This window comes from Anoplopoma fimbria, chromosome 14 (genome assembly GCF_027596085.1).
Source record: "Anoplopoma fimbria isolate UVic2021 breed Golden Eagle Sablefish chromosome 14, Afim_UVic_2022, whole genome shotgun sequence".
NCBI classification, from domain to species: domain Eukaryota; kingdom Metazoa; phylum Chordata; class Actinopteri; order Perciformes; family Anoplopomatidae; genus Anoplopoma; species Anoplopoma fimbria.
In genome coordinates, this window is record NC_072462.1 from 2,709,381 (window position 1) to 2,819,444 (window position 110,064).

A 110,064-nucleotide genomic window follows, 5' to 3' on the forward strand; every position below is an offset into this window, starting at 1 on the left:
TTGTACTGAGTGCTTTTAAACACTTGTCTTAGGACACTGCTCCTCAGTGGATGGTCGTTGAGCCAGAACGTCCTTTTCAGGACCGAGCTGGCAAAGATTCTGGTGTTGACTCGGTCTCATTCCTGTGATGACAGACGTTCACCAGAGACCCGATAGAGAGAGAGAGAGAGAGACTTCACTGTGTGGTCACTACGTGTGGCGCTGCCAGCAGAACCAAACCCAACGTCTGAGCACAGAAAACTACAGAAACACACTTATAGACCAAGAATCCACAGACTGCAGTTACAACAGACCATCAGCGGCCCGTCTGTGAAGCAACAGGCCTGTGACAGACTTGAGGACTGAGTCTCAAATTCTGCACTTTAGTGTACAAAATGACAGTAATGTTGATGTACACCATGGAAAAAACATTTCAGGGGGAAGCTAAATTTTAATAAGTTGGGCTGTGGAAAAAGTATCCCAGACAGAAAATGCATGCTTTGAGTTTCGGAACTACAACTCCCATAATTTGGGGGTTTTGTGGCTGTAAATAGGAGTCAGTGAGTTGGGACACAACTCCATCCAAAACTATTCTACTCTCAAGAGAGTAAAGGCAGCCATTTTAACTTACGTTTGTTTACATTCTGGCAGATTTAAAGTATGCCTATTAGCTATTAGCAGTTCCTGTTTGCAGTTTACTCATTGGTATGAGGAAAACTATCAATGGATTACTTTGATACTTTTGATCAAATACACGGGTGTCTTTTTCTATAATTTCTAAGCAGAAATCGATAGACCTCTCTTAAATGATAGTAGATCAACAGAATATCATGTTCTGATCACTGAGAAACAAATAATCAATGGTTAAACTTTGGCAAAATAAGCTACAAGTCATTTTAAAGCCAAAATATTACAGGTTGTTGTTTCTCAAATGTGAATATTTTATGGATTTTCCTGTCTTCCATTGTAGTATTGAATATATTGGGGTTTTGGCGTGTTTGTTGGACAAAACAAGCAAACTAAATACTGAACACTCCAATGGACATATAACACTATTTTCAGACCCGACATTACTCAATTAATAAAGAGAATAATCATTAGCATTGCCCAGTTCCTTAATTCCTGGTTGGTCGAATAAAAAAGAAAGATGAAGACGGAGGGATTCTCATTTCCCCATCAATAACAAACCCCGCATTCTAACGGCATTGATGTTTCAATGACCTTTGACCTGATACTGCTGCTGGAAGCACATTAACATGAGATCAGTCAAAGAGAGAAGAGCCTCTGAAGAGTGTGAAGGTATGAACGTGACCTCTTGTAGAGTGCAAGCAGCTTACACGCGACCTAATAACCGGGTAACGCAGGCAGCAAACATATTACAGCACATGTTTTCCCACCGTATATAGAAAGCACGGTTACCATGGTTAACGTGATGATGCTCTTTCATTTACATCTATGATTTTCCCCCTACATTTTGAAGGTTGTTTTGACCAAGCGGTTGCAGCTAACCATGCCTGGTGCACACATAAACACTGCAGCCTGTACTTTAACATGTAGCCGTAGCCTATACTTCAGCTCACACGAACACCTCAACATGCACTGCAGCGTGTGAGCAGAAACCACGCCACGTTCCAAGTGAAACCCTGATTCATCGAGGACAGAGATAAAGCAACTTCTGACACTGTGTTAGACCTTCTTTTTTTTTTTTTTTTTTTAAGTTTCACAATCAGTGTCATGTTTTGGATTTCAAAAGTGTTCATGAATAAGAAGTCAGGCCTCTTTTACCGACCACATTACTGGAACTTTGTCTAAATGAGAACATCCAGGAAGTCTTACTATGAAATGCTGTTTTTTCTGTTGATGCACTAGTTTGGTCCAGATTGAAATATCTGTAATAAATCCAGAAGTCTTTGTAGAAAGCTGCCGTTTCTACACACAGGATGCATCTCTGCTTTCTGACCCGAGTGCAAACCGAATTAGACAACAGGCTTTGGTGTTCTCAGCTGCTTCTCTGCATGAAACTCAACTGCAAAATGACTTCACACCAGAGCAGCTCGTCTTCCACTGCGAGAAGAGATAATGGAGGATGTTGAATTGTCTGTCTGTGCTTTGTTTAGAGAAGATACAGTTTGTTATACAACTGCATGCGCATTCAGAATTGATTGCATATACATTTTAAAAACTGCTGATTCGAATCTAATTGTATGCATTGATCTGTAAAAGTCTGCACAACAACCTTGACTTTGCTACTCAATGAAATGTTTAAGGCAATTAAATCACTGATGGGAAGCATGGCGCCAATTAATGACCAGTTATGAAGAAATGACTGTATTGTACCGCCACTGCAGCAATACTTGAAACTGCTAAACCTGCATTTGTATATTTAACTGTCTTTGATGTTTGGTTTTTGAGTTGGTGCATGTTAACAAGCAGGAACAAAGCAGAGAATTATTATTTATTATAGATTAATCTGAGGATTATCTTCTTTAACTGTTTGGTTCATAAAACATCAGAAAAGTGTGTCCTAGAGCTCAAGGTTGTTTGTTCGAGCAACAGCCCAAAACCCCCAATTATTCAATTTGCTCTAATTTAAAACCAGGAAAAGCAGGAAATTCTCACGCGAGAAGCTGGAACCATCAAATTATTTGTATTTGTGCTTCAAAATGGTTTAAAAGATTATATTCGGCTCTGGACACTTTTATTATTGTTTGGTATTAAATCGCCGCGGCCTGGAGCGTATTTGGAGTAGAAGCACACTTCAGTTATTTCTTTGGTGTTGGTAGTCCACCTCGCAGCTCAATAACAGCACCACCAACTATGATATTGGCTACAACCGGAGGGGGAATAAAGCAGCCCTCAACTCTAACCTCGAGAAGCTGCAGTGTTTGCTCTAGTAAGAAAAAAATGGCCGCCTTTATCTGTGCGCTGATTAGCAGCGAGGGTTTGTTGTGGAGCACGAAGTGGGTCTGCGGGATATGTGTGCCAATTCATTTCCTCAAGGTCTGCTGCGAGAGAAAACCTCCCTCCTCTGGTTCAGCCCACACGTGGGGAGATTACATCTTTTATTTATCACTTCTTGGCTCTATTTTTCCAGCAAATTCCAGGCTGGGGTGCAATCAGCCAAGAAAGAAACCCTCCCCTCTGTGTGTGTGTGTGTGTGTGTGTGTGTGTGTGTGTGTGTGTGTGTGTGTGTGTGTGTGTGTGTGTGTGTGTGTGTTATTCTACTGTTATTCCTCTTTGTAAGCATGCCGATCGAGCCTCCCCTCACTCTCCTGAATAACAACCCAGATTCAGTTTCTTCCCTGCAGAAACGTTTCCCAATATCTGGGAATACATAGCAGTCTTATTTTGGCAGGACAGAGGCTGGTGCTGGTGTGTGTGTGTGTGTGTGTGTGTGTGTGTGTGTGTGTGTGTGTGTGTGTGTGTGTGTGTGTGTGTGTGTGTGTGTGTGTGTGTGTGTGTGTATTCCCTGTGGCCCTTCACAAAGCCCACTTGCATTTAAAAGAGGGGGCGGGGAGGAGAAAGGGACGTGTCATGCAGCCACTCAAGTGTTCAGATTGCATTACGACTCAAATTAACCATGCAGAGTAATGGGATTACCGTCCTCGACGCTCTCTGAGAAGGTGTCCCCAGTCTGAGTCCACTCACAGGTGACAGACACAACCAGAGACTCCAGGCTGAACCGTGCATTGTTAATAAACACTGCCAACTAAAAACTATCCCTTTAACGTGTTGTTAATTACACATACACACCAAAAAAAGGACACAAACGCGAACCAATTGGCCGCAAACTGGTGTGAATCGTGGCCCATTTAAGAGAACCGTTGTGCTCAATACGCTTCCTCCTTTCCCAAATCTCCTCTACTTAACAAGGGAGTGAAAAGATGCTTTTGTTTGCCTCCCCTTTTGGAGGCGACAGGAAGCTTGAAAGACACAAATGAACATGAAAATAGGAACAAAGTGCCAAGCTCACAATGGGAATGCTGGGCATTTGATATGTGTGCTGGGTAATTAAAATCTCAAAGAGGGGCCTGGGAACATGGAAAATACCAAATAAATGGACTTAAAACCAAATGTTACAGTCGTTTATGTTGTTGCTGGTGGAGTGAAGTTACACATGCAGCTGTCAGTTTATCACACAGGTGTCTGTTCCTGTTTCACTCAGAAAAAAAGAATCTCCTTTCGGTGGGTTTTAAACAAGCTGACGTACGATAACTGGAAAGAGAGCACGTTGACTTCCGTAATGGTTATTCTCTGCATTCCAGTAATGACACACCGTAGATGCCCTCCATCTAAATATATAACAACGATACTGTGAGACTGCATTTTTGACTGCTCTCCAACTCAGTACTTCAAGTTTATTAGCTGCTGATCAAACACAACTATGTGAGCCGACAGAGACACAACATGCATAAACAAGCATCTGAACCATGCCACACACAGAACAACTCATTCAAATGCAATGTGTGTCAGTTGACACCCAACCCAGCACTTCCCTTATTACCCAATACTTTAACATTTAACAATTACTTTTTTTAAAAGATCTGTTTCTGGATAAACAAAACTACCACCTAATGTCACCATATAGCAAAACTACCACCTAATGTCACCATATAGCAAAACTACCACCTAATGTCACCATATAGCAAAACTACCACCTAATGTCATCATATAGCAAAACTACCACCTAATGTCACCATATAGCAAAACTACCACCTAATGTTATCATATAGCAAAACAAATGTGATTTTAAAGCATTTAACAATTACTTTTTTTAAAAGATCTGTTTCTGGATAGCAAAACTACCACCTTATGTCATCATATAGCAAAAAAATAGAGATTTTAAAGCTTAAAAAAAGAGCGTTAAAGCCAGAATGTTTTCACTTTAACTCAAGTAATTCAACATATTATTGAGGTTAAGAACACATGAACCACTTGACCCCAACACCAGCTTCCATAATCTCACATTAGCCTAATTTATGAACCCCTCAGCAGACATTAGATATGCTTATTTATCTTTATCCCACTGGAAGTTTCTCAGTGAAGTCTGGTGGTGTTGAGATGTGAAAACATGTGGGGGATTCTTTTGTTGAAGCCACAGCTTGATTTTCAACGCAATTACAGGATTTCTTCCAGGCTTTGTACCCTACATTTTACATTCAAACTACCCCCCCCAAGCACAACAGGATTTAAATGCCCCAGTCACACATTCCCATTCATGCACAGATTTAAAGCCCCCATTGTGGGCTCTCCTCTGCCGCCTGACTGATCTGACTCTTTTGTTGCCACACATCCACCTCCATCACTCCAAATTGAATGCATAATGCTCCTCACATTGTTGTTTTTATTACTACCCATGCATATGCTTGCACCACTCACCGACTTGCAGCACGCAGTCCACACAGCCGCCCTCCAGCAGCGCGATGCCGCGTCGGAAAGGCAGCCGCGTCTCTTCGCCGCTCTCCCCGCCGCCGCTACTCCCCATCTCCTCCCCGCCGGTGTTGAACGATGAATACATGCAGATCTCCCGTTCGCTCCTCGGGAACGACCAGTACACGATGCGCCTCTGAACGGGCTCCGGGATCCGCTCGAAGCGCTCCTCTACCCGCTGGAACGGCCACTTTTCCGCAACGCGCCGCGCCGCGATGTCCAGAAGCGTCTCCGGTTGCCGCGTCTGGGTCGCGTCGCCCTGCGCGGCACCGGAGCCGCCGCACGGAGCCCCCGCGGCCCGCTGGCCCTGCCTGCAAGCTGCGTTGTATCCCGGTCGACAGCAGAGCCGCTTGGCCGGTGGCTGCTGCACACGCTCCGCCATGATAGCTCCGCTTTAACGGGGGACGGAGGAAGTCAACGCAGCATATGAACGAGGGGGACGGGGGGACGGGGAGAGGCAACCCACGGCGTGGTGTCGCCTCTGATTGGCCAGAGCGGCTGTTTATGGAAGCATGGGGGCGGGGCTTCCTCAGAGCTCGTCTACGATTGGCCAACGCATCCTTCTATGGAAACATGGGGGCGGGGCTTCCTCAGAGCTCGTCTACGATTGGCCAGAGCGGCTGTTTATGGAAGCATATGGGCGGGGCTTCCTCAGAGCTCGACAATGACAAGGTTGTACAAAATGTAAACAAAAACACAGTAAAATATACTAAAAATACTTTACTGTGTTTTTATCTTTACTTCTTTACTTAATATTTTTATTATTTATTACAAATTACCAAAACACTGGCAACAAGGGCATAAAATAATGAGGAATAAATATGAAACAAACTTTAAATTATACAGTAGCAGTCAAAAGTTTGGACACACCACACGGGGCTTCCTCAGAGCTCGTCTACGATTGGCCAGAAGCATGGGGGCGGGGCTTCCTCAGAGCTCGTCTACGATTGGCCAACGCATCCTTCTATGGAAACATGAGGGCGGGGCTTCCTCAGAGCTCGTCTACGATTGGCCAGAAGCATATGGGCGGGGCTTCCTCTGAGCTTGTCAAACCCCTTTGTTGACAAATGAACAAGGGGGCGTGGCCTATCCGGTTAGCTCGATGCTAACAAAAAGGACCGGATGCTAGGAATCCCCGAGCTTTCAAGGCCCCAAAAAGAAGCTTTAAACTCGGGTATAAAACAACCAAATGCTGATTCACACCCTAAACGGTTATCAGATTAAAACAACCGAGCTACTTCGTCGGAAAGCCGGAGTAAAGGCGTCGCAGCGGGGCGGTGATCGCGGCCTGTCAACACTGGAGCCTCGTGGTTTTGGGGGAGGGTCATTGAACGCAGCACCGCCCTCATCCGTGTGACGTTTAAAGGTCCTCTGGAATGTGGAGATGTTTAAAGAGACACACTTATATAAATATAAATATACATAAAGTACAAATGTATTTAGATTATTCTCAACATGTTAAATTGTGTTAATAACCTCCCTTTTGTCACAAATAATATTTTGGGTTGTACAAAATGTAAACAATACTTTACTGTGTTTTTATTTTTACTTCTCATTCAATGGTTTTTCTTTATTTATATATTATATTATTTTTTTTTACATTGTATATATATATATATATATTATTTATTATTTTATTTTATATGTTTTACTATTATACATGTTTTATATTATATTATTATATATTATATTATTTATATATATATATATATATATATATAGTACCAGTCAAAAGTTTGGACACACTTTCTTCTCATTCAATGGTTTTTGGTTTTTGTGGAGATGTTTAAAGAGACACAACACTTATATATATAAATATAAATATACATAAAGTACAAATGTATTTAGATTATTCTCAACATGTTAAATTGTGTTAATAACCTCCTTTTTGTCACAAATAATATTTTTACAGTCAATACTTTGGGTTGTACAAAATGTAAACAATACTTTACTGTGTTTTTATTTTTACTTCTTTACTTAATATTTCATTATTTATTACAAATTACCAAAACACTGGCAACACGGGTATAAAATAATGAGAATAAATATGAAACAAACTTCAAATTATACAGTAGCAGTCAAAAGTTTGGACACACCTTCTCATTCAATGGTTTTTCTTTATTTGTTTTTCTTTATTTTTATTTTATTTGGGGTTTTCCTTTAATTTGTCCCCTATATATATCTCTCTATATATATCTATATCTATATCTGTATATATATATATATATATATATATATATATATATATATATATATATATATATATACACACAGTACCAGTCAAAAGTTTGGACACACCTTCTCATTCAATGGTTTTTCTTTATTTTTATTTTTTCTACATTGTAGAATGAGAAGGTGTGTCCACACTTTTGACTGGTACTGTACCTTCTAAACTAATCTAAAACAAATGTGGTTTGAATTGACATTAAACACTATTACTAAGCTATATTTATCCACAGAGGGAACCATAAAGTGCATCTTTTGATGGATCAACCACATAAATATCTTGCATCTCATATCCTACTGTTTATACTTTCATACTGTTATTTTCCTTTTTTTATTATTATTTATCTGTTATTTATACTGTTATTTATACAGCACATTGCACAGCACCTTTACTGCTTCTTTTGCACTTCTGGTTAGATGCTAAAACTGCATTTGTACTAGTACTTGTACTCTGTGCAATGACAATAAAGTTGAATCTAATCTATCTAAACGGTGCAAAGCGTTTTCATACTCAACCCATTGTTTTTAATCGTAGTGCGTTCAGGGCCCAGTTTCCACCCGGGACTACAGGTGAATGCAATCAACCAGCTGTTAAAACACACAAATCCAGCAGTTGGGGCCCCCAAAGGGCAACTGGGCAACAACAACAACATGACCATTATCCACAGTGGACTCTGTCCAGTTGGCCTGAGGCGAGGACGCTCATGTAGAAGTAAATAGGATCAGAGAAACAATTACAAACCCTGTGTTGTGTATTCTATTATCACTGAACTACCGGTAAATACATGCAATAATTATACTTAAGTACAATTGAGAGGTACTTTACTTAAGTATTTTCATTTCCTGCTACATATAGTCTATTGCAATTCAGAGGGAATACTTGTTCTTTCACTCCATTACATTTAAGAAGCAAGGATAGTTCGTTGTCAGAGAAGAATCCTCTCATCTAACACTCCGCCAAAAAGTGAATACGTATTTTCCAAAATGTTGAAGAATTTCATTAAAACAACAAATGTTTGCATATGTATTATTTTATTATCAGACAGAAGTACTGTACTTAATGTTATTGTACTTTAATCAAGTCTTTCCATTTGATGCTACTTTATAATACTACTCCAAAGCACTCTTTATAATCTTACATTTTGATACTTTAAGTACATTTTGCTGAGAATACTTTTTGTATTAGGTAATGTTTTCCATGCAAGACTTTTACTTGTAATGGAGTATTTTCACAGTTAAGGATCACTTCTTCCACACCTGCATTAAACATTAATTTTGTCGTGTTTACTTTCCTTTTAGCTCTGGTTTGGATCTCCTCCAACCTTTTTAGGAAGTATCTTTCTTTTTAGCAGCTAGATGTTCCACTCTTTTCTCTTTTCACTAGTGATCCCTTAACATTGGTTCTCTGCTGTTTGTTGTAGGGCAGGTAGCAGGTTTATCAGCTTAGAACATCTGCCTGCTGTTGTAAACCAGGTTGATGAGCGAAGTGAGACTGAATCATAAAGTAAATCAGGCTAAAGTGGCTAAAAAGCTAGCTGACGATTCTCTGTGGGTTTCTTCCGCATCACATGAAATGGTTTGATTTGGTGTTAATATGAGAAATATTGATTAGCGGAGCTTTAAGGAAAGAGGAGCTAATCCGGTCTCACTGGTGCTTCATAGCCTGAGGGAAAGCTAAATTGAAAAATGTGACGTAGACGGTAAAAACTTAGATTACAGATACAATAGGTACAATACAATATTTACCTCTGAGATGTAGTGGAGTAAAAAGTACAATATTTACCTCTGAGATGTAGTAGAAAGTACAATATTTACCTCTGAGATGTAGTAAAAAGTACAATATGTACCTCTGAGATGTGGTGGAGTAAAAAGTTCAATATGTACCTCTGAGATGTGGTGGAGTAAAAAGTATAAAGTGGCATAAAATGGAAATACTCGAGTAAATGTCAAAGTAACTTTAATTAGTTTTTAAGAACAGTACCTGAGTAAATGTACTTCAATTCAATTCCATCACTGCAAACCTTCCTTTCTTCTACTATCCCATCCTCACAATAAAACTTTGTTCATCTTGTTTTGTGTTTCAGCATGTCATTATGTTAGACATCTCCCTTTGATCAGCACCGGGGGAACAGTTCAGTCGTGATTTTAAACAGTTCCATTCATGCATAAACTCTGTTTGTCACTGTGATGAGTTTATCCGTCTTGTTTCCTCCCATGTTTTCCTTTTTTCCCCTCCAGTTACAGTACCACCTGCTGCTGCTGCAGGATAGAGTCATCAGCAGCCTCATTTCAGCACACCCGCTCCATGCTGTGTAAATGATTCAGGCCCCCTGGTTGAAAATCTTTACTATTGTCTCGTTTCACCCTGCAGACAGCGCAGTAGAGGCGCAGTAATGACTGAGCCGATTCTCTCAGCGTGGCGGTAACAGCAGGTGGGCTGAGAGAGGAGGAAGAAGACAGCGCTGCAGAATCACACGTGACACGAATGAGACAGTCACCTTCTAACAGAAGAGTTTATATTCATCTTTCAGGCATTTCTCCTTCACTGTAATACATTTAAATTTCAGACGCTCATTGTGTTAATGCCGTTCTTATCTTTGCTTTGCTGAGAGTGCACACATTTCACGAGGACACCTCATTTATTACACCACTGTGCTGCTGTCTTTTTTCATCGTCCGTCCACACTGAAATATCTCAACAATTATTTGATGTATTTCCATTGTGATTAAACACACTGACTTTGGCGATTCTCTGACTTTTCATTTAGCACCACCAGGAGGTTAGCATTTCTGTTTTTGAGTAAAATATCTCAACTATTGGATGGATTGCCATGAAATTTTGTGCAAACATTGATGTCCCTATCAGGGTGAATAACGTTTGTGATACTTTTCGTCAATACTTTTATGAGCAAATACCTGGAAAAACACTGACTATTACTATTACTACCTACTGTTTTCTATTTGGAGCATTATGGAAATACAATTCTGAAACTTGTGTCACTATATAGGATTTTAAAATGCCTACATGTCACGGCTAATCCCTCAATTCTTTTGTTGCAAACCAGAAATTAAATAGGGAACAGTTCAATCAGGTTTAAAGTGGCTCATTAACAACAACAAAGGATGAATTGAGTCTTTCCTTGTTATTGTTACTTTGCTTTCAAATGATCCTGATGCCGTGGTGCCACAAAGCATATTCTGTATGTCAGTTAAAAGAAAGCAGAGCGAAACAAATCATTATACTTTCAGTCAGCACTACAAAGTGATGTGGGACACAGCCTGAGAATTAAAAATAGCTAATCCTTTAAAAATAAACCAATTTACAAGAACATTAGAAGTTACTTTGAGTTTGAAATCAATACAAACATATTACAATGGATTTAAAAAGCAGTTTTAAGCTATTCTTGTCATTATAAAACACTACAGCTGCCTAGCAACGACATGTTAGCTGTTACTGTGAGCATGTTAGCATTTAGCTGAGTGTCACTGTGCTGTCTCAGAGCTGTTTGTGTGGCTACAGACTCTTAGTCATGTTTGAATGTTACACCAAAATCAAAGCTGGAACACCAACTGGATCCAATAACCCCCCCCCCAAAAGAAAGTCCAAGGTCACAAATATCCAATACTTTGGTTTATGAGTAATTATCTGCAAAAATGAACCCATCAGCCTCAGCTGTACTTTGTGCTTAGTGCTGATTAGCAACTGTAATTCATGCTCGACTAAGATGGTGAACAGTATACATGCTCAGCATCAGCATGTTAGCATAAACTGGATAATAATTGCATATATTATTCAAGTTATTGTTACGTAGCTGCTTTGTTTCAAAAACCTCATTAACAGTGCAAATGTTGTAGCAGATTTTTTGAAAATCGTCATGAAACTTCCCCAGTTAATTACTTACAATAAGACAAAAGAGGGACTTTATGTTCAAATATACGCAAATGAGGAATCATCTTATTAAATATCTGCTGATTTTCATACATTTCTGTAACAGAAAAATGAACATTGTATTAAGCCAGGTTTAATGTTGTTATGTTTTTGTGACATATTAGAGTCAAAGGTTTTTACAGAGAATTTTATATATATATCTCTTTTTATCATTCCAGAAATCCCAGAATACTGACAACAGACATAAAAAAATAAATTTTTGCCATATTTCTATTAATAAAATATTGTATAATTCAGGCTATGAATGATATATGAACAATCCGCTTTGTAAAAACCTTCAGAATATAGATGGGAATTAAACTGAAAAGTTTGGTGTATGTAAGTGATTTTTTTTGTTGTTGAGTAAACGGCCTCTAAAGATATGTTTTGTTAAATTACTTTCTAAAGACACTACAGGTGAATAGAGTACAACATTCACAAATATATATCAGCATGAAACTTCCCTAGTTGATTGTTTACAGTAAGACAATACCCTTTTCTGGAATGTCATGTTTAAATATGCAAATGAGGCATTATCTGATGGTGACTTTTGGTTAATTAGGGGAAATCTACAAACACAACTAGACAAAGTAGTAAAATAAACATCTAAATATGTATTTTGGATGTTTTCTTTCCACTAGTCTGATATAAGACAAGTTATGCAAGAAAAAAAAAAAATCTCTAAATTTATCAGAGCAAATACTCTAATACCACTGCTTGTAGTAAGGCAAAGTGCGTTTATTTATTGTAAGTCACTGAATAAAAGCCATGCAGCATTTTTTGCAACATACAACCTCGTATGTTAAACACTATTCAGGTGTTCAGGCGTGAAGAATTCTTTAAGACTCCCATTAACATGATTTCCATGGATGGACTCTCTCTGCTCAGCTAAGAAGGCTAGAACGGGGTGATAATGACACTCTGGCTCACTCCTGGGGATAATCACACACACACACACACACACACACTGACACACACACACACACACACACACACACACTCACAACACAAACCATAGTATCCTTTCACGCTGGGCTCATTTGCATTCTCATCAGTATGCATGAAATTTCTCGCTGAACTTTAATACCCTAACTGCTGCATAATACACTTTAATGAGCATAAAAGTGAGCATGACAATTAAAACTCGCATTAATCACTGAACACTGAACACTGAGGGGCGGGGATGTGGGGATGAGATGAGAGAGAGAGAGAGGGGGAGGATACTGAGGACTGGGGGGTAAAGAGTACACCAGAGAGGATGGAGGGAGGGGGAGAGAGAGAAAAGAAATTGAAGTGAAAAAAGAAGGAAGGGTGGAGAGTAAAGAGCATAAAAAGGAGGAGGGGAGAGAGAGAGAGGATTGAGTTGAGGTGAGAGCTCTTATATTGAAGTGTTGAGGAGCTGGAAGAGGCGTCACCACGGGAACAGAGGATGAACGATGTGTTTTTAGCTCACAAGTGTGTGGACAAGTTAAGCCCTGTTCCTCCTGTTAGGGTTCGATTTTAGTTTTTTATTTCTCCCTTTGTTCCTCTTTAAAGACTGACAGGGATTCTCTTTCACTAAAGTGGATTATTTTATGTATGATAATGACAACTTTTACCTTCCCCCCCATCATGCTCCTCCTTTGACACACATGATTTGGACGTTATGAATATTCAGCTCAAAGACACAATGCACATATGATCTCATTTAGATATCTAACACCTTGCGTCTTTCCCTTCAGAAAACAACGAGCTCAGATGTAAATTTGATTCTTTCCTCTGATCGCGTTTCATGTGATTCCTAGATTTCTGTTTCCAATTTAAGAAGTGCTGTTTGCTGAAATCTCGACGTCACATAGATTCACACAGTTATCAATAAATACAGCTAAAAATGGTTATCAATAAATACAGCTAAAAAGTGGATGTAGTCATTGCTACGTCATCCGTCGGTTTGTGGTCTGCGGTTTTAAAGCCTTGAGTTCGGCATTTTGGCCGTCGCCATCTTGGTTTTTGCAACCAATTAACGGAGGTGACCATATTTGGACTGACGAGGAGTGACGTAGAGACGCCGTATACGTCTCTGGTAGAGACCTGTCAATCAGTGTGTAGCCCCGCCCTAAAGCATCCCCTGCTTTATGGTCTGTTTGACTCTAAATGGAGCATCATTTACTAAATGAACATCATGCTGTATTGAAGAAGACTTGAAACTAGAGATTGAGACCATAAACTCATGTTTACAATGTTTACTGAGGGAATAAATCAAGAGAGAAGTAGAGTCATTTTCTCATAGACTTCTATACAACCAGAGGAGTCGCCCCCTGATGGACACTAGAGAGAATGCAGCTTTAAGACACTTTATTATTAGCTTCACTTTTCAGAACCGTCGGTTGCAGCCTGGGTGCAAAGAATCTAAGTACATTAACTCAAGTGCTGTACTTAAGTATCATTTTGAGATACTTTAATTGAGTATTTTCACTTTACGCTAATTCATACTTCACTACATTTCAGAAGGTGTTAGGGACAAAGCAACGCAACATCCCTGTACTCAGTAACACAGCAACTAAACAAAGTGTATAACAAACATATATAAAACACAAAGGATAACCAAGATGGACACCAACCACCACTAAAGACAAGCTAAGACTTACTGGGGCCATGTTTTTGTAGAAATATTTATACCTTTGTACTTCTACCGATCTAAATACTTCTTCAGAAAACCAATTAATACAGACACAGATACAAATATTCACATGCAGCCGACACATTGACCTGAGTATGAATTATTTGCTGCTTTAAATACTGTATAATTTATTGTGTCCTTTAACATGTTAATAACAGCAATTTAAATACCAAGATGTCTTCATGCACAGACACGACACACAACACACAACACACACACACACGACACACACACACGACACACACACACACACACACACACACACACACACACAGAGCCCATAATCAAATCACCATTTTCTTTGCAGAGTTGACACATTTCTTAGTGTTTGACCTCCTTTGTCCTTCCTTTGGCCGAAAGGAGAAGGATGAGTGTGTGTGTGTGTGTGTGTGTGTGTGTGTGTGTGTGTGTGTGTGTGTGTGTGTGTGTGTGTGTGTGTGTGTGTGTGTGTGTGTGTGTGTGTGTGTGTGTGTGTGTGTGTGTCGGCAGGAGGCTTAATAAAAAACCCTTCTGCATTTCCATAAATCAGAGAGGCAGGTTTGTTGTCACCCAGTTGAGGGGCCTGAGAGTGGGGCCCCGGGGCCTGTAGGGATTATAAGAAAGTCTGTGTGTGTGTGTGTGTGTGTGTGTATGTGTGTGTGTGTGTGTGTGTGTGTGTGTGTGTGTGTGTGTGTGTGTGTGTGTCTCTGTAACGGTGCCCACAACTCATCGTCGGCGCTGCATTCACTTAATGTTTAAAACATATAGTGTCCTCTCATATTTTGCCTTCTGTCCGTGTCTCCTTTCCTGTCATGCAGAACTCTGCTGCCCACTTCTTCATGCACCTCCAGGTCTAATATCTCCAGAATATATTTAAATATAGATGTAACTTATTGGCCAAGTGTGTGGAGGAGACATACAAGGGATTTGACTCAGGTTTTAAGTTGCTCTCAATGTTCTTACACATAGAAAAATTTACAGGAAGATAGAAAAAGACTAGCTAGAACTCCGTATACGTCTCTGGTGTCGACCTGTCAATCAGCGTGTAGCCCCGCCCTAAAGCATCCCCTGCTTTATGGTCTGTTTGACTCTAAATGGAGCATCATTTACTAAATGAACATCATGCTGTATTGAAGAAGACTTGAAACTAGAGATTGAGACCATAAACTCATGTTTACAATGTTTACTGAGGGAATAAATCAAGAGAGAAGTAGAGTCATTTTCTCATAGACTTCTATACAACCAGAGGAGTCGCCCCCTGATGGACACTAGAGAGAATGCAGCTTTAAGACACTTTAGCATTGGCTTTACTAATCGAAACCGGAGTTTTTCTGCTTGGTGGTAGCATTCTAACGTTTGCTTATTACCAAAGCACCGATAAGGCTGATGGGAATGTGATTTGTTTTGCAGGGATTTGGCCACAAACAAACATATTAGACAAATTACAATTTTGACCTGATGGTGGTACTTGAGGAGAAGTGAACTCAAATGCAAACATTCAAACTGATTCACATTTAAACACATTAAAGAACTATAACCCATATGCACACTGCTCCACTTACATCCCAAAACACTGGGTTGGAATGTGGTCAAGGTTTCATACTTGTGAAGTTTATTGAGTGAATCACGTCGTTAACATTAATAAACATCAACACCAGTCGATCGATCGCTTTCAAAACAGAGCACTGAGCTTGTGTGATGTTGCCAACTGTCAATCAACACAAGCTCTTCCTCTAATAATTAATGTGATTTCTTGTCCACAACCACAACATGCCATCTTAGACATTCAATATGAACATAATCCTTAATAATTCATGCTAAAAATGCTAATATAACATTATTAATATAATCATAATGTAATCTATGTTCCAGACATGATTTTTAAAATGAGCTGTCCAAATGAATAATTTATTGGACGAGGCTGGTTAATAAATGTTTTAATCATCTGGACTCTTCCAAAATTTGTTATTGTATATATATATATATATATATATATATATATATATATATATAACACTTTCACTCACATCACAGACAATCTCACTACTTAGTTAATACTTAAATGTAGTTTTACTCATATTTGTACTTGTATTTTTTAAAGTAATCTCCAGCTCATTCACAACCTTTGTCAAATGTCATGTTGTCCATCTAGTTTTTTAACCTTTCAAGCGTAAAATACATTTGATATAGATGATTCTTAAAGTTTATCATACTGTTTATAGTCTTTGCAGCTCATTTAAATCTTTAGTTTTAATTCTGGTAATCTGATGCAGATTGTGAAGGGAGTGTTTTCTTTTAGTTTATTTTATACGTTTTTCACACCATCCAGTGAAATTCTTCCAAAGCTTGACCAATGACTATCAAATGCTTTATAATACAGATTTAGTGTAATTTCGTTGTATGAATTGGGTATCAATAAGAATCTTACTGGTTCCAGTGAATGTAAACAGACTATTAAAGTCTAGAACTCTGAGAGGGCAGACCCCCACCAAGGCCGTTTCCAAAAGTAAAAGAAATTGTGTGTATCTGCCACGTGATTTGGATCAACTCTGAAATCCTATGGGTTCCTTCTTGGCCCATGCTAAAAAACTTCCACCAAGTTTCATGAGAATTGGGCCAGTAGGTTCTCCGTAAACGGAAAACAACCTTCTTGGTGAAGGCGACAAGTTATAAATTGTATGAAAAAGCAAAGCTGGAACACCAACTGGATCCAATAACCCCCCCCCCAAAAGAAAGTCCAAGGTCACAAATATCCAATACTTTGGTTTATGAGTAATTATCTGCAAAAATGAACCCATCAGCCTCAGCTGTACTTTGTGCTTAGTGCTGATTAGCAACTGTAATTCATGCTCGACTAAGATGGTGAACAGTATACATGCTCAGCATCAGCATGTTAGCATAAACTGGATAATAATTGTATGAAAAGTTCGACTGACCCGTCAACATCTCAAACAAATGTGCAAATTGATTCAACGGACAAAGAACCAGATAAACCTGAACGATAAAAACAAAAAGGAAGTTAGTCTTGGGAGAGGAAGTAAAGCGGCATCTTTGAGCTGGACAGAAAATGATGCTGAAAAGCAACATTCACACGACATGTATACCTGTCACATTTTCATTATTACGTTTAACTGCTTAGTATCTTAATTACTCAAAATAATAGATGACTAAAAATGGCAACCATATTTTGTTTTTAGTTTGTCAACCAAAAGCAGATGCTTTGTTGCCTGGCACCCTCTGTTAACAGTAAGCGTTGAGCCCTGTGAGTACCTCTATTGTTATTTTTGGAACATAAAAACATGATAGGTGTGATTTTAAAAACATCATCTGTATCTGATTTGTGGGGTATAAGTCTTGCATTTCCCCTGATACTGTGAGTTGGTGCAATGTGAAAGGTGAGTTATCACCTGATTCTGCAACTGCCAAAGTATGTTGCTGCATCTGATGTCACCTTCAGGTCACTTTAGGCTTTTTACACCCAATCTGAAGATTAAGTGGAAGACGTTTTCACACAATTCTGCAAGCACAGCTGTCTGGTATTCAAGCATTTCAACCATGAACTGTTCAATCTTCAGTCAATGTATTTCAGTATCATTTTCACCTTTGTTTAAAGGTTACTTTCATAATCTGATTCTTACAATAAGTGTTAGGTTCGACAGTTTCTACTCTAAAAAGTTTTTGGAGTCAACTAAGAGAATGTTAAACTCATAATGCTTTTTATACTGACTATGGGTGTTTTTAAGGGTTTTAAGTCCTATTGATATTACAAACTTCTTAAATCTGGTTTCTTTGTGCTGGCACATGTAGTACTGTACCAAAAAAATGAGGTTCAGCGGGTTCCAGGTGTACTTGTAGTTATAATTCTTTCATTTCTAGTACTCATTATAGAAATTATTGCAGGACGGCCAGTTCATCCAATGTTACAGCATCAAATATGGTGTGTAAATTTACATTTACAATTAACAATTATCTTCATTATCGATAAATCAGCCGACTATTTCATTGATTAATCGATTAATTGTAAGGTCAGAAAACAGTGAAAATACAAATTTACATGTAACTAACGGCCAAGATGACCTCTTCAAATGTTTGTCTGACATAACCAAAGATATTTAGTGATAATCTTCACATTTTAAAAGCTGGGACCATCAAATCTTTGGCAATTTTTGTAGAGAAAAATGACAAAGAAGTTGCATTTCATTTCTCTTGATAGGCTAAATGATTAATCAATTGTTGTAGCACTACTCCATTTCAAAATTAAAGTTAAAAAAAGCTTCCCTTGAACCGTTGAGTGACATGTTTCATCTCAAACATTTATCTTTAGACGTTCTCTGTTGTATTTCCTAATATCTTTTTTTAAATAGTAGGTTAAACAGGGACAGAGGACGAGACAGAGGGAGAAGAAAAAAAAACTGACCCAGAACCTCTGGGCATGTCATGCAGCAATTTAAATTAATTTGAGACTCAAACACGTCTCTGAGCCCATCATTTAACCCTCATCATCATTTATGTTCTTTTCAATTACATGAAGGGGATTTAAACGGATATTAAACTGCAACCTCTTCTCCTAAAAGTTAATCAGAAAGTTTCATAAAGAGTTTTCCCGATAACTTTCACAAAATAATCTTGTTTGAAGAGGAAAGCCCCCCCCCCCCCCAGAAGATGCCGTCACCCTGCTCCTCAGAGACGCTCTGCTCGCCAAAGATAAAGATAGCGTGGGCGTCCCATCTGATCTGATCCAGTGGGTTTGCAGTGGTGAAATTGATCCCTGTGGTGGATGCACTGACAGGCCCGAGGAGCCAGCGTTCAAATGAATTTGGAAGGGGAGAAGAAGACGGCGAGGGCTTTCTGTTTGTTCGGCCTCTAAATAATACAGCACAATGACAGCCAGCAAACAAAAGCATTTGTGTAGCGAGGAGCGATACCGGGGATAGGATAGAACACAGAGCAATGCTTAAATTACAGATGAGAATGGAAACATCTTTTCTTTATGTTTTGTTGTGTGTTAAACATTGATGGGAGCCAAACCAGTAGGGACAGTGCTCGACCATCCAAAAAACAAAACCAGTAACTGGAAGCCTGCGAGCAGCAAACTGGAGCACTGGGCTCTGCTCCCACATGGACACATTTAATATTTGCCAGCATACAATATCTTCCAACTTTTTTTTTTTTAAGCTTAATTGCATTGCTTCAGGGTGGAAAAAAACAAATGACAGCCATGTGATTGTATCCAAATTCCCTGAATGTGATTAAGTATAAATGTGTAAAGTGTCGGCGGGGAGATTTAGCCCTGAATAATTGACAAAGCTGTATTATACCGCTGTAGGAGTTATTCTGCCTTAAAACGCTCATTTCAATGTGCATGTGTTTTTTAACATTCATGCATCTGAAAAATAATTGAAGGGCCTGAGCGCTGCTGAATATTTCATCCCCTCGCCGCCTCTTTTTTTTTTTCTTCCAAATTTTCACAGGCTGAACGATGGCTTTTGCGCCCAAAAAAAGAAGGATATGAATTTTTCAAGCATTTTAAATAATTAAGCCCAAAGTGTTTGGGGCGGCAAAGCCCTGATAAACTAATCTGAGACGGAGGAGAGGAGAAAAGGTCTGAGAGGGGGGACATTAGAAATTTATTATTTTATCAGCAGCTATTTATTATTAACATAGAGAGATCCCATTAGCATTCATAGACAAAGGGACTCCTGGGAGGATGCCCTGTGGATTTCAAGGTGATACATTAAAAGTGAGAAGTTAAAAGGGAGGGAAAGTATCTGCTTCGGCCGCTGATCTGCATATTAGCCAACGTCTCTCAGTCCCGGAACTCAGCAGCATTTCTTCATTTTCTTGGGGAGGATTTTTCGTGAGCGGATGGCAGATTTAGGACGTGAAAATGAATCGTTCTGACTCCACAAAGTCAAGTATTAAATACTTCATGTTAGGATCTCAGGAAGGTCAGCACTCTATCTGGGAACTCTTGAACTTAAGCGACCTTTGAGAGGTTCCCATTCAGATTCTAGTTAACTCTATAAGTATATGATGCATGTTTTTAGCCACCATAATGATATCATTCTAGAGGTGGCAATGTTGATCCAACACTTTAACCCAGACTTAAATATCTCAAAAACTATTGGATAGATTGCCACAAACAATCATGTTCCCACGAGAACGAATCCTAGTGACTTTGTTATTTCTCTGACTTTTCCTCTAGCGCCACCATGAGGTTGACATTTGTGGGTTTAAGTTAAATATGTCAACAACTATTTGAGAATCATCACCAAACTCTGCATCATTTTGGATCTTAACTATATGAGGTGATAACATGAGTCAATCAGTGTTGTGTTAACAGCTTGTTACCCTGCTCCCAAAGTGGCAAGAAAATAGATTAATGCTGGTTTAAAAAAAAAAAATGACACATAGTGGGGTATTCGCTGATTCCAGTATAGACTCAATATATTTAAATTTAACCAGTACTATGCTAAAAAATAAGAAATTCACTATTTTTCAATCAGAATTTGGGATATACATTTCACAGAAATTGTAATGAAAAAAATATAACAATTCCAAGAATCGGAGACTTTCTTTCTGGAGTCTGGTCAGAGTTTCTTTGGTGGTGGTAGCTCGTATTTGAGGGAACTTGGAACTCTTTGAAGCTTTTGAGGTCTGTCAAAAATGTACAAAGACTGAGTGAAGTCAAGCGTGACCAGACGGAGAGGTGTGCAAGACCGTAATAAAAAAAGATCCAATATCTGTCTGCTTGATGTAAGAGAGCACCTACATTGATGGGTGGAGAAGTCTGCCTCCTCCTCTCTCCAATCCCACAAGAGAGCAGGAGAACAGCTGAGAAAGGCATCCAGGCCCACCCCCATCATCTCAGCCGACACACACAGCGCATTGGCCTTTATGAAAATATCCTAAAATTCAATCAGGATCTGCAAATTTCATGAGCTGGCCGTCCTCCTCCTGAATTTCTTAAGGGGGTGTCAAAACAATCACGGCGATGACATCTGACACTCTGAGCGCTGAATCAGAAAATCAGTTATCCCCCGACTGAAACCGATTTTGATTATTAACGGAGGAATATGTTCTTATCTCTCACATTCACATACGGTAACCTCTCTGAGTCCGGCCCCAGAAAATCTCATTTCATTTAAAATTTGTGGGGGAAAATGTAACACCATAGAATTGACTATTATCAACCGGTACCTGGAGTGAAATTGTAAAGGAACCCCCCCAAAAAAAGTCATGCTGGCAGTTCTGTGAAGCTGTTCTTATAGACACGGTGGTACTTTGAGCTAAACGGTAACGGCAGCGTGCTAACACGCTTACAATAACAATGCTAACACGGTGATGTTCAGCGGGTAGAATTAGAAGCCGTATGCTCATTAGAGCTAAACACAAAAGTACACATGAGGTCATAAATATAAGTATTGGACTAATTGAAAGTTTGGTGGCGCTAGATGAAAAGGTCAAAAGGTGCATTGATGTTTAATACCTGGCCACGTTTTTCCTCACAAATGGAGGCCAGCATTACACCTCTACCATACAATCTAAATTTACAGTCGTCAGTTATACTCATTTTAGCACTAACTGAATGTGAGCTAACAGCTAACGGCTAACTGAAGGACCGTGGAGCCGCCTCCCACCGAAGTCATCCTCTAGCTGCAGGGAGGACGAAACGAAAATACAAGCAGTTTTCTTGTTTCTGCCTCTTTGGATTTAATCCAATAAACAAACTATCAAAACGTACATGAACCCTGCACCTTCATCGTTACGTCAAGTTTGGACTGAGCAGTGTTGGACGCTACAGACACTCACTATGGCCCTTTCCAGGTTGTATTATAAGACATTATGGGCCGTGGCTAGCTGGTTAGAATGCTTATTTCAGGAGACATCTCTGCAACACAACGTCACCGATGTAACCTTTCACTTTCTGTTAATAATGCAACACCAATGTCGAGTAGTTTTTGCGTCTTTTGATTCAAAACCTAAAATGCCAACCTCATCATGGTGCTAAAAGGAAAAGTTAGAAGATCACCAACTTAAGTAGGATCAGTCTAGTGGGCTCCATGAATGTCTGCACAACATTTCGAGGATTGTTGTAATAGTTCAGTCTTTATTTCAATTCACCAAAGTGATGGACCAACCGACAGATTTTGCCACCAATGGAGACGTGATGCTAGACTGGCAAAAAAAACCATGTTATTTTATTTCAAACATGTTCTACTCTGTTAAAGTTTACTGGGAAATATATAATTATATAAAACTAGGAGAAAAGGAAGAAGAATCTAAGTTTGATAAGCAAAAAGCATTGTCACCATGACAACGTGTATGGGTCTTTGCAGGGAATATAGACAAGATTAAATGAGGACATTGGATTTAATGAAAATCATTTGCAATTCTAATTTTGAGGAAACCTTTGCAAGAGACATTGAAGTATTTTACTTAAGCTTAACATTTAATTTAAGCTCTGCATGTTAAAAGAATCTCTTTTTTTTTTTATCTTACTCTATAAACTGTCCCTTCTTCGACCTGTGCCATGCAGACGCGGTGCAAAGGATGCTGGGTAATGTCAGTGGATATATATGCCTGGAGTGGTGGAGCTCCTCTGTGACCAAATACTCATCTCTTCTCTCACCCCAAAAGAACCCATTAATATTTTAAATTAATGCAAATAACCATAAATGATGAATAATTGCCCCCATATCAAAATTCAATTACTGTTAAACACTGACGAATTGCTGATTGAAAATTATGAATAATTTCTCTGACAGAGAGAGGAGGCCTGAGAGGTAGAATGTGAGAACAAAAGAAGGGCGTCTGGAAGCACGTTGTCACTGTGGATGTTTCATCACATGTGTGTCAGCTAGAAACCCTGCAATATGAAATGTATTTTATATCTTGAAATAGACAATTCAAATGTAACCCCTTCAGTTCGTTTTGGAGTTTTGTCCGCAATGCTAACGTTTTTAAATTTTGTTTTGTAAAAAGCCTTTATGTCACATTCATCCTTTTACATATTATCCGTATTACTGCGAGTAGATTCACATAGTATTGTGGACACTTAAAAACATTTTGAAACACGTTAGATATCCATTTTACATCCTGGTTGTCCAGAGGTTTTCTTTTATAACATTAGCTTTATTTATTTACAGTTGAACATGGGAAGCTTTCCCCTTAAATATAAAAAAAAAAGCTCTAGTTTGAGCCACCTTGATCCACCATTTTGTAGCTCCCTCTTGGATGCATGATTACAATCTGGCACCTGATCGCTATGTTTTTATGGAGGTTGATGCCCACAAACGTCCCGAATACGGACAAATATGCAAATATCGGAAGATGTCTTCTAGTGGTGATGATTGAGATGGATTGTTTTTGTGTGAGTCTCTACTTTATAAAGCCCTCTGAGGCATATTTGTGGTATTGGGCTATACAAATAAAATCAAATTAATTCTGCCTTTTTTTGTTGGATACATGTAGTGGAGAAAAAAAATGCAATATCTGAAGTGTGGCGAAGTATAAGTGCAAATACCAAGTAGCAGAAAAAAGAAATAAAAACCTCAAAATGTAATTTTTCTTAGCTATCTTCCATCAATGATCAGGGATCACAAGCTTCATTATCCAAGAAGTTTCAGAATCGGTCCAGAATCTAGAGTCGTGTATTTCAACTCATCCTGTTGGTTTGTTTACGTTGCAGACTGTATATATGTGCACACAGTAATGCTTTGACTCTCAAATGACCAGAAACAAGTTTTTCCTGTCTGATACTGCAATGTTATCATGACTCAGAAAATAAACTTTAATATCTATTTAACTGCACTTTTATTTTTGATCAAATCAACCAAGAAAACAAGCTGTTTTTACCAAATATTCTATATTCGTCTCTCTCTTTCCCACATTCTCAGCTGACTCCCCCTCCAGATTGAACTATGACAACATGATGATATGATCCATCGGTTTCTAGGAAACAGCTGATGTAACGGTTCAGTCAGTAGGTGTATGTCATGTTTCTGCCCCGGCTGAGAAGAAGAGTTTCCTCAGGGGGGGATTACTCACCATGAACAGAAGCTACCAGGCCAGATCTGTGGTTCATCATTCTCTTAACACAACAGCTCCACCTACAGGTATCTGCAGAACAAGCATCCATGTTTCAGCATCCATATATCCTGTTAGAATAATAGAGACTTCCCTAGATACAAGGGGACAGGTCAAGAGTCATCGGAAAACATCCTGCAGGTGAAGTAGGAGAAATTATCTACAATTTTTTTTAGCCTGAACTAAAACAGTCAGTGGTGGAAGTTCAATAAGTATATTTACTCAAGTACTGTACTTTAAGTATCATTTTTGGGGTAGTTGTACTCTACCTGAGGATTTGTGCAACTTCATATTTCTACTCCAAAACATCTCAGAGTCAAGTGAAGTATTTTTTTACTCCACTACATTTATCTGACAACTCTTATTACCTTTTTTAAATGAAGACTTTACGTGAAAAGAACAATGTTAAGATTATAAAATATATTTTTTAAGATGAAGCCATTGGCTTTCAATCTTTTTGGCTTGTTAACTCTACAACATATTGTCATGTTTATTTGAGGAGACAGAGAAATCGAGATCCTTTCATGTTTTTCTTTTTTCTTTTTTGCATGTATGTGTTCTGTCCATGATGAAAAGGCAATAAAAATAAAGTGTAAAACAAATATGTTCATGTTTCACATGATTGAGTTGTTGGTTCCACCGAAGAGACATTTCCCTGTTTACCTTCTCACATAGTTTACTTTAATTAACAGTTTTTTCAGCATAATGCAGATTTTTTTCTTCTTTCTTCCTCTATTTATCATCTTATGACCCTTTAGACTTATTTGGATACCTTTTGGAAGGAGCCCAATATCCATGTTGGGAACCACTGGACTAAACTATTTCAAACTAGCTCCACTTAAAGCGTCTACAGCAGTCAAATGCTGCTTGTTTTTATTTGTTTACATGTTTCTGTTTTCATTGTGTACTTAAATAATTATACACTGCACATCCCTGACTATTGAATGTGTCCTAGTGACAATAAACTCTAGTTTGACCTTTCTTTGGTCACTGTTGAGAACCCCTCTTTTTAGCATCTTAAATATCAGCTAGACTGTTTGTTGCCACATGATGGAGCCAAAGCAGCATTCTGCTGTTGAGTTGCAGACTGGTTGGACTGTTGTTGCTGTTGGAGCTGCTCCAGGTGGAGCTACTTTAAACTACTTTATTTAGAGTTAGATAGTTTGGTCCAGTGGTTCCCAACCTAAGGGTCACCAGATAAACCTGAGGGGTTGAGAGATGATTAATGGGAGAGAAGAAGAAACTAAGTTCTTACAATAATCAGTTTTCAATTCGGGGACTTTTTTCTCATAATTCATTTTTGGTTAATATTGTACTTGTATTATATATCTTTGGGCCTCAAACACTTATCAAAATAAAATCATCTGAAAAGATACGGGTAGAAATTCAATTTTGATGGAATTACTAGGGTGTGACTAACAACTAGGGCTGGGTGATAAGGAGAATATCAAATATGACAATATTTTTGAACAATTACCTCAATATTGACATTGCAACAATAGAGTAAGGTTGACTATTGGTAATTTCACAACAATATTTTTGATAAATAATCATCAGTAATGTAGATTAAATGAGTGGGTAAAGGCAAATAATAAAACAGCTAAAACAGTTTGGTAAATTCAGAAAATCACTTCCCTTTACTGTAATGCAGCCTTTCAAACCAGGAACGATATTATGGCATTAAAAATCAAACACTATATCTACTCATCTCAAAATAATATTGATATATTGCCATAACTTACCCCAAAAAATGCCTATTTATTATAAAATACCCCAATAATTTAAAGTGTGCTTTCAGACACAGCCATGGACAAATGAAATGTGAAAAGTAGACTTTGCTTTTTGTTAAGAAGTCACAAATCCTAATCATAATGAGTAACTGTAGTTGACAAAACAATAAAAAGGCTATAGAGGAGTAAAAACTACATTTCCCTCTGAAATGTAGTAAATTGTAGGTATGACATAAATGAAGATACTACTTATAACTCTAAGGCAAGCCTGCATAAAAATGTAATCTCATTTTAATATATTCCTCTCACATACAGACGACTTCTAGGCAATATTCATCCATCTTTTGTGAACTAAAGCTGAACTACTGTGCCTTTAGCTTTTATGAACCAATTCCCAGAGCAGTCATTTGTTTTTAGAGCCACTCCCTCCCTCCCCCTCTCTATCTCCCCCTTTTTCACAAGCCCGTCGTCCTCTCTTTCTTTTCACTTCTTAATAGAGCATCAGATTCCTCGCGTGAGAACGTCGTATCAGGTCCGGCTGATTGTGATATTGAGTTACTTTATTTTTCCTCAGTCTTTAATCCCTCATTCAGACAGACTAGTCAGCCTTTTCTTCAGGGACAACTTGGATTTCAGAGCTGGAATTGGTTAAGGTTTAAAGAACAGATAAAATACAGATCTTTTCCTTATTTTACGAAAGCAAAATAGAGGTTAAGTATTACATGAGGTGGTTGCTCACTTAGACAGGAGGCGAGAACCTTTAAGAACAACAAATGGTAACCTGAGGAGATGGAACAGGATGCTTTAACCTATTCCCTTCCAAAACAAAGGTTGTGTTCAATGACTACGGGCTCGCAGGAGGAAGGAAATTGCATATATTGTCAATTATCTTCAATTAGAAAAGTAAAAATATTCATTTAGTACAGTATTTGTACAATGTTTTCATAGTAAACCATTCTGCAAGGAAATCCATAAAACCAGCAATCAATGTTACAAACAAATTATTTAACTTTTACACACTTTACATAAATATTTTCTGCAGTATGTTGTTGAAAGAGGTGGAAAGAGTTCTAAAATATCCTTCTCTAGTTAAAGTATCATGAAGACACTTATGCATTACTTATATATTTAACACTAAAATGCAGTAGAACCAGAGATATTTATTATTCTACATTATATATATATTTTTCTTATAATAAAATGCATCTTACATTTTTAGGTCCGTTTAGCAGCAGTCCACTAAAAGAAACGGGCCTTTAATTTCTCTCTCTAAAGATTGGACTGTGTTATGTGTATTGTGCTTTCTTTGCTAATGCTAGCATGCTAGCTCACTAAACTAAAAAAGATGACATTTGTTCTATACCTGCTTAATATTAGAGTTTAGCATGTTAAGTGGGGTTTCTATTCGGAAATAATAGAGGCAACAACTACTTTGTACAGATGCTAAGCTAGAAAATGACAAGAGGTTTGGTTCGTAACAATATCCCGCGACTGGTGTGCACCGATGTGTTTGATCTCATGTATTTACTCAAAAGACAGAGTTTTAAACTTGTAATGTCGAAGATAATCCACTCTGTTCATGTTTACCACAGGTACCAACGTATTTAGAAAAATAGTTACAAACAGAGTCTACTGGCAACTACGAGCCAATCAGAACCCCACTTCCTGACTAACAGCTAATCAGATTGAAGCAGGTAAACCAATCTGTTTAGAGCATGCGTATAGGCGTTTTTCCCACACTACGGGCACTTGACGTTTTGTGAGCGTGTGGCCTCTAGAGTCAACTAATTAAAACACATTTTTTAACCTTTTATAACGACCCAATGACCCTAACATTGAGTTATAAGTAATGTTTTTTTAATGTCATGCATTAATCCAGAAGTATTTCAATTGTTCAGTGGTGCAAAGTAACCAAGTAGTCATACAAAAAAAACTAAAAATAATCAATAAATACATGAATTGCGATGTATTGTCACAGGTTAAGATGAGACATAATTGATCCCCTCTGTAATTGGCCATTCTGCATAATGAATACTTTGCATACATTTTGATGCTACTACTTTTGTACTTTTATTTTGAAAACCTTTGAATGCATTATTTCTACGTGGTGGTATTGCTATCGTTACTTAATTCAGTGTTTGGAGTCCTCCCTCCTCCACTGAGGAGTATTTGCTCTGCTATCCAGCAGGTTGGGCTAACATTAGCATTTATCTCCAAGCACCATTGTGCCTATGTGTGCAGCTTCAAAGTGCTGTTATAAGCTCTTGACCTTGTTTGGCCTCTTTCAGCAGTCTTTAGAAAAAGAACAAAAGGTTGTACACCCAATTAAAAACACAGGAGACACTAAAGAGGCCGAGGGGAGTCTCCTGTGGGAGGGCAGGCTGAGGAGGGAGGCTGCTGGTGGTTACGTAATGGCTTGTGGGAACATATTTATATCTCACAGGAGGGTTGATGTGGGAGAAAGAAAGGCTGGAACAGAAAAACATTAAATGTGTCATCTAAGATACTCCACATGTAACAACACAAGTTGGTCGGTCATAACGTGCTTTAACCTAATCCGAGATGCCTGTGTTATGACCCAGTTTGAAAACAATCACACAGTGTCCTCACATGAACTCCTCCAGAGGGAACACTATACTGCATGCAGGTAACAGAGGGGTAACAGTTCTTTAAGGGCAGCATAAGTTAAACTTCTCCCCAATGGTTATATCTCGTACACAAGGAATACAAAGCAGAGTCTAGGATTAGCAATAATTACAGAAGCACAACAGGCAAAAATGCATAAATGTGTACTTTATTATGAACATGATTTGACTTGAAAAGGGAAACAAAGTTCTTCTTTGATGCAGCTGAGATGGATTTAAACAGCAAGTCACACTCTTTCATTTAGATCGGTTCACTTTGAGCTGTCAAACTGAGTTTACAGTATATTAATACTGCATTGTGTGCGTTTCATGTCTATCATGCTTATTCAATGTAGAACTACTGTAGACTATTTGTTTATTGAATTACCAGAAAACATGCTATATAGTGATATATATCATTAGCAACATATGCACTGACCTACTTTGATAAAGAAGATTTTGGCCATGTAGCCCTGAGTTTATTCGCTACGTCTGTTTCTTTTTAACTAATTAATTCCATTTTACAAACTTTTTGTGCAATATTTAGTCATTTTCCCTCTGGTGTTTTTCAATATTGAAGATAGAAAAAGTGTCACAGTCACACCTGTTCACTCTTCCTGCACTATTTCTCCCAGCTCACAGCCCCGCCCCCGCTCTCTCACCTCACTCTCCCTCTCTCACCTAATCAGCCTCATGCAGCGCACCTGTCTGCCACGCCCACCTCATCAGCACCATCACTCTCACCTGCTCACTCTGCTGCACTACTCACCTCAGTATAAATACCCCAGTCTCACACACACTCACTGCCAGATCGTTCTCCGCATTATGCCAGACCTTCCGGCGTTATTCCCGGACTGATTTCCCGTTGCCGACCCTGCTTGTTTGGACTTCTCCGCCTTGCCTCTGCCCCGGTTAACCGGCTCAGCCTTCTGTCCCTGACCACGAGATTTGCCTTTGCTCCTTTAGGTTTCTGTCTGTCTGGTGTTTGTTCCGCTTTGAATAAAGCTCCTGAACATTACTGTCTCCTGGTCGTACTGCACTTGGGTCCACACACCACCCGTTACAAAAAGTGCATAAAAAGAGATAGTTTGAAACTCTTTGCACAAAGATGGAATTCTGTACTAAAAGGACTTTAGAAGAGACTCACTTGATTTGACGAACTTAGATTCATGAAGCCTCGACACATTTTTTGTATATTTTCTTGTTATATTTCATGCTAGAGAGAGATATTATCATGTCCAGTTTGAATAGGAGGAACTATTAGAACAAGCAAAAACTGAATAATGTGCCTTTTAAAGCTACTAAAAACACAAACTCCCTTTGTTTGGATTCACTGATAATGAGAAACTACTTACTTTACATGAACGAGAACAAACATTTCTTTACTTTTAAAGCAAAGTAGAAGAAATGAAAAGTATTACAAGGTTCCATGACCTGATATAAAGTCCTCCTTGGCGACGATGTGTCCTCTAAACAGGTTAGTAAGAAGAATGAAATGGTCCTCCATATGAAGAGTGCATGTCCTTGATTCCTCACACTTTGGGTTACACAGAAGGGCTGTAGTCATGATTTCATCCATTTGCCATAAATTCCGTTTAGCTTCCACTCACATTCATTGTTGGTTACTTACAGCGTGAATATGAGTAAAAAGCTGATTATCGTATAAGATTGTTTGATCAATATTTGAAGAGTCAAACATCCCAAAAGGTACTTATCAGGAAAAGAATGTAATGCAGCAAAAGTCTTTTGAAATGAGTGGGTTTCTTGTTGAGCCACAGCAGACAAAACAAATCTATAAAATATCCAGAGTATCCCAGAGGGTAAACTCCTAATCGTACTGTTTGTGTATTCTATCCGTCCAGTCGGAGTCTCTGAGCCGCTATGGTCCGGTGTTTTGGGAAAGGTTCATGCTCCCAGAGGGAAAGCCAGGGAAGGCAAACGGGTCAACGGCACCGTTCAGGGGAATCTGTGGGAGAAGAGCGAAGAAACACTGTGATTATCGTGAAAATGAAAAACCTTCAGCTGGATCAGATTATAGTGAGAGGAGGTCCAGGAGGAGAAATCTGATCCTGATATCTGATCTGTAGAGAACATTTGGTGTTTTGAGGAGGTTACAGATACAATTGTGATCCTCCCTGAACTAACGGAAGACTCATCCGAGCTGTCTAAATAATGTCAAACCTGTTTGAAATCAGGCGACAACCTCCGTTTCTTCTGAATGAAACCGATGCTGAAGTGTCTTAAAACCTGCATTCTCTCTCCTGTCCACCAGGGGGCGACTCCTCTGGTTGTATAGAAGTCTATGAGAAAATGACTCTACTTCTCTCTTGATTTATTCCCTCAGTAAACATTGTAAACATGAGTTTATGGTCTCAATCTCTAGTTTCAAGTCTTCTTCAATACAGCATGATGTTCATTTAGTAAATGATGCTCCATTTGGAGTCAAACAGAGTTCCAAAAGTTAACCCATAGGGTGCCTTAAGGACACTCATCTAACTCTCCGCTTGAAATCAAATAAGTGAATTACCCAAAAATGAGTTACTATTAAAGTAACTATTCCTTTAAGCTTGGTACTTGGATATTTTGCACCAAAATACTAATTAATAATTGTTGGTCTCTCTGCTTAAATTGTTCAGGCACACTTATTATTTTATCATCAAAGAACTGGATATTTTATAACCAAGTAATGATGAAAACGGGAAAGTTTCATGCACAAATATATCTAGAAAGTCCTTCAACTATAAGTCTCTTGATTCTTTGCAGAAAATGAAATATCTCAAAAACTATGTGTTTGCTAGACAGCTGAGATGGAGGAGAGGCTCATTCAAACAGAGTAAAGCCGCCCGAGGCTTAAATAAAGTGTTTTCCAAGACAAATCACAACCATCTGGACAAACAGTTGGGAAGCAATCCGAGCCTTTCCGTCTCTAAATGAGTTTCTATTAGTCTTTATTTTACCTGAGCTTCTCCGTTCCAACAGAAGAAGGACGACTGTAATGATCCACTGTCACCCAAGCTGATGTTTCCCACATCTGTGCAACCAACTGCCTCCGACTGCATCATCCCCTGGTGGACGCCTCCGGCATCCATGCCCTGATAGGGCCCGTCAAAGTGACCGTTTGAGGTTCCTCTGGAGTACGAAGGTCCCAGAAGAGACCCGTTCTGTCTGGAAGGAGCAGAAGCGGAGTTCGGCGTGTTTTCATACATGCAGCTTCCAGAAAAGCGAGGCGTTAAGTTCCCGCTGCCTGCTGTGTGTGAGGAATGCGTCAGTGTTTGATGGTGAAACTGCTGCCACACTGACGGGCTCTGGAGCTGCGGCCCCGAGAGAGTCTGCTGGGAACCAGTTAGCGTATATTGCCCAGTTTGGTTGGAGCCGGACTGACGGCTGCTGCTGTGGATACTGTTGGTGTTCTGAACAGCGTGGCAGGATGGTGTTGAAATGGTTTGGTTGCCACAGTGGTGAGAGCTGCTACCGCTGCCTGGAGGCCACAGCGAAGAGCTTTGTGTCTGAGGAGCGTTGCGACACTGTGCGAGTGCAGCCGAATAAGCAACAGCACCGAGAACGTCTCCAAACTGAGCCCGCTCTGCAAAGATAGATGTCGAGTCCATCGTTTGCTGCCACTGGTTATTTGAAAACACAGACCCGGGATGCTGTCCTTGGATTGACAAACTGGTAAAAGACCCAGAAACATGATCTGAGCCGTGCGTGGTCTCCCTCCTCAGAGCCTCCTCCACGTATGAGAACACGTCGTTGGCCAGGATGTGGTTCAGTTCCCTCGATACGTCTTCCCTCTCGTCATTCAGCCTGGCGAGCGTGTCCTCCCAGTCCCTCAGCTCCGTCTCCTCAACGTCCAAACCCTCTATCCCTCCGTCCCCAATGTCCCCCAAAATCTGCTCCAGCGACTCAATCATGGCCTCCGATGTGAGGTCCCCCGTGACGGGATGCCGGATCTGGCCCGGCACACTTAGCAGAGCGTGGCTGTCCAGGAAGGCCTGCTCCACGGCCGGCTGGGGTTGTTCCAAATCCAGATCCTCTATTTGGGTGAAGATGGGGAGCTGGGGACCGGGTTCCTGAGGCTGGGTGTAAACAGAGTGGTCCTGTCGGTTGAGGGATCCCAGGAGGGAGGCCGGGTTCAGAGGTTTCTCTGTTGGGGTCTCCGTGGTAACCGGTGCTACGGAGCCAGGAGGACCGAGGGAGGATTCCAGAGAAACGTCGTACAGGACTCCTTCGCCCGTGGCGAGGTTGAACGGGAGCTGCTGTCTTCTCTGGTGCAGGTGTTCCTCTCCTTCTTCGTTTCTGCAGAAAAAATATCACCATGAGTCATAATACTGTACTTTTAAAGCCTTCAATCAGGGGTGGAGGTTTGGTTTCAGAAGAGAAGAGCTCAAAGGAATCAAAGGTTCTTTCAACAAAACCTTTTACTACATTTTTACATTTATAATGAACTTACTTCTTCTGCTCTCTTTAATAATAGGAAGCTGGAGAAGCAACAATATGTCCATTTTTAATATGTTAAACTTCATTCAAATCATGTTTCCTCTCGTGAGACTTTATGAAATATTATAGATGCTACCAGAAAAGCATCAGTTATTATTTTAATGACTCAGAATTAGAAAAACAAGTGGATATCTTCCAAAGTTAAAGTAGTTTTAGTACAAATTCCCTCTTTCTGTTCACGTTTTGCCTCAAGTGAAAGGACCAAACAAAAAGAGGAAACTTTATACTAAAAACGCTTTAACTTAAGAGGAAGCTTCAGATAAACTTTTTGCACAAAACAAGACAATGTTCTGTGAGGAACTTTTAACTGGTTATGAAACAGTCTCTACGACACACATAAGCCAACAAAATCATCAGCGAGAAGACTGTCTATTTCTAAATAGTTATTCTCACGTCGGAAGAAAAGATGGTCGATTTTACAATAATAATACGAAGAAATTATTGTTTTTTTTACAGAAAATTGTTTAAAAGGTGCACAAAATGACAGGGGAATTGATCTATACGACACACTTGAACTCGTGAGATAAGAAACCATCTCTTACGAGAGGGCTTTCTGGCGAGCGATGATGAAGTCGGGTCTCCCTCCCTTGAAGACGACCCTGGCGCTGGCCTGAACCCACAACCAGCGTCCGGCTTTGGTCAGCAGCCTGAAGAAGGTGAAGCCGCTGTCTCCGGTCTTCATCACTGCAGACGGTGATGGCACTCAGGTTAACGGCAGCACTGAAAGGTAGACAGCGTTCGATACTGGTGTGTGTTGGGGGATAACTCACTGCGGAGGTGGTTGTCGGCGCAGTACATCATGTCGGCAGCGTGGATGAACTGATACCCGGAGCCTGTTGTCACCAACTCCATCTCTGAATATCCTAAAACCAGCTTCCCTCTGCAGAGACACAAACACCGTTACAGAGGCCGGTCCTACAGAACATTTAACGTATTACAGTATATTAAGAGATTCACCAACCGGGTGTCTATGCCCATAGGAGCAAAGTCCATCCTGTGTTTGGACTGGAAGATGAGGGTCTTGGTCCGGATCTCCATGACTGACGGAGGCTGCAGAGGAGTGGCGATGGTGAACAGAGCCAGCTGAGGAGGAGACGTGTTTCCCTGCTGATGGAGGTACTTCAGACGGCCGTTGAAGTTCAGAGCCTGGAGGTGGAGGAGACAGAGTTCATGCAGATCAACAAACAAATGAAATGATGCTAGCAGCAGCATGGCTCTGTGGATGGTCCATCACTTTGAGCGAGACTTAAATATCCCAACAACTATCGGATTGATTGTCAAGAAATTTGGTTCAAGACCTGCTCAAGATTAGTTGTAATAACTTTGGTGCAGAGGTGGAAGAAGTACTCAAAACTACTATTACATAGGTGAAAAGTAGCAAAACTACTTGGAAGAGTATTAGGGCCAGGTATAAGAGGTAAAAAAATGAATGAATGGAACCTTTTTCTGCAATAGCATTTGGGTAACAAAGTCAAAATGTTGAGAATAAAGTTGAAATTCCAGTATAGCCACTAACATTAGCAGTTTGAATTATTCTTAAATGTTTAACTTTAACCTCAATATTGCAAACATATTTTCAAAATGCAAAGAAAATAACCATCTAATTTATTTTGTGTTATGTCTGGCACTAAAACTGAAAATGTATTCTCGAAAGGCAAAGTAATGAAATAAGGTAAAACTCCCCAAAGCTGCTTGTGGGTCAGAAGGTTAATAGAAGCTTTGATTTTATTACCAGGAACCCGGAGGAGTTGTCCAGGAGGCAGCGAAGGCGACAGCAGAAGCTTCTGTCCAGGAAAGAGGAGTTCTCTGGAGGGACGTACTGAAGACGGGAGCTCACAGAGCTGCTGGAAGCTTTAATGCTCGACTGGACGTCTGCAGAGAAACAACAATAACCTTAACGTGGTATGTTTCTGTACTAAAGCTGTCTTCTAGCTTCAAAAGCATCTGACGACATCTCCGCGTAGGACAAATAAAACATCTCTGTGTCTGAAGATACAGAGATACAGACGTTTGATTTGATTAATATCTGATTATTTACTTGCTTAATCATCCATAAAAAGTCAGGAAATAATGAGAAATGTTCAACTAAAATTCCTAAAATCCAAATTGACTGCAAATTTCTAATTTGTTGGATCAAAACCCGAATATATATTCAGTTTGCTGTCACAAAAATATTCTCCAAGCCGTGGGAACAACCTTCTGAGAGGAGCTAAAAGTATTAACATTTTTAAACAAAAAAGAACTTCCCATCTATTCAGTCTGGCTTTTATGTAGTGTGTTATAATGTTATGATGATTACAGTGTGTTATGTGATATGCTATGGTTTAGTATAATTATTTTTTATTTATTTTGCTCTAATTTTCCTTTTTTTTCACTGTTTTACCAGTTTTTATTTTATTTATTTTTCTTAACTCAATTTGTTGTGCATTGATTTTTTTTTTAAAGGTGCAACATAAATAAACTTAATTGACTGATTGATGAGACAAAAAAAAGGAGCAAATCCTCTAAAAGGACAAACTGGAAGTTGGGAATATGTTCAATCGAAATAGTTTGAAATTATTTTTCTTATAATATATATTTTCTTATAAATGAATAAGATCGTAGATGTTATTCAGGAGCCAGAAATCTAGAGAAAACACCTGAATAATACATGTGACTTGAATTCATACCTCCTGCTCTCATCTCTGAGTCGCTGGGTTTGAGGGCGAAGTGGAGCTGACATCTGAACATCTCTCTGTCCTCCATGTGAACCAGATCCAGCACATTCTGCTGGACCACGTCGGACTGAAGAAGGGAGGGAGGAGTTTACATTTACTACAAGTACAATTTGAGGTACTTTACTTCCATTTTATGCTACTTTATACTTCTACTCCACAACATTTCAGAGGGAAATATTGTACTTATTACTCCACAGCTGTTGTCGGAATCAGAATCAGGTTTATTGACGAGTAAGTAAGTCTTCACATACACAGGATTTGCTTTGGTATTTTGGGGAAAAACAGTGTGTTTCTGAGCTCTTCTGGATCTGGGTCTGTCCACGGTGGACTGGTCTCTGCTGGATCTGGGTCTGTCCACGGTGGACTGGTCTCTGCTGGATCTGGGTCTGTCCATGGTGGACTGGTCTCTGCTGGATCTGGGTCTGTCCACGGTGGACTGGTCTCTGCTGGATCTGGGTCTGTCCACGGTGGACTGGTCTCTGCTGGATCTGGGTCTGTCCACGGTGGACTGGTCTCTGCTGGATCTGGGTCTGTCCACGGTGGACTGGTCTCTGCTGGAGTCTGAGCTGAAGGAGTTTCTGGTGAACCTTCATGATTTCATCTGGTTTCTCCAGAATCCGACCCGGTGGCTCCGATGACGAGCTTTAAGAATAACTTTATAGAAACAGACGATCTTCTCTCTGATGGTCTGGTTTACTGATGGAGGTCTATAGAGGATCAGGACTAAACTGAGACTGGTTCAGAACCAGTTAAAAGATCCTCACATTCCCTCTGTATACTTCCTCCATCTCTTGTACAAAGACGGATATTTACGCTGTGTTTTACCTGATGGAAGCCCAGGAAGTCCTGGATGGTGGGTGATGTGTAGAAGATGGTGCCATCGGTCATCACGACCAACACAAACCCGTTTAAAGCCTGCAGAAATAACAGAAACACTAAAATACATCCACTTTGACTAATACACTCCTACTTTATGTACCCTTGTAATGCAATACTTTATTCTGTACCTGTAGAAGGAGTTCCCCCTCTGAGAAACTGACTCCATCCAGAGACACCGACTGTCCATTTCTGCCGTTTGCAGACACAAGAGGAGCCGACCTCACGTGTTTCTGGAGCGCTGCTGAAATACACAAAAGAAAAAAATACTCGTGAGATTCATTTGTCAGTAACTTGAAGCTGCCAAAAGGTATAAAAGTGAACTCAAGAGGACAGAAACATATTGAAGTTGCAAAACGTGTCATTCATACTTCAAAACTATAGACGATAAATACATGTCATGACGCAACCCTTAGTTCACTCAAATTAATATAAAATAAAACATGTTTTCTCACTTTTTCCTCGCTATTTCTATTGTTATTTCTATTTATATATATTTTATCCCATATATTTCATATTTGTCCTTGCTAAAATATAAAATATATATATATTTATAACTTCTGCATGACTTTGTGTCTTAGATTCTCATTTTTACTCATACAAACATATTTGATTGAGCATTGTTTAAGTGAGCCTGAGATCTAAGAATGACTGCCTCTCTTAAATAGTTTTGCAGGTGACAATAAAGAACTTGAAACTATTTAGCCATGTAGCTTCACTGTCAACAGTTCTCATTAAATGGATTATAATGGATTATCTAGAATCTAGATAATCCATTATAATCATAATTTCAGAAATAATCATAATTTCTAATTCATCTAGATTCTAGATGAATTAGAGATGATGAGCCCTACAAACTGTACTACTGTTTTTCCATTAAACTTTCTTTTATTGGGGCGAAAACATAAATCTTTGTGAGATTCTCAAATCCTGGGCAAATGAAACCTAAAATAAAGCTCAATCAAATTATTTTGTGTGCTTGCTTTTACTAAGTTGTGTGAAACGACCCTTTCATTTGCAGCTGTGGGAATGTTTTACAGTGACATTATTCAAATTTGAATACAATTCTTTCAGGCTCTTTGTGGTTTATTTACTGCATATATTCTAGATGTTTTTTATATTAACAATGCAGCTAGTGCCTTTGTGACAATCCAACAGAGAATTATTACCCTCCTACTGTTTCCCCTTCAGCTCTATTGAGCGTTTTAGCGTCTTTCATCTCATTGTTTTGGTTCGACAGCAACTTTACAGTTTTTAAGTTCATTCTTACTTCTAAACAGTTTTGTTTCAAGCAGCAAAAAATAAGCATGGAGCATTTAGCACCTAAAGATTCAGATATTTCCCTCATAACCAAATGATGGTTTGTATACTTGATTTTTGGCCTAACTTCACCCTGTAATCAAAGACTTGTCACTACATGCATCGGCCCAGAGACGCCTTAAACAACACGGCTGGGTATCCGGTGTGTTTACACAACGCTCTCTGCATCCCTGCTAATGTTTCACTGGTTTATTTGTAGAACAGACAAAGTATCGGTGACGTCCTACGATGCCAAACGCAGGCTGCTTTTACCTCCATGCGCCGGACAACAGAAATAACACCGGGCAGGTGAGAGCCTGAGCCTTTATGTCTTTATTTATTACCTAGAATGTGGCGGACTGCCAAAGACGGTTTTGTCCCACCACAGTTTCATAGTGAACTGAGAACATTTTCAAACCAATACGTATATGACTAAATGTAAAAATACTGTTACCAGTTAGAGTCCTGCTTTCACAATGTTACTTAAATAAAAGCACAAAGTAGTAGCATCAAAATATACTCAACGTTCCAAAGTACTTAAAAGTACTTACGCAGAAAAGCCCGTTTCAAATACTATATTAAGATTTCATCTACTTTATATACTTAATAATTAGGCAATATACCAATCAATAATACATTACAGTTTATTACTTGATTTATATTTTATATTAAGAATCAGAATCTGCAAAGTAGCCTAACTATTATATAATATTGTCAAGTTTACAGCATAACATTTCATTCTGAGATGTAGTAGAAGTAGAAGTAAAAAGTGACATAAAATGGTACTTAAGTACCTCTAAATTGTACTTAAGTGTAGTACTTGATTAGACTAAATCTACATTCCACCACTGCTAAAACAACCTTGTTTACAAGAGCACAAAGGTCTTCATAGATCTAGCCTCCTAATTATGCTCCCAAAGATTGATGGAATTAACTTTGAATTGTACAACATTTTCTTCTGGGTGAGCATGACCCCTGACCCCTCTAGAGAGTCGGAGGTCCATCCACCACACTCTCACCAAGTGTGAAAACATCTGCACAGTATTCATGTGTCTGTAAGATTCACAGATTCTATCCAGAAAGTCCACCAGTACACATGAAATACTGTATTTGCTGTTTTTAGTCTGTTTTTATTTTGGTCCAACAGGATGGAACTGTATTTTTGTTGTTGTGTTAAAATAAGTAGTTTTTAAACGTCTTGTGTAATCTAATCTGTGATCATTGGCCTCCAGTCAGCTGAGTAATACCTCCTCTCCTCTCCTTTACAGTAATGACTCTGTCGCACGCTAACTAACTTCTCTCCCCCTTTTCCTTCCCTTTTTTAAAACAAACCCACTGGATCTGCCTTTCGTCTCACACCCCCCGTAAAAAAAACACCAGGAATTTGCCCCGTCATCTCGGCGGAGAGCAGCTTTCTACAAACTCAGAAAGAATCTGGAGTTTGTTATTACAGCATGGACTGAAACCAGCTCAGGGGGGTCTCTTCAAACACATCAACATGTCTGCTTAGTGTGACGCCGAAAAACTGGACAAAATGTGCGAGAAAGAAAAGTTATGCACGCTTAACAAATTGGAGAGTTTTAACAAAGAAGTCTGGTTTAACCGGAGTCTGTTATCTGGCCTTCCTTCCTCCTCCTTCACTCTCTCTTCCTCGTCTTCCTCCTCTGCTCAGCACTGTGGAGTTTCAAAGTCAGAGTTCACACGCAGAGTCAGTTCCTCTTCAGACTCGGTGTGTTTCATCTCAACTGTTTTCAGAAGGTCAAATAGCAACACACACACACACACACACACACACACACACACACACACACACACACACACACACACACACACACACACACACACACACACACACACACACACACACACACACACACCTTTATAATCTTTCTTTCTAACAGAGACAACATCAGCTCGTAGTTCGTAGAGTCTACTCTGTTGTATCTGATTTTCTTGAAGCTTCATGCTCCTCACACTCGTCATCCCCTTCCTGTGTTGGGGAGGAGGGGAACTCTGCCCTGGTTAGGAGTTTGGTTAAGGTAAAGGCTGTTGGTTAGCAGCAGGCATTCTGGTCTGGTAATGAAGGTTTAAAGGTTCGGTAGGTCTGGTGTGTGTGTTTTGTTATGGTTATAAAACACCTAGCTTAACTAGGTTACTGAGCCAACATTACATGGTTGTGTTCTTGTTTATAGAAGGCGATGTTGTCCATTCCTCGTAGCCTTCATTCCTTTTTATACATTTTCTTTCTCTAAAGATATCTCAAATGTACAACGAGCCATTGCAGGTAAGAAAACAAACAAAAAAAGAGATAAAAGTTACAGATTTACAAGAAAATAAATGTGTTCATGTTGTTATCAATCGCTTTTCTTAGCAAGGTTGGATCAACCTCATCGCACCACATCGCCATTGCCATCGTTAAACACAGCGGTAACATAAGCTGCCGAGTGCGAAATATATCAATTCAATTTGTATTTGTATGTTTGTATGTTCATAAAAGAACAAAGGAAGACCATGAAAGAAAAAGTAGATGTGTCTTTCAGGACCTTCGTCAGGTCATGAGGAAAATGTACAATACATACCGATGTCAGCATTATGTGCATAAAATGATTAAGAAAGAACATCAAAGAAAACACACACACATGTATAAATATATATAATTTGTAAGACATTTTGAGTTAATTTCTTGCAAATTTGAGTACATATAATGTCAAAGAACATTAGAGTTTCTTTCTGGTTAATTTGAGTTTTTTTCTTAGAGTAGTATTTCATTTTTTTAACCTACGATGGCCGCAATACGCCGTCCTACATTTTAGATATCTTCAGAGAAAAAGGATTTAAAGGCTATGAAAAACAACGTCTTTTATACAAACAAGCAAACAGGCATGTAATGCAGAGCAATTATCAAGCATTAAATATAAATACCTGCTACCAGAGGAGAGCAAATATTACTTGATAAGATATCTTAAAACTAGCCTCATATCTCGTCTTTATAAAACTACAAGGCTTAATATAAGCACTGAAACTACACAGAGGAAGTTCATTTGGTCACTTTTTTTTCTGTTTAACTTGCACCATTTGGTGCAACGATACAAAGCTTGATGACAATCAGCAAAGTTTCCTTTAAATGAACTATTCTCACCCCTGAACTCTCAATGTACTCTGTTATTACCAATCAATCATTGAAACAAATGACCTAAAGCATTAAATCAGGAGAAACTGTGCTGTATATATGCTTCCTTAATGCATTAACTTTCATTTTCTCCTGCATAAAAGAGTGATCAGCCTCTCTGTCCTCTTCATAACTCGACACAGAAGATTTATTTTGCAGGAAAAGGAAGTTAAAGACGTCGCTGACCTCGCTGCAACCTTGTCATCGACACAAACACAGGAAGCAGACATCATCATGAACAGCCGGCTCTACAAAAGCTCCCTGTGGTGTCTGACTTCCTAAGCAGTTCAGACTCTGGACTCTGTTGCTACGGGGACAGGGGTTCACTACGGTAACCCATGGTGACAGCAGAAGCATCACCTGGGACTCATTCAAGGGAACAACAGACTAGCCTGTGCTCAACCTTCCTGCACATGTATAAAATAATATTAATATGGCTTTCTTACAGATTAGTAATTTGTGGAGGATGTTTGTTCAGGGACACAATGAAGCCTTTAAATAACACAAAATGTTTATGAAGTCCTCACTAAAGGGATGTATTCGTCAAAATAGCAATTTAGGAATATTTATAAAAGCTTTGCCTGTGAGTGTGACACATTAAACATTAAACAGCTTTTGTGTGATGTCGGACTGGACCAGGAGTGAAGCTGAAGTGTCTTAAAGCTGCATTCTCTCTCCTGTCCACCAGGGGGCGACTCCTCTGGTTGTATAGAAGTCTATGAGAAAATGACTCTACTTCTCTCTTGATTTATTCCCTCAGTAAACATTGTAAACATGAGTTTATGGTCTCAATCTCTAGTTTCAAGTCTTCTTCAATACAGCATGATGTTCATTTAGTAAATGATGCTCCATTTAGAGTCAAACAGACCATAAAGCAGGGGATGCTTTAGGGCGGGGCTACACACTGATTGACAGGTCGACACCAGAGACGTATACGGCGTCTCTACGTCACTCCTCCTCAGTCCAAATATGGTCACCTCCGGTTCACTGGTTGCAAAAAAACAACAACTCAAGGCTTCAAAGCAACAATCCACTTTTTATACAGTCTATGGACTGGATAAACACCAACGCTGAGGAGGATATAACATGTTCACAGTACGGAATATAACGTTACGGGGAAGAACACGTCGATGCAGATTCAACTTTCACCTGATCTCACAATGACGTGAACCGTCTCCTCACACTTCATCTCCCAGCTCTCTCTCTCTCTCTCTCTTTTCTGTTTCGATTCCCCTTAACTCTGAAGATGTGTTACAAAAACAAACTTCCTATCCAGAACAACATCTATCTAGTCTGCTGGCGGTTATACGATAAATAAACACTCAGTGTGTTAGCTGTTCAAACGTCTCATCCAGAGCCCTCATGTCGTGCCACCGAGCTTCAGAGCCTCTGGTCGTCTACCTCCCCCTTTGTCTCCCCCCCTCAGTGCTCCATCAACAGCAGCGATCTGCGATAGCTAAGCGTAGAGAGGCACTAAGAGGGAGAGGAAAGGCCTGCTGGACTCTGCTGCTCATTTGGTGGAAAATCTGTGGCTGCGATGGCATCGGTTAATGTGTAATTTTGTTAAAATCAAGCCCATATTTAGGTTGTTTTTAGGAAACAGCTGGTAGAAGCTTCTCGGTTTGTTTTGACAAAAAAACTGTTCAAACTGTGGACACAAATATCTTAAGTATAAGTACACATAGAGGTCAGGTTACTGGTCGTACTGAGTCACAGGACAACGAGTCTTTGTTCCCCCCACTTTCAGGTGTTTTAGTATTTAAGTGATATCTAAGCCAGATGTGATGATGTCTTAGAACGATGGCAAAAATGTTTGGTGCTCTAGTAAGTATTTGTGGGAGAAGGACAGTGAATGTGGGATTGTGTCAGAATAAACTACAAAAGGCTAATTGATGTGTTTTTAATGGAGCTCTATGGCTCAGAGGAAGAAGAGATATCAGGCATTGATAACACTCATAATACTTTTTATGGGATTTATTGACAATAACAGAAATATAGATTATCACCAAAGTTGTGCTTTAAATTTAAAACTTATTTTTGGTATCAAAAGACACAATAATGTAAAGGAGGTGAAACACATATGTGATAAAGCTAAAGCTCAACACTTTAATCAGCTGTCGGAAAATCAACAATGAACCAGGACGATGCAGGTAATCAACTGACTGTGTGTGTGTGTGTGTGTGTGTGTGTGTGTGTGTGTGTGTGTGTGTGTGTGTGTGTGTGTGTGTGTGTGTGTGTGTGTGTGTGTGTGTGTGTCTGCCCGTCTGCCGTGTCTCATGTTGCTCTGCATGGACTCCTCCTGCAGCAGGGCGACTATTTATTATTCACAGAGTCGGGTTTCCTCTCCGACACCTAAAGGACTCGGAGCTCAGCCACAAAGAAATGTCTGCAGCTGCATGTTTGCTGCTCCGACACACTGATCCTACACATGACACCTCTCATTGTCAATATTTCACACATGTTTCATATGACCGTGTTACTCTCAGCTAATAGCAGAGGTGCAGGAAGTATTCACATCCTCTACCTTAATTACCTTAATAGAAGTACTAATACCACTAAGTGAAAATACTCCACAAGTAAAAGCCCTAACTTGTAAATTATACTTCAGTAAAAGAATGTAATCAGGTAAATGTACGTAAAAAATGTCCTGTGTGACTGTTATTCTATTATATATTCTATGTTTAGATTATTACTTGTGTATTAATGTAAAATCAGGATTTTTCTGTTGTTATTCGGATGAGGTGGAGATCATTATGAACTATTTGTTCTGTGTACCTTTGCACATTCCTTGGACAATTTTGCACATTTCTGCACAAAACTGCACAGCTCTTACATTTTTGATTCAAATATATTGCACATATTTGTTATATTATTTATATCATATTTTTATAGTTTTGTTTTTACTATTTTATTTCTTGATCTTTGCAATGCTTTTATTTTAATTTTTTTGTCTTACTATTTTGATGTTATGTACCAAAACATCAAAGCAAAAACCTTGTATGTGTCAAAAACCACTTGGCAAGACATTTGTTTCTTATTACCTAATGATTCTTTTTTATTAAGGATTACTCTGCTGATTCTGTTAACATATTACTTTTTACATAGTAAGAAATTGTTAGAAATGCCTTTATAATTACCCCAAAGTGACAATTTCACTGTCCAAATCTCAACATTATTAAAAATACATCAAAATAACTTAAACTCATTTAAAAGGAAAAGCAGCAAACCTTCACAATTAAAAAAGGTGGAAGATTAAAATGTTTTTAAATGAACAATTACAAAACGATTATCCAAATATTTGCCAACCAATTTCCTGTCAATTGACTAATTGTTTCAGCTTTTCTTTCACATTTGCATATGCTTTTAAAGCAAAAATAATGTATTTATAAAGTAACTAAAGCTTTCAGGAGTAAAACATACAATATTCTCCTCTGAGATGAAGGGGAGTAGAAATAAACTACCTCAAATTTGTACTTAAGTAAAGTACATGAGTAGATCTTTCAACATTGTGCAATATCACTCTCATTATTGACAATATCACTCTCAATATCATACTCAATATTACTTTTTCTATTTACGTTTCTATTATGCACAGGTTCCAGTATTACTTCTTATACACTTTCTTTTTTCATTATTAATTTTTTTAATCCTTGTTGTTGTAATTTTACTTTTTCTATTTTAGTTGAATTTCTTTACTTTATTTATTTATTTACTCTTATTGCTATTATATTCTATTTTGCACTGATGTCAGTGTTACTTCTTTCACGCATAATAATTGTTATTCTTTTGTTCATATATGTTTATATAAGTTTTTATTATTATTATTTATTTTTTTGTGATTTCTTCTGTTGTAATCTTTGATCAAACTCTGGCACAAGAATTTCCTTTGGGATTATCTTATTTTAGATGTACTTGACTTTATTCCACCACCGGTTAGCACAGATCTATGCGTCGGAGGTCACTGACCGTTGAAGTAACTCTTGACCTTGAGGTATCCCACACTGAGCCGGAGCACAGACAGCTTGTCCAGACGACCTCTGACCTCCTCGGAGAACGGCAGCATGCCGGTGAGGCGGTCCAGCTCCCCGTTCAGCCGGTCCCGGTGCCGTTTGGACGGATTGGTCTTCACCGGCGGAGGCTTTACACTGAATCGACACAGAAACAAAACAAACAGCAGACAAAGAGGGTTTGTTGAGAGATGCTTGCTAAAACTTGTTTGCTCCGCTCGACAACCTACTACACAGGGTTGGAATTTCCAGCCTGAGTTTAAGTGGGAGTTTTTGGTACAAGGTTGACTTTTAATATCCTGTAACTAGTTCCTATCTCAATGTCGTCATTGTGTGTCAAACGCCGACTCTTCCTGTTCATGAAAAACAAAACGTCTGCTCAGAAAAATTCCAGTGTTTGAATTTCTAAGAGGCGACGTTTGCTGCTGCCCAAATAAACGTTTGACCACATCAAACAAAGATTCAACTTCTTGTTCTTAGGAGGAGGCTGAAAGTGAGACTCACACTTTTGTTATTACAAGAAAACACAGAGAAGGAGAAAAATGTTATTTGTTTGATTAGTAAGAACATTCAGCCGGAAATATGAGATTTACTGAGAGTTCATTATTGAAATGACGTCCACAAATAAATTGTGTAAAGTACAAATTTCAGGTACTTGTACTTTCCTGCCACTCTCTACTTCACTACATTTTTCTGACAGCTTCATTTAATTAACATTGTTCAATGCAAAAAATATAAAAATGTACAAGAAGAACTGAAACACATTAGTTAGTTGATTACCTGAAAAGTAATTTAAAATTATCTTGATAATTATTTTATAATTTCAGCTTCGCATATGTGAAAATTTCAGCTTTTTCCTTTTAAATCATTTTTACGAAAATGGTGGTGAAAGCAAATGCTAACATTTAATAATTAGCACTTAGTGGTGGAAAATACATTTACTCAAGTTCTGCACTAAGGCTAAGTCAAACTTATGCTACTTTATATATTTACTCTGCTTCATTTCACTGGGAAAAAAAATACTTTTTACTCCTCTACATATATCGGACTTCTTTAGTTACTTTCTGATCAAGTTTTTACATAAAAACATTAAGCTGATATTACTTTTTTTTTTACTTTAATTTAGCTAAGATTTTAAAATGCAGGACTTTTACTTATGATTGAGTTCTTTGAAGTACACTTTGGTGTTAAGGATCTGAATACTCAGTAGTAGTACAGCTGAGCCTGAAGGGAAAGTCATTAGTTTTGTCTTAAACTAAAGTATTGGACAAATTAAAGTTAAAGTCAAGAAGGATCACCAAATTCGGCAGGTTTCATCCTTTGTGGGTCATGTATGTCTGCACAAAATTTCATGGAAATCCATCCTATAGTGTTTGAGATATGTCAGTTTGAACTGACAGACTTTGACAGCCATACAGTCGTGAAGCTAGCATGGCTAAACAACACAGATATTTAGAGTGGAATGGACAAATACGGAGTTACATCATGACTGTGAGACGGCATGTTATTACTACAAATTACCACAATGTAATTCCTCTGCAACATGTCGGGACATGCAGCAGCCTCCCTCACTAAACACAGAGATCTGAGAAAAGATGCAGGGAAGAGGAGAGACAACGTCAAAGGCAGAAATGAGGAGATAAAACGCGACATGAGGGAGAGGAATAATCTGAATTTAGGGTGGAAAGGAAAATAACAGAGGAGCGACTTAAGAAATGTAATATGTGGAATAACACCACTTAGTTTCTGAGTGTGACAAATACAGCTAAAGACTGTATTTGGGAAACAATACAAGAGAAATTGCTCATGGAGTACATAGATAATGATAGTGTAGCCATGACAAATCATAGGAATAAGTAGCCTGTTAATCTGCAACTATTTTGATAATTGATAGATCGTTTTAAATACTAGTATATATGTACAAAGTATAAATGTAGGTTTATAAACAACTAAAAATAGGGGAAAGTCTCCTTTCCCATTTCTAGTGACAAGAAACCTTTCTGTTTTTATTCTCGTCAAGTTCAACGTCACAAACAGCCGGAAAACAGGGTTAGTAAACAGTTCAAATGTGACGGCGGTTATTTATTTTATATATCTGTTACTTATTCAGTCTCTCTTACAGTATAAAATAACTAACCACCTCATTTAGAATGAAAATATCTCCCTTTTGCTTTCTGGTATTTTATGATCTTGACTGAACACGCTTTGTTGTTAAAAATGTTTTTAAATTTAAACATATCAAGTAATATAACTTATTATATATTACCATTTAATATATTATTGGGTGCCAAAATCCAAATAAATCTTGTGAGCTAGACAAAAAAACAGTGAAGCGCTCACATGGACGGAGAGAGACCAAAAGAAATTCTGAGGTAATTGGATCGGTGGGAATAAAAAGCATATGAATCAAAACTTAACAGAGTAGATGCTCAGTCCTACTACATGTCAACAACTAACATTAAATGTTGAGAGTATTTTGCTGTAAGAACGTAAATGTAAAAGGTCCGTAGAGTGTAAAACCTGAAGTCCACGCCTAAAAGGAGTTACCCTCCCCCTCAGAAGCTCCTGAGCTGCCTGAAACGGCTCCATTGAATTCTCTCCTTCACTTCCGTAACGTTATGAGGTCACAATGTAACTTTATGAGGTCATAATGTAACTTTTTAAGGTTATAATGTAACATTATGAGGTCACAATGTAACATTATGAGGTCACAATGTAACTTTATGAGGTCACAATGTAACTTTATGAGGTCACAATGTTACAGAAGTGACGTAAAACTTTTTCTGGCTAATTTGGCCCTCAAACAACTAAAGAGAGAGACGAAGAAAAAGACTTGAATGCAGATGAATCCATGGAGTCTTATTGGTCAATATGTGAAGCTGCTGTTTATAGTGTCATCAATTCTCTTTGTCATCTTTGTTTTCAGAGTGAGACTTCTGGATTATCTTTGATTGTTGAAGATATAGAGGAAGTATGTAGGTCATGCACTTCATCAAAAATACTACTAAAAAAAGAGTGTGCACTCAACATCTTACTATGACTATACTATACTATTACTATATTACTAAAAGCAGGATTTTACTGTTGTGGTTGGTTGAGCTCATTTTAAAATATTAACTAATGATTCTTTTTATTATAGATTAATCTGCTAAATATTTTCTCCATTAATCGATTGATTGCTTGGTTTGGAAAAATAGTCAAAATAGTGAGAAATGGCGTCACCATTTAAGTCCAAAGTGACGTTTGTTTAATCCAGACCTCAACATTATTACTGATACATTAATATTCGAAACATTGTTAGAAAGAAAAGCAGCAAATTTTCACATTTGTGAAACTGGAACAATGAAATGTTTCTAGATAAAAAAAAAAAATTGAAGTTCATTTCAGGTACTTTACTCGAGTATTTCCATTTTCTTCTACTTCATACTTCTGCTCCACTACATCTCAAAGGTAAATATATTGTACTTTTAACATCAATGCATACATTTGACAGCTTTGCTTACTTTTCAGATTTAGAAAATATCAATCAACTAATACATTATGATTATTACTGATATTACTTAAAATTGATGATGCAATTGATGAACATAATGCATCAATTTGATCCAATAAATATCATTCTGAAATGGGCCATGCTGCAAAATGAGTACTCTTACTTTTGGTACTTTAAAGTATTTTGATACTTTTGTACTTTTACTTGAGCAGTAACCAAAGAAACACTTTTAATAAGAGTACTTGTGCTTATAAACAGAGTATTTATACACTGTGGTATCACCCCCCCCCCCATCACCTGCCCAACTCAACCTTATCTCCCCATGACGTCACTACCTTGCGTGACCTTCCTCTGCAGGTGAGCTTGTCTACCTGTCCCGAGAAAAATCCCTCATCACTGAAGTGAAACTACAAGCAGCAACATGGCTGGTGCTCTGGTGGTAAACACGGGGACAATGCAAGGATTAGAAGTATTACTCCCACTATTACTGTCACTCCTAGTGCTGATAATAACACAGTATGGATGGGGGGGTGGGGGGGTGACCCTGGGTGACCCCGCTGAGGGGTCACAGACTCTGGGCCTCTTTTATGGCCTCAGGTGTCACAAAAAACTGACCTTTTCTGAGCGGGCTTCTTCCTCCTCTTCACCGCATACACTCCACTGTTCCCCGGCATGGTGCTGATCAAATACCACCTCTGACTCTTCTCTTCAATTTTAAAGGATAAAATAAAAAATAAAATAAAAAAAGTTGCTTTTAATCTCCAGACTCCAGCCTGTGTGCTGCTCTCCTGCCTGGGTCCATTCAGAACAATGTAACTGTATCTCTTCTCAATCCGACACAGAAGAGGAAGAGCTTAACATCCATGAAGTCTGGCAGCTCTGCAGACACCACGTCGCTCACAGGATCGGATAGAAAGTCGCCAATGTTCAAAGGGAAGTAGAAACACACACTTCAGACAGTCCTCCCTGTGTGTGCTTCAGCCAATCAAACCCTCTGTAACATCCCTTCATCTCCTGTCTCTCCCTGTATGATTGGTGCAAAGCTTCCTCTTTGTTTATCCCATAAATACACAGACTGTACATGTAAAAGCTCTTTGCTTTCTTCAGTTCTAACTTATTGGGAGGTATGAAGGTTGTTTCCTTCCTGTTAAGGTGTAAAGTTTAACATAAAGAGACAGCAGCTCAACTTTCCATCGTTTTTTCTTTCCCTGCCAGTGTTTTTCCAGCTCCTGATACATGTTGTGTGACCTGTAACTCCATCCAGTGGAAGTTCAAGTTATCACAGGTTTGGTGCAGGAGTGAATAAAAAGAGTGATATTGGTGGAAGACAAATCAAATCAGGAAAATAAAATGAAACATAAAATAAAGATAAATTAAACAAAACACAAAGAAAAATAAAATAATAAACAAAACAAAGTAAAATAAAATAAAACTAAACTAAATAAAATAATAATAACTCACCTGAATCAGCTGAACACATATGGTAACACATTAGTGTAAAGGAACTTTACTTTACTTTATATTTACTCAAATTACTATTTTCTGGCTACTAATCAAGTAAAGTAAAAGTACTTCAAATTTTAAAAAAAGTAAAGTACTTGAGGAGGTTATGCTTTTTTCTGAATACTTATCAAGTAAAGTAAAAGTACTTCAAATTTTAAATAAACGAGTACTTGAGGAGGTTTATGCCTTTTTCTGACTGCTAATCAAGTAAAGTAAAAGTACTTCAAATTTAAAATGAAGTAAAGTACTTTAGGAGGTTCATGCCTTTTTCTAACTACTTATCAAGTAAAGTGAAAGTACTACAAATTGAATGTGAAGAAAAGTACTTGAGGTTAATGCTTTTTTCTGACTACTAATAAAGTAAAGTTAAAGTACTTCAAATTGAATGTGAAGTAAAGTACTTGAGGATGTTTACGTCTTTTTTCTAACTACTAATTAAGTAAAGTACTTCAAATTTAAAATAAAGTAAAATACTTGAGAAGGTCTTATGCAGCGTTTTTAATAACCAAATATTTCAACCAAAATACATGATTTTTTTTATAAATTTGACAGTACCTGACAATTCTTTCACAACATAAAAAAAAAAGAAAATCACATTCATTGCATCATTATTTTTTGTTTTGAACAAACTACAGTTTCTCATCCAGCAGAAGTACATAAATCATGATTTTGTTAAAATCAAATTCATTCTTCAAGAAAGGCACTGACCACTGACTTCACAGTTTACGTCAGAGAGAAGAAGACATTTATGTTTTCGGTTACACAGTCGTATTTGGATAAATGGATTCTCTTGATTGTTTGAATCTGGAATGTGATTGATCCAACTAAAGAACTCAAAACACCAGAGACTTTGGTTTTTCCCACGGGAACTCCTCTCTGCCAAAGTGACCGTAGCAGGCGGTGGCCTGGTAGATCGGCCGCTTCAGACCCAGCTCTCTGTAAAAAAACAAGTCAATAGTTGAAGCTTATATTGACATTAAAAATACACTAAAAACACAAGTATTCTTTCAGTTGTGACGTACTTCACGATGACCCCCGGCCTCAGGTCAAAGTTCTTCTGTACGATCTGCAGCAGCTCGTCTTCGTCTCGGTCTGATGAGCCGTAGTGGAACACGGAGATGGAGAGCGGATGACTCACACCGATCGCATAGGAGATCTGAAAACGTATTGATCATTATTGATCAGCTATAAGAAAATCTTCCAACTACATCTCATACACAGTTTACAAGATTGTAAGGAAGCATCGCACGTTAGACACAAAATAAAAACCTGTATAAAAAGTCTCTTTACACTTTGTATTAAAAAGGATTCATTTATCATAATTTAAAGTTAATTTGAGGGACTTTTAACTGTTTCTGAAACAGTCAGCTGGAGTACATTTGTAATACAATCTCATACAATGGTTATTATCATTCATTGTGGTTTGTTTTTATTGGCTACTTCATTTTTTTTATTAAATATAAATGTAACAGAAGCTGAACTGACATTTCCTTATGCAACAATTTGTTCTCAAGACTCTGCAGTCATGCTTTTAGCTCTATGATGCTGTAGCATCTTAGTTAGCATGCTAACATTTGCTAATAACTCCAGCTGAAGCTGATGGGAATGGCATCAGTTTCGTGTCTTGCATGTGCAAAAAATGCACAGTAATTTATTCTGATTCCCAAAGACTTGTTCCCCTTGAGAATTCTCCTTTTAAAAAATGTTACTTTAGAAAACATTTCTAGCTCGAAGTTACTGTGAGGAACTTCTAACTGGTTATGAAACTGTCTAAATTAAATTAAATGTATTCTTAAAGCTTGTCATCAGTGTCCTGGTTTGGATTCTGGTGAAAAGTCATAAAAGTGAAATATAAACCCCATCATTTCCTGACAAGGCTTTTATTGTGAAACTTTTGCAGGAATAAGCTGAGAAAAAAAATATATATATATTGTGGCACTTACTACAAAATAAAGTTTGGTTGGGACATTAACACACACAAGCTTAGAGTAACAGGACAATAACAGAACAGCTAAGAGTTAAAAAAAAAAAGAAGCATATTTATATTGTTGTATTTACAAAGCTTCCACTTTCTGATAGATCTGGAATTTACAAATCAGTTTGGTGATTTAGATCATTTGTGTTCAGTTTAGTCTGAAGCAAACACCAACACTGAGGCTTTAAACTTTGATGCTGTTTCTACTTTTATGTTCAAATCAGTGAACCTGCTCACCTGAACCAGGACTCTCCTGCACAGTCCGGCTTTGACCAGAGACTTGGCGACCCAGCGAGCAGCGTATGCTCCGGACCGATCCACTTTGGAGTAGTCCTTTCCGGAGAAGGCCCCTCCTCCGTGCCCCCCCCATCCTCCGTATGTGTCCACGATGATCTTACGCCCTGTGAGTCCTGCATCACTCTAATGACACAACAAAAAAACATCAACATCAACATTCATTTATTGTATTTTATTACCTTTCCCCCCTGTGGTTCAGTCCTCTCTCACCTGTGGGCCACCCATGAGGAACTTCCCACTCGGCAGCAGATGGTAGATGGTCTTGTCGTCCAGGTACTTGGCGGGGATGACGACCTTCACCACCTTCTCCATCAGATGGCGTCTGATCTCCTCCAGGGTGATGTCTGGGATGTGCTGCACCGAGATGACCACGGTGTGAACTCTCAGAGGCTCCATGGCCCCGGAGTTGTCTCTGTACTCCACTGTGACCTGCAGAGAAGAGGGCAGGAAGCTGTTTTTACTCCAAAGCATCAAAACCAACAGCACAGTGAAGATGGAGGAGAATTTTGGGGGGTATTTGGGGAGCTGTCATGGTCATGAATGCAGCGGCCTGTGAAAAAACGTTCTTTAATTTTACGGCTGTAGTGGTGTAACACACATTTGTGGATCCGTGATTCCTACAATCCCCCTTCTCCGTTAGGCACACATGTGAACCGAGGATTAAATACACAGTTTAACATTAACAATCACAGTGGGAAATAAAGTTTTTCCGCAAATATCCAGTAAAATATGTTATCAAGACATCTGCATTTATGCTTTTCTAGTCGCAGTTTTATTATAATGTTACATTGTAAACAACCAATCTGTGTTTAAATCAACAGGAGAGCTAGTAACGTTAGCAGCACCGCAAACTGCTAACAAACGGATGTTCAGTTCAGTAACATTATGATGCGTTCAGGCTCTGTTCAGTGTAAAATTAGTATTGGGCGAAGGTATATTAAGACATTATCATGATGTGTTGAGATGTCATCTCCTAAAATGAAGTGTTGGTGATAAACTAGAATAAATCCAGTTGTTTGAAGGAGATTTAGTCACAATAACATAAATAGATATGAGATGAATTGGGACCTTTTTACAATACCTTTAAGCAGCTTATAATACATCATTAAATCTACTTATGACAAGATTTGCTTTAATCCATAAAATGAAGAAGAAAAAACACTATAAATTAATAAAACAAAGTAAAAGGATAACATTACTTCAGAGCTGTTAAAATGATTTTTAGGACGGTGGCAAAAAAGAAAAAAATGTAATATACTGGACGAAACCCATTTTTTATAACCTATTTTAAGTCATATTTTGATAAAAAAAAGATTTGGAAATTAGCAGGAATGTAGTACAACATAATCCTGATTAACATTTAGGACATAATCATGCAGCCCTAGTCGTATGTTTCTCTCATGCTTTCTTTTTGTTGTTTTTATTCTGCACCAGACATTAAAGCTGTTATGAATTGAATAAGTCAGAACATTGAGGTTCATAGTCGGTGCCTTTAACCCTTTGTGTGCCCCTCTGTAGACTTTTAGTATCGCTCACTTGTGATTTGGAGTCGGGTCGTATCCATGGACACTCTCCGCTGAGTGACAGTTCTCTGATCCTGTAGTTGAGCTTGTGAGCCAGAAGGATGGTCAGCGGCATGCACTCCTCCGTCTCATCGGTGGCGTAGCCGAACATCAAACCCTGAGGAGACAAGAAGACGGACACATATAGAAACTAAAGTCTGAGCATGTCATGTCAAAAGTTTCTCAACAAATCTTTAAACTGAAGAAGTACTATTTTAAAAAAAGAGAGTTTATAAACACGGATAAAATCTATCCACCACTTTCTCTCCAGAATGTCATGTTGCATCATTTATAACAAAACTAATGACATTTCAAACAATCTAAACTACCTAAATCCCCCAAGAATGACACTGTAGAATGCTCCCTTTAAAATGCTAGTAAGTTAATTACATTCAGAAAAAGTAAAGCATCGGAAGCCTAAATTGTCTCGTCATAAAGTACCGTTGCATCAGATACCTTCATGATGCCAGATGTTGTACTTTTTCTAAATGTAATCAAAGTTACTCTAAGGAACTTTTGTTTTGTGTTGTTTTTGGCGGTCCATGTGGTCTAAAGTGGTAGTGTTTCCATGAACCAGAGTCCCTTTAGAAAACCTCACATTTTACTGCAGCAGGGTCTGACAGTACATTCTTCCCGTGCCTCCCTTCCGTCCAGAGGGTGACAACAATCATTCTATGTGATTGTATTGCAAATGTACTTCATAAAGTTGAGGTTTAGAGGCGAAATACTGAACCTGGTCTCCTGCCCCGATGTCCTCCTGGTCCCGGCCTTCGAACACACAGTCCGATATCTCCACACACTGCGGCTCCAGAGCCACCAGCACATTGCAGGTCTTATAGTCAAAACCTGCAGTTCACAGTTGGGACTCAAGTCACTCAAATCCCTGAGAAAATGATGAAGTTAAAGTTATTAAATACGAATAATCCAAACCTTTTGAAGAGTCATCATAGCCAATCTTCTTGACGGTGTCTCGGACCACAGTCTGGAGATCCACGATGGCCTTAGACGTCACTTCTCCAACCAGTAGAACCATTCCAGTCTTCGCCACACACTCTGTATCAAAACATCATGTTTTTACAAGAGATGAATCTGAATGCATTGCCTTATCATACTTTCTTAAACATTAAATTCTTGTGTACTTTTTTCATGACCAAGTCCGAAGCAACGTCATGGAAAAGAAACTTTAAAAGTCAGAAGAAGAGAGCCTGAGGGGAATTTCTTTGCAAAAAAACAAGATATACTGAAGATGTTTCAGAGGGAGTCAAATGCATTCGATGAGCCAGAGAGATCTAAATGGGCAAACACAGATCCAGTCTTTATTGGCTGTTTAATCATTAATTATCAGAATGCCTTTGACACTAGATTCAAACCAGTTTAAACAGCTGTACAATTTCAAATCTGATACTATCATGTTGCTTTTCAGTGTAGTTCACAGACAGATTATTGATTGATAAGAAAAGAAAAGAAGATTGGTACGGAAGAGGACAAATGTACTTGAGTTCTGAGTTTAAAGTCAGAATTCTGAAGTCAGAATAAGGTTGAATAAGGTCAGCAAGGATTTCATGGGCCGTCTTTTTCACCCTGACCTTGTAAATGTGGATGTAGCCTTAGAAGAATGGCTTAACTGTAACTTTAAGTGTTTATTAAGGCTTCAAATCCACTGAGCAAACTGTTAAAGCTGCTAATATGTCACCTTATTAAGTTTAAGTATCTTTTTTTCATTCGACAAGTAACCATTTAGATTCACAATATGTCGTCAGTTTATCCAAATAATGACAGTTCGGAAATTTGCTGCAACACTTTCAGAGATGTGATCTGGCGGCATCTAGTGGTGAATCCTCAGATTGCCACCAACTGAAACTTCTACAGTGCGCCAAGCATGTAGGAGTTCTACGGTGGCTGATGTAAAAACACTAAAACATGAATGGCCCTATCTAGAGCCAGTGTTTGGTTTGTCCATTCTGGGCTACTGTAGAAACATGGCTGACTCTGTGAAGAGGATCAGCTCCGTATGTTCATATAAACAGCTCATTCTAAGCTAACAAAAACACAGCAATTCTTATTTTCAGGTTCTTATACAATAAAGAAAACATACTTAATATTATATTCCATATCTGCCAATAGATCCCCCCTAAATACTACACACTGTACCTTTAAGAGTAGTGAGTGAGCAGTCAGCGCTCAATCAATAACAGTATCAAACAGGTAATAAAAGTTATTTTAAGAACGTGTGAGTCAGCGAAACCCAGAGAGGTCCTTGAGCAAACAGCCATAAATTAACACATTAAAAATATTATGCAGTTTGGTGCATGGCTAATCTCGGTATGCGAGATTAGCCATGGACAGACACAGAGATGCACACTCACATGACCAATTTCTTTATTATCTCCTGGTGAGAATACATGGAGTGCTTATTAGTGGGAGTAAGCCAGTAGGCAGGATTTTTTGAAAAATACAGAGGTGATGAATTCCTAGTAACAAAGAAAAGTTGTAACAAAAATAAAACTTTCGAATCTACAGAAACAATATGAAAGTTGCAGCTTATTGTTGAAAGTGTAACAAGTGACTTTTAGGGATTGTTTGTCCTTCTGAAATCTGTCATTTTTTTTTGTATGTTTACAGTCTTTGCAGAATCAGTAAAATGTCCTTGTAACTGTTTTATTCTCACAGAAGGAAGAAACATTTTCTGAGCAGAGCAGTTTTGACACGGTTGAAAAAATAATCTCAATTTACCGGAGACGACAGCTGATCCTCATGTGACTAGGCTTTTATCGTAAACCTCTACTGTAAGTGGAAAAGTCACACACTTTATCCTTAATACAGCTCTCAAAAGAGAGATATTTTAAGGTCAATTAAATCCTAGAGTCAGGTTTAATTTGGATCAATAACATTGATAACATGTGACAGTGAACTCACCACAGGCCACTTTAGAGTCGGGGTCTTGACTCAGATACGCATCAAGAACCGCGTCACTGATCTGATCACACATTTTATCTGTGAACACAAAGACAGAGAGGTAAATAAATAACTGAATACTGATACTACTAGTACTTTTCAGATACTACTGAATGATTTAATTATTTGTGTGAACATGATAAATAAATCTTGAGGGAATTTGGGGACTCCATAGTTTTATTTATCTTGAGGTAAATAACATTTAAAAAACCTATAATAGGTACGCAAGTTCTGTCCGTAAGTACTTTTTGAGTATTTCCTTTATATGGTACTTTATACTCCAACTCAACTACAATTTGGAAGCCAGTGTTGTACATTTATTTGACAACATTAGCTACCCTGCATATTAATATTAATAATCTAAATGACTTTTTTTTATTGTCACAGATTAAACTACTATATAAAGTAATTCAAATTAGTTTCATCGTTATCAGCTGCAACATTAAAGTGATGAATACATTAACGCATACCTAATTATAATTCAGTATTATAATATATATTATTTTGTATATATATATACAATATGCAGAATGGCTCCTTTTGTAATAAACTATATAATACATTATTTTATTATAATTATGGATTATCACTTAAGAGATGTAAAAAGTACAATAAAGTAAAAAGTACTCATTACGCAGAATTGCCAATTTTGTAACAAAATATATTACATTGTTGTATTATAATTATTGCTCATCACTTAAATGTTGCAGCTGGTAAATGTGGGGTTTATTTTAAGTACTTTATATACTGCTAAGTAGTTTAATCTATAATAATACATCATCATATTTTAGTTTTCTTTAAAGTATTAAATCTGTTAAATAAATGTAGTGAAGTAAAAGCTAAGCTATTTGCCTCTGAGATGTAGTACCGTAAAAAGTACTACATTTACCTCTGAGATGTAAAAAGTACAATAAAGCAAAAGTACTCATTTTGCAGAATGGCCCATTTGGGAATAAAATATATTACATTATTGTATTATAATTATTGCTCATTACTTAAATGTTGCAGCTGGTATATGTGGGGTTTATTTTAAGTACTTTGTATACTTCTGTGTAATTTTACATATAATGAAACATCATCATATTTTAGTTTTTATTAAAGTATTAAATCTGTTAAATAAATAAATAAAAAAAGTAATTTACCTCTGAGATGTAAATAAAGCAAAAGTACTCATTTTGCAGAATAGACCATTTGTGAATAAAATATATTAAATTATTGTATTATAATTATTGCTCATTACTTAAATTTTGCAGCTGGTATATGTGGGGTTTATTTTAAGTACTTTATATACTGCTAAGTAGTTTAATCTATAATAATACATCAACATATTTTAGTTTTCATTAAAGTATTAAATCTGTTAAATAAATAAATGTAGTGTAGCAAAAAGTAAATTTACCTCAGAGATGTAGTACCGTAAAAAGTACTATATTTACCTCTGAGATGTAAAAAGTACAATAAAGTAAAAGTACTCATTTTGCAGAATAGACCATTTGTGAATAAAATATATTAAATTATTGTATTATAATTATTGCTCATTACTTAAATTTTGCAGCTGGTATATGTGGGGTTTATTTTAAGTACTTTATATACTTCTAAGTAGTAATTTTAATCATATAATGAAACATCATCATATTTTAGTTTTTATTTAAAGTAATCTGTTAAATAAATGTTAAATAAATAAATTTGTAGATGTAGTAAAAAAAGTACTATTTTACCTCTGAGATGTAAAAAGTACAATAAAGCAAAAGTACTCATTTTGCAGAATAGACCATTTGTGAATAAAATATATTAAATTATTGTATTATAATTATTGCTCATTACTTAAATTTTGCAGCTGGTATATGTGGGGTTTATTTAACTACTTTAATTATATATATATATATATATATATATATATATATATATAAATATTGATCAAAGTAACTTAAGCTGTTATGTAAAGTAGAATAAAATGGAAATACTCAAGTAAAGTACTCAAACTTCAGTATACTGTAGTGTCAGTAGTACTACAGTGCTAATACTACTATGATTATACACACAGGAGAACCAGTAGAACCTGCACCAGTAGAACAGTACCAGAGTGTCCCTCTCCCACGGACTCGGAGGTGAAGAGGAAGGTCTTCCCTCTGCGCTGCGCTCCGCTCGGGTTCATCTTAACCTTCGTCGCTGTCGGTCTCGGTGACGGTGTCGGTACTGTAAAAAACCTTGAATGAAACGAAATGAACGGCACCGACGCACTTAAAGACAAAGTAGCCTCTGATAATCGATGACACTGATTTTAAAAATCAATAATTAACTCTGACAGCTGAGATCTGGAGACTTTCAACGGGAGAATTGAAGGCAGTAAAGCCGCTTTACGACAGGCGGGTAAAACGGGAAACAACTGATGTAACATTTCACCGCTTCTCGTACACAGTTAATAATGATACTAATAATAGTAATAGGTTGATTAATGCACATCTTTAAGTGCTCATTGTATTATCTGTGGGGTTTTTTGTAAACAGGATGAGAGCTGAAGGAGGATGTTTACAAGTTAAGGTCCTTCAGGCAGCAGCACGGACAGCCTCAAGATGGCGGTGACGCACCACGTATATAATTAAATTAAATTAAATTAAATTAAATTAAATTAAATTAAATTAAATTAAATTAAATTAAATTAAATTAATACAAATGTATATATAAAAATATATTTATTTAGTTAAATGAAACAAAATAAATAATTGAAACATAAAATAAAAAATCATTAAAAATAGTACTCCTATAATACACTTCAATCACCTTAAATGTGGTAACATATTATATATATACTAGGTGGAAGTACTAAGATCTTTTACTTAAGTAAAAGTAAGACAGTGTAGGAAAACACTAAAACACAAGTTGTATTTTAAATTTTACTTAAGGAAAAAAAGCAAAAGTGTTACATAATATACTCAGAGTACAAAATAAATATACAGATTATTTTATTTTTCATTTTTAATGGCTTGATTGCTTCATTTAATGCTGTAAATTTTAATTTATATGAATTTATATCTTGTTTTATTATTATACAATTAATATTGTATTTCCTTCTTATTACTTTTATTTGATTGCTGCAGTAAATTTATGTAGATTTCAGATTAAATAAAATAAAATTAATACAAATGCATATATAAAAATATATGTATTTAGTTAAATGAAACAAAATAAATAATTGAAACATAAAATAAAAAAATTTAAATAAAAAATCATTAAAAATAGTACTCCTATAATACACTTCAATCACCTTAAATGTGGTAACATATTATATATATACTAGGTGGAAGTACTAAGATCTTTTACTTAAGTAAAAGTAAGACAGTGTAGGAAAACACTAAAACACAAGTTGCATTTTAAATTTTACTTAAGGAAAAAAAGCAAAAGTGTTACATAATATAAGTACAAAATAAATATACAGATTCTTTTATTTTTCATTTTTAATGGCTTGATTGCTTCATTCAATGCTGTATATTTTAATTTATATGAATTTATATTTTGTTTTATTATTTTAAATCTGCAAAGTAACTACTAATGAAAGCTATCAAATACATTTAGTGGAGTAAAAAGTAACAAAGGACATTTGCTCAAATTGAACTGGAGAAAGCCCTGATTGCTTCCTTGTGTATTATTTCTTGTTTTTTTGAACCATTATAGTTTAATTTCTCATTTCAGAGTAAATTAATATTGTATTTCCTTCTTATTACTTTTATTTGATTGCTGCAGTAAATTTATGTAGATTTCAGATTAAATAAAATAAAATTAATACAAATGCATATATAAAAATATATGTATTTAGTGAAATGAAACAAAATAAATAATTGAAACATAAAATAAATAAAAATAAAAATACAATAAAAAATGATAATTGAAAATAGTACTCCTATAATAATAACTCACCTCAATCACCTTAAATGTGGTAACATATTATAAATTGTCAGAGGTGGAAGTACTCAGATCTTTTACTTAAGTAAAAGTAAGACAGTGTAGGAAAACACTAAAACACAAGTTGAATTTTAAATAAAAACCAAAAGTACAAAATAAAAAGTATACAAATATTCTTTTATTTTTCATTTTTAAAGTAAAAGTAAGACAGGCTTGATTGCTTCATTCAATGCTGTATATTTTAATTTATATGAATTTATATCTTGTTTTATTATTTTAAATCTGCAAAGTAAATAGTAACGAAAGCTATGAAATACATTTAGTGGAGTAAAAAGTAACAAAGGACATTTGCTCAAATTGAACTGGAGAAAGCCCTGATTGCTTCCTTGTGTATTATTTCTTGTTTTTTTGAACCATTATAGTTTAATTTCTCATTTCAGAGTAAATTAATATTGTATTTCCTTCTTATTACTTTTATTTGTTTGCTGCAGTAAATTTATGTAGATTTCAGATTAAATACTCCAAATAATTTGTTGTGTTATTGTTGTGGATTGCATTATAATCGCAGGTCTCTGCTATTTTGTCCATTTTATCTATATGGACAAAAACAGCAATTGCAGTATAATCTTGCTGTTATTTATGTGCACAAATACTAACAACAATCACAGAAACTGCTTCCCACCGAGCCGAGTTTACACCTGTGTGGCTGATAAAAACATAATCATAAACTTCTCATAAGTAAGATTTAGGGCAGGGCTAGTATAATAATATGCAGTATATTGTACGTGATTTTGTTGTTGTGGCCTTCCGTTGTATTTAACCCCTACAATACTGGAATATTGATCTTATGCATTGTTTTCTAGTGTTTGCTATTGGCTTATAATATCTTAAAACCTAATAAAACATCTTGATTGCACAAAGTCCATGATCACAATGATTACTAGTAAAAGAGACAACCAGCGAGGTAAAGATGCATGTACTGCACTTTCATACTCATATACTGCACAGTCTTTAGAATTGGTCTTAATTATTCAAGGTAATAATGCATTGATTTATTACATATTTCTATTTGACGTTGAGCAAACATATCCCTACACTGTGTCTTTGGTATTTGGCAAGCATTCATCAAAGTGCAGCACACTCCCAATGTTCCAATGTATGTATGACTCATGGCCAGATCCTCTTTATCAAGGAAGTACATCTAGTACTAACAAAGTACTATCAAAACATTTTTTGACCTGTTTGCATGTGGATTTAGTAATGTACTTTATTTATCCCCTTAGGCATATTCTTTTTTTATATTTATATATAGTTAAGATTAATACATGAATGAAAGTATCTCCTGACTTCCAAGTACATTTACTCAAGTATTATACAATTCTGGGGTTTACTTGTGTGTTTTATTTTTATGCTACTTTTTTTTCCTTGACTACATTTATTGGATACCTTTAGTTACTTTGCAGATTAAGATTAGTAATACAAGATAGAAATCTAAATTATGGTATTCTAGTATAGATTAAACTAACCATTAGTATATAAAGTGATTAAAATAAGCTCCACCTTTACCAGATGCAACATTAAAGTGATTAAACAATTAAAGTATTAATAATTATAATTCAATAATATATATAAATATATATATATATTATATATATTATTCTGAAAGGGGACAATCCAACATAATTTATACTTTTACTTTTTGTACCTTAAGTGATGCTACAGAGTATTTTACACTGTATTATTGGTACTTTTTAAATAAAAGAGCTGAGTACTTCATCACCACTGTTTACTAGTTACTTTGCAGACGAAAAAAAACAAAAAAACAACTTAATAATAATAAAATAGTGGAGAAAAAAAGTTGTGGTGCTAATGCTAATACCTGCTAATTAGCACAGTAGCTACAGGTTTATGAGGTTGATCATTGGTTTTGCAGGTCTTTGGTCATAAATTAAACATTTGGGGGCACATTTAAGTTCTGCTTCAGCAAATATTGCTTTTTTTTACTCCACTTTATGTATTAGACTTTCCGAATTTAAGTTTTACAAACAAAACTAATAAGGAGTTTATTCATTATGTTCCATTGTTATAGATTAAACCTCCAATCAGCATATAGAATAGAAGTTTAGTATAATTAAAATTAGCTCTACAACTGTAAAATGCTACATACACACAGTCATAATCATAAAAACAATGTATGTATGATAGTACACAGGGGATATTTTTCTGTATTGAGTCTTTTTGCTTCTTAAACTTTAAGTACATTTTACTGATTACACTTTTGTACTTTTACTTGAGTGACATTTTAATTCCAGGAGTCTTACCTGTATATTATAGTATTGCTACTTTTACCTTAGTAATACTTCCTCCATCACTGTCAGCTTTATTAATTTACTTTAGATTACAGAGTGCTGGTAGGTCTGGTGATATATTTATACTGTACATGACTCTCAGATTTGCAACAACTGTAATTTGAAACAAAATAAAATATTTTATGTTCATGATTACATTTGAACTGAAATTGCACTTTTTTAAAGCCTTTTTATCCATCTTTTAATATTATTATTATAAAAAATATTTTAGAAAAAAGAAAGAAATATATATATTTTATTTACTCGTCTATCTTTTTTTAAACTTCATCATGTAAAACACTGTGAGCTGCCTCTTTGTATGAAATGTGCTTTGGGTTTTCAAAAGGATGGTTTATAAAGCTGTTTTAGTTACAAGTTTCAAGTGTGAATTATCTTTATTTTCTCATTATTTTTAGTTTAAATTGATAAGAATGTAGGACAGGCATATATATATATATATATATATATATATATATATATATATATATATATATATATACATATATATATAGGCATTATATATGTCAGCCCTGTGCCTTTCAAGTCACATTGTAGTCTATATATTCCACTGTTTATACTTGTTGTATTGTGATTGATGACTGAATAAAACTACTCCTAATATTCAAATAAACTTGCTTTGCCTACATATATTAATCTAGTAACACTTTTAAAGATTGGAGGTATTGTTACGTAGTTCATTTTTGATACAGAGTGCTGAACTCGTGTTTCAAAACAGAACATTTGCATCCATAAACTGTCGCTGGCTCCTGAAATAATGAGCTGCACAACACAGGATGAGGAAGTGGAGCAACAGAGTGACTTCACCTCTTTATTGCCTTGCAAATATCTCTCCCCACTGAAAACACAGTCCTTTGCCCGGAGATATCAGCTCAACACCGGCCTGCTTCTTGTCGCTCTGACAGCTGATGGTACGTAAACTGGGACTAAGACATGAGCAGAAATCTGTTATTTTATTGATTTAAAGTCTTAAAGTCATGGATGAGTATTTGGAAGCAGAGTTCATGAGAAGCAGGAAGTGAAAGTGCTGAGGCGACAGCGACAGCGACAACTGGCTCCTGTTGAAGCCAATGAGACTCAGTTTGAGGCGGTTAATGAGTAACAGAGGAGAGGTTCAACCTTCGGCAGACATTTGTTCAGCTCTTACTGTGTGACTCATGCAGTCAGAGGAAGAAGCACAGATCTCTGGGTCTGTTTATTTCACCTGTAAGACTGGATAACTTGTGGAAACTTAATTTCTTTTATATGAGTTGTTCTGTTGTTTGTGACTGAGAAACACAGCTGCGATGGTAAGTGTTGTACTTCGTATACAATGATTAGTTAGGTGAAATATTGTTTGTATAGTCTTTTAGATGTTTCTCTTTCCATGTCGCACTTTGTGTTAACCAGGTTGTAAACATGGTGTTTGAGGTTTTCATGTGACAATCACAGGCCTCTGGTCAACACCTGATAACGCTCTCTGTTGTTCAATCAGTAACAGGAAGTGAGGTTTGAATCATTTAAAAACAGTGACCACAGAAGTCGTCACTCTTTGATTCTCAGTGTGGTTTTTTAAAGAAGTAGTAAATTTGTGTAGATCGTGACTAAATTAAAATCTAATTTGCTTCTCAGGCTGACACACACTCTCAGTCACCGGCCACCGGCTCGTCGGCTAAACTGGACACGGTGCAGGGTCAGGTGAACGAGGTTAAAGTTATCCTGAAAGACAACATCAACAAAGTGTTGGAGAGGGGAGACAGACTGGATGATCTGATCAGAACCACAGATGACCTGCAGGCGTCTGTAAGTATCTGACCATGATGTTACGGGGTAAAGTCTAGCTTTAAGGGTTTTATGTGACAAGGGTGTTAGAAAATGTTTGTTTTACAACTGAGGGAAGTAACTTATTTCATTCACTAAAGTACAATTTTAAGATACTTGTACTTAACTACATTTTAGAGGGAAATATTGTACTTTTTAAATGCTATGCGAGTAGTTACTTTTAAGATTTAGATATAACTTTAAAAAAACTGGTTTATAAACTAGTGTTTTCAAACCTTCTTTGCATTTGTGACAAAAGAAAGTGTCTTGTTTTGTTGTGTTATGAGTTAGTCTGATACATTTCCTCTCTAAACTTCCCAAATTGGTTCATTTAAATCAATGGTTTCACAACCTTCTGTCACTTCTAAATGTTGAAACCATTCTGAGGACCATGATCTCAAATGAATGACAAAAATATAACATTACAAAACAAACTAGGCTGTAAATGTGTGTGTTATGCCTCTGTCAGCTGTAATGACTAAACTAAATATTCTGCTTCCGCTCACCCATCACTGCCATTATCAATCCACATGTAATGTCTTTAGGGCCACATTTCCTCTCCACACACTTTGGAGCTTTTACTGACGGAGGTTTTTTTCCACATCACTTTTTTTTAATTTAAAAGAACGATCTATTGTGTCTCTGCATCCAAGGGAATGTTAGCTAGCTAACAGTAGCTAAACATTCTTTTGGCCTGATGATGTGTCGTGAATGGCATTTTAATTATTGAGCGCATTAAGGTTTGACTATCTTTGTAAATAACCCTGAAACAATATATTAGATGAGACTCTCAGGCCCAACAGTGGGACCAGGGCCCAGTGGCTGAGAGTAGCTGATTAAGAGAAATATCCAGTATTTTAGAAAAAGGCAAAACATTTGATAAAACTTCCAACAAAATAAATCTAATTCTGGTATAAGAACTTAGTTTCTTCTTCTTCTCTCTCATTAATCATCTCATGAACCCTCAGATTTATTTGGTTGGAGAACCACTGGACTAAACTATCTAATAATATATAAAGTAGTTAAAGTATCTCCACCTGGAGCATCTACAACAGTTACATGCTGCTCTAACATTGATTCTTCAGTGTTAACTATCAGACATCAGTCATGTTTTCCTGCAGAACGAGTATTTCTACCTTTGATACTTTAAGTGAATATCACTGTTAATACTTGCAGGGCTTGTACCTGTATTGAAGTACTTCTACATTACTGTACTGGTACTTTAACTTAGAGGAGTACCCCACCAATTTAGCATTGTTATCTCATAACATTATCAGATTCATGGTGGAAAACTGGTGCAGCAGAACCAGAGTTATCGTCTATTTTCATTCCACACATTCCTCTTCCTGCTCAAAATCTGGCGCCACAATGCAACTGGACTGCAAAGCGTTAGATATGGTATTAAGGTGTGTTAAATGCTAGTAGAAGCTAATGTAGCCTGGATCCTTTAGCCTGCAGCAGAGATGAGCAGAGCTACGAAGGTCTCACTTCTTTCTAACTTCACAACTCCAGATTATTTTTCAGTTTCAAATTTGAAGTCTTCAGACTTTGATGTGTAAAATCAGTGGAGATCCCCTTTAAGTTAAGGGATCTGGTACTTCTTCTTCATTGGTGTTTTATTTGGTTTCCTTTCTGGGTTTTTTCAGGCCGACTCGTTCCAAAGAACATCCACGCGGGTCGCCAGGAAATACTGGTGGAAAAACATTAAAATGATGATTATAATCGGCGTGGTTGTGCTGATCATCATTATCCTCATCATCCTCTTCGCCACTAAAGTTATATAAATTAAAAAATCCGGCAGCTCGGGACTGACAGCCATGAAGACGGTGGATGAAGCTCACCTCTTTTATTGAGCATTGAAAAGCACTCAGGAGAGTCTCTGGTCATTTCAGCTCCAACAAACAAGAGCAAAAATATTTATAATTGAAAGGGTGCATGATTTTGTAGCAACTGCAAGCTTATTGATTAGGCTGCGATAAAGATTATGATGAGAGAATAAAGTGTTAGAAACTTGGCTGAAATATTTGCTTGAACACTCCATTAACATGTGACGTAATATTAATATTTCACAAAGGATCACAAATCCATTTATTTTTATTTTATCGCATTTCTTAATGTCCAATTATCTGTTTATATATATATATATATATATATATATATATATACTGTATGTTTGACTGCCAAACTATATAATAACATGTGTATTATATGACTGATGACTAATAAAAAGGATAAATTGTAACAATGCTTTTTTATGCATTCTTTGCTAGTACTAAATATATATGTGTGATCTTTTCCAACTGATCTAACATTTCATTTATGTAATAAATGAGGCAACTTCACAAATAGCGTCTGAGAACATTAAATACAAAAACATAAGGGATGAGGAACGCAAACTTCTAAATCGTTGCAGCAATCTAAATAAATGCAAAACACCAAAAACTTATTTTTTGTTAAGATACAACACAAATATTCCGGTAAGTATAGAGGAATTGTACTGTAGGTCTTAGTGCTCTTCATTGTTTTTCTTACGATCAGCTCAGTGATCTTTGCTGGATACCATCATCTCTGTGTCCATCGCTCCACCAGCCCACTGCTGCCTTTCATCACTCTGAAACCTACGAAAAACAAACAAAAACAGATCAGCTTTAGGTGGAAGAAAACCTGTTAAATTAAAAAACAAACAGGAATCCCCCGTGTTTAAAATGTTCAATGTTAAAAAACAAACTGAGAACAATTGATTTAACATTTTACACTTAAAAAAAAGTTAGTCCATAAGCTAGAAATCCTGAAGTCAAAATACTAAATGGAAGAAATCTTCGTTTGGTCATAAAAAAAATACACATTACAGAAAGCATTACATGCAAATTTTCTGGAAACGTCTTGGTTTTTTTTTTTACAAAAGGTTATAAGAGGAAGATTTGTTACAGGAAGATTAACAAAAAGAGGAGTCTTTTCCATCGCTGTGAGTAACACAAAACAGAGAAATACATGTAGACAAAGTAAAGCACTTTATCTCCCCCAAACACAGTCTCGTCCAAATACCAACCAGGTTTTAGCTCATGGACTACTGGCTACAAGAGCTAAATAAAGAAACAAGCATTTTAATTAAGATTAGGAATGCATATATTAACAATGGGAACTGGAAAGTCCAGAGAATGCTGTACGTATCCTTTGAAAAGCAAATAGTTATTTTCTCATATTTATATTCATTACTTGTGGGGGAAGTAAGGGCCTGTAAAAAATGACAATTACATGTGTATATTTTTAAGTTTTACATTACAAACATTTGCAAAGAAATTAAAAAATGGAAAGAAAGATGACAAAGCTGGACGTGTCCCATATTGTTTAGTTTAGAAATGCGGATACAGGATGTTGTAAGACCATACCAAATGGCAGCATTCGAGAGCGTATGCTTCTCGTACCCGGTCCGCATTGAGCGGGCCCTGAGAGTATCTGGGGTCAGCTCATGGCCTGCAAGGAAGCTCCGCTGGCAGGTACAAACAAGGTATGTCAGAGTTAGGAGACAACATACTTCCTTTTCTGTTTCCTTGCACATCCTTAACTTTGGCATCCATTTACTGTAGTACTTTACCTGTTAACGTTACAGTTTAAAAAAAAAAAAAAAAAAAAATGAAGGTGCAAAAGAGGCAGCAGAAGGCCGGCTGTTAAAATAATCGGCACAAGTGTGTAGCCTCTATGTTACCACTACTGTAAAGCACTTGACGGTGCTGAGAAAAAGAAATTTACAAGAGGAAATTATACATAATGTTACCAAACAGCAAAGTAAATATAACTACTTTAAACTTAAAGTAAGAGGTGTATTTTCTGTCTTTACATACCTACTTGAAGATGAGTTTCCTCCGTTAATACGGCTTGTAACTGTTGGTGTGACCGCCACGCCGTGGCGACTTGCCGTATCCGCCGGATTGATCTAAAAGTGGGGTTCAAAATCTGATTACAGGTGTTTTAATCATCTCTAAAGGGACAGAAAACACCTGGAACGATTGGGTCGGCGTTACTTACTGTTGTAGTCACCGTATCCGTAGTAGTTGTTGTAACCAGGGTAATCATAGCTACCATAGCCTCCATATCCTTGATTACCGTAACCATAATTGCCATAATTCCCGTAGTCTTGATTCCAGTAGTTGCCGTAACCCTGGTTCCAATTCTGATTGGGACCTGCAGTTAAACAGGTCAAGTTTTTACATTATAACCTAGAATCTTTACCCTCTCTTTGAGATGTTTGAAAAGTACTTACATTTTTTTTTTACAGCTCAAAAAAAGCCTTGATTCTTTCAGTTTTTGATTTTTTTTGTGTCTGTTTCACCATACAAGACTTTTCTATTACTTACATTTTTTTTGAATGACCACCTACCTATTAATACAATTTACTTTATAAGGTCATACTCTTCATTTTCTTATTCCTAAATGTAACAATATTCTGCTTAACAGGGATTAAAAAAAGTGCATTATTACCATTTTTCTTTAGATAAGATAAGATAAAATAATCCTTTATTAGTCCCGCAGCGGGGAAATTTGCAGGATTACATGTAACATGTAACAGGAAAGTTTCCTCCACTCACCACCGCCTCTTCCTCGAGACCTGGATGAGTATCCACCTCTTCCTCCCCAGTACTGCTGCTGCTGGTACTGCTCCTTGGACATGGCCACTTTTATTTCACACTAAAGGAACACCAATTAAGTTTTAGCTCCACAGTGATCATGTTGATCGGTTTAAAAAAGTCCCCATAATATGTGAAAAACAATATATCAGGAGATTAAGTTTGATTGACAGAAGAAAAATGAGTGTGTACCTTGCTTAGTCCAATATTGTGATACTTCTTCTCCATGATCCCCTTAACTGGTTCCTCCTCTTTGAATGTGATGAAGCAGAAGCCTCTCCTTTTGTTTGTTTTGTTCTCCATGGGAAGTTCAATTGACTCCAACTGTAGTGTTTAATCATGTTAATGAAAAGAAACAATGGGTAAGTTAGTAGATGGAAAATATATGATTCTATAGATCCACAGCACCAACTAATAGCTAAATTTGGGAATGTTATAAAGAGTTATACCTCTCCGAAGGCACTAAAGTACTCTCTGACTTTCTCCTCGGGAGTGTCTGGAGAGAGACCACCAACAAAGATCTTCTTCACAGGCTCCTTACTCTTCATGGCCTTGGCTTTTTTGGGGTCAATGACCTTTCCATTGAGTTTATGTTCCTTATGTGTGACAACCTTCATAACAAAATAACCAAATGACAAAAAGGGGTCACATGGAAAAATAAGCTTTAGGTGTTTAAGAACAACTTCTCTGAGGTGATTGTTTGTTGTAGAGACATCTGACCTCAATGCAAATAATTGTTGTTATTAGCCAAATAATCAGACTGGGTAGGGATTTTGTTTCACTTCATTGTAGGGCTTTAACTATGTTTAATACCAATTATTCTGCTGGTAAAGTTGGTCAATTCATTATTTATTTATTTCTATTAAATGTCAGAAAAAAAGAAATGCAAATCAAGTCTATAGCGCTCAAGGTGACATTTTAAATAGCCAAATTTGACAAAAACTCAAAAGATATTCAGTTTATAATGATTTTTTTGCTGATCCAGCCCCAGTTAGTACTTCTGTTATATTAACGTTATATTCAAGTCATGGACGCATCACATCAGATTTGCCAAAACTTTAGCAAAACTAGCACAGATTCTTAATATACAGCAGTAATACAAGATGAACTCCCCATATGACTGCTTCATTTTAAGTAATAGGTCAGAACTGTGTATGTGTCATTAGAAGTACTCTGTTTTGCAGATTGTATATATAATAATGTAAAAACTGTTTCTGGGAGCAGGACTTTACCTTGTCAACACTTTCAGGATCTTTGAAGAGCACAAAGCCGAAGCCCCGTGAACGTCCAGTCATGGGGTCCAGCTTTAGGGTGCAGTCTACGACCTCCCCATACTTGGAAAAGTAATCTTTCAGGTCCTTCTTAGTCGTGTCCCAGCTGAGCCCTCCAACAAACATCTTCCTATTCGCAAAAGAGCACATTCAAAGAAAAGTACTTTGTTTACCTCTGAGGTGTAGTACAGTATATGTAGTACAGTATAAAGTACTATGTTTACCTCTGAGGTGTAGTACAGTATATGTAGTACAGTATAAAGTACTTTGTTTACCTCTGAGGTGTAGTACAGTATATGTAGTACAGTATAAAGTACTTTGTTTACCTCTGAGGTGTAGTACAGTATATGTAGTACAGTATAAAGTACTTTGTTTACCTCTGAGGTGTAGTACAGTACATGTAGTACAGTATAAAGTACTTTGTTTACCTCTGAGGTGTAGTACAGTAGTACATATAAAGTAGTACAGTATACAGTAGTAGTACAGTATAAAGTACTTTACCTCTGAGGTGTAGTACAGTATATGTAGTACAGTATAAAGTACTTTGTTTACCTCTGAGGTGTAGTACAGTACATGTAGTACAGTATAAAGTACTTTGTACAGTACATGTAGTACAGTATAAAGTACTTAGTACAGTACATGTAGTACAGTATAAAGTACTTTGTACAGTACATGTAGTGCAGTATAAAGTACTTCGTACAGTACATGTAGTACAGTATAAAGTACTTCGTACAGTACATGTAGTACAGTATAAAGTACTTCGTACAGTACATGTAGTACAGTATAAAGTACTTTGTTTACCCCTCATCCTCCTCGTTTTTACTGGCGTCTATCCTGGAGCCCTCGGCCTCGCCCCCCATCAGGCCGCAGTCTCCAGCCGTGGACATCGGGTCGTCGCTGGTCGCCTCCCCGTCCTCCTCCATCCTCATCATGGTGGGGTCATCAGTGAACTCATAATCATCCGACATCGTGTTAGCTTCGCTGCTAAACGTCGTCTGCAGAATCTAAGCTAGGTGTGTTGCTAGCAGCTAATGCTAAGCTAATATGTCGTCTCGGCTGTAATTAAAGGAGTAAATTTAGTTTGTACAAGTTAATTAAAGTGTGATGTTATTCTAAATGTTGGCAAAATTAAATTTCATAAAGAAAAAATGAAGTTGCTACAATTTTGAAGGGTGATTATGTTTGTGAGGGTTGTTTTGTTTTCATCGCAGTCTACTTCCGGTTCCTTCTTCTTCGCGTGTTTGTGACAGAAAACAAAAGCTCATCAGCGCCCCCTGGGCTCCTCGGTAATTAGAGGAATCAATTTAGTTTGTACAAGTTAATTAAATTGTGATATTATTCTAAATGTTGGCAAAATTAAATTTCATTAAAAAAATATAAAATATATTTTTGTTTGCTGTTTGTATGTGTCTGCGTTTTATATGTATGAACAAATGTCTCAATAAAGTTATTGAAATTTCTTTTTTTTAAGAAAAATAAAATTAAAAATAATTTAAAAAAATATATCGTCTTGGCTTTAATTAGAGGAATCAATTTAGTTTGTCCAACTTAATTAAATTGTAATATTATTCTAAATGTTGGCAAAATTAAATTTCATAAATTTTATAAAGAAACAATTGAGTTTCAGTTGCTACAATTTTGAAGGTGATTATTTTTTGTGAGCGTTGTTTTGTCTCAATAAAGTTATTGAGATTGAATAAAATAAAATAAAAATATCTTATTTTTTGTGAGCGTTGTTTTGTCTCAATAAAGTTATTGAGATTGAATAAAATAAAATAAAATTAAATTAAAAAATATATATCGTCTTGGCTTTAATTATAGGAATCAATTTAGTTTGTCAAAGTTAATTAAATTGTAATATTATTCTAAATGTTGGCAAAATTAAATTTCGTGAGCGTCGTTTTGTTTTTAATCGCAGCCTACTTCCGGTTCCGGTCTCTTCTTCTTCTTCTTCTTCGCTCATCAGCGCCCCTCCGGGCTCAGTGGCCGCAGCGCGAACTGACAGCTCTGAAACATGTGTGCTAATGCTAACCTCTGCTAACCAGCTGCAGAGTCTCCTCACAACAAAAATGGCCACTGTTTCAGTTCCTGCTTGTACCAGTGCACTCTTGCTGGATATCGAAGGAACAACAACACCTATTACATTTGTAAAGGTACGTTTAATTAGAATAATGTTGTGTTTAGCATGCTTTTCTACCAGGATTGTCAGCTAATTACATAACACGCTGCAGCGTCTGTTAGCATTCATGCTAACAGATGACTGTCAGTAGCACCTTTAGCTTCACCGTGTTTCACTGTGGACTCAATATAAACATATATTTCTTCTTATGCTTTTGTATTTCATTGCTTCCCTTTCTTAATAACCCCATTTTCTATTCACATAACACAAAAAAAACTCGTTTAAAATGTTATTTTAATCAAAAAACAGACCATATGCGGCGTTCAGGTCGTATGGGACTGTCGGATTTATCAGTTTCCAACTTGTAAATAACCTTTTTATTACTGTTTTAATGAGTTAAAAATGCAATTATGCAAATAAACAGCATATTAAACAGGTGAATATAAATTAAAGGGAATTACTGGATTAATAATCAGTATAAAAAAAAGGTAATTAAAGAAAAAAACATATTAGGAATACAGTCTCACAGTATTAATAGTTTATTTTGATGAAGTTATTGTCTTAATATTTATAGTACCAGTCAAAAGTTTGGACACACCTTCTCATTCAATGGTTTTTCTTTATTTTTATTTTTATTTTTACTTTATTTATTTTTTTAAATCTTTTTTTTATTTTTTTTATTTTTATATATTTATGAGCTTGCATGATGTTTTGATAATGAAACAAAAGCTTATATATATATATAAAAATTTATAAATATAAATATACAAATATATTGCCACAGTTTACTGGTATGTACACATTACCAGAACAGATGAAGTATAGTTAACCTTATATAGGTTACATAGATGAATGATTTTAAAGGAAACTTCTTTGACATGAACGCTGCATAACATCCATGCATCAGAAAATACACAAACAGTCACAATATTATGCACCAAAAGCACAAAACACTAAATCAAATATGAATAAATAAAACACAAAAGACAATTCAATCTTGATTTCTCTCCTTTTTTATGGATACAAACCAGTAGAAATGTGTATCTGAATTATTTATTCTTCTCTCTGTGAGGCTACACCTAATGACTCCACTTTGTGATTTTCAGGATATCTTATTTCCGTACATCAGGGAGCATCTGGAGGAGTACTTGTCTAATCACTGGGAGGAGGACGAGTGCAAACAAGATGTTCATCTGCTAAAGAAACAGGTAAGTGGGTGATGAGGTTTCAGGATTGAATCAAGAGCAAATTTCATCCTGCTAACAACCTCTTACTGTAACCAGCCTAGAGAGTGAAGGAGGGGTTTGTCTGTGGAACAGGGCTGCAACTATGGATTAGTTTTACTATCCATCCGTGCATACATTATTTTCTCGATAAATCTTTTAATAACGTTGTTATTCAAATGTTGGCATATTCAGTTTGCTTGTTTGTCCGACCAACAGTCCAATATATATCACATCATATAAGTTAAAACAGCAAATATTCACGTTTGTCGTGCTCTTGATTCCTGAGGATTTGAATTTGAAAAAGAAACCTGTTTGCCGTTGCAGATAGAAGAGGACATGAGACAGAACCGGTCATGCCCCGTCCACTTTGTGGACCAGACGGTCCACACAGACGAGGAGAAGGCCATTAGGGAAGTAATGGATAATGTGCTGTGGCAGATGGCAGCAGACAGGAAGTCGACAGCACTCAAACAGCTCCAGGGTCACATGTGGAGGGCGGCGTATTCTTCTGGGAGAATCAAAGGCGAGTAAGTACACTGGTCAATTTTCCTCACTTCAAAATTCTGCTCTGTTCGAACTGGAGTGATAACTCTACAATGTTTCCAGGAAGAGGACATGAATACTGTATGAACCCAAACAGTATCCATATCTTAAATGTTAAAGTTGTTGGAGATAATGACTTTAATGGTTTGAAGTGAAGTGTGTGTGTCCTATAAAGTGAAGTTAAAGTCCAGATGAGTGTTTAATCTTAACGCAGAGTTGCTGTTCAAGTCTCTACATAGTAGTTTTCATTATTATACTGGATTTAAACTGCCTACCTAAGCACAAGGGATTCACAGGAAAGTAATCCAGATGTTTTACTACAGTCATTTGCTAGTCAATGAGAGCTGATGCAATTCATTGATAAGTTGATAAGCAACTGTTTTGATATTGATTTAAGTTTTTCATTGATTATTTTTTTTTTAAATGCCAAACATATATTTATTACATCATGCTACAATTTGCTTCTTTTCTTTGTCATATGTGGCAGTAAACTGGTAATCTTGTGGTTTTGGACTTTAACTGGACAGAACATGTCATTTGAAGACGTCATCTACGGCTTTAGAGTGTTTTGATGGACTCATTTTTCCTACAGTCTTCTAACATTTTATAGAGCAAACAATTACTTGAAAATCAATAAAATTAGATTAAAAAAAGAAAGTTACAACCCTAAAGCCAATTAGCGTAAATACAAATAAAAATGATGTAGTAATAATAATAATAATAACTTTGCGATCAGGGCCCCTTTTAAACAACATTTAAAATGAAATAATGTTTTATATTTAAACTAACTAACTAACTACTATTTCTAAGACTGATTAAAAATATTTTGTTGATATTTTAAATTAAATTGATAAAGGGCTGAAATGTGTCATTTCTTTATAATCCATTCAGAAAAATACTAACAAGCCATGCTCAAAGTCATTGCAAAGTTTTGTTTTTTTGCGATGCTTTTAGGACATAAAATCAGAGTCAATGTGCCTAATAAAAGTAATTAAGTTATGTTCAATCTCTGATTTTGCAAACAGGCTCTACCAGGATGTAACTCCATCCATCAGACGGTGGAGAGGTCACGGACTAAAAGTGTTCATTTACTCGTCTGGAAGCGTGGAGGCTCAGAAACTTCTGTTTGGATACTCTGTCGAAGGAGATGTTTTAGATGTAAGTACAGCCGCCTCTCATCGCATATTTAATACTCATCAGGGGACTAAGATATTACCATACAAACATATACACTGACATAAGATTAATTAGACAATTATTTAACGTAATTGTCTTTATTTATACATTTTTCTGGCTTATCAGGGAAGCAACGTTTTGTCTTGGAAATACATTTTTTTTCTGCTATTATTATTATTATTAGTTTTTTATTTTTATTGGTTTACGGCCATTGTTAATTCATGCTGTTAATGTTCTATGTATAATGTTGCTAATGCTATTTTAAATCCTTTCAGTTATTAGATGGTCACTTTGACACCAGTATAGGAGCTAAAGTGGAATGCAAAAGCTACGAGAGAATCGCTGAGAGGATCGGCTGTCAACCCGAGGAAATCACATTCTTGACCGACGTCACTCGAGGTTAGTGTGTTTGAAATACATAATAACAATTATTATAATTACAATTAATAATAGGATAAGTTCCTTTTTTATATTTTAATTATATGCTTTGTAAAAAAACTTTTTGAAATTAGGTTTTTATTCGGTATTAGGATTTAGTACTCTAATTGTGTTCAATGTGCTTAAGTACAGTGTTAATTAGCAAGTGTAAGATGATAAACATTATACCTTCTATACATTATCATTTTGAGCATGCTAGTATGATAGCATTAGCATTTAGCTCGAAACACCTCCTTGCATACTGCTCGTCTTGTTGAAGGAGCCCTGTGTCTGTTTACATTTTATCTCATTCATATATTCACTCATATATTTGTCGTTGCAGAGGCTAAAGCAGCGGAGGAAGCCGGCATGAACGTGGTGGTGGTGGTCCGGTCCGGAAACATGGATCTGACGGATGACGAGAGGGCCCACTATAACCTGGTCACGTCCTTTAGCATGCTGGAACTGACGGGTCGTGTTTAACACGGAGGAAGACGGGGAGAACTTCTCTGACTTCATCTCACAAACGACCCGCTCCTTCTCCTCTTTGCCCTCCTCCCCCCCCCCCCCCCTCCTCCTCCTCCTCCTCCTCCCTCCTCCCTGCAACTCTTAATGTTTTTGCTTGTGACAGTTGGAGAAGTGTAGGAGATGCTGCTGGGGCTGCTAGCTAGTTAGCCACCAGATGGGCCTGTCAGGATGCCTTTCACGTGTCTGGAAACAGATCCACGGAGCGTCATCACTCTCACTGGACCATTTGATCGACTGGGAAGAGAACAGAAAAGATGTAGATACAACAAAACAAGCCTGAAGTAAACTGCACACCTGTGAAGTTACTTTACCTTTTTACCTTTTAGATGAACCTTATTTGGTTTTTCGAAACCTCTCCGATGTTTAAACTTTCCACCTGTTTGTGTTGTATTTGTGTAAACATTTTCCTTCCACGTGCTGTTTTCTCCCTCCACACAAACTCACAAGTTTTATCCGTTGACTCGATTGTTTAACTGTTGTAATGTTTTAGAAAGTAGCACTAGATGAAGTCGGCTGTGGTGCTGCTGACGGGAAGTTCTCATTTCAGACTTTGTCTTAACTAGTCCAGTCAGCTGAATGGTGTCTATTTAAATGTGCCATCCTCGTAATGTTGGTGTTGGAAAGTTAACCGAACAAATTGCCAAATGGATGATTTATGTGTGTGAAACATAATTGATATTATGCAGGAAATGGTGATATAAAAGCTTCCAATAAATGCCTTGTCTCACACAAAAGTCTGTTTTCAGTCTAAATGTTTGTTTGACTGTGACAAAAAATACTTATTATTATAAATTTCGTGATGTTTATTTGTTTTCTTGCCAAGACTTGGATAAGAAGTTTGAGCTTCAGAGGTTTTTGTAGGCAGATTTTGTTACATTTGGAGGAAGCTAAGCTAACTGTTTCCCCCTGTTTCCATTCTTTATGCTATGCTAAGCTAACCAGCTGCTGACTGCTGCTTCATATTCTCATTTCACTTTTGGTAAGAGCAAATATGTGTAGTTCCCAAAAATGAACTATTCCTTTTAAAATGGAGTTCCTTTAAAGAAAATAAGGCCTTTCTGTTTTATTCAGTTCAAAACCTGGTACTGTACTAAACATCAACAAAAATATTATTAAACTAAACGAATGACCATCAATAGAAAAGCTATCTTAATAAATCAAACAATCTAACCTAAATAATCAAACATCTAGAATAATTAAACAATATTGCATAAAATAACTAGATACTAATATCCTATAAATAGCTCCTACAGTTACTATAGTTTTTTTTTACTTTTGTTTACTTATTTAATATTCTTACTGTTTTACTGCTTATTTGCTTACTTGTTTTTTTAATCTTGTTTTGCACTATACCCTTTGCTGCTGTAAATCCTATACATTTCCCCGCTGCGGGACTAATAAAGGATTATCTTACAGTAGCAGTCAAAAGTTTGGACACACCTTCTCATTCAACTACTTTGAAGAATCTAAAATATAAAACATATTCTGGTTTGTTGAGCATTTGTTTGTTTACCACATAATTCCATATGTGTTCCTTCATAGTTTGGATGTCTTCAATATTAATCTACAATGCAGATTTTTTTAGCATTTACGTAATGTTTATGTTGACAAACACATGTCAACATAAACATTCACAGGTGAGACCAGACCAGCTTTAGCTTCAGAACTTCTATAGGTTTATTAATGTATTTAACATCTAGTCTCCTATAAACACCACAGAAGAAGAGCTTGTGTTATCATTTAAAGAAACATGTCAACATAAACATTACAGGTGAGACCAGAAAAAGCTTTTGCCTTAAAACTTCTGTAGTTTCAAAGAAATGTATTTCACATATTGTCTCTTTTGAAAACCACAGAAGAAGAGCTTGTGTTGGCATTTTAAAGATATATGTCAACATAAACAATACAAGTGAGACAAAACCAGCTTTAGCTTCAGAACTTCTATAATTTTATATATGCATTTAACTTCTTGTGTCCTTTAAACACCACAGAAGAAGAGCTTGTGTTGGCATTTAAAGACACATGTGAACTTTAATATATATAGGTGAGACCAGACCAGCTTTAGATTTAGACTTTCTATAGGTTTTCAAATATATTTAACATCTTGTCTCCTTTAAACACCACAGAAGAAGAGATTTCTTTTAGCATTTAAAAATAAATGTCAACATAAACATTACAGGTGATAACTGACAGGCTTAAGCTTAAGAACTGTAGGTTTAAAAATATATATATTTATCATCTTGTGTCCTTTAAACACCACAGAAGAAGAGCTTATTCAAGTTACTCTGAATAATCCACATTATAATAATCACTCTGGACCATTTTCATTAGATATCACCGTGGATATAAAAACTTTCAACACTAAAAACATTTTGCAGAATTTTTATTGATACTGATTGTGCTTGTGTAAACTTGCATTAAAATCATAACATCAATAGATTCATACAAACCCATCAAAACTAAAACAGTTGAAGGTAAGAAAAATAATTAAGACTTGTAAAAAGAAGTGCGGATTCAGTAATAAAATATATTTGTATATAAAGATAAATGATTGATGAAGAAAGCAGATTTTCTACTCATAATAATGCTTTTAGATAAAAAATGTTTGTCAAACATGCAACAAGCAGTTGTGTAAATAATGGTGTAAAAAAACAGCTTCACTGGATCTAATAAATGCATCTTAAAGTTTCTGGTCTGTGCCTTAAACTTGAGACAGTGTAACTTCCCTACAGTTGGTCCGGTTGGTCCGGTTGGTACCGGGGCTCGTCAGAGAGGCCCTCAGACCGGCCCTCAGACCGGCCCTCAGACCGGCCCACTGAGTATTCTGTGCACACAATGGAAAAGCTGTTGTAACGAAACTCGATGGCGAAAGTGCCGAAGAAGGCGAGGAAGAACATGACCAGCGCCCACTGGCACTGAGCGGCCTGCATGTGGAGGCCCTGAGCCATGAGGGAGAAGTCTGCAGCAGAGGAGTCAAGGATGAGATCATGAAAATGGGGGATAACGGAAACAGAACATGGCAACCCGTGAACTTATAATGTGCCATTATTATGTAGTTCAATGTGGGATTCACTTCCAGAAACAAAGTCCATCCAACCTGAGAGCAGAGGGCTGAAGCTCTGAAATCAAAAGCAATTAATATACAGCTATTTTGATAATCAATTAAGTATTTAAATATTGATATTTTGTGGTATTTCATTTGCTGAGAATAATTAATAATAAGGGCTGATTGCTTGCTTCTGATGAATAAATAAAATAAATAAAATAAATAAAATAAATAAAATAAATAAACATAAAATAAAATATATATATATATATATATATATACAAATGTACTTATCTTTTCAGCTGAAAAAAACACACATATATATATATATTACAGTCGAAAAGATATGGGGGTTTTTTATTAGGTAAGTTTTCAAGCAAAAATGTCAAATATATGACAATTCCAGGATTTGCTGCTTTGAATATCTTTATATTTGGGGATAAAATGGATTGTTGGTCAGACAAAACAGTTAATTTAAAGATGTCATCTTGGGCTTTAGGAAATTGTGATGGACATTCATTACTGTTTTGTGATATTTGACAAACCAAACAACTAAAATGATTGGAAGAAAACTCACCAGGGCCCCTTTAAGCTTTTTAAAGTTTAAATATAATGTTATTTTCTCTCTTAATACAGTCTGAGTCAAAGGATACAGGGAATCATGCAGAGGGTGATGCATCCGGACAACAGGAAGCGAAGGATGCCGGCCTTCCTCCCTTCATTCCTCAGATTAACCCTCAGGGTGATGAAGGACTGAACCCAGCAGTACAGCGTCCCCAGTCCAAACGTCATGACGGTGCCAAAGTTGTGGATCATCTCATCCGAGAAAAGCTAAAACAAACAAAAAAAACAATCAATTAACTCTTATAAATAGTCAAATACATGCATGTGTCAGCGGTGCTCTTGAACGTTACCTGGAAGTTTCCTACGAGTGTCATCCCGAAGCAGCCGATGGAGAAAGCCACCAGACTACAGAAGTTCAGCCACTGTTTGTCCATCCTTTGTCTGAGCTGGAAGAATCTGAGGACGGCGATGATGAACGCTGGAATAGAGACGGAAAATGAATAACAAAGAACAGTTGGCTGAAACCTGCATTAACATGATCAACGCTGTTATTACCCACAAATGCAGACAAGTTCATGACCTCGCTGAAGATGCAGCTTGCTGGTGGAGAGTTTCCCGCAATGCTAAAAAGAGGAGACGATTGAATTTGCAGCTCCACATTTTTATTGTGAAAAGGAAATGATGAGTTTTCTTACCTAATGTAGGGAGGATAAAGGGATCCATTTCTTCTCCTGAAAAGAAATAAAAATAAGATTAATCCAAAAATAAAGAGATTAAAAAGTGATTATTTGCAATATATGATATTGTTTAGTTATTACCTGTATTTTGAACCCAGCGGTGCGATCTGCTGATCATAGACAGCTACAAAATATCTGTAAAAAAATGCATAAAAACATAGAAGGGAATGTCATATGATAGTGGAATAAAATTATTACACACTGTAGTCTGATTTTAGTTCTTTTGTTTTTGCTTCTTTCTGTAATTTTTGCATTTTTTTGTAGTCCTTGTATCTCTTTGTAGTTGTTTGAAGAAGTTTTATGTCTCTTTATATTTGTTTTTGTGTGTCTTTGTTGTTTTGTCTCTGTACTTGTTTTGTGTCTTTTTATACTAGTTGTTTGACACCTTGGTTGCTTGTGTCTTTTTAGTCTTGTTTTACTTTAAAGAGTTGCGTGTGTCTCTCTGAAGTCATTTCATGTCACTTTGTCGTTGTTTTGTTTTTTGTAGTCGTTTTTGTGTCTTTTTTAAGTTGCTTGTGTCCTTTTGTAGTCATTTCATTTGTACTTGTGGTTGTTTTGTGTCTCTTTCTAGTAGTAAATGTCATTTTTGTAATTTGTGTCTCTATGAAGTAGTATTATGTGTCTTTGTAGTTGTTTGTGTCTCTTTGTAGTTGTAACTTTTGTGTTTTTGTACTCATATATATAAATCCAGTGACATTTTGCAGGTAAACAAGAACAGTCAGGTGCTACTGTTAAAAAACTGCACTTTAACTTCAGTGTTTACTTTACACTTAAGATAAAGAGAAGCTGTATGACTCATGACCAAAGCTTCCTACAAACTGTACAAAATATCACAGGAAACCGTCAAAGAAAGCTTTAAATGTGGGTACAATTTTCTTAAATTATTATCATTTGTTAAACGTGGCTGTCAAACTGATATTTAAAGGTAGTCCTATAATAATAATTAACATAACTTACACCAACCACAGACCAGCAGCAGTCAACACAGAGTAGACGGGAGGCAGAAGAGCCCACAGACTGAAGCTCCACATGTTGTCACCTTTAAACACCACAGAAGAAGAGCTTGTGTTGGCATTTAAAGACACATGTCAACATAAACATTACAGGTGATACCAGAAAAAGCTTTTGCCTTAAATCTTCTATAATTTTATATATGCATTTAACTTCTTGTGTCTTTTAAACACCACAGAAGAAGAGTTTGTGTTGCCATTTAAAAACACCAAAGAAGAAGAGCTTATGTTGGCATTTAAAGACACATGTCAACATAAACATTCACAGGTGAGACCAGACAGGTTTAACTACACCATTTCTATAGGTTTATTAAATGTATTTAACATCTAGTCTCCTTTAAACACCACAGAAGAAGAGCTTTTTTTCTACATTTAAAAATAAATGTCAACATAAACATTACAGGTGATAACTGACAGGCTTAAGCTTAAGATCTGTAGGTTTAAAAATATATACATTTATCATCTTGTGTCCTTTAAACACCATAGAAGAAGAGCTTGTGTTGGCATTTAAAGACATATGTCAACATAAACAATACAAGTGAGACCAGACAGGTTTAACTTTAACTTATTAATCTATTTAACATCTAGTCTCCTTTAAACACCACAGAAGAAGAGCTTGTGTTATCATTTAAAGAAACATGTCAACATAAACATTACAGGTGAGACCAGAAAAAGCTTTTGCCTTAAAACTTCTATAATTGTATATATGCATTTAACTTCTTGTGTCCTCACCACAGAAGAGCTTTAAACACCACAGAAGAAGAGCTTGTGTTGGCATTTAAAAAGACACATGTCAACATAAACATTCACAGGTGAGACCAGACAGGTTTAACTACAGCATTTCTATAGGTTTATTAAATGTATTTAACATCTAGTCTCCTTTAAACACCACAGAAGAAGAGCTTTTTTTCTACATTTAAAAATAAATGTCAACATAAACATTACAGGTGATAACTGACAGGCTTAAGCTTAAGATCTGTAGGTTTAAAAATATATACATTTATCATCTTGTGTCCTTTAAACACCACAGAAGAAGAGCTTGTGTTAGCATTTAAAGACACATGTCAACATAAACAATACAAATGAGACCAGACAGGTTTAACAACTTATTAATCTATTTAACATCTAGTCTCCTATAAACACCACAGAAGAAGAGCCTGTGTTAAAAAGAAACATTAACATAAACATTACAGGTGAGACCAGAAAAAGCTTTTGCCTTAAAACTTCTATAATTTTATATATGCATTTAACTTCTTGTGTCCTCTAAACACCACAGAAGAAGAGCTTATGTTGGCATTTAAAGACACATGTCAACATAAACATTCACAGGTGAGACCAGACAGGTTTAACTTTAACTTATTAATCTATTTAACATCTAGTCTCCTTTAAACACCACAGAAATAAATATTATTATTATTTATCAAATAAAAAGCATAAAAATGAAACTTATTGATAAAATAGGAAGGTGAGTGGCTCAACACTTCTCCATAAAGGGAAGGAAACAGGTTATTCTAGTTGGTCGGTAAACACATCATAACTGTCGTAAAGTGTCGCTAAAGCTGCCGTACCTGTCCGCCGTGGTCCAAGCTCCGTGTTTACGTCACCTGTGTTGTAAATATTGTAAATAAACTTCTCATTTATGTTATCTGTACTAAAAGAAAGTGAAAAATGTCAGTAGCAGCTGCTAAATGTGCAACCACGTCGTCTTGGTTTCGTTTTGCATGAAACTGACACGTTTTACGGCCTTCCGGTTTTGCCATCTACCCTTCAAAATAAAAGCGCGGAATTGTAAATAATAAAATGAAGTACACCAATGTGATAAAGCAGGGGTGTTTTTTTTTTTTTTTATTATTTAAGAGAAAGTATTAGCACTACAGCGTGACATTTCTTTGTTACCACAAAATATACTTAAAGTACCAAAAGTAAAAGTACTTATTATACAGCAAGGTCAATTTCAGAATCATATATTATATTACTGGACTATTAATGCGTTAATGTGTACATCCCTCGTGTTTTGTCTCACTCACATACATATTTAATGCAAAAGAAAGCAAATATAATCAAAACGCTGCAACTTCATAATGTAAATAAATACTATTTATTGAAAATATTGCATGTAGTCAATCTTAAACAAAGACTTTTTCCTTTATTAATAACATAAAGTACAGCCCTCGTCATAGTTGAAATGAAAATTAGAAAGTCTACCTTCTGTTTCCTTCTGAGGTCTGGTTAATTAGCAGATCATTTACCTTAAATGCCATTAAAGATGACTGTTGGTGTTTGTTTAAGCATGCATACTTTAAAATTCCATAAAAGCAGTCTTTTTTTATTTTATTAAAAGTCCATTGCACTTTGCTGAGCGTCACGATTACACTGAAAATTAAAGAATAAAAAAACTGAAATAAGACATAAAAACATCAACAAATGGGATTGCATTGCTTTGCATTGACAGATCCCTCACACTGACAATATCTTGGTCCAATGTGTTGTACGTAGTGACACCAGTGGTGAAAGCAAGCCAGTAAAAGCAGAAAGAGGGGATTAGAGTCCTAACAAAAGTCATATTAGGTACATTTTTTTTAAAAGCATCAGTGTTGCTTTATATGCTTGTGAGTGTGACTACTGGTTTTGACTCAAAATAATGCCATTATGTCTCCGTCTTCTCTAAACTGCGTCATTTGCAGATCGGTTGCAAAATGCATCCAGACAATGATGCATTTATATGTAAAAGTAAAGCATGATTTCTTACTTTTAAAGAGAAAATTCTATGCATTCATGGATTATAGTACTATTGTAGTGCACAAATGTTAAAAGACTATAAAGATGAATAAGCTCATATTACTTAAGTGACTGTTGTTTGTGATCGTTTAAATCATGCTGCTCTGCTGTATTAGAAATACGCTTTTAATGCCAAATGAATTGAGATGAGCGTAATTCTTTTATTTATTTTTGATCCTCTCAACACAAGTAAATAGGAATGCCCTTTAATTTTTTAATCTCCTGTTGCTTTTCCTACTCAAGTTGCTCTATAAATTCCACTTATTTATATTTATCTACATATATATTTACTGAAGCTATGCCTTCCTTAAATTTCGCTTATTTGATTATGCTTCAATACAATTATTGTGGCTAAATTTGAATTAAAAACAAAAGTTTAGTGTACTTTGTTAGCATGTTGGTAGATTAAGGTGGTATCTTGATTTAAATAGTCTCGAGCCCTTTATTCTTTGTGTGCAGTTTGCAGTTTGCACGGGGCTCAGAAGTCACTTTCACCACTGAGTGCGACTGATATCATGGCTTGTGTTTTGAGTTGCGTCAGAAAACATGAATGGCACAAAGAAGAATTTTCATACATCTCAGAATTCTTGGCCAAAAGAAAAAAATCTCCCAGTGAAAGCAGCTCGACTCTCACACCCCGAGTTTGTTGGCTTGTGTCAGCACCACCTTGAGGACGGGCATGAACGCCGACGTCTCGCTGAAGTTGCTGTTGCTGACTATGTGGGTGTGGATGTTGAGGCCCTCCGTGTAGGATCGGGTCTCTATACTCCGGGCTATGTTGTGAAGTCCTCCTACGATGGCCGGAGAGAGCTGCAGAGAAGAACAGGAGGAAGTGTTGGTGAGAAGCATCCTGTCTCAAGATTTTGGGCCTCATGCAACAACATTTTGGTATTCTTATTCATTTTTTTCTGTGATGTTTGCTCGTACAATTCTTTCAAGACAGATTCACTATAACCTCAAAAATTGGCAGACATTGTGCCAGATTTCAGCCCTGAATAAGTTATCCCCAAATCTGTAATTCTGACAGATCAGTTCTTGTTTTAAGCTGTCAAATATGTAAAAAAAACCTGAATTGTGCTTTTCTGAGATATAAAAAAAAATAGTCAATTTTAGCAGATGACGACAAAGTTCCTTTTTTTTGTGGGACTAAATAGTTGCAAAAAACTTGTTTCATTTTCCAACCAGATATTCTTTTTGTGTTTTTTCACCCTTTTTTAATTCTGTTTCTATGACGACCATAAATTCAGTTCATTTCTGTTTTAAATATCTTTACTCTTTATAATCTTCTTCTTCTTTTATAGCGCAAGAAAACAAGCCATGCTGGATTCTCACCGTCTGCTCTCTGAGTTTGTCATAGAGCGCCTCCAGACGTTTGTTGGCGTCATCGAGCTTCCTCTTGGTTTGCTGTGAAAAGACGAAATAGAAAACAATCATACATCTATATAAATAAATTGAAAACATAAATTGAGTTGTTTTTCCCCCGTCCGACGGACTCACAGGGTCGGTGGCTACAGCCAAGCACTTCTGGATGAGCCCCTCAAACGTGTTCTTCAGGACCAGGTGCTCCTCGGGGATCGGCTTCTTCATGATCTTCTCAGCAGGGATGGACTGCAGAGGTTGAAAGTATTTAACAGGATGAAAACGCTGCTGATACTGTTTTGAAAGCTCTGGGGTTGTGTTTTATTCTGGCCATCTGCAACCTCCGGTTCTGAAAAATGAAGCCAATGCTTCATGTCTTAAAGCTGCATTCTCTCTAGTGTCCATCAGGGGGCGACTCCTCTGGTTGTATAGAAGTCTATGAGAAAATGACTCTACTTCTCTCTTGATTTATTCCCTCAGTAAACATTGTAAACATGAGTTTATGGTCTCAATCTCTAGTTTCAAGTCTTCTTCAATACAGCACGATGTTCATTTAGTAAATTATAGTCCACTTGGAGTCAAATAGAGATTATTTCGGAAACGGTGCTAAAACGCTTGTCTGGACGGAGTTTGTTTTTGTTTTAAAACGTAAAAACGTATTATTGTGAATGTAACTCTTTGTGGATTAAGACATTTTCAAGCTGTAGTTTTTACATCCTGAGACAGAGGAGAACTGGTTACCTGTATAACATCTCCAGTGGGAGCTCCTGGGGCCCCCTCCATACTGGTCTTGGGCATTGCAGGGTTCATGGGTGGAGGGGAAAGCTGCTGCTGTTGGTGCTGCTGGTGCTGTTGGTGCTGCTGGTGCATGCCTGAGTAGGGAACCTGGCCTCCGTGTGGCCCCTGGCCCATGGCCTGAGGGGCCCCAGAGGGGACCGGCTGGGCCTGAGGGTCAGAACCCAGTGGAGCCATGATGGGAGCAGTGATGGGGGTGGGAGGGGTGTAGTTCATCGGAGCCGGCTGAAAGAAGCCCATTATATTTATTTATTTCTATATTTTGTACTCTCCAGACTGACAGACTGCAGCACTTTAGCAGACCTACCTTCTTCTTTGAAGCTCTGTTCAGGGCCGGAGGGTCATTCCAGCCATTCTGAGGCCCTACAAAATAAAATCCTTATCATTCACTCATTCTATATAAAGTCTATTTTATGATTTGAAATGTGATCACAAATATTTAAAAAATGTACACGTATTCACTTTCTTGCTGAGATCAAAAGATCAAATACACTTTCATGTCTATATGCTACATGTGAAGCTACATTCCTTAGCTTAGCTTAGCATAAAGACTGGAAGTAGGGGAGAAGGTTAGCTTGACTCTGGTCAAAGGTAAGATTATACTGGGGGTTTATGCTTTGTCAAGCTTCATAATAAGCGCTGATGGAAGTTAGTAGAAGTTAATGGAAGGCCAAAAAGTTACATTTTAAAGCCTTTATAAAATAAATTGTGCAATTCCATTTTAAGACACATTTATTAATTTATGAATGAAATACAGAAAAAAATATCATAAAAAGTAAAATTCAACAATTTTTTTATTTCTAATTAAATTCACAGCTTTTTGTGAATTTATCAGTTAATTATTTAATTTAGTTTGAACACTGGTAAAGTTTATAATTATTCTTGTGGTACCCTCCGGGCTTAATACATACTACTGGTAAGATTTAATGTACATTTTTCATTACATTTTGTATGTATATATATATATATATATATATATATACATACATACATACATACATATATACACTTCTTTCCAACCTGTTCTCATATCGTATATACACTGTATGCTGTCTAGCACAGTATTATATATTTTATTTTCTATTATATTTTAGCTGCTGCATTAATTTATGGTTTTTTTGCATATTTGATGAGCATTGTTGGAGGAACACTGAGATCTAAGAATTTTGTTCTTCAGTCTTGTGCAAATGATAATTAAACTGAACAGGAAACCACATTTGTCCTCTGAGTGAGTTTTGAGGACGATCATGCAGACCTGTTCATCAGACCAGCTGTGTACCTGAGAATCCGAACGGCGGAGGAGGATGCATGTACGACACAGGAGATCCCGGCCCGCCATGCTGGAAAGACGCTCCGGAGGACGGAGGAGCAGAAAAGGAGGAGGAGGAAGAGGAGTTCGGAAAGAAAGGAGGATGGGAGGGAGGAGAGGAGGACGGGCACTGGCTGATGGGAGGATGCCCAGGATAGACCGGAGATGTGGGCTGTGTGTACTGAGAGAGAAAGCCTGGTGGCTCTGCAGGAGGAGGAGCAGCAGAGGAGGAGGAGGAGGAGTACTGAAGAGGCTGATAGATAGGAGCCCCCCCAGCTCCAGGAGGGTACTGGTTGACCTGGGGGTATGCTGGGAGTCACACAGGACACAACACATGCCGTTAGTGACATAAACTAGTTGCATGTCATACTAACTGTATCATGCAATCGCTCACAGTAGTAAAGTACATGCTGAAGATTATTTATGTTTAGCTTTTAGGGTTTAAAAAGACTCAACAGGCAAAGAGATAAACAAAAGTTATTCATTCTCATCTTCTGTTAGTGAGTAACTGAGTACAACAGCATAGAAGAGATATTACAGATATTACAGAGTCAAACATTTCTAGAAGGAAATGCTTGTCAGTGTTTTAAAGAAGACAGAAACAAAAGTAGTGTGTTCACGTGTCACCTCTGAATGCAACTCTGTCTCCTAAAAATAACATTTATAAATATTATACTAGTTCACTTTGACAGATACAGAATATCAGCTTGGATTTTTATTTATTTTCCTTATTTTTTAAGTTAGTAAGTTACATTTTTCTTTCTTAATTTATCAATTAGGATACCCACTAGCATAAGCCTTGCCTCATCATCCTGGGGTTAACAAACACATAAAGTCAAACTTATATAGTCAAATGTGTCAAAATTACTAAAGAATTCACAGAAAATGTATTTTTTTTCTTATTTATTGAAATAAATAGGATTTCTTAATTAAGATAATTTTTGTCTAAATGACCTTTAATTGGATTTTATCCATCCTGCGCTTTTACACATTTAATTCCCCAAAAATATGGTATTGAAATCTGTTATTCATTCTCTCGAGGGATTTCTACTTTCACACAGTTTAAGGATTTATTTAAATATTTATAGTTTATACACCAAAACAAGAAAAAATGTTGGTTCCTGAAATGTTTGGGGATACTGTTTTAAGAAAATTGTTATATACATAATATTATCGTGAACACAAACTGTACCAGAACTAAAATGGCAACGATGGATCTGTTTGTCACTTTCCAAAATAACTGAACTGAAGGTGTGAAGGAGACCTTAAACATTTGGTTACGGTTCGGGAAAAATGGTGGTTTTGGTTATCTATAAAATGATCATGAACGTGTGAACATTTAGCAATTTTCATAAAAGAATTTCCTCAAAAATCAGATTTATATAAATATATTTTTAGGAGACATGCTTGCTTGATTTGACTCTATATATAAAATATTTCCTCCTGAAGTTAATAACCTCTCGTAATACAAACCGAACTCTTCGGGTAGAATACATTAAACACTTACGCTGGTACTGATGGGAGTACATGTATGCAGGAGTGGAGGAGGCTGGAGGAGGAGCAGCTGTGCAGGACGGAGGCATCCCGTACATGGAGTTTGAAGGCTCCGCCTGCAAAAACACACACACAAAGAAATCTGAAACATATTTCAAAACAAAAAGATAGAGAACCATCCACAGATTATCGTCTCTAATACACTAGGAGAGGAAATCGAAGATGTACACACAGAGAAACGAGAAGAACCCGATGCATGAATCACAGGAGACAGAGAACAGAAGTTCCAACACACAAGCTACCAAACTAAACTATGTCAGGAAAATATTTAGTATGGCCCAACACATAGTATGTCAAATGCAGTATGTAAGCCAGCATGCTTTTCTGGCTTTACTGATCCACAATCCTTTGCACAGCAGATTTATGAAGAGGGTAAAAGTTCAAAGGTGCCACGTTAAGCTTAGTTTACTTGATGCACCCCCGATCACGTGACTATGACAAATAGTTCACTGATACAAGCACTATTAGCATATCTGGGGATTTTACAAAGAAGAACAATTTGTTTTTGAGATGCTTTAGAAACAGGCGGTCTTAAATTAAATCTTCATTTGAGTAAATATTTTGCAGCCAAATCAAATCGTTTTTTAAAGGATATTCAACCTTTGTTTCTTTATAATGCTTTTAATATTTAACTTTTTTCTTTGACTACTTTATTGCCTTTGTACAAAGGCAATAAAGTAATCAATGAATATGAGATATGAGTTTACAGTTAATTACAATCCCTCCTCGGCATTGTGGAGGTTGGTTCATGGCTATTTGCCGGTTTTTACAAGTTGTCATTTTGATTCTTCAGTTCATTTTACAACAAACAAGGTGTTGAGCATGAACACATTTGTGCATGCTCCGAGCTCGCGCACCATCTGCAGATTGCGCTACAGTGCCAAGTGCGAGTTTAATAAAGCTTTACAAGGAACTAGTTTGTCCCGAATGAATGCATACTGCATGCCAGAGTGTGTACTTTGTGAGTCAAAAGAAGTAGTATGTGATTTGGAACGCACCTTCTGAGAATCAACAGGAAGTGTTGTAGCTTTTCCACAAACAAACAGAATGTGTGATTGATCCGATCAATGAAGACACTCATTATTAAGGTGGTCTGTGTGCAACAACATCTGTAAACATCATCAAAGGTAGGTGTGTGTGTGTGTGTGTGTGTGTGTGTGTGTGTGTGTGTGTGTGTGTGTGTGTGTGTGTGTGTGTGTGTGTGTTGAGAGGGGGTCTGGGTGGGCGGTCAGTGTACCTGCTGCTCTGAGGCTCTGCCTACTTGGAGAGGAGGAGGAGGGACATTGGGGAGGGCTGTGGGAGTCTGGTTACTCCAGGAGGTGACAGTGGACGTAGCCCTCACCTGAAGCGCACAGAGACACACGGCACATACCGATGATGGCCGAAGCATGGGGGAGGAGGAGGGGAGTAGGGAGGGGGACACCAAACGACACCACAATGCACACACTTTGGACCAGAGCCAGGGTTCAAATTACAAGTTTGTATATAGGGATTTTTCCAGGCTTCCAGCCCCTCTCACAATAAGAACTTAAAATCATTATTAATTCATTTAAAGATTAGCATGTGATTTAAACCCTGGCTAGAATGGAAATCCAAATCAATGAAATGAACACAACAGCAATGAGCACTTCACCAGGTGGTAAGTTAGGATGAGAGGAGGAAGGAGTCTGATAGCATTTTATCACGTTCAAATCCAAGACGGAACAAATGTGAATCATTTTGAATCTCTTGTCGAATCTTATCAGGTTTACTTTTCAACATGTGCAATTAAAAAAAGGGCTAAAATCACTCAAAGTTGTCTAATAATCTTTTGTTGGCAGAGAAATAAGAAAATCTCAACTTGTATTTGTGGCCTATTGAATGCCGATAACCTGTAGCTACAACTAGAGCTGGGCGATAACTGAATGTGATAGTTTATCGCCTTTCAATAGAATCATATCGTGATGAAATCATATATTGTGATACATAAAAATACACTAATATAAGGCGTCTAAGAAAAGTTTCTTGATTCGATGCTCCAGATAAAAAGCAGCTTGGTGTTCAGAGGGATGATTAGAGTGAAACAAAGACGTTTACTTGCAGGCGTTCTTCATAAGTGACAATGTTTATGTAGTTTCTCTTACTGCCAGAAGGGGGAGACAAACGCTCCGTACTGCAGCTTTAAATGTCTCTGACACATTTAATTTAAAGCCTGAATGTTTTCTATTGCTCTTTGCTAATAAAAAGGATTGAACAAACAAGAAAGGTTTGATAAGAGATTCATAAGAGTCGGAGCTTAATACTTAAATGTTGATCCCAATCCTCTGTGAGTGCCCTTTAAATGTTAGGTTAAATTGGAAGAACAGGAAACCTGATTCACAAAGATAAAAGCAGGAAAAACTTGTGTGAACTTGTGTGAACTTGTGTGAAACTCAGAGGAACATACTGGTTGGTAATACTGCGGCTGTGCCGGGGCGGAGGAAGCAGGTGTCAGCATGGCAACTGGAGCTGCTGAAGTGGGCTGAGGCACCATGGCGGGCTGGATTGGAGTGAACTGATGCCGGGGTTGAGCCTGAGTCTGAGTCGGGGCTGGTATCTGAGTCTGAGCTCTCTGGGTTTGTACCGGAGCTACAGGAGCTACAGGAGCCGGCGCCGCCTGCTGCCCGAGAGCTCGACTGAGACGGTCACGAAGCTGCTGTATGGAAACCTGTAAGGTCAAAATGAGAAAGGTGAATATAAAAGGTTTTATTTATTTACTAATAGGCCTGTATTTTACATTTACGTTACAGGCAAATAAAAACATCTCAGCCACTATGTCAAGACTTAATTATTGTTAAGTTCTTAGGAAGCACTCAACATACTCAACGTAGTAACACAGTCCAGGTGTGTTTCATACCTGGTTGGTGTTGTCAGGCAGGTAGGTGATGGCGGTGGACAGACTGCCCTGAGAGGCCAGCAGGTTGGCGTACTGGCTCATCTTCTCAGCCAGCAGGACGCCGATAGCAGTGGCACCGGAGCGCTGGGTCTGTTCCACTGCACGCCGCAGCACCACCACCTTCTCCACCAGGTCCTGAGGGACCGAAACACAGATCACATTAGCACAAACTAACGTAGAGATCCAAGCTGCATTTATAGGACTTACTTCTTCTTTTTTTTGGTGACTTGGTGAGAGAACAAGCTGAAACACAAAAATCTGACCACTTCTTTTTTCAATCTGTTCCTGCATTTTTACAAGTTTGACAGCTTACACTAAATGTAAACACAACACTAAGATATTATCACGTTTTAAGGTCTTATGGGGCCTATTTACACATCCAGCAGACATGGAGAAACATTACAATTCATTTGAAGACATCTTTTTAACCAAACAATGAATTAAAGCTCAATATGAACTCTGGTTTTTGTTCTGTTTTGGTCTCCACCAACTCCCTGAAGGACACTGTTTCGCTGCCCACAACTTTACACAGACTAGCCGGTAAACATAGTTGAGCATTTAACAGCTGAAGAGACAGTCATTTGTCTCAGGAGGTGGTGGAGACCAAACACAGAGTGAGAATTGGACAGAAATGCGGCACCAAAGTGTCCAAAGTTTTTGCACGTTTAAGATCGAGACACACCTGGAGGGAGAGTGGACTGTGTCCGTCTTGGGCTCTGGTCCAGCAAGACACAAGTTTCTCCACATTTCCAGCACAGATGTAACACAGACAGGCCTGGGCTTGCAGCTGGGCGTCCTCTGCTGCCTCCAGTCTGCCTCCGAGAAGGTCTAACAAGCAGGACGAATTCAGTTAGAGGGCATAATTCACAGCTGAGAGACAACAAAGTTCAATAAAAGGAAACCCTGTTGACACGTGTCCTTGAACTAACCACAGAGGGAAGAGAACTCCTCAGGCTGAGCGTAGGTCATGACAGCAGCCAGAGCCTCCTTCCAGTTCTGCAGGTCGCACGTCTTCAGGATGTCATGCCAGTCTTTCATCACCACTGCACTGATCAGCTGCAGGGAAAAAAAACATTAAGTTACATCATTGCAAAAAAATAAAAATAAACTCTCCCTTCATAAAACTCTGTAAAACAAACACCTCACCTTGGTTATCTTGCTGTGCGTCTTTGTAAAGTACTTCTTCTGGGTTTTCTCCAGAAGGTCGGACCCTCCGGCGATGGCCAGGATGATGCTGTCTGCCATCCGGTTGTCATGGAGACAGAGCTCCACAGCTCCCTCAAAGTCTCCGGTCAGCAGGGCCTGTGTGATGAGCCCGTCCACGTCTTGCAGGAAAACAAAGAGTCAAACCGAACAGATTATTAGTAGAACTTGCATATTGACCGATATCGATGTGATAGTGAGTTTAAACAGGTCATAACATTCTCTCTGATATCTATTTTATATTGCTGTGAAAACATCTACTTAAAGTAAAAGTACTTATTCAAGTTTCTCACCAAAAGCTACATTTTACAAGATAATGTTATAATTTACCTTCACCCAATACCCTTTTTTTCTGAATAGAGCTTGAACGCATCATAATGTAACTCAATGCAACCTCTGTTGACGTTAGCAGTTAGCTCTTATATTTAGCCAAGCAGGACTGTGCTGCTTATCCACTGCTAACAGCTAACGTTAACTAGCTCTCCTCCTGCCAATTGTTGTTCCTGTTTAGCGTAAATGAGCTGATAGCTGATGAGCCAATCAAGCATTTTCAGATTGTACTGAAGGCATTTCCGAAACAACTCTACTCTCTGAATGAAGGGTTATGTCATGTGACGTTGTTACCTTGACTGATGCTGAGGCTGACTCCTTCTGTTTGTGCCGGCGTTGGAGCAGGAGCTGGAGCTGGATCCTTCGTTGGCTCCTCGACTGGAGCCGAGGCCTCAGGAGGACTGGGCTCCTCCTCCACCGGTGCTGCCGTCTCCTCCTGAAACACCAGACAAACAAAGTTTTCCAGCCAAATCAAATTGTTTTTCAAATCTTTGTTTGATTATAATGCATTTAATACTCTTTTCTTCACTTATTCACAGGGCTTGTATAAAGGCAATTAAGTAGTCCATAAATATGAGGTTCTAGTTTATAATTATTCCTCCTCAAAATCGTGGAGGTTGGTTTATGGGGTTTTGCCGTTAACACCTGTTTTATTCCTGCTTCTTCACATTTTGTTTGTACGCCCTCAACGCCTGAGAGAATAATGCAAAGAACGGCGAGTTGTGCATGAACAACTTTTTTGTGTGCTCGTAGCTCTCGCGTCAACTGTGGAGTATAAACAAAGGTAAAAATTGAACACACCGGACCAACCCCAGTTGGGAACTGTGTTACAAGAAGTACATCAAGTAAGTAGCTGCTTGACTTCTGTCCACACAGTCCCGAAAAAAAGGTCCAATCAACCCTAAATATCTGAAAATCCCCCGTGTTTGTTAACTGTGGTGTGAAACGCCTTTCAAAAGAACAAAAAATGGATTTAACCATCAGCTGGGCTATTCAGTGATGAACGTGTACCTCCTCCTCCTCCAAGGGGATCTCCTCTTCCTCTGCTTCCTCCTCCGGTAGAACCTGCTCCCCATTTGCTAGTGGTTCGCTTGGAGGAGCGTCTTCTTGATCTGCTTCTGCTTCTGCTGGCTCTTCAGTCCCGGAGTCAGGAGCCAAGTCCAGTTCCATCGTGGCTGCTGGCTCAAGGTTTGCTGCAGCGATCATATCGAAAGCATCTTCAGGATTGTCAGCAGGCGGCACAACTGCTGCAGCGATCAAATCAAAAGCTGCTTCGGGAGTTTCAGAAAGCGGCACGGCTGCTGCAGCGATCATATCGAACGCCGCCTCTGGAGTGTCAGAAAGCGGCACGGCTGCTGCAGCGATCATATTGAACGCTGCTTCAGGAGTTTCAGAAAGCGGCACGGCTGCAGCAGCGATCATATTGAACGCTGCTTCAGGAGTTTCAGAAAGCGGCACGGCTGCAGCAGCGATCATATTGAACGCTGCTTCAGGAGTGTCAGAAAGCGGCACGGCTGCTGCAGCGATCATATCGAACGCCGCCTCTGGAGTGTCAGCGGGCGGCAGGATGCTGAGTTCTGGTAAAGGCTGCAGGCTGATTGGAGCGGGCACCTCCACCTGAATATTGATGGAAGATATGGGTTCAGAGTCAGGGGCTGTGATCAAATTTTAAACAGCAAAATAAAGGAGAAAGGGGAGGATGAAATGAACATAGATATATCATTAGTTATTTTGGGGGAGAAGGAACAGGGAGGCGCCAAACAAACACTTGGAGGGATTCCAACAACGAAAATGACAAAATACATCCGGACGCCACAGATAACGGCAACATGGAGCCTCAATGGTTCAGACAAGTGCTGGAGAAAATGTGGCCAAAACTATCTCCTGGTAATGTAAGCAGGTAAATATTTATTGGAAGTAGTGCTGCAACTAGTAGTCGAGTAGTTGATCAACAGAAAAATAATCACCACCTGTTTTGATAATCTAATAATCGTTAAAGTAATTTTTCTCCCAGAAATGTAGGGGAAAAAATAAGTTTTCAGGCTCTGAAATATGGAGATTTCCTGCTTTTCTCTGTTCAATACTTCTTGTATGCAGTGTATGTTTTTTATATCATATAAAACTTAATATATATTTGGGTTTTGGTCCGGCAAAAAGACATCATCCTGGTCTTTGAGAAACATTTTCCCTATTTTCTGACATTTTATGGAACAAACAATTAATAAAGATAGAAAATAATCCTCAGATTAAATGATAATGAAAATAATCATTAGTTGCAACCCTAAATGGAAGGATGTGTTTGATATGCAATGCTAAAATCAAAATAGACCAGGACTTGGATTTTACACTGGAGAAAATGTGTCATGTTTGAGTTCAGTGGTGGAAACAGGTATTGCACTCTTTTTTTGAGTTAGTTGAAAGAGAGCATCAGTGGAAAAACTGCATTTGAATTCAACAAGCAATTTGTTGAATTTTCTGAGTATAGTGAAAGCAGCAGAAAAGGAGAACTAAATAAACTTTATTATCTGTTTATATCTAGCAAGTAAAACGGTCATTGCGTCAACAAACTAATCGTATATTCTCCTCATCATGCAGCCCTGTTGTGCAGCATATTTAAGAAATAAAACAAAAACCTGAAGCAGAATAAATAGCTCTAAAGGATTTCACTTTAAAAATCAAAAGTCTGTGCAAAGCTTCCTGTTAGTAGTTTCAAAAAGGGGAAGTGGTATTTTTAGCTCTGAGTCAAGGCTCCATCTTTGAGAATACTTTCAACACTTGTTTTATTGCCAAACGCAAAACAGAGACTACAGCCAAGATCTGTGGCACTAACTACTGCTAATAGTAGTCGCTCCGTCTTGTACAGTGAAAGGCACAGTATGGAGGAATAAATGCAGAGTAGAGCAGAGCGGTAATTTCAATAATAATGTCTACTGAGTGGGCATGTACACAGTCATTCCTGTTGTAAATTTAAAACAGGTGGATTTTTATATAAAATAGTTTATTAATAGTGACTGATTTATTACTTGATACATTTCTTAATTTTCATAAGAAAGGACAGATAACACCGTTATTCTAGACACATTACATAATCCCTTTATGCTGTAATAAACAGTGGTGGCTTATCATCACAAAGGATCTGATGAAAACATATGTGGGCACCAGAATGAGCAGCAATTTAGAAGCTACATAAAACAAAATATTTTCCAATTAGGAGGTGAAGGTGATCTTTTGAACAACATGACTTTAACTACCTGCAGATAATTTGCTAAAAGGTTAAGGAATAGTTTGAAGAAATGCAGGTATGTGTTTTTTTGCTGACAGTGGGATGATAAAAATGAAGCTTCAGCCAGAAGACGGTTAGCTTAGTTTAGCATAAAGACATAAAACAAGGGGAAACAGCTACAGTGGCTCTGAACAAATAAACGGACGGAATTTGCTTCAATCTCTGCTTCAGTGGTTGAGTTCAGGAAGTCACTGCACCAGCACATAAAAATGATGACAATCTCCTGACTATAGATAAATAATTAACAGACATATATGAGAGGGGTGTCCATATTCTCAAGAGTATTTCCTGTAATGTCGAACTATTCCTTTAAAATTCACCATATGAATAAATGCTCCAAACAAACTTACCTGTGGAGGTTCAGCAGGCTTTTCCTCTAGAGCTGCTGAAATCTAAAGACAAAAATGACACATGTATCACAAGATGCACCGAGAGACACTTGATAAAAATATTAAACAGAACATATATATAAATATAAGTGTCATATGGTTGTCTAGAAAATACTGCTCACCTTTAAGGCTAGCTCCTCTTTGTTATACCCCAGAAGTTCCAGGTATTTGCTGCGGATATCACTTTCAAAATTAGCCTGAAAACACAAAAAAGTCACATAAAATCAAATACAGAATGAAAGCATTACCTACTGAACACTAAATATTTGAAAGACTTTTCTAGAAATAGAATATAAAGAATTTTGTACCTTGAGGAAAGACCAGAGAGTCTTTTCAAACTCATTTTCAGCTGCGTCGATCTTCTCCTGGCAGAAACCCACGAAGCTGCCGGCACTCAGAGTAGCCTGCAGCTGATCGGAGCGCTTCAGAAAGGCCGTTTCCGTGACGACCTGGCTGACGTGTACGACGTGAGAAGGGGACTGCTGAGGCTGCTGAGGGTTCGGCTTGATGTTCTCCAGAGACACCAGCTTCCCACCGAACTAAACGACAGCCAAAAGAAAGATTCAAACGTAAAAAAAAAGTGATGCTCAAACCCTCAATGTCACGAAAAGTCAAAAGACTCGGGGACTCACAGCAAACGAGGCTCCGACGGGTCGGCGGATCCACTTCGGCGGCTTCTTCAGAGGGTTGACTGTCGTTGGCGGGGCAGCAGTCTGGGGCATCTGCAGCGGGGGTAAAGTTTGTCCGGTCCCAAACGGATCCATGTTCCCAAACGAGTTGCTAATCTGTAACAAACAGAGTCAAGTTAGACAGAAATCTCATGATGGGAAAAAAAAGGGAAACATGCACAAAGGTTGTAAAATACAAAAGCAGACATTTACATTTTATCATTCTACTTGCTGTAAGATGCTGCTACTATTATTATTATTTTTGATTAATTGTCATATTTCAGAATCAAAATCAGCTTTATTGGCCATGCATGCGTTTGTATACAAGGAATTTGACTCTGGTTTCTTCCGCTCACTAACGTACAGACACAGAAATAAACAAATAAACAAAAAAACAAGGATATCAAAGAAGAACAAAGGTAAGGATAAACATTCAGCTATTATGTGCACATAAAAATGAAATGCAAAAGTATATATATAAAAACATAAAACACGAAAACAGTGACAATTAAATGGAGACAATAGTGCAATTTCTAATACTATCATTAGTATATGATATTTCTTTTTAAAGTTTAAGTTTTTTGAGGGTCCAAGTACAGACGATGTTGTATGCTGGGCTATGCAAACAAAACTGAATTGAATCATCTCCTCAAAGTACCTCATAATAACATTGATTATCAGTACTACTGTTCACATCAGAGCATCTCACCTGGTCGGCCTGTCTCTGGCTCTGCGCCTGGTTGGTTCCTCCCATGATGGAATAGATGTCGATGTGTCCGTCAAAGCTTGCGGCCGACAGCACCGCGGGGTTCCTGGGGCACCACTGGATGTCAAAGCACCACTGGCTGCTGGTGGGCAGCTCGTACAGCACCTGAGGATTCAAGCAGAAGATTAACTTAAGCTGCATCCAAACACTACTACCATCTCCATCCAAACAAGTGTTTTAGCACAGTTTGAGAAATAATCATCATTCTTACTACCACGCCTGAAAAACCTGTAGTTTTCAAAATAAAACGTCTCGTTTTTAGGAGTTCTATCACACTAGAGTTGTGTGGACGCAAGGCGTAAACGCAGCAAAAGGTATAATCTTTTATAACTAAAACGTAGGAGTGGGGACGTTGCCTGAAAGGAAATGACACAAAGTTGAAGGTATTTTAAGGACCTAAATGATTCAGGCTCTTTTGAACTCCAGGAGAAACCTCCACCTGCCTAAAAAAAAAACTAAAGATAGTAATTTACCATTTTGTCATGATGGGGGACACAAAACACACAGCTGATGAAAAGGGTTTAAATGCTAGAATGACTCAGTGTCCTTAATCTGTGGACTCAAACTGCACAGCAGAAAATAGCTGCAGGGAATAAAAGTCACCAAACAGTCAGGTTTATATAGTTTATAAAGATTCATGCAAACCCAAAAAAAAAATTTCTTTCAAATTGTCGAAATCAAGTTAAGCCAACTTGGAGTTTTCAAACTAAAACCACTTCAGCAGCATTTTTAAACGTCTAAGTTTATGGGTAGTAGTAGTATTAGTATTATGTATGTGGCCTTAAATCAGAGGGACAACAGTGGCACAGGTTTTTGTTCCTCTTTGGTTGTGTTCATAAAAAAATAATTTTAATTAAATCAACTTTTTTTTTTACCTCTGCTGTGTTTGGATTCCAGCACAGAATCCTGTTGTCTTTCCCACAGCTCAGGAGCAGCTCTGGATCAGCCAAGCTCCAGTCGATGGAAAGGACACCTCTGTTTAAGAACAACAGTACAGTTATGTGTTAGAAAGCTACACCCTTATTAAAAGCTGCAAAGGAAAGCTTTATGCTGCTTTGGCACCAAATTGATCAGGTGTGTTTACCGTGTGTGGTTCTCTAAAATCTTGAAAGGAGAGGTAGCAAAACGTAAGTCCCACATCTGGATGACCGGCATCCGATCGTCCTCCGACGACAAGACCAGCTGAGTGGCGACTTCTGGGTTCCAAGCCAGACCGGAGCAATGCATCTAAAAACAAAAACCAGAGAGGACAGTTAAAGCTGAGCTGAAAGCAAACAAAGGATTGTGAGAAATTCTTTAGACTTTATCTGAGTGCAGAGGGAACAACGTACTCTGTTGCTGTGGTCGCTGACTTTAATGATGAGGTCATTCTTGCGGAGGTCCCACACTGAGGCTCGGCCACTCGGACTGGCCGAGGCCAGGATGTGTTGGACCTGTCTGTTCCACGACACACAGCTGATGTCCTCCAGAGGCTTTAAGACAAAAACATGAGCTCTTTTTATCATTATCAATCATTAACAATGTCATCCAAACTGTTACAAAATGTATTTACATACATGAGATGATACAGATTACATTAAAAATTTGCTCAGTTGATTGATAAAATACTTTAAATGACAAATAAAAAGAAGAACTTCATGTTTTGACAGTGGAAAAGATGCAAAAGATGAGCTTGATGGTTCTCTCTATTGATCAGCATTGACTAGATAACTTGATTTCAATTCAAATCAGATTTCTTTTTGGTTTAGAGGGAATTATTTAATTTGTTTCATATTTATTCTCATTATTATCAACCGAAAATCTTCCTCATTGTCGGTGTTTCGGTTGATTTTGTAAAAAGAATAAAAATAAGTTTGATTAAATCTTAAGTAAAGAGGTTAAAATGAAACATTTGGTTTTACCTCATCATTTGCAGGCGACTTCATCGTTTCAAGTGTTAATTGTAAAAAATAAATGTTATTATGCAGCACATTAAAATGCGTCATTGAGATTTTTAATTATATTAGAAAATAAATTAAATATTTAGTTAATAGAGTAAAAAAACAACCTACCTGTGTTTTAGGTCCCGGTGTCATTGGAGAGCCAAAGTTATTCATGTCCCAGATATAGATTTCTGACTCATTCCCACCTGATGCAACCAGGTTTGTCTGCAGCGGAGAGAAGAAATACACAAAATGACTCTGCAATCTTTAACAGAATGCATGCACACGATATTTAAACTCAGTGACACTGGAGGTAAATGGATCTTACCTGGAACGGGTTGACGTCGAGGGCTCTCACTGGCCCCGTGTGCTTGTTACTCTCAGCAATGATCACGTCGGTCTCTCCGGCCATGATCTTTGCGGGGTCGTACAGGATGACGTCGCCGTTCTCGCCTCCTGCAATAAGAACCCCAGACGGGTTGCCTTGCTCATCCATTCCATATGGACCCCAAACCAGTTTGTGGTATCTGTTGGGGGGAGAAATAGGGAAAAATATTAGTGATGAATAGCTGCACAGAAAGAGAAAAAACGTGAACAACATCAGCAGCTTTTAGTACCTGTGAGAGGTGGAGAGGCTGCCACATGACTTCATGTCCAGAGATGGCTCAGTCAAGTCCAGCTCGAAGAACTCCAAGGAGGCATTGGTGCTGAAGGAGGCATCCAGCTGCTGGGCTGATGTTCCTGCAGAAGGAAAGAACAGGAACATTTGGTGCATGTTGTGTCTCATAAAGCATGATGTTGTTTTGTTGCTAAGGCTCTTTCTATTCAGACTTCTAAATATTTCAATTAAGAATTCTCTTAAGACACAACTAAGGAGTAACAAAGACACAAATATCAAGAGACTTACTCCTAACTACGGCAAGCAAAATATTTTAAAGAAATCCTTTCATTCATTCAGTGATATGTTTTTCTACAGAATCATGTGTAATTATAATGTTTAAAAAGGTTAATTTTAGAAACCATTAATATTTACCATATTGATTAAAGTAAATAATAGCAATCTAATACATGTATTTATATTAAATAAATAAGGATTGATTAATACGAATCTGGCTGAAGTTTAAACAAAAAGAAAAGTTAAGCTGAAAAGAAAATTATCTGCTGGTATAAATCAGAAAAAACTTAAAACTTAAGCGAGAGTTCAAACACATTTTGACAAAGAAGATGACAGAAAGTGATCGAAAGAAAATCAATCGCACTTTTATACGTGTGGTTTGCACGCCTGTTAAATACCACAAGAAAGAAAAATAAAATATGGTAAATGCACAAATAAAATAAAAAAAACTTCCCTATTTTGAATTTTTAGTTGTTGCTACATATATTATAATATTCATAATACCAATTAGATGTTGAACAATCACTCCAAAACATGTCTCAGATAGTTTGTGCTCATCTGGTTTGAAAATCAGTTTAAAAAAAGAAAAGTCAGATTACATTTGATAAATCACTCTTATTGTTCAAATTGGTGAGTAGAAGTAAAATTGAAGGATTTTATTTTTAACCTAAGTACCTTAAATTTAAACTTGAAGTCTTAACCTTCATTAATCTATCCATGGTCCTTCTCATAATGTCAAATAAACAAAATATATTTACACTGTAAATATTGCAGCATAAGTTTTTCCTGTTGTAGTCATTTGCCAGTGGACCAAAAAGGCAAACAAATGAGTGCATGATCTGTGAATTGTGGTGCTTTAAGAGGCTGTATGAACGGCTGAAAGAGTTATATAATGTCTTGTGAGAACACCAGATAGCAGCAGCAGGCCTGTGGAGGTGCTCGCTGCATGCTCTTACCTGTTGCAAGGTAGATGGGGTGGTGCTGTGCAGGGCTCCAGCTCTGGATGGCTGTGCGGTTGATCTCTTTAAGTTTCATCCTGAAAAAAATAAGTGCACATGTTGAAGAGACATTTATTTGTTTGTTTTTCTCTGTGTGTCTTCTGCAGGAATCACCACAGATAACAGAGCATGGATTATTCTTTACATTATGTTCATGCATTATAAAGTAGTTTTCTAGTTCAAGTCTGTCTTAAAACAACACATTCATGTCAGTATGAACATGGTCGCTAAAACTGTTCCTGCTGTCCATACTGCCTGTGAAATGATTAACTCCTTGTGTGATTCCAATGTACACTATGTATGTATTTAGTATGAAATGTTCTTTTTGTTTCCTGGGCAGTGTTTCCTTGCTAAGCCAGGGTGACAGAATAGTAATATTAAGAAGAATATTGCACTAGAAAAATTGTCATTTTTAAAGATAATCATTAAATTTGCCAACACAGGAACAGGACGGAATTTTGTCCCCCATCTCTTTCATTGTAACATAAGTAGGAATGGATCTTATCACAGCCAGTATGCACAGCAGGAACAATTAAAGTGTCTGCCTTTCAATGAACATATATACGCATGTACACTTAAATACAACAGTCCTGCAATAAATCCTCCATTCATAAAGTTTATAATGTGTCCATTTTTGTCTGAAACAGTTTTAAAGAGGTGTTTTTATGCCCATTTTGGAGGATTTTGCTTGTGGTGCTACTGAATTGCAATGCATTATACAATGAGGTGTTTCTGTTATGTAGTCTACCATAATTTAATTGGAAACTGAGTGCAAGAAAATGCTTGGTTTAAAGTGAATAAAAACAGTAAATACATGTTGTAATGGTGTTTCCTGCATGTGACAGCTTTATAAACAGGTAAATCAGAACTTATCCACACCTTTGTGTTGTGCATTTTCACCTCTCAGCCCCTCTACTGTAATAAACAAAGTATTAACATGAAAACACAAAGGCCTACTTTGACTTGTCACTAATTATCACTGCAGCAATGACATCACAAATGCATTGGCTCTCAATAAAGAGGGGAATTCTTCTTTTTCCATTTAAAAGGTTAAGCAGTTTGATGTCACTTTGTGTAAATGCTTCCCCAGGTCATAGTACAGTATGTCCTGCAGCTTCTAGCCTGCTAGCTGCCTGCACAATATACAACAGAGCTCCTCTTACTCCTCTAAAGCGGCTTACCTTCCCTTCTTTGCAGCCTGTTACATGAACACACACATGCAGCAGGTGACAAACACGCACAGGTTCCCTTTCAGGTTCTGCTTTGGCCGTAAGGAACCAGAAGAAGGAGGCTACCGGGACTCCAGACAGCTTTCCACGTCCCCACTGGTCTCCATCAACGTGGCACTAAGAAACAGCCTCCTCCTGCCACGAAGAAGAAACAACAACTTCCGGTGAAGAAACAACAACTTCCGGTGGGGACGTCCGCGATGCTAGCATGCTAACGAAGCTAGCTGTAGTTTTAAATCAGATATTATATATATATATATTTACACCAGATGTTGTATATAATATATTTAACCTAACAACTATAATATATGATAGTTATAAATACTACGATAACAAACTAACTAATAGCACAGTCCTTTTACAGTATATAATCTAAACTACCAGCCCCGCTAGCATGCTAACTATGCTAGCTATGGTTTTCCCCTGCTAGCATGCTAACTATGGTAGCTAAAGTTACCCCTGCTAGCATGCTAACTATGGTTTCCCTCTGCTAGCATGCTAACTATATTTACATTGCCTAGACTGCTACCTCTGTTAGCATGCTAAGTATGCAAGCTAAAGTTACCCCTGCTAGCATGCTAGCTATGGTTTTCCCCTGCTAGCATGCTAACTATGCTAGCTAAAGTTACCCCTGCTAGCATGCTAACTATATTTACATCACCTAGACTGCTACCTCTGCTAGCATGCTAGCTATGGTTTCCCTTGTTAGCATGCTAACTATGCTAGCTATGGTTTCCCTTGTTAGCATGCTAACTATGCTAGCTATGGTTTCCCTTGTTAGCATGCTAACTATGCTAGCTATGGTTTCCCTTGTTAGCATGCTAGCTATGGTTTCCCCCTACTAGCATGCTAACTATATTTACATCACCTAGACTGCTACCTCTGTTAGCATGCTAACTATGCTAGCTATAGTTGTACTCCTACCACAGCTTCAAAGCCAACTATGCTAGCTAAAGTTACCCCTGCTAGCATGCTAACTATCCTGTAGTTACTTTTTTTTAATACCAAATCTAACTTTATTCCCAAGCATATCACATATAAGCTGGAAGAAGAACAACATGCTGAATGTTTTACATTCGCAAAGTATTTAAAAAAAATAATTCATACATAAAATTTTGATGTAGTTAATATAGATATATGAAAAACACCTTACAAAATAAATACACCTTGAAATATTATTTTATTTTTGTTCTCTGTTCATTTAACCGTCGTTTGAATCACTTTATTCAAATGTTCTTGATATTGTGCTTATTGTGTTGAACATAATGAATATATGAAGTTATCTACACTTGTTTTTTTAAATTGGGGAGGATATATAAATGTAATTTGTTGTAAATACATTTTTATTTCATACATCAAATTTTAATGTAGTTAATATAAATATATGAAAAAAACAAGGTCAAAAAGGTAACACTTTACAAAATAAATACACCTTGAAATATTATTTTATTTTTGTACTCTGTTCATTTAAACCGTCGTTTGAATCACTTTATTCAAATGTTCTTGATATCGTGCTTATTGTGTTGAACATAATGAAAACCCTGCTGAATATATAACTTGGAAGGAAATGGAAAAATACTGAAATACTTCACACAAGTTCAAGCAAGTAAAATACTCAATATTTACCACAATTACAGTATAATAGTTATTTTCCACTACTGCCAGCCAACGCTGAGGAAGTTGAGGCAGTGAAATGAGGATTAAATGTGACAATATATGAAGTTATCTACACTTGTTTTATGGAGTCAATACACCTGTAATAAAACAGGGGATTGATGCACAAAATGAATGAAAAGCCTGATATAGATATAGATACCCAACCATCCCAAAAAAAACACACAAATCAACTTCACTTCACAATATGTATTTATTTGGTAATGAATAACTTAAAAAAGTAAAGTGTGTTTTGGTAGATGTAGTTGTGTGAAGAACTCACTTTCACTTCAGCAGGTCGACCCTAAAGAACAAAGCAGATGTTATGAAACGTTGAAGTTCATGTCACACATCAGAAGTTAAAACCAAAACCCTCATTCTGAAGCTGATCAATAATCTTCCCCACACACATGAATGGGTCAGATGGGTAGTGATTGATATAATCATTGGGATGGCTGTTCACTTCACTATATATAACAACAGAACTGCAATATTTACATGCATGTCTCATTCCTCTGGACCCCCTCTTCTTCAGCTGATCTGTCAAAACATTTCAAAACAATCAAATGTGTGTTTTTACACAGTTATTGTAGAAACAAACAACAAGGTTTGGGGATTATATGATGTATGCTGAATTTAAGAGTTCAGAACATGTTTGACTTGTTTTGTAGAGGCTGATAAATCTTTGTAATTTAATATTTTCACACTTAACATGTGCATTTTTAATAGGAGTCTGGTGTGGCCTCTTTTGGACACTTTTCCTGACCATGTGCTCTGAGGGAGGTTAACTACACCACTTAATCACCCAAAATATATATAATTACAGATTTAATTGACAGATTACTTACCTAATTTCCAAACACACACACCCCAACGTGCAGATATACAATTTAAGCTCTGAGCAAAAGCTGGTTAAAAAGTCTTGATCAAAAGAGGAGATCACTGGCTGGAATGGATTAAAAAAATCGTGCTACTGTTTCTTATTAATGCAACAGCGTTCAGCTTCTTCTTCTTCTGCTGGTTTAATGGAAGTTTTGGCTCCCCAAGTGCATTACCGCCACCTACTGGCTGGAGTGTGCTCTATACACACACACACACACTATATATATATATATACAGTAAAAATAAATAAATATATATATATTCTATTTATATAAACAACATCGATCTTATTCAAGGTAATGTATCAAAGTAAGAAATTCCACTTACACTAGTAAGAGGTATATTACATATATATGTAATATACCTCTTACTAGTGTTGTATATATATATATGTAATATATATATGTAATATATATACTAGGGATGTCCCGATCCAGCTTTTTGCACTTCCGATCCGATACCGATATTGTAGCTTTTAGCATCGGCCGATACCGATACCGGCCGATCCAAGCATGTATTAAAGATTAAAGATATTTACTTGCACAGACAAGTGGGATGCTGGACAGGTCACTAGGTGTGCGCTAGGTGTGCTGAACAACGCGGACCGGATTTGGGGGAAAAGCTGAAAAAAACTGGAATGGATTACCTACATTGGTGCGCTCGAAAACACGGACCGGAGTTTTGAAAACAAACTGGATCGGGAGTCCGGATCGGGATTTTCCCGTGCAGGCCGATCCGATATTGATATGCATTTTTTTGCTAATATCGGCGGCCGATCCGATCCAAATATCGGATCGGGACATCCCTAATATATACAGTATATATATTACATATATATTATAAATATATACAGTATATATATATATTACATATATATATTACATATATACAGTATATATATTAAATATATATATAAATATATATATACAGTATATATATTACATATATATATATATTATATATATATTACATATATATTATATTACACATATATTACATATATACATATATCTATATTATACACATATATAAATATATATACACATATATACAGTATATCTCTTCTTATAAACCAGAATTTCTAACTTTGATACATTATATTGAAAAATATTGATGTTCCCGAATCCCTACCACGGTGAAAAATTGACACATTTTTAGATTGTGTATGTGTCTGAGTGTGTGTGTGTCAACTTGCTGTCAAAGACCTGTGTATCGCTACTGTGGAAAATGAGCATTTGAACCAAATTTCAATTTACATACTTTATTAACTACCTCTTATTATTTATAATTAGCAGAGTGCAGCTTAAAACAGGTTTTAGTCAACACTCTCCACTGTATTGTCAGATAATAACAAAATGAATTGGAGAATGACAGCAAGGACGATAATAAATTAAGTGCCGACATGAGGTTGAATTTTGAATTCGTCCAATACTTTGCTTTATGACCAAATATCTGTGAAACTCATGATATTCGCTCTGGTTGTACTTTGTGTTTAGTGCTGTTAGCATGCTACCAAACTGATGTAAGACTGTGAACAAGGTAAACATAACACCTTCTTAACATCATGTTAAACACAACCTCACAGGTATTGCTGCAGATATTGTTTTATTGAAGGCGAGTCCTTTTGAAAAATGTACACATCCAGCAGTCACACAGCAACACGATGACTCATTAGTAATCCTGGTTTCCACCTGTTGAATTTAAGTCCAAAATTCTCTCTTTTAGCTCTGTTTTTGGTCTCCACCTCCTGATGGAAATATCAGCCTCTTTAGCTGCTAAATGCGACCCACCAGCTAGCTTTTTCACTTCTTATTTCATTGCTAAATAAATGCGGAAATAATAAATAATGGAGTTGCATTACATTTAAAAAGGAAAACAGACACATTTTCAGCTTAAAACAATTATTTAGTTTAATTTCTATTCAAAAGTTAGGAACGAAGGGCATGTGAAACGTTTCAGCCGACGCTCATCTGGTTAGCTAACGTCCTGCTGAAGAGGTGGCTAATGGGTTTATATCAATTAAAGAACTATCTGGAGCAGAAAATATAAATTAATTTGTGTGAAAGAAATTAACTACATGGGTGAACATTACATAATTACAAAAAAAAGGGTCTTAATTGTGCCTTTTATATTATCATTATTTTGCTTATTCCTTTAGAATTTAATGAGAATTCATGATGTTTGTCTCAGGCACAAACGGAGCAAACAAACCTTCATGTGACATTTGCAAATATAAAGAAAAATCCTATTGTTCTGCTCAGAATTCACTTCTGTTATGGTAATATTTTGCATACTTTTGGACATTTTCTCTGAATAGATATTTTTAAACAGCAGATATTCTGATGAGTCACAGAAGGAAAAGCTCAGAAAAAAACAACATTAACAATGATTCTGTTCCGTTTAAATCCTCTTTAAGTCCCATTTGTCATGTGAAATAACAAAGTGTTCATGTAGGATTACCCTTTAGTAAGAAGCCCAATTGAGAAAATAGGGTTTGGGTCTTTTAGTTTCCAAGTTAGACTTTCTTTTACTGGGAAAATAATTTGTGCAATTTGTCCGACAACTTCAGAAATCAAGGGTTTATGGTTGTTCTGAACGGCCACACTGGTGCGAAAAAGCCGACATTGTTTAGAATTTGAGAATAACGGTGCACATTTTCTCCTCTGGAAGACATTCGTAGTGTTGCATCCCGATGTTGACATTAAAAGTTGCTCCTTTCTCACCTCAACACAGCCGGATAATCAACGTGCGAATGTCAGATTGAAGGTTTTGAAAAGTTATAGAAAATTGTTGGACACACCGCCCCAAATCCAAAATCA

At 37.3% G+C, this 110,064-nt stretch overlaps 8 protein-coding genes across 15 annotated transcripts in view; 2 read left to right on the plus strand and 6 right to left on the minus strand.

Moving 5' to 3' along the window:
- zswim6 (zinc finger, SWIM-type containing 6) overlaps positions 1-5,791 on the minus strand; it is a 42,472-nt gene extending 36,681 nt beyond the window's left edge. The window contains exon 1 of the mRNA XM_054612096.1: positions 5,359-5,791. Coding sequence (XP_054468071.1) covers positions 5,359-5,791 — 433 coding nt within the window. The remainder of the gene's footprint in view (positions 1-5,358) is intronic.
- Positions 5,792-28,811: 23,020 nt separating this feature from the next.
- On the minus strand, positions 28,812-49,587 carry LOC129102113 (aryl hydrocarbon receptor-like). The gene is made up of 11 exons (XM_054612094.1): positions 49,317-49,587; positions 45,168-45,346; positions 36,865-36,977; positions 36,683-36,772; positions 35,810-35,924; positions 34,873-35,012; positions 34,102-34,286; positions 33,911-34,020; positions 33,683-33,824; positions 31,601-32,939; positions 28,812-30,609 (listed from the first exon to the last, which is right to left on the minus strand). Exons 1-11 carry the CDS (start codon positions 49,373-49,375, stop codon positions 30,523-30,525), a joined length of 2,559 nt encoding a protein of 852 aa, XP_054468069.1. The 5' UTR covers positions 49,376-49,587; the 3' UTR covers positions 28,812-30,522.
- Positions 49,588-50,694: 1,107 nt separating this feature from the next.
- mat2al (methionine adenosyltransferase II, alpha-like) lies at positions 50,695-59,377 on the minus strand. Its single transcript, XM_054612802.1, has 9 exons — positions 59,070-59,377; positions 56,955-57,032; positions 54,969-55,091; positions 54,772-54,884; positions 54,013-54,156; positions 52,687-52,905; positions 52,417-52,599; positions 51,227-51,360; positions 50,695-51,140 (listed from the first exon to the last, which is right to left on the minus strand). The coding sequence occupies exons 1-9, from the start codon at positions 59,143-59,145 to the stop codon at positions 51,038-51,040; spliced, it is 1,173 nt and encodes a 390-aa protein (XP_054468777.1). The 5' UTR covers positions 59,146-59,377; the 3' UTR covers positions 50,695-51,037.
- A 4,666-nt stretch (positions 59,378-64,043) lies between these two features.
- Positions 64,044-67,191, plus strand: si:ch73-234b20.5 (uncharacterized protein LOC449923 homolog). Of its 2 annotated transcripts, none has more exons than XM_054612594.1 (3): positions 64,044-64,167; positions 64,868-65,038; positions 66,703-67,191. In XM_054612594.1, exons 1-3 carry the CDS (start codon positions 64,165-64,167, stop codon positions 66,838-66,840), a joined length of 312 nt encoding a protein of 103 aa, XP_054468569.1. In that variant the 5' UTR covers positions 64,044-64,164; the 3' UTR covers positions 66,841-67,191. The 2 variants fall into 2 exon arrangements, with proteins under 2 accessions (XP_054468569.1, XP_054468568.1); XM_054612593.1 differs by lacking the exon at positions 64,044-64,167 and adding an exon at positions 64,221-64,545 and having other exon boundaries at positions 66,703-67,190.
- A 151-nt stretch (positions 67,192-67,342) lies between these two features.
- On the minus strand, positions 67,343-72,183 carry hnrnpd (heterogeneous nuclear ribonucleoprotein D). Of its 7 annotated transcripts, XR_008531715.1 has the most exons (9): positions 71,754-72,183; positions 70,914-71,082; positions 70,131-70,292; positions 69,874-70,005; positions 69,643-69,742; positions 69,083-69,238; positions 68,899-68,990; positions 68,446-68,546; positions 67,343-67,674 (listed from the first exon to the last, which is right to left on the minus strand). XR_008531715.1 is itself a non-coding variant. In XM_054612590.1 (8 exons), exons 1-7 carry the CDS (start codon positions 71,918-71,920, stop codon positions 68,923-68,925), a joined length of 954 nt encoding a protein of 317 aa, XP_054468565.1. In that variant the 5' UTR covers positions 71,921-72,183; the 3' UTR covers positions 67,343-67,674; positions 68,903-68,922. The 7 variants fall into 7 exon arrangements, 6 of the variants coding, with proteins under 6 accessions (XP_054468565.1, XP_054468564.1, XP_054468563.1 ...); XM_054612590.1 differs by lacking the exon at positions 68,446-68,546 and having other exon boundaries at positions 68,903-68,990; XM_054612589.1 differs by having other exon boundaries at positions 67,343-68,546; positions 68,903-68,990.
- A 746-nt stretch (positions 72,184-72,929) lies between these two features.
- On the plus strand, positions 72,930-76,999 carry enoph1 (enolase-phosphatase 1). Its single transcript, XM_054612834.1, has 6 exons — positions 72,930-73,105; positions 74,178-74,279; positions 74,622-74,824; positions 75,866-75,998; positions 76,292-76,415; positions 76,777-76,999. The coding sequence occupies exons 1-6, from the start codon at positions 72,977-72,979 to the stop codon at positions 76,914-76,916; spliced, it is 831 nt and encodes a 276-aa protein (XP_054468809.1). The 5' UTR covers positions 72,930-72,976; the 3' UTR covers positions 76,917-76,999.
- A 2,071-nt stretch (positions 77,000-79,070) lies between these two features.
- Positions 79,071-84,070, minus strand: tmem150c (transmembrane protein 150C). Its single transcript, XM_054612896.1, has 8 exons — positions 83,887-84,070; positions 82,266-82,347; positions 81,390-81,443; positions 81,267-81,302; positions 81,127-81,194; positions 80,922-81,049; positions 80,661-80,838; positions 79,071-79,920 (listed from the first exon to the last, which is right to left on the minus strand). The coding sequence occupies exons 2-8, from the start codon at positions 82,337-82,339 to the stop codon at positions 79,688-79,690; spliced, it is 771 nt and encodes a 256-aa protein (XP_054468871.1). The 5' UTR covers positions 82,340-82,347; positions 83,887-84,070; the 3' UTR covers positions 79,071-79,687.
- Positions 84,071-85,554: 1,484 nt separating this feature from the next.
- Positions 85,555-104,833, minus strand: sec31a (SEC31 homolog A, COPII coat complex component). Its single transcript, XM_054611932.1, has 28 exons — positions 104,663-104,833; positions 103,440-103,519; positions 102,206-102,329; positions 101,917-102,115; positions 101,718-101,813; positions 100,998-101,138; positions 100,751-100,893; positions 100,542-100,641; positions 99,610-99,771; positions 98,865-99,017; positions 98,541-98,771; positions 98,355-98,429; positions 98,194-98,235; positions 95,572-96,177; positions 94,855-94,996; positions 94,174-94,352; positions 93,957-94,083; positions 93,710-93,855; positions 92,989-93,162; positions 92,539-92,799; positions 91,351-91,455; positions 90,067-90,169; positions 88,530-88,868; positions 87,558-87,613; positions 87,197-87,475; positions 86,594-86,704; positions 86,429-86,500; positions 85,555-85,906 (listed from the first exon to the last, which is right to left on the minus strand). Exons 2-28 carry the CDS (start codon positions 103,516-103,518, stop codon positions 85,727-85,729), a joined length of 4,425 nt encoding a protein of 1,474 aa, XP_054467907.1. The 5' UTR covers position 103,519; positions 104,663-104,833; the 3' UTR covers positions 85,555-85,726.
- Between the last annotated feature and the right edge of the window lie 5,231 nt (positions 104,834-110,064).

Excerpts from the sequence above, each read along its gene's own strand:
- enoph1 (XM_054612834.1), top strand. The coding sequence starts at position 72,977 with ATGCTAACCTCTGCTAACCAGCTGCAGAGTCTCCTCACAACAAAAATG. Across the intron at positions 73,106-74,177 it reads CACCTATTACATTTGTAAAG|GATATCTTATTTCCGTACAT; the intron begins GTACGTTTAATT and ends TGTGATTTTCAG. Across the intron at positions 76,416-76,776 it reads CTTGACCGACGTCACTCGAG|AGGCTAAAGCAGCGGAGGAA; the intron begins GTTAGTGTGTTT and ends TTGTCGTTGCAG.
- mat2al (XM_054612802.1), bottom strand. The coding sequence starts at position 59,145 with ATGAACCCGAGCGGAGCGCAGCGCAGAGGGAAGACCTTCCTCTTCACC. Across the intron at positions 54,885-54,968 it reads CTATGATGACTCTTCAAAAG|GTTTTGACTATAAGACCTGC; the intron begins GTTTGGATTATT and ends TGTGAACTGCAG. Across the intron at positions 52,600-52,686 it reads TCCTCATGGGTGGCCCACAG|AGTGATGCAGGACTCACAGG; the intron begins GTGAGAGAGGAC and ends TTGTGTCATTAG.
- LOC129102113 (XM_054612094.1), bottom strand. The coding sequence starts at position 49,375 with ATGCCGGGGAACAGTGGAGTGTATGCGGTGAAGAGGAGGAAGAAGCCC. Across the intron at positions 36,773-36,864 it reads AGGGGGAACTCCTTCTACAG|GCTTTAAACGGGTTTGTGTT; the intron begins GTACAGAATAAA and ends TTATTTCTGCAG. Across the intron at positions 32,940-33,682 it reads GCTCGCCAGAAAGCCCTCTC|AAACGAAGAAGGAGAGGAAC; the intron begins GTAAGAGATGGT and ends TTTTTTCTGCAG.
- hnrnpd (XM_054612590.1), bottom strand. The coding sequence starts at position 71,920 with ATGTCGGATGATTATGAGTTCACTGATGACCCCACCATGATGAGGATG. Across the intron at positions 71,083-71,753 it reads AAAAACGAGGAGGATGAGGG|GAAGATGTTTGTTGGAGGGC; the intron begins GTAAACAAAGTA and ends TTTTGCGAATAG. Across the intron at positions 69,239-69,642 it reads GTCTCGAGGAAGAGGCGGTG|GTCCCAATCAGAATTGGAAC; the intron begins GTGAGTGGAGGA and ends GTTTAACTGCAG.
- sec31a (XM_054611932.1), bottom strand. The coding sequence starts at position 103,518 with ATGAAACTTAAAGAGATCAACCGCACAGCCATCCAGAGCTGGAGCCCT. Across the intron at positions 102,116-102,205 it reads AGCCTCTCCACCTCTCACAG|ATACCACAAACTGGTTTGGG; the intron begins GTACTAAAAGCT and ends TCCCCCCAACAG. Across the intron at positions 86,501-86,593 it reads TGGCTGTAGCCACCGACCCT|CAAACCAAGAGGAAGCTCGA; the intron begins GTGAGTCCGTCG and ends GTCTTTTCACAG.
- tmem150c (XM_054612896.1), bottom strand. The coding sequence starts at position 82,339 with ATGTGGAGCTTCAGTCTGTGGGCTCTTCTGCCTCCCGTCTACTCTGTG. Across the intron at positions 81,195-81,266 it reads CTTTATCCTCCCTACATTAG|CATTGCGGGAAACTCTCCAC; the intron begins GTAAGAAAACTC and ends TCCTCTTTTTAG. Across the intron at positions 79,921-80,660 it reads CACCCTCTGCATGATTCCCT|ACTTCTCCCTCATGGCTCAG; the intron begins GTATCCTTTGAC and ends CCTCTGCTGCAG.
- si:ch73-234b20.5 (XM_054612594.1), top strand. Across the intron at positions 65,039-66,702 it reads CAGATGACCTGCAGGCGTCT|GCCGACTCGTTCCAAAGAAC; the intron begins GTAAGTATCTGA and ends GGGTTTTTTCAG.